Below are 141,611 nucleotides of genomic sequence, written 5' to 3'. Positions count from 1 at the left end.
AAGTGAAGGTCTACAAAGCCATTGCACTGACTTCATTGTCATATGCCTGTTGTGAGGGCATTGTTAATTAATGAGTTAATTGAGTGGCTCGCTGTAATATTGGGGTCCCAGAAATAATGACGGACCCCTAGGTCCAAAGCTCCCTCCCCTCTAAACTGCCTTTTAAAATATTTCTCCCAGGCCAATAAGAAAGGAGCCTAACAGCCTCTTTTCCATAAACAAATCAGGTTTTATTAATGGGAATAAAATAAACAGCAAAGGTGAAATTAATAAAATCAAAGACAAGGGAATAGGGAAAAAAGAAATATAGATAATCCTCCTAACTCTAACCTAAGTCTATACAATCCCCAAACTCACTTCCAGTTCAGCTAATTCAAAAGAGCAGGGCTTGTATGTTAACTCACCACTTGGGGTCTGTAGCTTCAATGAAAAAACAGCTTTGCAGCCAGGGCCCGCAGAACAAAACTGCTAAGAAAGACCCTCTTTCTTGTCCACTGCTACAGCTCATGCCACCGGAAAGAAAGTCACTCCGGAAAAGCCTGAGCTCCCCTCAGCAAGCGTTTATTCTTCCTCCCTCAAAAGGGGAGGTCCTTCAAAACTGCCAGGGGAGAGTGGTTTCTCCTACTGACATCAGCATCACACGTCACTCAGGGCAGGCCAGATTTGGCTCATCCCAATTGGTCTTCCAAATTCCAATAATCTTACCACACTGTGAAACCTGGACAGTATATCAGAGCCACATTAGGAAACTGAATCACTTCCATTTGAATTGTCATAGTGTCGGGGAAGTCCAACGGAAGAACAAAAACAACAAAGTTTCCAGGCTGAAGCAAATAGGTTTATTGAGAGAGGGTTAGTCCCCCAACAAAGCCAATAGGTTTATTGAGAGGGTTTTAGCCTCCCAATAAAGTCAGTCATCCAGGCGTTGGACCTGAAAGACCCAGAATTACAAAATCCATGGGTTTATATACCCTTCCGAAAGTTACACTTATACAACATTTTTTTTTTTGCGGGGCAATGGGGGTTAAGTGACTTGCCCAGGGTCACACAGCTAGTAAGTATCAAGTGTCTGAGGCCAGATTTGAACTCAGGTACTCCTGAATCCAAGGCCGGTGCTTTATCCACTGTGCCACCTAGCCGTCCCCTACAAGATATTATTAATCTTGATTAGTTGCACTTCTAAAATTAAAAACATATTCTTAGGAAATATGAGGAACTACCTAAATGACCATAAATGTCAGCATTATGATGACAATAGGGTGGGTCATTGTCAGGCCACTGGTCAGCAGTGTAAACTCTTTAAGAAAAGTATGTTGGGGCAGCTAGGTGGCTCAGTGGATAGAGCACCAGCCCTGGATTCAGGAGGACCTGAGTTCAAATCTGGCCTCAGACACTTAACCCCAATTGCCTCAAAAATTAAAAAAAAAAAAAAGAGAGAGAGAAGTCATCTAGTCAAAAGTATGATGGCATTCGTGGTTACTAAAATATAGCATTGCTGACTACTATATCTTATGATATTACTTAATGCTTGACATTGGAAGGTTAGACAGAAGAGAGACTTAACCTTTTGACCTTATATAATTGTAACAAAATAATATCTAAATATAATAAATCACAATTTTTCAGTCAATATATTGATTATTATCTTAATCAAATCACTTATAACTATGGTGAATCTCTTATAACTAAAGGATGGGGAAAATCTCACTCACAATAGGAAGTTTCTGAATATCACCTGGTATGATAAACTACCAGACACTGAGGAGGTCCTTTCTCAAGCAGAATTGCCAACATTCAAACTCTTCTACAGAGAGCACAACTCTGATGGGCTGCCCATGTTCAAATGCCAAACATATATTTCCCTAAAAGACTATTTTGTGGAGAACTCATACAAGGCAGATGGAGGTCAGAAGAAGAAATACAAGGACATTCTCAAGGTCTCTCTGAAGAACTTTGGAATAGAGTGCATGACATGGGAGACACTGGCACAGGAACATCCAGCATGACCTGCCTGCATCAGAGAAGCCTTGATGCTCTATGAGCAAAGCAGGATTGAAGTAGCTCAAAAGAAGCAAAAGCCCAAATTTAGAGTCATCTCCACTCCAAATGTTCCCATGGACTATTTGCATCTGACCCATGGTAGAGCCTCCTGAGCTCGTCTGATCAGACACAGTCAGACACACTGTACTTTCACCCCAACATAGTAATGTCATTTTGGTCCTATGCAAGAATGAAGGACAACAACCAAAATCCCTGAGTTCAGGGACTTTCCCTTTTTAATATCTCTTTTCTCATTGCTTAACCATGCCTGCTACACAGAGATCTCTCAGTAAATGGGTTTTTTATTCATTTCATTCATTCACTCAATTGTCTTATTAGCTTCACCATCTCTTACCCAAAGGAGCTGTCCACACAACCAAATCAGAGTTCCAAAAAGCTTCCCAAAGACTCATGGCACATCCCATTCTGGAGACTTTTCCTCCCCCTGAAGTCCAACAAATTTTGGATCGCATTGAAAAAGCCAGTTTCAGACCATCAGAGGAGATCTCAAATCAAGCATCATAAAAAATAAAATAGCATGAAAAAATTTTCCTTGCAGAATCAGGAAGCCCCCTGATTCTGGCTCCCATCCCTGCCAACCAGCACCTAACTATAAGACTTAAAGGAAATCCCAAGTACTCACATCCACTGGGGTAGGGGACTGGAGGGCAACCAGCAGGCTGAACAAAGAAATAACACTAGTTTGGTGGAGTTCTCTGATATCACGGGGCAAACTATGCCCCTCTTAGGGCCTCAGTTTCTGCACACACAAGAATAGGGAAAAAGAGTTGGGTTTTTTTGTTTTGTGTTTTTTTTTTTTTTTTTTTGCAGGGCAATGAGTGTTAAGTGACTAACCCAGGGTCACACAGCTAATAAGCAAGTGTCAAGTGTCTGAGGCTGGATTTGAACTCAGGTCCTCCTGAATCCAGGGCCAGTGCTTTATTCACTGCCTCACCTAGCTGCCCCAAGAGTTGTTTTTTTACCTCAAGGGTAGGGCTTTCCATTTATCCTGGGTCTAATGAATAGAGCTACATTTGGAATCAGGATTCCAGGGTTCAAATTCTGCCTGAAATGCTCACTAGATGTCTGACCCCAGGCAAGTTCCTCCCCTTCTCCAGACCTCACTTTCCTCCTCTGTAAAATAGGAGGGTGAAGCTTAATGGCCTCTGAGGTCCCTCCTAACTGTAAATCAGAGAACAGAGCTGTTCACAATGTAACCTTTTGTTATCTTTCCAGTTGTTCTACACTTTCCACCCCCTTTGCAATCTTTTTTAAAATTTTTGTGGGCAATGGGGGTTAAGTGACTTGCCCAGGGTCACACAGCTAGTAAGTGTCAAGTGTCTGAGGCCGGATTTGAGCTCAGGCACTCCTGAATCCAGGTCTGGTGCTTTATCCACTGCACCACCTAGCTGCCCCCCCCTTTGGAATCTTTTTTAAAATAATAATAAACATTTTTGATTAAAGTTTTGAGTTCCAAATTCTTTCCTTCCCTCCTTACTTTGCTCCCTTCCTCCCTCCCTGAGGCAGTATGCAATCAGATATACATTATACACATGCAAGTATGTAAAGCATTACCATATTAGTCATTTTGTATAAGAAAATCTGAATGGAGCAGCTAGATGGCACAGTGGATAGAGCACCAGCCCTGGATTCAGGAGTACCTGAGTTCAAATCCGGCCTCAGACACTTAACACTTACTAGCTGTGTGACCCTGGGCAAGTCACTTAACCCCAATTGCCTTACTAAAAAAAAAAAAAGAAAATCTGAATCAAAAAAAATGAAAGAAAGAGAAAAATAGAATGCTTCAGTCTGTGTTCCATCAATATCAGTTCTTTCTTTGGAGGGAGATAGTATGTTTCATCTTTAGTCCTTTGGGATTGTCTTGGATCATTGTATTGCTGAGAATAGTTGTCATTCACAGTTCTTCATCAAACGGTATTGTTGTCACTGTGCACAACATTCTCCTGGTTCTGCTTACTTTATTATACATCAGTTCATAGAAGTCTTTCCAGGCCTTTCTGAAATCATCCTGCTTATCATTTCTCATAGCATAATAATATTCCATCACCATCATATACCACTGCTTATTTAGCCATTCACCAATTGATGGGTATTCCTTTGATTTCCAATTCTTAACCACCACACAAAGAGCTGCTAGAAATATTTTTGTACAGTTTTTTTTTCTCTTTTTTGGAATGTCTTTGGGATATAAACCCAGCAGTGGTATTGCTGGATCAAAGGTTATGCACAGTTTTTTGTTTTGTTTTGTTTTGTTTTTAGTGAGGCAATTGGGGTTAAGTGACTTTCCCAGGGTCACACAGCTAGTAAGTGTTAAGTGTCAGGTCAGATTTGAACTCAGGGACTCCTGTCTCCAGGGTTGGTGCTCTATCCACTGCGACACCTAGCTGCCCCTGCACAGTTTTATAGCCCTTTGGGTATATTTCCAAATTGCTCTCCAGAATGATTAGATCTGTTCAAAAGTCCACCAACATTGGATTAGTGTCCCAGTTTTCCCACATCCCCTCTGACATCCAATATTTTCCTTTTCTGTCATATTTGCCACTTTGATAGGTGTGAGGTATTACCTCAAAGGCGTTTTAATTTGCATTTCTCTGATCAATGGTGATCTAGAGCATTTTTAACATAGTTCCACATTAGTCATATTGTAAGAGAAGAATCAGAACAAAAGGAAAAAATGCAAGAATAAACAACAACAAAAGCAACAACAAAAGTGAAAATAGTCTGCTTCAATCTGCATTCAGACTCCATAGTTCTTTTTCTGCATGTGGAGAACATTTTCTACCGCGAGTCTTTTGGCATTGGTTTAGAGTATTTTTCATATGACTATAGAGAGCTTTGATTTCTTTGTCTCTGGACTGTGATCCAGTAATCCTACCATCCCATTGTTCAAACAGAACACTCCCCTCCCCCAATTCTGTGCCTAGTCACTAGCTGCTTCACATGTCTGGAATCATTTAGTATAGTGCCTGACACAGAGTAAGTATGTTTGTTGACTGAATGAATGACTGACTGACTACACAGTGGATAGAGTGCTAGGCCTGGAGGCAGAAAGACTCATCTTCTTGAGTTCAAATCTGGCCTCAGACACTTGACACTTACTAGCTGTGTGACCTGGGCAAGTCCCTTAATCCTCACTGCCCCGACAAAAAAAAAAATAATTCCTACACCATGGACCCCCATTTCTCAGGCAGGGTCGGGGGAAGGAAGGGGGAAAAAAGGTGACCCTTTAAGAAAAAAAAAACAAACAAAAGAACTTCTATCTAAGGGATTTGAAATTGTCCGGTGCTGAACAAATCCTATATTCACCACCAGGTGGCGATCTACTCAAGCTATTTCTCTTGCTCTGTGTGCACAAATCAGTAACTTTCCCGCAGTCCTGGTAAGACCTTATGAAGGCTTTCCCCAACCTCTACATCGTGTCTCAAGGCGTTTTCCTCTGGCTCCAAGTTTCTTCTCTGGGCTCAGAAATAATAATATTAAAATTCAAATTCTAAAGATTCAAACTACAGATTAAAATAGTAGAATTAAAAATAGGCCATTTCCAGTTTGACTTATGCCCCGCCCCCCTTAGGACCCATAAATTCGGGCATTGGGTATATTTCAATAGCAGAGTTTTTCTTCTTTTTTAAAAATGTTAATATGTTAAAAAATTTCTATATGTATTGATGTCTTTGCTTTTATATCACCTTCATTTTCCAACATATTCATCTCTCTTCCTCTTTCTCCTCCTAATCCCAGAGAGCATTTATGAGAAAGAATAAAAAAGAGGTGTAGGTACAGTGGATAGAGCACCGGCCCTGGATTCAGGAGGACCTGAGTTCAAAGCCAGCCTCAGACACTTGACACTTACTAGCTGTGTGACCCTGGGCAAGTCACTTAACCTCCATTGCCCTGCAAAAAAGGAAAAAGAAATAAAGGTGTGGGGGGTGAAGGGAGCAGTTTAGCATAAACTATAACAATGCACTCAGTGTTCCTTCTACAACTTTGTAATGAAGAGAGGGAGGTTCATTTTCATATCTCTCCTTTGGGGAAATCTGGGATCATTATAATCTCAAAGGATTCAGGTTTTGGTTTTGTGACCATTCCTTCCTTTGGCATTGTTGCAGTCATACTGTATATCATTTTCTTGACTCTGCATCCTTCCCTTTGCATCAGTTCATGTAAGTCTTTCTATGTGTCTCTGTATGTAGTCTTTGTATTCATCATTTCTTACAGGACAGTAAAATTCTATTGTATTCATTTACCACAATTTGTCTAGCCCTTCCCCAGTCAATAAGCATCTATTTTGTTTCTTTTCTTTACTGCTATAAATATTTTAGAGTCTTGTCTATAGGAAGTTTGCTATCCACTGTACCACCTAGCTGCCCCATATGAACCCATTACATGTTAATATAACAAATACATTTTAATGGAAGTAACAATTTTTCCCCAAAATAACTGCTTTCCAAAACAAACAAACAAAAATACTAAAAAGAGTGGCAGTGTTTTATATACTTTTACGAATATCTTTAATATCTGGCTTAATAAAAGACAGCTGGTTTCTTGGTCACCTTGAGATATATGCTTACCAGCAGGATCTCTGGCTCAAAGGTTAGGTCCACTTTAGTCACTTTTTAAAAACATAATTCTAATTGCTTTCCAGAATGGTTACACCAATTCACAGTCCAGCCATAGTACCTTAGGGTTTGTTTTTTTTAATAATAAAGGGTTTTTTACTCTGCACCTGTGATTCCACTGATATAGGAAGCCCCTGGAGATGTTCTCTGCAACTTCTAGTCTTAAAGACTTTCCTGGAAAGGTCAGGTGTCTAAGTCAGGGTCACACAATCGGTATATGTCTGAGGCAGAATGTGAACCCAGGTCTTCTTGGCTTCAAGACTCATTTTCTACCCACTAATGTGTGGTCCATGAATCCCTGCAAGTCTCCAAGACCCTTTCAAGGGGTCCATAAGATCAAAACTATTTTCATAATAATTTGTTATTGTTAAGTCTCAGTCATGTCCAACTCTTCATGACCCCATTTGGGATTTTCTTGGCAAAGAAAATTTCCCATTTCCTTATCCAATTCATTTTACAGATGAGAAAACTGAAGCAAACAGGTTAAAGTGAATTGCCCAGGGTCACAAAGTAAGTGTCTGAGGCTGGATTTGAACTCAGGAAGATGAGTCTCCCTGACCCTAGGGCTGGCACTCTATCCACACTATACCACAAGTTGCCCTTCATAGTAATGGTACAACATCATTTGCCTATTAAATATTTACTTCTTTTCCAACTACATATCTGTGTGAGGCCAGATTTTCTTTATGTATTCCAACCAAAACAACATATTGTAACAGTTTGAATGCAGAAGAAATTGAGAATCCAGCTGTCTTTTATTAAGCCAGATATTAAAGAGACTTGAAAAAGTATGTAAAACACTGCCACTCTTCTTACTATTTCTTTTTTTGTTTTGGAAAGCAGTTATTTTGGGGAAATAGTTACTTCCATTAAAATGTATTAAATTAACATGTAATGGGTTCATATGGGGCAGCTAGGTGGATAGAGCTCCGTGGGCCTGGAGTCACAAAGACCTGTGTTCAAATCCAGCCTCAGACACTTACTAGCTGTGTGACCCTGGGCAAGTCATTTAACCCTGTCTGCCTCAGTTTCCTTATCTGTAAAATGATCTGGAGAAGAAAACGGCAAAGATACCGGAGTGGTTTACAAATGGGAAATGCTCTCCACATCCACAAAAAAGAACTGTGGACTCTGAACGAGATTGAACTAAAGTGTTTCTACTTTTGTTTTTGTTTTTTTTTCTTTTTTGAGGTTTTTCCCTTTTGTTTTGACTCTTTTTTCATAATGTGACTAATGCAGAAATATGTTTAATGCGATTGTACATATATAACCTATATCAGATCATTTTCTGTCTTGGGGAGGGAGAAAGGAAGGGAGGAAGGGAGAAAAATTTGGAATTAGATATCTTATGAAAAGAAATGTTGAAAACTACCTTTACATGTAACCAGAAAATAATAAAATACTTTTGTGATTTTAAAAAAAGAAAATTAATTGCTATAGCTATTGCCATGGATATCAGTTTGGGGGTAAGCATATATTAATTTATCAATATTATACCAGAAAAAGATTGACCACCTGTCTCCTTAACTTCAGGCCCCATGGTAGAGAAAGCAGGGAGAGAACCTCAGTGTGCCAGTTAGCACAAGCAGTAGAAAAGCCCCAAAGGACCCATGCAGCATGTGGTCTCAAGGAGACCCAAGGAAGCTGGTGAGAGAGACAGAGACCATGTGGTCCCAGGAACCCAGAGAGCCAAGAAGACATCCCAAAAGCCCTAGAAGCCCTAGAAGTACCAGAAGACCCAGAAGACCTTTTCTAGCATCTTCCAAAGGTTTTTTTATCCCCTTTTGATAGAGGTGGGTCATTATACATCGATCAAAGCTAATTGGGGGGGGCGGCTAGGTGGCACAGTGGATAAAGCACCAGCCCTGGATTCAGGAGGACCTGAGTTCAAATCCAGCCTCAGACACTTGACACTTACTAGCTGTGTGACCCTGGGCAAGTCACTTAACCCTCATTGTCCCACAAACAAACAAACAAACAAAAAGCTTAATTGGTTAGCATCATTCAATTCCATTGGTTGACATGACTTAAAGGTGGTCTACATTCAAATGAAATCTACCAATGACATCAGGGAAAAGAAGGCAAAAGACCCTCACTGAAGGTGCTCAAAACAAAGTCCATTATCCCATCAGTCCTTCACAGATCTAGACAAAAGAATCTATCTCTGTTCCTTTTGTTCCCTTGGGTTTATCCCAGAAGAGATTTGATTAAGTTTCTCAAGGAGAACTGGATTTTCTGGAGGGGGTGAGGGAGGACTGAGAAAGTGATCTGTGAGTCCCCCAAGAAATCCATTATTAATAATTTTGTTTCTCACAGTAACTAGGACTAGGACTATGGTCTATGAGGGATTAAGAATTGGCAACTCAAGCCCAGAGGCCCCAACAAAGGTTGGTGGCTTCTGGGGGTTTTCTTTGCCCTCCTAGCTAGCAAACAGTTCTTATTAAAGGGAATGTTTTTCTCTCTCTGTGACCACAAGTTACTCAATTTGGGTAAGCTACAGATGTCCCTTAATCTTATTCCTTCACCTTAAAGTTCAGTTACCCCAAAGGAGACAAAAGACTAGTGCAGGATCAATATACATGGTAAGTCTGGACTGGGGACCTCCATACCTGGGGCCTTGAGGGGGCAGGAGAATCAAGAAACATGCATCCCTAAGAGGGTAAGGGTTGGGAGATAAGGACATCTGAGACTCTGAGGGCCTAGAAGAATCAAGGTGGTTGAGGCCCTGAGGGAGAATGGAAAAGATTTTTAGAACATGCAATACAGAGGATATCACAGCTGAAGGGTCCTTAGTACATAGAACCCAGAATGTCAGAGTTGGGAGGGCCCTTAGAACACAGAATGTCAGAGCTGGGGGGGCCCTTAGAACACAGAATGTCAGAGCTGGGGGGGCTCTTAGAACACAGAATGTCAGAGCTGGGAGGTCCCTTAGAACACAGAATGACAGAGATGGGAGAGCCCTTATCCCATGTCAGTACTCAGAACAACCTTAAAACAATGTCAGTAATAAGATGGATCTTAGAACAAGGACTGTCAGAGCTTGGGAAAATCTTAGAACCTGATAGAATATCAGGCCTGCAAAGGTCTGTAGAACTTAGAACATGGAAAGTCAGGACTGAGAGGGCATTCAATACATAAAAGGTCAGGGCTTGGAATAAACTTTGAGCAGAGAAAGTTTGAGCAGGGATGGAATCCAGAATTTAGAGTGTGGGTGATTTAAGGGACCCCAGAAAATGCAACTGGGCTTGGAGGATCCATGCAACATGGAACATCTGAGATGAGAGGCCCAGTAGAACACAGAACAGCCAATGTCAGAGCTGGGAGGGCCCTTGGGAAATGGAATGCAAGAGAAAGAAGCAAAGCCGTAACTTAGAATTTGGAGCCCAGACCAAGTAGCCCCAACCACACCCAGGGCAGGAGAGATAACATTCTCACTCAGGGGATATAGGGCACTGACTCAATACCACTGTGAGAGGGGGTCAGGAAATATACAAACCACCAGGGCCAAGAAGGAGCCATTCCCCCAGACCACCACCTTGGAGCCTCCAATCTTAACTGGCCATTTTTGTCTGTTTCTCCCTTGAAGCACCCACTCAATTTAAGGCTCTTGCCAATGTTGGGTCACCCAGCCTGACTATGGCTCTGGAGAGAAGTGGCTTCAGAAGATCAAATGGAGAATGTCAGGGTTAAGAAAGACCTTAGAGGGGCAGCTAGGTGGCGCAGTGGATAGAGCACCGGCCCTGGAGTCAGGAGTACCTGAGTTCAAATCCGGCCTTAGACACTTAACACTTACTAGCTGTGTGACCCTGGGCAAGTCACTTGACCCCAATTGCCTCACTAAAAAAAAAAAAAAAAGACCTTAGAGAAAATGTAGACCAACCCCAACATTTTTTGAGAAAACTGAAGCCCAGATAGAAGAGAACTGACTTGTTCAAGGTCTCACCACAAGGCAGGGCCAGAGGACTCAGGACACCATGATTAGGAGTCCTTGAACACAGATCTTGGCCATGGGAAGAGGGGGAAAGGCAGGAGGAGAAGGAGCCTGGCAGGAGGGGGGACCAGACCCTGACTAGAGCAGAGAGAGTGGGCAAAGAAGAAAGACAAGGCAAGAGAGGGACGTGAGCCTGGGACACAGAATGAGCACCAGGCTGAGAAATGGGGACAATGGGGCCTCCTGATGCTGTTTCCTCCCCCTCACTTCAAGCAGCTGCCTCAAGCAGTACCGGAAATTGGGGGCACATGCCTGACAATTAGAAGACCTGGCTGGGCCCAAAGCCTTGACTCTATGAAGCTACTTGATACCTATGTGGTCAGGGAAAGGATTTAAGTTATTTGGGCCTCGGTTTTCTCATCTGTAGTATGGGGGGTTTGGACTAAGTGCTTCCCAGCTCGGGTATCCTGAGACATCTTGGGATATCTCAGTCTATATCACAGAATGAGAAACCTTATAGACCATTCATCTCAGCAAACTCATTTCTCAACTGGGAAAACTGAGCCTTAGACCCAGAGCTCTGTGAGGTATATAGGAGGCTTCAGAAAGCAGAGGCAGGAGGCAGTGATCCTAGGGTCCAGCACCTAAGGGAGGAGGGGTCTGGGCTCAGGCAGCCATGGTTAATAGAGGAGATTCTCAGGGGGAAAGTGACCAGAGTCAAATGGCCAGACCAAGGAGAGAATGGGACTGAGTGGCTGGAAACCCAGAAGGAAATTCTTGCTCCATTCCAATCAAGTCAACAGGCATTGATGAAAGACCCACTGAGTGTCAGGCACTGTGCTTAGCCCTGGGGGGAAAGAAAGGCAAAGCCGGTCCCTGCCCTCAAGGGGCTGACAATCTAATGGTTATTGGTGTGTTCTAGGTGTGAGCATGATGGAGAACTCCTCAGTGCTCTCTCCAAATGCTTCAGATGCCCTCTTCCCCACAGACTCACCACCACCATCTGCCATCCACCAGACCTTCTGGGTCATCTCTCTCATCATCTACTGCTTAGCCTTTGTCCTGGGCATAACTGGCAATGGGCTGGTGATCTGGGTGGCAGGCTTCCACATGACTTGCACAGTCACCACTGTCTTCTTCCTCAACCTTCCTCATCACACTCAGGCTCTGGAGTGGAATGAAGACCATCAAGTCAAGTCAGCCCTTCAGGATCCTCACGGCTGTGGTGGCTGCCTTCTTCCTCTGCTGGCTCCCTTTCCATGTGGTAGGGATAATAGATGCTTCTGCCTACAGCCATCCACACTTTGAAGAGGTCCTGCCTTACCTGAGCCCTCTCGCCTCCTCCCTGGCATTTGTCAACAGTTGCCTCAACCCTTTGCTCTATGTCTTCATGGGCCAGGACTTCAGGGAGAAATTGCTCAGATCCCTGCCAGCTGCCCTGGAGAGGGCTCTGAGTGAGGAGTCTGCCCCCATAGGCATCACAGGCAACAGTTCCACCTTGGCCCCTCCTGCCACTGATGACAAAATCCAGGGTCTTTGAGAAAGTGCCTTATCTTGTCTGGTATTTCTGTTGCACCTGCCTTAGTATTTGATATCCTCTCTTCTGACAGTCTGTGGTCTGTGTTCCAATTTGTAAAACCCTTTCTGGCTCTTTTGTTCCATGTTTTAAGCCCCTTTGCCCCCATCATTGACAGTCAATGTTCTAGGCACTCTTCTGATGATAATAGTCTATGCTCTATGCCAACTGGCTCCCTCTGTTTAGGTTCTGTGCTTCTATATTCTGTGTTCTAAGGACTCACCAGTCCCTACGCACTTGACAAACTATGCAATCAACTCTGTATAAAAGACTTCTTCTCAATTTGATTACATTAAATAAAAAAGGTTTTGCACAAACAAAACCAATGCAACCAAGATTAGAAAGAAAGCAGAAAGCTGGGAAACAATTTTTACACTGTTTCTGATAAAGGCCTTATTTGGAAATAATAGAGAGAATTGAATAAAATTTATAAGAACATAAGTCATTGCCCAATTGAGAAATGGTCAAAGGATATGAAAAAGGACTTTTCAAATGAAGAAATTAAACCTATCAACAGCCATATGAAAAAAATGTTCCCAATCTGTACTGATTAGAGAAATGCAAATTAAAACTACTCTGAGGTGCCACCTCATACCTATCCAATTGGCTAATATGACAAAAAAAGGGAAATGATAAATGTTGGATAAGCTGTGGGAAAATCAGAACACTAATGCATCGTTGATGGATCCACAGGCAACAATTCTTCATCCAGCTAGGTTAAGATTTGCTCTTGACTCATTCCCCAGTTGAGAAATGGTCAAAGGATATGAAAGGCAGTTTTTTATATGAAGTTAAAGCTATCTATAGTCATATTTTTTAAATGCTCTAAATTACTATAGATTAGAAAAATGCAAATTAAAACAACTCAGGTGCCACCTCACACCTATCAGATTGGCTAATATGACAGAGAAGAAAAATTATAAATGTTGGAGAGGATGTGAGAAAATTGGGACAATAATGCACTGTTGGTGGAGTTGTGAACTGATCCAACCATTCTGGAGAGCAATTTGGAATTATGCCCCAAAAGCTATAAAACTATGCGCACCCCTCTACCCAGCAATAACACTACTAGGTCTGTATCCCAAAGAGATCATGAAAAAAGGATATCAACCCACATGTACAAAAATATTTATAGCTACTCTCTTTGTGGTGACAAAGAATCATAAATTGTGTGGGTGCCCATCAATTAGGGAATGGCTGAACAAACTGTGGTAAATGAATGTAATAGAATACTATTGTGCTATAAGAAATGATGAGCAGGGGCAGCTAGGTGGCGCAGTGGATAGAGCACCAGCCCTGGAGTCAGGAGTACCTGAGTTCAAATCCGGCCTCAAACACTTTACACACTTACTAGCTGGGTGACCCTGGGCAAGTCACTTAACCCCCATTGCCTCACTAAAAAACAAACAAACAAACAAACAAACAAACAAACAAAAAAAAGAAATGATGAGCAGGCAGATTTCAGAAAAGCCTGGAAAGACTTACATGAATTGATACTAAGTAAAATGAGCAGAACCAAGAGAACATTTTACACACTAACAACAAGAGGGTGTGATGATCAATTGGGATAAACTTAGCTCTTCTCAGGAATACAGTGATCCAAGACAATGGCAAAAGACTCGTGATGGAAAATGCTCTCCATGTCCAGAAAAAGAACTATGGAGTCTGAATGCAGATGGAAGCATATTTTCACTTTTGTTGTAGTGGGTTTTTGTTTGTTTCTTCTTTCTTGTGTCTTTTTTCCCATTTGTTCTGAGTCTTCTCTCACAACATGACTATTGTGGAAATAAGTTTAACATGATTATAAGGTAAAACCTATATCAGATTGCTTGTTGGCTTTGGGATGGAAGAGGGAAGGGAGGGAGGGAGAAAAATTTGAAACTCATGAATGTTGAAAACTAATTTTATATGTAATTGGAAAAAATAAAATACTATTTTTAAAGCCAGTTAGCACCAAAGGAAAATTAATTTTAAAAATAAAAGACTTTTGGGGCAGCTAGGTAGAGCAGTAGATAAAGCACCGGCCCTGGATTCAGGAGGACCTGAGTTCAAAGCCAGCCTCAGACACTTGGCACTTACTAGCTGTGTGACCCTGGACAAGTCAGTTGGTCCTCATTGTCCCACAAAAAAAAATAATAAAATACTTCCACGATGAGGCACAGGTCTAGAAACCCACTGGATCCAGCTATGTTCAAGTCATAGCTAAAAGGGCCCCTCACCTCAGGTTCTATAAGGGGTGGAGGTGCCATCTTCCAACCCTGGGTTAATTCCATCACTTCCATTCACCCCCTTCTTCAAACCCTCTCTGGTTTTGAAACTTCATAATGTCCAACCTCCTCTTTCACAAAGTTCCTTCCGTTGGTTCCTTTGGGTCAGCAGAAGTTGCTCCATCCCCTCAATCAGTCCAACAAACACTGTTGATGACTTTGAGCAATTCCTGCCCCTCCCTCTCAGGCCCCAGCTTCTGCAACCTTCCCATCAGCCTTGGGGTGGGAGTGGGAAGCCCTCTGCAATGGACAAGGAAATGAGAAAGGGAGGGAAAGAGCCTTCGACCAAGTACAAGATCTGGGATTGAGTTCCACCCCTTGGAAATCTTAGGCAAGGGATTTCTTCTCTCTGCACCTCAGTTTTCTCCTGTATACTAAACTTGAGGAGGGACTGGCACGCAGAGATTCTCTAGTCACTGTTTCTATGCTTCTTTTGTTCCCAGTGACTCTCTGGTTATGGAATGCTTGAGTGACTTTGGAAGGGGCTCCCTCCTTCAGAAATCTGGTCTAGAGGATGCAGAGTGGGGTCACAGCCAAGAGCTCACATCCACATCCAGCCACTTACCCCCTAAATGGGTACATCTGCATAGAGATGACAATTGTATCACAGGAGCCAATGAGTTCAAAAAGAGAATGCAAAGTGAAAAGAGAAGTCGGCCCAGGACAGAGTCTTGAGGGACACCCATGGTGACCTGGATGAAGAACCAGCCAAAGAGAGGTGAGAGAGGTAGGAGGAAAACCAGGAGACAAATGTCACAAAAGAATGAAAAAGGAAAGACCCTGTTTCTCCTTCATATAAATGGAAAAATCCAGCAGCTGCTAAATTCTTGTCTAGGGTGATTAAACCCATGCTACCCAGAGAGTACCCACTACATCCCAGGATAAATTCCAGCAAGATCACAGGCTGAGGGGCAGCTAGGTGGCACAGTGGATAGAGCACCGGCCCTGGAGTCAGGAGTACCTAAGTTCAAATCTGGCCTCAGACACTTAACACTTACTAGCTGTGTGACTCTGAGCAAGTCACTTAACCCCAATTGTCTCACTAAAAAAAAAAAAGATCACAGGCTGAAACGTAAAAACAACCATAAGAGGAAATAGAATAATATTTCACCTAAGCATGGAGAGCAAATGAAATCATATCAGCTGCAAACTTGACAGATTTTGCAGACTTTTCCACCTCTTCCCCAACTGCCTTCTCCCACTGGAGAGCCCTCCCTGCCCTGAAGCTGGACAGCTCCTCCCAGTTGGTGAGTTCCTGCCTGGAACCCTCATTGGAAGAATTGTCTGGGCCAGCCATAGACTCACTTCCCTCCTGGATTTCCACTCTTGTCTCTATCTTGCTCCCACCTGCTCCCCCTACAACCTCCCCTTTTCTTCTTCCTTTTATGTGCTGCCTTCACCTATTGGAATGTAAATTTCCTGACTCAAGGCAAGAAGCATTTATTTAGAGCTTACTATGTGTCAGGGTTTCCTTCCCCTAGGCGGGTTGCCAGCCAAGGCTAACGAGCCCCACCTGCCCGAAGCGACTGGTTTTAAGGTGCCAGTGACTCGCCTTCGCCCCTTCTCCTGTTAGAGGAAACAGTTCCGCCACGAGAAGGCCAGGAGTTGGGCTTCGGTTGTCAGAGGCTATTTGAGACACAAGCTATTGGGGCATTTTATAGAGAATGGGAGCTTATCCCCACTCCCACCCCGGCATGACAAACCTTTGGAACCCTGATTTGCTTTATCCACTGCGCCACCTAGCCGCCCCTGCACCACCTAGCCGCCCCACCATTATTTTTTAAAACGCTCTAAATCATCAGAGAAATGCAAATTAAAACAACTCTGAGGTACCACCTCACACCTACCAGATTGGCTAATATGACAAAAAAGGAAAATAATAAATGTTGGAGAAGCTATGGAAAAATTGGAACACTAATGCATCGTTGGTGGAGCTGTGAATTGATCCAACCATTTTGGAGAGCAATTTGGAACTATGCCCAAAGGGTTATGGGACTGTTCATACCCTTTGACCCAATGGTACCACTGCTAAGTCTGTATCCCAGAGAGATCATAGAAGAGGGAAAAGGACCCATATGTGCAAAAATATTTATAGCAGCTCTCTTTGTAGTGGCAAAGAATTGGAAATCGAGGGAATGCTCATCAATTGGGGAATGGCTAAACAATTTGTGGTATATGAATGTAATGGAATACTATTGTGCTATAAGAAACAATGAGCAGGAGGAGTTCAGAGAAACCTGGAAGGACTTACATGAACTGATGCTGACTGAGAGGAACAGAACCAGGAGAACATTGTCCACAGTAACAGCAACATTGTGTGATGAACAATGGGGATAGACTTGGCTCTTCTCAGCAGTGCAATGATCCAAAACAATTTCAAAGAACTCAGGATAGAAAATGTTCTCAACATCCAGAAAGAAAGAACTGTGGATTCTGAATGCAGATTAAACAATACTGTTTCTACTTTTGAGCTGTTTTTTCCCTTCTTTTTTGAGGTTTTCCCTTATGCAACTTTCAGAGATATAGTGTGCAGCATTCTATTTATTCATCTGGGCCAGAACACTCACCACCATCAACAATGGTCTGACCAAAATGATGGGGAAATTCAGAAGCTGCTAAATGAAAAAGGAGAACTCCACGAGGTTTACTAGCAGGATAGATAATCTGTCTCTAAGAAAGCAGCATTTAATGCCATCAAAAGTAAGGTCCAAGGGCGGCTAGGTGGCGCAGTGGATAGAGCACTGGCCCTGGAGTCAGGAGTACCTGAGTTCAAATCCGGCCTCAGACACTTAACACTTACTAGCTGTGTGACCCTGGGCAAGTCACTTAACCCCAATTGCCTCACTAAAAAAAAAAAAAAGTAAGGTCCAGGTAAAACTGAGAGATACAGGATTCTTGGCTCAGTAAGAAGGCAGATGGAATTGGGTGTTATGCTGGCAGTAACAATCCAAAGCATTTTTATGATGCCCTGGAGGTCAGAGATTCTTGCCAGAGTCCTCCTTAATAGGCTGATACTTCACATGGAAGATGATCAGCTACCTGTGAGCCAAGGTGACTTCAGAAGGGCCTAAACAACAGGTCGGTAGGGTGTTTGCTGCCTGACAACTCCAGGAGAAATGCCAGGAGCAGAACAAGGTCTGTACACAACATTCATCAATCTGAGCAAGGCTTTTGATACTTTCCACTGTGAGGCTTTGTGGAAAATTATGGCAAAATTTAGGTGCCTGGAGAAATTCATCAGCATTGTGTACTAGTCCCATGAGGGTATGCTTGCAGAGCTTCTGGATAATAGATGATGCTCTCCTTCTTTCCCAGTCACAAATGGAGTGACGTGAGAATGTGTGCTTGCTTCTGTATTTTTTTATTATCAGGCTGTTTTCAGCAATGTTGTCAGATACATTCAATGAGGATGAAAACAGCACCAAGGTCAGCTACTGCACTGATGGTAAATTATTTAACTTGAAAAGGCTACAAGCCAAGACTAAAGTAGAGAGAGAGTTGGTGCATGACTTTTTGCTGGCAGATGATTGCACACTCAATGCAGCCTCTAAGACTTAGATGCAGCAAAGTATGGATGGATTCTCTGTTGTTAGTGCTAATTTTGGCTTAACAACACCAAGAAAACAGGGGTTCACTTCCCAGCACAGTGTGGACACATACATGGAACCATTGGTTCCACAGGCAAATGGAGATATTCTGATGCTCTGGATAAGTTCACTCACCTTGGCAGTATATTTTCCAGGAATGTACATGTAGATGATGAGGTTGATACACACATTGCCAGAACTAGCTCAGTTTGGGGAGGCCCCAAAGGAAAGTGTGAGAGAGAAGAGACATCAAGCTATCTATGAAAGTGAAGGTCTACAAAGCCATTGCACTGACTTCATTGTCATATGCTTGTGAAACTAGACAGTCTACCAGTGCCATGTCAGGAAACTGAATCGCTCCCATTTGAATTGTCATAGGAAGATTCTGAAGATCACCTGGCAGGATAAAGTACTGAACACTGAGGTCATTTTTCAAGCTGAACTGCCAAGCATTCAAATTCTACAACTCTGATGAACTGTCCATGTTCAAATGCCAAACATCTATTTCCCTTAAATATTATTTTGTGGAGAGCTCATACAAGGCAGGTAATCAATCATGAGGAGGTCAGAAGAAGAAATATGAGGACATTCTCAAGGTCTCTCTGAAGAACTTTGGGATAGAGTGCATGACATGGGAGACAACTGGTACAGGAACATCCAGCATGACCTGCCTGCATCAAAGAAGTCTTGATGCTCTGAGCAAAGCAGGGTTGAAGTAGCTCAAAAGAAGTAAAAGATGCACAAATTTAGAGCCATCTCCACTCCAAATGTTCACATGGACTATTTGTGCTTGATCCATGGTAGAGCCTTCCAAGCTCATATTGTGCTGATCAGACACAGTCAGACACACTGTACCTTGACCCCAAGATAATGATGCCACTTTGGTCCTATGCAAAAATAAAGGACAACAACCAACCAAAGTCCTTGAATTCAGGAACTTTCTCTTTTTAATATCTCTTTCCTTGTTGCTTAACATCATGCCTAGTGCATAGATATTTCTTTTTTTTTCTTTTTTTTTTTTTTTTTTAGTGAGGCAATTGGGGTTAAGTGACCTGCCCAGGGTCACACAGCTAGTAAGTGTCAAGTGTCTGAGGCCGGATTTGAACTCAGGTACTCCTGACTCCAGGGCCAGTGCTCTATCCACTGCGCCACCCAGCTGCCCTGATATTTCTTAATAAGTGTTTTTTATTCATTTCATTCATTCACTCAACTAGCCCATCAGTTTTCCCATCCCTTCCTCAAAATAGTTTCCCAGGACCCAACAAAGAGTTCTAAAAAGCCTCCCAAAGACTTATGGTAGACCCCACCTTGGACTTTTCCCTTCCCCTGAAATCCAACAAATTTTGGAGCTCATTAAACAAGCCAGTCACAGACAATTAAAGTAAATCTTGAATCAAACATCACCGGAAATAAAATAGCAAGAAAAGACTTCCCTTGCAGAATCAGGAAGCCCCCTGATTCTGGCTCCCATCCCTGCCCAACCAGCACCTAATGATAAGACTTAAAGGAAATCCTAAGTCCTCACATCCATTGGAGTGCAGGAGTAAGAGTCAACCAGCAGGTTGAATATAGAAATAACACTAGGTCAAGGGAATTCTCTGATATCATGGGGGAAACTATGATCCTCTCAGGGCCTTAATTTCTGCATGCACAAAAATGGAAAGAAGAGATTTTTTAACCCCAAGGATAGGACTTTCTATTTATCCCAGGTCTAGTGAATAGAGCTGCATCTGGGATCAGGGATCCCACGGTCCCAATCCTGACTGAAACGCTTACTAGATGTGTGACCCTAGGCAAGTTCCTTCCCTTCTCCAGATCTGTTTCCTCCTCTGTAAAATAGGAGGCTTGATGGACTCTGAGGTCCCTCCTCACTGTAAATCAAAGATCAGAGCCCTTCACAACATGACCTCTTGGTATCTTCCCAATTATCCTACACCTTCCTCCCTCTCTGGACTCTGATCTAGCAATCCTGCCATCCCAATGTTCAAACAGGACACTCCCCTTCCCAATTCCGTGTCTATTCACTGGCTGCCCAACATGCCTGGAATCTGTTATTATACTGACTGACACAGAGTAAGCTCTTACGAATGTTTGTTGTGCCTGACTGACAGTGGATAAAGTGCTATGCCTGGAGGCAGGAAGATTCATCTTCTTGAATCCAAATCTGGCCTCAGACATTTACTAGTTGCATATCCATAGGCAAAATCTCTTCACCTCTGTCTGCCTTAGTTTCCTCATTTGTAAAAATGAGTGTGATAAGGGTCCCTACGTCTCAGGGTTGTTATGAAGATCAACTGAGATAAGATATGGATATAGTTATTATTGTACAAACCTTAAATTGAGATATAAGTGCTTGTTGTTATTATTTTAAATGATGATTTTGTCACATAGTTGTCACTTCCCAATAACCTCCATCCTGCACACACACACACACACACACTTCTAGCTAAGGGATTTGAAATTGTCCAGTGCTGAACAAATCCTGAATTCACCACCAGGTGGCAATCTACTCAAACTGTTTCTCTCATTCTGTCTGCCATACATGTGGACAGATCAATAACTTCCTAGTTGACTGGTCACTTTCTAGCTGTCCTAATGAGACTAACTGGCTTTCCCCAATCTCTAAATCATATTTCAAGGCATTTTCTTCTGGCTCCTACTTTTTACTCTGGGCTCAGAAATACTAATAGTAAAATTCTAATTCTAAAGATTCAAACTAGAGATTAAAATCTTAGAATTTAGGAGGGAATAACGTGCATACTCAATTGGGTGGAGTAATCTATCTAACCCTGCCGGAAAATAGGAGGGGAAGGGGATAAGGAGGGAGGGATAAAAGAAGGGAGGGCACCGTGGGGGAGAGGCAGTCAGAAGCAAAACACTTTTAAGGAGGGATAGGGTAAAAGAAAATAAAGTAAATATCATGGGGAGGGAATAGGATGGAGTGAGACAGTTAACAATAGTAACCGTGAAAAAAATTTTGAAGCAGAGGCAAGAGTAATGCAAGATGATGATTACTGATGGATTGATGATGATTGGAGGAAGATGAGGATTGATTGACTGCTGAGGACTGATTGGTTATGAGGATTAAATGAAGATGAGGATTGGTGATGATGAAGATTTATGACGATGACAATGACAAAATGTATGGTACTTTGCTGGGCTATTGTAAAGAAATTCTTTGTCAGATATAAGGCGCTATATAAATGTTATCTATTACTGCTGTTGGAATAATCAACCTCATGGGTTTATTGTAAGGAAATCTCTCTTTAAAGGACTATATAAATGCGGTGTACTATTAAAAAAAATGATGAGCAGGATGCTATCAGAAAGACCTAGAAGGACCTGCATGAGCTGATGCAAAGTGAAATGTACTGTATACAAAATAACAGCAATATTGTGTGATGATCTGCTATGAATGACTTGGTTATTTTCAGTAATGCAATGATCCAAGACAACTCTGAAGGTCTTATGAAAAATGCAATCCTTGTGGTTAAAGCGCTGGCCCTGGATTCAGGAGTACCTGAGTTCAAATCCGGCCTCAGACACTTGACACTTACTAGCTGTGTGACCCTAGTCAAGTCACTTAACCCCCATTGCCCCGCCAAAAACAAAACAAAACAAAAAAATGCAATCCAGCTACAGAGAGAGAACTGGTGGTATTTGAATACAGATTAAAGCAAAAGAAATTTTAGTTCCTTTATCTGAAGTTTTGTTTTTCTCTATTTTCTTTCACAACCTGGCTAATGTGGAAATGTTTTGCATGACTGCTCATGTGTAGCTTATATTGAATTGCTTGAGTTCAGGGGGGGGGGGAGGAAGAGAATTTGGAACACAAAGTTATTTTTTAAATTGATGTCAAAATTTGTATTTTATTTGTAATTTGGGAAAATAAAATTCTAAATATAAATTTTTTTAAAAAATAAAATGACATTTGGGGCAGCTAGGTGGCGCAATGGATAGAGCACCGGCCCTGGAGTCAGGAGTACCTGAGTTCAGATCCGGCCTCAGACACTTAACACTAGCTGTGTGACCCTGGGCAAGTCACTTAACCCCAATTGCCTCACTAATAAAATAAAATAAAATAAAATGACATTTAAAAAATCTTAGAATTTAAAATAAGCCATTTTGCAGTTTGACTTATGCCCCCCTCCCTTATAGATGTTATGAAGATCTTTTCCTTTTCTTTTTGCTATTTACTTGGGAAGGGAAGAGAAAATAGATGTTGGGGGGGGGAGCTAGGTGATGCAGTGGATAAAGCACCAGCCCTGGATTCAGGAGGACCTGAGTTCAAATCTGACCTCAGACACTTGACACTTACTAGCTGTGTGACCCTGGGCAAGTCACTTAACCCTCATTGTCCTGCCAAAAAAAAAAAAAGCCTATCCACTACACCAGTGGTTCTCCAAGTGTGGCCCATGGATCCCTGAAGATCTCCAAAATCCTTTCAGGGGGGTCACAAGGTCAAAACTATTTTCATAATAATTTGCTGTTGTTTGTTCCCGGTTATGACCCCATTTGGGGTTTTCTTGGCCAAGATACTGAAGTGGTTTGCCATTTCTTTCTCTAGCTCATTTAAAAGATAAGGAAACTGAGACAAACAGGATTAAATGATTTGCCCAGAGTCACACAGCTGGTAAGTGTTTCAGGCTGAATTTGAACTCAGAAACATGAGTCTTCCTGACTCTGGGCTTGGCACTCTATCCACTGTGCCACTACTTGCCCTTCATAATGAGGCTTTATCACTATTAGCCTATTAAATATTGCCCCCTTCCCCAACTACATATCTGTGTGAGTCCAGATTTTCTTTATGTATTCTAACCAAAACAACATATTGTAACAGTTTGAATGCAGAAGAAAATGAGAATCCAGCTGTCTTTTATTAAACCAGATATTAAAGAGATTTGCCACTCTTCTTAATATTTTTTTTGTTTTGGAAAGCAATTATTTTGGGGAAATAGTTACTTGCATTAAAATATATTAGTTATATTAACATGTAATGGGTTCATTGGGGCAGCTAGGTGACATAATAAATAGAGCACAGGGTCTGTGTTCAAATCCAGCCTCAGACTGGGCTGTGTGACACTGGGCAAGTTATTTAACTGTCTGCTTCCATTTCCTCATCTGTAAAAATGAGCTGAAGAAAGAAATTATAAACCACTCTAGTATCTTTGTAAAAAAAAAAATACAACCAATAAAGGGGTCATGAAAAGTTGGACACTACTAAAACAAAGGAACAAATGGGTCTATTATTTTTAATGTATTAAATATTTTAAATCATATCAGTTTAAATTCTTAATTCTGTAAATATTTATAGATACAATCCTTATAAACAAAAGCTCTTGGGGTTGGTCCCCAGTAAATTTTAAGAGTGCACTGAGCGGGGCAGCTAGGTGGCGCAGTGGATAGAGCACCGGCCCTGGAGTCAGGAGTACCTGAGTTCAAATCCAGCCTCAGACACTTAACACTTACTAGCTGTGTGACCCTGGGCAAGTCACTTAACCCCAATTGCCTCACTAAGAAAAAAAACAAAACAAAACAAAACAAACAAAAAAAAAGAGTGCACTGAGCTTCTGGGGTAGAGCCAAGATGGTGGAGGAAAGACAGTGAGCTCTCAAACTCATGACACAATCGCTCCAAAAAGCATCCAAATCAAGCCATAGGAAAAGTCCTTGGAGCAGCAAAACTCACAGAAGAATGTCCTGAAATCATCTTCTAACCAAGAACAGCTTGGAAGGTCAGAAGGAGGGAGCTGCTGTGCTGATACAGGAGTCAGGCCCAACCCCACAGTCACCCTGACACAGATCCAGTCCCAGGAAGGCCTCACCAGAAAAGCAGACCCCCAGAGCCTCTGAATCAGCTGAAGCACCAGTGTCGTCTGGAACTAAGCTCACAGTCTGGTGAGTGGGCTGAGCCCTTGAGCAGGGGGGAGACTACAGGGGTCTATGCTGGTGCTGAGGCAGAACTTGGGCTTTTCACCCCTGCTGGGAACCAGGAGGTAGGCTTGAGTAGCAGTGGCCCAGGTGGAGGAGGGGCACAGGCTCATTGGAGCTAACAACCACAACACACAAAGCTGGTTGATTAGCAAGTTGGTCTGGGGTCATCTATGGACCAGGGAACAGGCCGGGCAAGTGAAGAACCTGATTCTCCTTAAATCATACCACCTGGGACTTCTTAAGCTTGGGATACTGCAGCCTGGAAACAGTGCCCCACTTTAAGGAGCTAAAAGTCTAGTAAAAGAAAGGCAAGATGAGCAGACAGAGAAAGGTGAGGACCATAGAAAGTTTCTTATGTAACAAGGAAGACCAAGGGGCACCCTCAGAGGAAGATGTCAACATCAGGGCCCCTATATCTAAAGCTTCCAAGAAAAATATGAATTGGTCTCAGGCCATAGAGGTGCTCAAAAAGGACTTTGAAGACAAAGTTAGAGAGGTAGAGGGGAAAAAATGGAAAGAGAAATGAGGGTGATATAGGAAAGACTTGAGAAAAAAGTCAACAGCTTGAAAAGCCAAATGGAAAAGCTCTCTGATGAAAACTATTGCCTAAGAATTAGGATTGAACAAATGGAAGCCAGTGACTTTATGAGAAACCAAGACACAATAAAGTGTTAAGGGCTAAAATTCTAGCTAAACTGTCTAAAATATCTAATGAGTGGTCGCCAATAAATTATAAGCTTTAGCAAGAGTTAGACTTTTAAGCATTTATTAAGGAGAATAAGAATTTGGTAAAGAGAGAGAAAAAGGCCTAAATTCCTAGCTATTAAAGGGAGAGCACATTTCTAGCTCCGCTCTCCACCAGAGTCCAAAGGAAAGAGAGCGCGAGACTGAGCGCCAGTCTCTTCCTTCCTCCTCCCACTAGTCCGCGTCACTTCCTGACTCCTGAAGAAAAGACTCCTGGTCTTGCCCTCAAAGACCTTCGCTTCATGGGCAGAACTCTTCTACAGTTAGTATCCAGCAGGTGGCGTTATTCCAATCGTTACAGTCCCCCCTGTTGTTCCTCAAGAAACAAAATGTTTCCTTGACGGAACAGTAAAAAGAATATAATAACTATTGCTAGCTAATAATATGTGAACAACAATATAGAAAAGGAAGAGAGGAAAGTTTTGTCCAGAGGGGCGATTTTTTTTTTGTCCTCATGAACCGACGCTTTGACATTAGTCTTGCAAAGGGAGGGCCTCTGCAGAGAGTACATGTTACAGATGGTGTATATTATAACAGAAAGAGAAAAAAAACAACAAAAACAACAAATCAAAACTGTTCATTTAAAGTCTCTGAAAGTCTTTTCTTAGATGTCCTCTAGGTGTAGTCGTGGAATGGAAGTCTTTTCAGGGGTTGATGTGTGGATGCTGGTAATCAGCCAGGAAAATTTCCTACAAAATTGAGCTTAACACAACTTTAAAATAGCTTTGTCAATAATCAAATCCAACAATGAAAGTTCTCAAAAACATGTCTAAGGGAATTCAGAATCTTAGTTGTTACACATGAAACATATAATAAAACAAAAATTGAACCATTCTTTAAAATTATAATATTACTATAGTCCCCCCTTATGGAGGGTAATTGAGAAGACAATTGCTGCAATATTAATTAATAAAAATAATTTTTATCTTTGTTTTATCACTTTTTGCATCATCTGCCTAATTATCCTCATGCCATTATGAGAAATTAAAAAATCTAATATAATTGGTAACAGGTGTCAAGGCCAAATTCAACACTGTATTTATCATGACACCTGAGATAATTATGGGGGTTACCATAAAAGAACAGAGAAATGATGGGATATGAGCATTCCCACACTTGAGCAATATGTACTGCCCATACAGTATGCCAGGCTTAAAATAGGTGGATGGAATATATGTCCATGCCACCGAACATATTGGAAGAAACTGAGTCAGACTTAATCAGATGCATGGGACTGAGATGTCCATGGCATCAGGCATATAGGAGGGAGCATGGAAGCCAGGTGTAGAAGTGAGATGGGTGGGATGAATACTTCCAGCCATCTGTACAATATTGTGGGGAAAAATAAAATAAAATATTAAACCAAGAGAATCCAACCTCAACATTAGTCAAAAGCCGTTCCCTCGGCCATACCTTGACTTCATGCATGTCTCCCCTCATGTGACAATTCAGTGTCTGCTCTTGCATGTATTCCTCTTGTGATTGGATGGCATCTTGGCCAACTGGCATCTGATAACTCAGAATAAAGGCAATTAATGTCTTAAATGATAAGTTCCCATAATCCAAGTCTCATATGGATTTAAAAATTGAGGATAATAAATGATTGCAAAAAATGTGAATACATCTTGACTCAGAACACAATATATAATTATGCAACAATTTCAAATAATACCCCTTTTTTTTACTTAGTATACAATTACTTTTTTGAAAAATCTGAACATATTTAAATAAAAGTTAAAGCACAACACAATCTCAAAGACAACTTTTACAAATGTTCCCCTCTCTTTTTTTTTTTTTTTGGAATATGCTTATCAAAAATAATACTTCTAGAATCAATTTACACTTGCCATGGCAAACAATTTGCCAGGGAAATGCTTTAAAGAGTTTGATCAAATAATCAGTTGAGAAAAAATAACAAAAACAAACAACTCAGAATATGGGAGCACAATACTCCTAGAATTAACATTGTATAATAAAATCAAAACCATCTTGCAATGTTTCAAAATTAGAGATGAATAAATAGAAAAAAAATACACATGGAACAATAAAAGACAATGAAATTCAAACTAGGGAAATCTAAATGAATATGAACTTAATATTAATAAGAGTATTATAAAATATAAACTTGATCACATGACTATAAAAAGCTTTTACAAATATTCTCCTTGTTTTAAAAACTAAGTATAAAACACAATCTCAAAAGCATGAAAATCTCTATGAAAATAAACCCATACCATTAATTTCAAAATGTAGGTGTAATAGCATAGAAATCCTATGTAACCTCTGAACTGATACTATTAATAATCTGAGTGAATTTAGAACACTTTTGATTCCGATATCTAAAATCCCCAATACTCATATCAATACCTTGCTTCTTACTTCTACATTTCTGTAAAATATATATACTTCCATGGCAAAAGAAGCAGAGTCTTGAACTATGTTGATTGTTATTATTCTTATTCAGCTTAACTTTTTCTTCTTTAACCCCTCTATATTGTCTGTCAGTCTTTTCACCATACAAATGCTTTATAAGATTACTAATTAAAGACAAAAGCAGGTTAGCAAAATTATGAACAAAACGAGCATATCTGGAATTTAAAGGGTTTTCTAAGGTTGTCTCAGAAGCACAGCCAGGCTGGGGAAGGACTGAGCCTGAAGCTGCAAATGTAGTTACAGAAAGTTGAGCATGCGCATCAGATCTCTGGACTTCCCAGGCAGGGGAAGCAATGGGCTTGGCCATAGGAGGAGTAGAGGGTGGGGTCTGGAGAGGAGGGGAGGGACCAGAGCAATTTGAATCAGACTTGATTTTGAACTCAGGCCTGGATTCCTCTTCCCCCACTTTGCCTCCAGGTGCTAGGGGATTAAAAGCTTCTAGAGGGTGGGTCATTGCCTCCAGGCATGCAAAATTAAAGCAACAATTAGTGTTAGAACTGGGAAAAGCTGCGGGAATCTCTTCAGGTTTCTCTGAAAAAGCATGGTTGGGAGAGGGAGAGATATTTCCTTGTGTGAGTAAGTTGCTGGCTCTTTTAACAAAAATAAAAAGAAAAATAGAAAATCCACAAAAACAAAGCATTAACATGATCTTATCCCCCATTTGTCTGGTTAAACAGACTAAAATCAAAAATAGGGTAATTAGGGAGTTTAAAAGGTCCATTCGAAAAAATTTAAAGGAAAACACAGCCAGTACGCCAGTACTTAGCAGTTAAAGGGAGAGGGAGGGGAAATTTCTTACCCAACCAGAAGATCAGAAGACTGAAGTTTAGCTTTCCTCTTCGTGGTCAGCCATCTGTTAAGGGCTAAAATTCTAGCTAAACTGTCTAAAATATCTAATGAGTGGTCGCCAATAAATTATAAGCTTTAGCAAGAGTTAGACTTTTAAGCATTTATTAAGGAGAATAAGAATTTGGTAAAGAGAGAGAAAAAGGCCTAAATTCCTAGCTATTAAAGGGAGAGCACATTTCTAGCTCCGCTCTCCACCAGAGTCCAAAGGAAAGAGAGCGCGAGACTGAGCGCCAGTCTCTTCCTTCCTCCTCCCACTAGTCCGCGTCACTTCCTGACTCCTGAAGAAAAGACTCCTGGTCTTGCCCTCAAAGACCTTCACTTCATGGGCAGAACTCTTCTACAGTTAGTATCCAGCAGGTGGCGTTATTCCAATCGTTACAAAAGCAAATCCAAATGAATAAAAAAAAATAGAGGGCAATGTGAAATATCTTCTGGGAAAAACTGCTGACCTGGAAAATAGGTCCAGGAGAGATAATTTGAAAATTATTGGTCTACCTGAAAACCATGATCAAGGAAAGAGCTTAGACACCATCTTCCAAGATATTCTCAGGGAAAATTGTCCTGAAATTCTAGAAGCAGAAGCTAAAATAGAAATTGAAAGAATTCACCAATCACCTCCAGAAAGAGATTCCAAAAGGAAAACTCCTAAGAATATTGTAGCCAAATTCCAGAGCTCTCAGGTCAAGGAGAAAATATTGCAAGCTGCCAAAAGGAAAGAATTCAAGTACTGTGGAGCCCCAATCAGGATAGCACAAGATCTAGCAGTTTCTACATTAAAGGACTGGAGGGCATGGAATATGATATTCCAGAGGGCAAAGAAATTGGGATTACAACCAAGAATCACCTATGCAACAAAACTCTGCATAATCTTTCAGAGGAAAAATGGGACTTTAATGAAAAAGAGGAATTTCAGGTATTCGTGATGAAAAGACCTGAACTGAATGGCAAATTTGACTTTCAAATACAAGACCCTAGAGAATCATAAAAAATTAGAACTAGAGAACATACCTGGGGTCATACAGTGGGTGACAGTCTTATGTCTGAGGCCGGGTTTTGACTGGGGTCCCCCTGGGTCCAGGGGTGTTGCTTTGTCCACTGTGTCACCTAGCTGCCCCATGATGATATCCTTAGGGTTAAATTGAGGGATGAGGGGAATGCACTGGGGGAGGGGGAAGGGCAGAGGTGAAATCCTACTTGAAAGAAACAGGAAAAAGCTTATGGGGTGGGGGAAGAGATGGGAGAGGAGCAGGGCAGTAAATGAATTTTACACTCATCATAAAAGGCTCAAAGACCTTAAACTCATCAGAGTTGCCTCAAGGAGGGACTAACAGACACACCCAACTGGGTGGAGTAATCTGTTTAATCAGGGCAGTAAATGAGCCTAACACTCATCAGAATTGGCTCAAAGACCTCAATCTCATTAGAATTGGCTCAAGGAGGGAATAATGTACACACTCAATAGGGTGGAGTAATCTCTCTAACCCTGCAGGAAAATAGGAAGGGAAGGGGATAAAGAGAGAGGGGCAAAAGAAGGAAGGGCAGAGTGGGGGAGGGGACAGACAGAAGCAAATCCCTTTTGAAGAATGATAGGATGAGGGGCAGCTAGGTGGCGCAGTGGATAAAGCACCAGCCTTGGACACTTGACACTTACTAGCTGTGTGACCCTGGGCAAGTCACTTAACCCCCATTGCCCTGCAAAAAAAAAAAAAAGAATGATAGGATGAAAGAAGATGGATAATAGAATAAATATCATGGGGAAGGGAATAGGATGGAAGGGAAACAGTTAACAATAGTAATCATGAAAAAGAGAAAAGGGGGGGAAATTGTACAAAAAATATTTATGATAACTCTTTGTGGAGGCTAAGAATTGAGAATCAAGGGAATGTCCATCAATTGAGGAATGATGGAAGAAGCTGTGCTATATGATTGTAGTGGAATGGTCTTGTGCTATAGGAAATGACCAACAGGATGATCCCAGAAAAACCCAGAAAGACTAATGAACATCGATGTATAGTGAAGTGAGCAGAACTGGGAGGACATTGTGCATAGTGACAGCAGTATTGTTCAATGTGCAATTGTAAATGACTTAACTACTCTCAGCAATGCAATGATCCAAGACAATCCCAAGGAACTAATGAGGAAGTTTACTATGCACCCCCATAGAAAGAACTGATAAAAAGAACACTTGTGGATTGTACATATATAACCTGATTGTGATCTTGTGGAGGGGGGAGGAAAGGGAGGGAGGGAGAAAAATTTGGAACTTAGAGTTCCATCTTATGAAAATGAATGTTGAAAACTACCCTTACATGTAAGTGGAAAAAATAAAATAAATGTTTGTTGCCAAAAAAAAAAAAGAGTGTACTGAGACCAAAAGATTTAAAACCTATGTATTACAGCCTGCTGCCCCAGGGGTAGCATGACTGAATGGCCTAAATTACTAGATCAGATCTATGCTCAAGTTTTTTAAAATAGGAGATTAAAATGCAATTGTTGGGGCAGCTAGGTGGTGCAGTAGATAGAGCACCGGCCTTGGAGTCAGGAATACCTGAGTTCAAATCCGGTCTTAAACACTTAACACTTACTAGCTGTGTGACCCTGGGCAAGTCACTTAACCTCAATTGCCTCACTAAATTAAAAAATAAAATGCAATTGTCCATAGAAGCTCTTTTGACTGCACCTACTTCTTCCCCAGTTCTTCAAACACTTTCCCACCCAACTCATAAAAAGAAAGAGGGAGGAGGCTTTCACACTATTGAAAACATGAACTTTGAGACCAGAACTCATTTTTATTGTTGTTAAGCCATTTTCAGTTGTGTCTTACTCTTTGTGACCCCTTAGGATTTTCTTGGCAGACATACTGGAGAGGTTGGCCATTTCCTTCTCCAACTCATTTCACAGATGAGGGGACTGAGGCAAACAGGGTGAAGGGACTTGTCCAGGGTCACACAGCTAGGAAGTGACTGAGGCCAGATTTGAACTTAAGAAGATGAGTCTTCCTGAAAGTTCAGGCCCCACACTCTATCCACTGTGCCACTTAGTTGCCCCTTTCTGTCTACTTTACTCTGCACCAAATTCATACAAATCTTCCCAGATTTATCTGAAACCAATCTCTTCACCATTTCTTCTAGCACAATAATATTCCATCGAATTGATATATCATAACTTGCTCAGCCATTCTGCAGTTTATGGTCACACCCTCAAATTCTAATTCTTTGTCATCTCAAAAAAAAACCTACAAGGGGGCAGCTAGGTGGTGCAGTGGATAGAGCACCAGTCCTGGATTCAGGAGGACCTGAGTTCAAATCTGACCTCAGATACTTAACACTTACTAGCTGTGTGACCCTAGGCAAGTCACTTAACCCCAATTACCTCACCAAAAACAAACACACACAAATATTTCTGTACATTCTTAGAGTTTGTTTTGCTTAGGACTAATCCCTCTTTTAATTTACCCTCCTTCTAACACCCCCTTCTTTCTTCTTCCCTTTCCCTATTTCCCTGTTGAGTGAAATGTGTTTCTATTCCCAATTATTTTTCTCCCTCTTTAGATGGGAGTGAAGTTCAAGTCAGCTGCTCTCCTATCCCCTCCTTCTTGTTTGTGTATGTCATGAAAATTTCTAAGGTGCAGTGTTAGAGGAAGAAAAAAACAAAGTCTTGGGGGCAGCTAAGTGGCAGAGTGGATAAAGCACAGGCCCTGGAGTCAGGAGGACCTGAGTTCAGATCTGGCCTCAGACACTTGACAGTTAACTAACTGTGTGACCCTGGGCAAGTCACTTAACCCTCATTGCCCTGGAAAGAAAGGAAGGAAGGAAGGAAGGACCAAAGTCTACAAGCCAAAAGAAAAAATAGGTTTATTGAGAGAGGGATCCTAAATAAAGCTGGTCTCAGGTCTGGGACCCAAAGACTCCTACTCTCAGAAAGAGGCCATTTTTGTCAGGTAGGTTCCCAAAAGATTACTTTGGAAAGGGTTACAAAGAAAATATACGATAACAGTATGATCACTTGTCTTCTCATATACTGATCTTAAAGGACTATTGTTGTTAAGTAACAAAAGTAAAGACACATATGATTGCGATATGAATACCCCAAATCTTAAAACAAATAGCATGCAGGGGTTTACTTCTCCATTGGTGACATCCTACTTTTTAGGTACTTCTGTATCACTGTTAACAACTCTGATTGATTTGCTCCATCTATTTTTGGTAACTGACCTTTATTCCAATTGGTCTATTCTAACCACAAGATGGTACTTCCATATGGTGATACATGTAGGGTGGATAATTGTATCCATAAGCTTCAAACAATATAAGCTTAGAGCAATATTAGCTATTTTTGCATCTTATCACTAATTACTTAGTTATTGAAGCTACTAAAGAATACTCTTAAATCATATATATCAGTAAGGAATGATTCATCTGACCACAGACTGTAGGCTCCCTGCATGGAAAGATGTATTAGAGAACAAGTTGACCCATAATCTACTTTTACATATTTCATTGACTCACTTCATATCACTCAAAGCATTATCAGCTACTGAATTAATGCACAATCAGTTACTAAAGCAAAGTCTAAAATTACTTGGAAAAGTAAGGACTGGAAAAAATTTCCATTACATATAGATGTGTCTTTGTGCATCCTAATTATGAGATAGTTTCTCTAACTTTCCTTTCCCTTCTTTCAAGACATAATAGAACCACCCTAGGCCTTCTGTCATAAAGTCCCCCTGTGTGGGGGCAGTTAGGTGGCACAGTGGATGAGGCACCGGCCCCGATTTCAGGAGGACCTGAGTTCAGATCCCACCTCAGACACTTGACACTTACTGGCTGTGTGACCCTGGGCACCCTCATTGCCTCACCACAAAAAAACCTCAGTAAATTCCCCCTGTGACCTTTGATAATGATCCAGTTCAGAAGGGACACATATCATCTCCCCATATTTGAATGTAATTTATCTTTGTTTATCCTTTATAATGGTTTATTCAGCTTTACCTTTTTTATGTTTTTCAGCTTCTGTGTTTGACCTTTCAACTTTCTATGAAGCTGCAGTCTTTTCATGAGGAATGCTTGGGACTCCTCTTTTTCATTAAAGGTCAATTTTCTCCCTAGTTGTATGATACTCACTTTTGTGGGGGTAAATCACTCATGGCTATAAGCGTATATTCTTGACCTTAGAATATCATACACCAGGGGCAGCTAGGTGGTGCAGTGGATAAAGCGCTGGCCCTGGATCCAGGAGGACCTGAGTTCAAATCTGGCTTCAGACACATGACACTTACTAGTTGTGTGACCCTGGGCAAGTCACTTAACTCTCATTGCCCCACAAAAATAAAATGAATAAAAAATAGAATATCATATACCAAGTTCCTTTCTATCATTGTCTGCTAAGTTGCATATTGTGAGAATTAGAGCCCTACCAACCTGTTGAGAAAGATACCGCAGGGAAGCCCTGCCATGAAGAGAAAGCATGTGACTTGGCATCCACATGTGAGTAAGAATCCGGAAGTGACCTTTTCTGGTGTTTCGAAGGTCAGATCGGCGTCAGGAAGTGATGTTTGCCACCCGTGGGTCCTGTCAATCAGTGCAACCAACCAATTAGCTTGGAACTGTGTATGTGGATGGCCCTGTTTCCTGTTTCACAGGAGGCTTCTGGGAGGAGCAAGGCCTTTTGTTTTGGGACCTCAGCTTGGCGGGAGGACAGATGCTGGGGTCTCTTAGAAAGTTAGATGAAGTTTGCTTTTTACCTCTCTCTTCACTAACTTCTGATGCACTTTAATAAATACTTAAAAGTATAAACTCTTGCTAAAGCTTCTAATTTAAGGTGACCACTCATTAGATTTTAAACATCATAACTAGAATTTTAGGCCCTTACAGTATGATCCTGATGGTGGTTCCTCGGCATTTTCTGGCTACTTGCCAAATTTTTTCTTTGACCTGGAAGCTCTATGCTCTGGCTAAAATGTTCTTGAAAGTTTTCATTTTAAGGTTTCTTTCAGGAGATGATCAGTGGATTCTTTCTATTTCCACTTTTCCATCTGGTTCTAAGAAATCTGGGGAGTTTTCTTTTACGATTTTTAGGTTCTCTCAGTTATGCTGTTTAAGTAGTCCAACAATTCTTTTTTTCTCCTCAACCTGTTTTCCAGGTCTATTGTTTTTGCTCTAATATACCCTATATTTTCTTCTATGTTTTTCAGTCTTTTGATTTTGTTTTAATGTTTCTTATTGCCTCATAGAATTGTTGGTTTCTATCTGGTCCATTCACATTATCAGGGAGTTTGCTTGGACAGTTTTTGTACCGCTTATGCCTAACTGCTGTCAATTCCCTTTTCAATTCTTTGTTCCATAGTTCTCATTTCTTCTCTATAAGTTTTCCTCTCATATTCTCATTTCATTTCTTTTAAAAAAAGTATATTAAACTCCTTTTAAAAACTCTTGCTTCGGGGCAGCTAGGTAGCACAGTGGATAGAGCACTGGCCCTGGATTCAGGAGGACCTGAGTTCAAATCCAGCCTCAGACACTTAACACTTACTAGCTATGTGACCCTGGGCAATTGCCTCACCAAAAAAAAAAAAAATAGTAGCTGCTGTTGCACTCGGCCTTTCCAGCTGGGAAACTCTGCTGATTCAGAATGACCAAAGGAGGATTCCTGCCCTGGCTATCCCTTTGCAGGCTTCAGACTATGCCAGAAGCTAGAACTGAAACCCCACTCGGCTCCCAGGGTCTGAACCACACAGCAGCTCCTTGCTTCTGATTTTGCTCCTCTCTCAGCTTTCAGCACAGGGCCTGTGATTTGCTCCTTACCCAGAATGTCACTGCTGGATAGAGGTCACTTCCTTGGTATACTCTCAGTCTGTTACCTGGAATGAGGTGGTGGGTGACAAAACTGTCAGATGACACGCATTCCTGTCACAGAGTTCCAGTAAGAATGTGGAACCCCTTCTTCCATGGTGCACAACCTCTCCCTGCTCTGGAATGTTCTGATCAAACCCCTGATCTCAGTTTCTAGAGACCCCTCTGGTTCCCTGTGCCAACTTGGGCTGAGAAAATGACTCCTTGTGACTTTTTCTTTTTCTTCCCCATCAAGGTTTGATCTGGTATACTGTCTAGACTTGTTTGGAGGAGTTTTGTTGAGGGAATTCTCTGTATTACTTTCTGCCACTCCACCATCTTGGCTTTGACCCAACTGTCAAGGGTGTCACCATCACCCTAGTCATGCAGGCTCCAAACCACGGAGTCAACTTCAACTCCTCACTTTCTCACACACACACCCCTCCAGATCCACTTAGTTCACCAGTCCTGTTGGTTCCACCTTCACATCGTCTCACATACATGCCCCTTTCTCTCTTCTGATGTTGCCAGTATCCTGGTTCATTGGCCTCGTCACCTCATACCTGGACTTTTGCAATAACCTGCAGGCTGGTCTCCTTGCATCCAATTCCTCCCCAGTCCAGTCCAACCCTTCTCATCTGTCAAACTGATCTTCCAAAAAATCATAGGTCTGACTTTTTGCTGTTCAGTTGAATTGTTGAGCCCCTTTTCAGTTTTGTCTAACTCTTAATGACCCCATTTAGAGGTGGGGTTATTTTTTTGGCAGAGATAGTAGAGTGGTTTCACATTTCCTTCTCCAGCTTAGTGTACAGATGAGGAACTAAGGCAAACAGGGTTAAGTGACTGGCCCAGTGTCACACAGCTAGTAAGTGTCTGGGACCGGATTTGAATTCACAAAGAGGAGTCTTCCTGACTCCAAAACCTGCGCTCTATCTACTATTCCATCTAGCTGACTAGTTCTGCCTTTATCACCCCTCTATTCAATAAACTCCAAGGGCTCCCCATTGCTTCCAGGATCTGATATAAAATCTCCTGACTTTAATGTCCTTCATAACTTGCATTCTTCCTACCTTTCCAGTCTCCTTACACTTTACTTCCCTTAATATATTCTGTGATGCAGTGACACTCACCTTGACTTTGTGGGTGTTCCTCATCAAGACTCTCCATCTCCTGACTCCAGGCATTTTTCACCGGCTGTCCCCCATAACTAGATTTCTTTCTAAGTCAATTATTGTTGATCTGTCTCCTGGACTGGGGCCTTTTTCCACCTCCTCATCCTGGCTTACCTGCTACCCTCAAGTTTCACCTCAAGTCCCACCCACAAGAAGCCTTTCTGATTCCCTTTAATATATATATATATTTTTACAAATAGCATCAATGGGATAAGAACTGTCCTCTAACCTGTGAATGGCCAGAGCAGAATAGATCAGGCCAGAGATAGGAGAGTCAGGAATTAAATCAAGTTTTGTTTTGTTTTTCAGAGTGAGGAAAAAGGCTTCCAAGCAAGGAAAAGCTATTGACATGTGTGCCAGGGCCCCACCCCTAGGGGGGTCCCAAAGAAGTGTGGGGAGATCTTAATACTTATTCTGGTGAATTGGGGAATGGCTGAACAAGTTGTGGTATGCAAATATAATGGAATACTATTGTGCTATAGGAAATGATAAACAGGGGGCAGCTAGGTGGCGCAGTGGATAAAGCACCAGCCCTGGATTCAGGAGGACCTGAGTTCAAATCTAGCCTCAGACACTTGACACTTACTAGCTGTGTGACCCTGGGCAAGTCACTTAACCCTCATTGCCCCACCAAAAAACAAACAAACAAAAAGAAATGATAAGCAGATGGATTTCAGAAAAACCTGGAAAGACTTACATGAAATGATGCTGAGTAAAATGAGCAGAACCAAGAGAACATTGTACACAGTATCAACAACATGTTGTGATGATTAACAGTGATGGACTTGGCTCTTCTCAGCAATGTAATGATTCAAGACAATGCCAAAAGACTTATGGTGGAAAATGTTCTCCACATTCAGAAAAAGAACTATGGAGTCTGAATGCAGACTGAAGCATGCTATTTTCACTTTTGTTGTTGCTTTTCTGTTATTGTTCTTGTTTATTCTTTCTTGCATTTTTCTTTCCTTTTGTTCTGATTAATGTGGAAATATGTTTAACATGATTGTAATGTATAACCTATGTCAAATTGCTTACTGGCTTTGGGAGTGAAGAGGGAATGGAGGGTAGGAGAAAAATTTGGAACTCAAAAAATATCTTTACATGTAATTGAGAAAAATTAAAATAAATAAAATTTTAAAAAATAGATAAGAAAAAAATTAACAACAACCAAAAAATACTTATATTAGTGGCTGCCCAGTGAGCTGTAGCCCTAACAATGAGAGAACAACAAGAATGTGACAAGTTTGATTCATTTTTGGACTTCTTGAGTTTGTCCAGTGCTTGTCTTTGATCAAAGAACAACACCTGGTGAATTATCACCCAGAGGGTGAGATCATCCAGGGGGTGATAGCAAAGGATTGTTGTCCTACCAAGCTCAGGGCACAGTTTGCTTGCTGGTCCTTAGCTCTGGAAAACAGGGGGTCTAAATTTTATTTTGTCATTAATATTTTATTTTTTCCAATTACATGTAAAGATAGTTTTCAACATTCTTTTTTTTTGGTGGATTTCTTTTGAGGGTTAAGTAACTTGCCTAGGGTCACACAGCTAGTAAGTGTCAAATGTCTGAAGCTGGATTTGAACTCAGGTCCTCCTGAATCCAGGGCCAGTGCTTCATCCACTGTACCACCTAGCTGCCCCTCAACATTCATTTTTAATAAGATTTTTAGCTTCAATTTTTATCTCCCTCTCTCCCAGTCCCCTTTCCAAGACAGAAAACAATTTGATATAGGTTATACATGTGCAATCATGTAAATATATTTCCACATTAGTTGTGTTGTGAAAGGAGAAACAGAACAAAAGAGAAAAGCCACAAAAAAAGTGAAAATACTATGCTTCAATTCGCATTCAGACTCCATATTTCTTTTTTTAAATAGTATTTTTGTTTTGTTTTGTTTCTTTGTTTTTTTAGTGAGGCAATTGGGGTTAAGTGACTTGCCCAGGGTCACACATCTGACTCCAGGGCCGGTGCTCTATCCACCATGCCACCTAGCTGCCCCCTGTATTTTATTTTTTCCCGATTACATATGAAGATAGTTTTCAACATTCATTTAAAAAAAGATTTTTAGTTCCAAATTTTTCTCCTTCCCTCCCTTCCCTTTCCCCTCCTGAAGCCAGCAAGCAATCTGGCATAGGTTATACATTACAATCATGTTAAATATATTTCCATATTAGTCATGTTGTGAGAGAAGAATCAGAACAAAAGGGGGAAAGCACAAGGAAGAAAAAACAACAACAACAAAAGTGAAATTAGTATGGTTCAATCTGCATTCAGAATCCACAGTTCTTTTTTCTGGATGTGGAGAACATTTTCCATCAAGAATTTTTTGGCATTGTCTTGGATCATTGCATTCCTGAGAAGAGCTAAGTCTATCACAGTTGATCATCACATAATACTGTTGTCACTGTGTACAATGTTCTCTTGGTTCTGCTCACTTCACTCAGCAGCAGTTCATGTAAGGTTTTCCAGGTTTTTCTGAAATCCATCTGCTTACCATTTCTTACAGCACAATAGTATTCTATTACATTCATATACCACAATTTCTTCAGCCATTCCTCAATTGATGGGCATCCACACAATTTCTAATTCTTTGTGACCACAAAAAGAGCAGTAACAAATATTTTTGTACATGTGGGTTCTTTTCCCTTTTTATGATCTTTGTGAGATATAAACCTATTAATGGTACTTCTGGGTAAAGGGGTATGCACAGTTTTATAGCTTTTTGGTCATAGTTCCAAATTGCTCTCCAGAATGATTGGATCAGTTCACAACTCCACCAACGATGCATGTGTTTCAATTTTCCCACATCCTCTAAAACATTTATCATTTTCCTTCTCTGTCATATTAGCCAATCTGATAAGTGTAAGGTGGCACCTCAGAGTTGTTTTAATGTGTATTTCTCTAATCTATAGCGATCTAGAACTCTTTTTATATGACTAGAGATAGCTCTAATTTCTTCATCTGAAAACTGCCTGTTCCTATCCTTTGACCACTTATCAATTAGGAAATTACTTGTATTCTTATAAATTTGATTCAGTTCTCTACATACTTGACAAATGATGCCTTTATCACAAACATTGTAAAAAAAAGTTTCCCAGCTTTCTGCTTTTCTTCTAATCATGGTTGCATTGGCTTTGTTTGTGCAAAAAACTTTTTAATTTGATGTAATAAAAATTATACTTTGCACTTCATAATGTTTCTTACCTCTTGTTTGGTCATAAAGTCTTCCCTTCTCCACAGATCTGACAGGGAAACTATTCCTTGTTCTCCTGATTTGCTTATGATATCACCCTTTACATCTAAATCATGTACACATTTTAACCGTATCTTTGTATATGGTGTGAGATGTTGCTCTATGTTGTGATGTTTAAAATCTATATTGTGTGATCGCCTTAAATTAAAAAGCTTCAGTACCAGTCTTTGGGCATTAAACATTTATTAAAGCACACAGATATTTATAAGGAGTTCAGAAAGTTAAGAAAAAGAAGTCCTACCTAGCCTAGAGTTCCAGCCTGGTTGGGTTCTTCCTCAAGTCTTCCTCCACGAGCCTGCTTTAATCAGGAACTCTCTCCAGCAAACTGATTGTGGAAGCTTTTTATAGGTCTGGAACAGAGGCGGTCCTTACACACTGCTTCAAGCTGATTGGTTGGCATCATCCAAATCCATTGGTTCTGAAGGTGTTCTCAAGGTGTGATTACAATCCAGTTAACTTGAAGTAGGTTAATCAGCAGTTAATCACTCTCACTTGATTCAATCAGTCTAGATTAATCTCCAGGTGGGTCTTTGAGTATCTACTAAATCTCATTATTTCATCACAATGTCTAGTTTCCATCATACTATTTTCCAGTTTTCCCAGCAGTTTTTGTCAAATGGTGAGGTCTTATCCCGGAAACTGGAGTGTTTGGATTTATCAAACAGTAGATTACTATAATCATTTACTACTGTGTCTTGTGTACCTAATCTATTCCACTGAATCCACCACTCTATTTCTTAGCCAGAACCAAATAGTTTTGTTGATTGCTGCTTTATAATCCAGTTTTAGATCTGATATGGCATTTTTCCATTAATTCCCTTGATATTCTTGGCCTTTTGTTTTTCTGGATGAATTTTGTTATTATTTTGTCTAGCTCTATAAAATAATTTTTTGGGAGTTTGATTGGTATGGCACTGAATAAGTAAATTAATTTAGTAATTGACATATTGAATAAGCAAATTAATTAGAATTATCATGTTTATTATATTAGCTCATCCTACCCATTAGCAATTGATATTTTTCCAGTTGTTTAGATCTGACTTTATTGATGAGAAAAGTGTTTTGTAATTGTATTCATATAGTTCCTGGGTTTGTCTTAGCAAGTAGACTCCCAAATATTTTATATTGTCTCATTATTTTAAATGGAATTTCTCTTTCTACCTCTTCTTGCTGCACTTTGTTGGTAATAAATAGAATTGCTGATGATTTGTGTAGGTTTATTTTATATCCTGCAACTTTGCTAAAGTTAATTATTTCACGTAGTTTTTAGTTGATTCTCTAAGTATACCATCATATCATCTGCAAAGAGTCATAATTTTGTTTCCTCATAAGACTAGAGTCTTATTCTTTTTCTTTCCTTATTAGTATAGCTAACATTTCTAGAACAATATTGAATAATAGTGATGGTAATTGATATCCTTGCTTCCACCCTGATCTTAATGGGAAGGCTTGTAGTTTATCCAAATTACCAATAATGCTTGCTGATGGTTTTAGATAGATACTACTTATCATTTTAAGGAAAGCTCTATTTATGCCTTTGCTCTCTAGTGTTTGGGGTTTTTTTTGTTTGGTTTGGTTTTGGGTTTTTTGCAGAGCAATGGGGGTTAAGTGACTTGCCCAGGGTCACACAGCTAGTGTCAAGTGTCTGAGCCCAGATTTGAACTCAGGTACTCCTGAATCCAGGGCCAGTGCTGTATCCACTGTGCCACCTAGCTGCCCCCCTCTAGTGTTTTTTTGTGTTTTTTTGTTTTGTTTTTTGGTGAGGCAATTGGGGTTAAGTGACTTGCCCAGGGTCACACAGCTAGTAAGTGTCAAGTGTCTGAGGCTGTATTTGAACCCAGGTTCTCCTGACTCCAGGGCCAGTGCTCTATCCACTGTGCCACCTAGCTGCCCCCTTCTAGTGTTTTTAATAGGAATGGGTGCTGTCTTTTGTCAAAAACGTTTTCTGTATCTATTAAGATAGTCATATGATTTCTGTTGGTTTTGTTATAGATACGGTCAATTATGCAAATAGTTTTCCTAATATTGGACCAGTCCTGTATTTCTGGTATAAATTCAACCTGGTCGTAGTGCATTATCCTGGTAACAAATTGCTAATATTTAAAATTTTGCATCAATATCCATTAGGGAAATTTGTGTATAATTTGTTTTGGCTCTTCCTAGTTTAGGTATCAACATCATATTTGTGTCATAAAGGAATTTAGTCAAACTCCTTCTTAGCCTATTTTTCCAAATAATTCATATTGGAATTAAGTGTTCTTTCAATGTTCGGTAGAATTCACTTGTAAATCCATTAGGCCCTGTAGATTTTTTTCTTAGGGAGTTCATTGATGGCTTGTTCAATTTCTTTTTTCTAAAATGAGCTTATTTAGGTATTTTATTTCCTCTTCTGTTAATCTGGGCAATTTAAATCTTTGTAAATATTCATCTACTTCACTTAGATTGCCAGATTTATTGGCATGCAGTTGGGCATAATAGCTCATAATTATTATTTTAATATTCTTCTCATTGGTGGTGAATTCACCCTTTTCATTGTTGATACTAATAATTCAGTTTTCTTCTTTTTGTAAAATCAAACAAAAGTTTATCTATTTGATTGTTTTTTCACAAATCTAACTCTTAGTTTTATTTATTAGTTCAACAGTTTTCTTACTTTCAATTTTTTTTGGGGGGGTGGGAGTGGGGCAATGAGGGTTAAGTGACTTGCCCAGGGTCATACAGCTAGTAACTGTCAACTGTCTAAGGTCAGATTTGAACTCAGGTCCTCCTAAATCCAGGGCTGATGCTTTATCCACTGTGCCACCTAGCTGCTCCTCTTACTTTCAATTTTATTAATCTCTCCTTTGATTTTCAAAATCTCTAATGTGGGATTTAGTTAGGGATTTTTAATTTGTTCTTTTTCTATCTTTTTAATTGCATGCCCAATTCATTTATCTCCCTTTTCCCTATTTTACTAATGTAAGCATTTAGAGATATAAAATTTTCCCTAAGTATTGCTTTAGCTACATCCCATAAATTTGGGTATGCTGTCTCATTATTGCCATTCTCTTTTATGCCATTCTTTAGAATTAGATTGTTTAGTTTCCAGTTAATTTTTAATCTATCTTTCCATGACCCTTTATTACATGTAATTTTTATTGTACCATGATCTTAAAGGATGCATTTAAAATTTCTGCCTTTCTACATGTAATTGCGAGGATTTTGTGCACTAATACATGGTCAATTTTTCTGTAGGTGCCATGTACACTGAGAAAAAGGACTGTTATGCCCTGGCTTTTCAGCAGTTTGCATGCTGCCCTGGGGCTGGAGGCCTCACACTGGCCTGCTAACCCAGGACCACAGGGCCTTGGTTGCTGACCTGCACTATGGCTAAGAGCCTCCTTCTGGCTTGCCCAGACACCACCTGTGCTAGGCTGTGCTCCCCTTTTATCCAAGTGAGACAGAGAGAACTTTCCTTAAGTCCTTCTAAGTTATCTTGGGCCGGAAAATTGTTTCACTCTTGTCTTTTTGTGGATTCTGTCTCCAGATTGTTTTTTAGAGGCTTGATGTAACATTGTTTCTGAGGGAAATGGGAGAGCTCAGGCAACTTCCTGGCTCCTCTCCACCATGCTCCCCCTTTAATCTTTTTTTTTTTTTTTTGGTGAGGCAACTGGAGTTAAGTGACTTGCCCAGGGTCACACAGCTAGTAAGTGTCAAGTGTCTGAGGCCGGATTTGAACCCAGGTCCTCCTGAATCCAGGGCCAGTACTCTATCCACTGTACCACCTAGCTGCCCCTTCCCCCTTTAATCTTAATGTCTTCCCTCCAAGATTTCCCTCCATTGTAAGCTATCTGTAGCTTATTTGCTATCCCACATTAGATAGCGAATGCCTCAAGAGCAAGAACAATTTTTTTTTTTGCTTGCTTTGTATCCCTAGTGCTTAGCAGAATGTCTGGTACACAATAAGCACTTAATACTTGGTGACGACATTTATAGAGTTCTTGATAGTTCAAAATTTATGCTGTTGCTGTTGTTCAATCATTTCAGCTGTGTCCAACTCTTTTTTTTTTTTTTTGCTGGGCAATGAGGGTTAAGTGACTTGCCCAGGGTCACACAGCTAGTGTTAAGTGTCTGAGGCCAGATTTGAACCCAGGTCCTCCTGAATCCAGGGCCAGTGCTTTACCCACTCTGCCACCTAACTGCCCCCTGTGTCCAACTCTTCATGCCCCATCTGGGACTTTCCTGGCAAAGTTCTTAGAGTGGTTTGCCATTTTCTTCTCTGGGTTATTTTACAGATGAGGAAACTGAGTCAAACAGGGTTAAATGATTTGTCCAGAGTCACAGTTAGTCTTTCTGATTCCAGGCCCAGTGTTCTCTCCACTGTGCCACCTAGTTGCCCTTTTATTATGTATGTTATCATATTTAATACTCATGATAGCCCTTTGAGATGGATAGGGTAGGGAATTTTTTTTTTCCATTTTACTGATAAACTGGTCTAGAATAAGGAAGCAACTTGTCCCAGGGGTGGAGGTAGAGTGAGAGTGTCCTCTTCAGTTCAAGGCTTCCTCCACTAGACCAAGCTGTCATGTGAATTCTGTTCTTTGCACCAAAGGAGGAGAAAATCATTATCTGCACAGGAAATAGCATGACCCTGTAGCGAGGAGAGGACCCCGGGCTGTGACTTCCTTTTTCTGCTCTTTTATCAGATTGGAGCCTGCCCTGCCTGTGCTCACAAACCTTTGAGCAGCAGCAGGAAAGTCCTCCAGAGTCCTCAGTAATCTGGGTAGTCATCGTCACCAGGTGAGAGTGTGGGCCCTGGGGACCCTGGGGAGAGGGAGACAGGATGCTCTGGGCATCAACCACGGGGCACAGATACAAAGGGAGAGGCTGTGGGATGCAGACATGTGGGAAGAAGGAAGAACATGGCATCTGGGGTCTAAAGAAAGAGCAGGAACCAAGAGGAGAGATCTGATTATGACCTGCAGTCTTTGGTCAGAGAACCGGAGGGTTCATCTCTAGCATCCAAGTCCAACACTCTCCTTTTACAGATGGAGAAACCGAGGCTCAAAGATGAGCACTGTCTTGCCCAAGGTCACAAAGACAATCAGCAGGAGTTAGGGCCCCAATCTGTGTCCCCTAACTCCCAATCCCAGGCTTTCTCCAGGGCTCCATTCCTTTTCGATGGGGCTACTCTAAGGTTAGTGGCTTACACATGAACAGAACCCCTAACCCCACCCTCACCCCACCCAAAAAAGTTAAGGAAGTCCAGAAACAAGCATATGGTAAGATCGTGTGGATTTGATTTAGACCCAGGAGAAAAAATCAAGAGCCCTCATTTTAGTTTCTATTTAAGTTTTTTCCGTAAAAATCCAAAATATTGGGGCGGCTAGGTGGCGCAGTGGATAAAGCACTGGCCCTGGATTCAGGAGGACCTGAGTTCAAATCTGGCCTCAGACACCTGACACTTACTAGCTGTGTGACCTTGGGCAAGTCACTTAACCCCCATTCCCTAGCAAAAAAAAAAAAAATCCAAAATATTTCTATTATACCACATATAGGTGCTCAACTGATTGGCAAGTGAACAAGTCCCATGGAGACGGCGTCCCCTGCTCCAGCCAATTCATCCGAGATTCCCTCAGACCCTTTAGCAGGGGCTAAATTTGCCCTCCACATGCTGTTCTTGATCATCCTTTCGGCGACCTCCATCCTAGGCATGATCGGCAATGGATTGGTGATCTGGGTGACCAGCTTTCGCATGCCCCAAAACATCACCAAAATCTGGTTCCTCAACCTGGCTGTGGCCGACTTTACCTTCACTGCCTTCTTACCCATTAAGGTGGCTACTTTAGCCTTGGGCCACTGGCCCTTAGGCCAACTGGCCTGTAAACTTTACCACACCCTCAGTATGCTCAATATGTTTGCTAGCGTCTTCCTGCTGACCCTGGTCTCCGTAGATCGTTGTCTGTGCATCCTCCAGCCGTTATTGGCTCGGAACCACCGCACACAATGTCGAGTAACCCTGGTGGCCATCGGGGCTTGGGTCCTGGCACTGGGGTTCTCTGGTCCCTACCTGGTATATCGAGAGACACACACAGACCCCGTGACTGGGCTCACCTACTGTTACAACAACTACAATGCGTGGCCTGAGGTCACAGAAAACTGGATGGAACAGATAGAGCGGGTAATGAGGAGGTACCGGATTCAGGTGACTGTCAATTTTGTGGCTGGCTTTGCAGGGCCCCTGCTCATCATTTGTGGCTGCTCTGGCCTCAGTGTTGCCAAGCTCAAGGCTGGAAGGCAGTCAATGAGGTCCAACCGGCCCTTCCAGGTGCTGATAGCAGTGGTCATGGCTTTCTTCTGCTGCTGGTTCCCTCTGCACCTGGTGACCATCTGGGAGCTGATCGCCAACCTGAAGAACACCCAGGGCCACGGCCTGCTTGCTTACCTGTCAATGCCAGCCTTCATCCTGGCCAGTGCCAACAGCTGCCTCAACCCAATTCTCTACTCCTTCATTGGCAAGAACTTCCGTCAGCATCTCCTGTGCTCCATGACATCTGTCCTGCAGCAGGCCCTGGAGGAAGACTCAAAAACTGGCAGGACTGCTAGGAACACAACCTCTGAACTTCAGGAAATCAGGCCCTTGGGGCCCTGAAGGTCCCCAGCAATGAGCCTTGCTCCTCTGCATCCATGAAGGTTGGAGGAGCCAGCCTGCTCCTGGCATCTGCTAAGTACCATCATTCTGTCTGTAGATCTTTGCTTCTGCTATCTTTAAGTACCTCGGGAGGACCCAGGAAAGTCAGAGATTCTAATTTAGCTGAGGGAAGAGGGGGAGGACTACCAGGGCTACCTGTAAGACAAGTTACTGGATTGGTGTTACAGCTTTTCTGTTACAAAAGGGCTCCATTTTGGCTTTGGGGCATCAGTCTTTTCAGAAATGGCAATAAGGTAAGAATGTTTCAATCAAATTTAAAATGTGTTCATAGATGGATCTGCTACATTTGGCTGATTATTGCAGGTGTTTTGCTGATGGTCTTTATATGTGTGAGGCTGAGATGGAGAGACAAGGGGAAACAGGCAGGAGATGAAGGTTGTGTACCAGCCAATTTGGCTAGAAGGTACTGCCAAAAAGCATTTATTAAGCATCTACTACATGCCGGACACTGTGCTGAGCACTGAGGATAGGAATAAAGGTGAAAGACGGTCCCTGCTCTCAAGGAGATCATGCAAACTAGGTTCCAACAGGAAAAAAAAAAAAATGGGAGATGTTCCCAGAGGGAAGGCACTGAGGTGAGGGGCTGGGGAAGGTCTGAGGGAAGCCAGAAGACGGGTGAGGAGGCCCCCAGGAGGTGTGAGGAGACTGGAAGGGCAGGGAGGGCTTTACAAGCCAACCAGAGCATTTTTCTAGTTTATCCCTTGGGGTGACAGGGAGCCACTGCGGCTTCTCAAGGAGGGGGACACGCTCAGAGCCACGCCTTGCTTTTTGACGGCCAAGCGAAGGCTGGACTGGAGAGAGGGAGACTCGAGGCCAGGAGAACCACTGGCCGGCATGACATTGAGAAGGGGGCACACGAGAGGTAAAGGGAGAAACAGGATTCGACGATGGATTGGGTCTGGGGGGTGAGGGAGGAGTTGAGGATGGCACCTGGGCTGGGAACCGAGATAGCTGTGAGGGTGGGGGTGCCTTCAACAGTAATAATGAAGTTATGGACAGGGAAGGGTTTGGGGGAGTTCGGTTTTGAGTCAGATATACTGTTGCGGGGCGCTAGAGGGCACCACAGGGCACTGAGCACTGGCCCAGAGTCAGGAAGACCTGAGTTGTTCTCAGACATTCACTAGCTGCCTAACCCTGGGCAAAGAACTTCACCCTGTTTGACTCGGTTTCCTTATCTGTAAAATAAACTGGAGCAAGAAATGGCAAAACACTTTAGTATCTCTGCCAAGAAAACCCCAGATGGGGTCACCAAGCGTCAGCCATGACTGAAATGAATGAATACACTAGAAAGGGTCTAATATAACCCTCTCAATTTACATATGGGGAAACTGAGGCTGAGCAAGGGTAAGAGACGTGTGCCAGGTCTCAGGTACAAATTGCTGGAATTGGACCCCAAGGCCTCTGGCTCCAAAGCCAGCTCTCTACCCTGGGGCACCGGAGACTTTGTGCCCAACTGCCCACTTCACAGATGAGGAACTTGAGGCCCAGAGGGGGAGGGCCAGGTCTCTGCTCCCCAGTCCCCATAGGGAAGGGGAGAAGTGAATACGGCAGCGGCTCCTGCTGCGCCCCGGCCCCAGCTCTGCCCTCCCCGCATTTCCCCAATAGCAGAAGATGACTGGGCCTGGCAACACACACAAACACTCACAGACACACTCACGGACACACACACTCATTCACTCACTCTCAGAAGCCTGAGGCCATTCACTCCCTGGTGAAATGAGGGAATGCTGGGGTTATCCTGAAGGTCCCTGCCTCTAAGGGCTAGGTTGATTTCATACAACTTACCATATGAAAAATACTTTCTAATAAACTAGACAACACTCAATACCTAATGAGTGGAGCAGAGCTGGGTGGTACAGACCTAAGTGGAACACCGAGTGTGGAGTCAGAAAGACCCGAGTTCAAATCTAGCCTCAGACACTTACTAGCTGTGTGACCCTGGGCAAGTCACTCAACACTGTTTGCCTGTTTCCCACCCCCCTTCCCCCCTGTAAAATGAGTGAAGGAAATGGCAAATCCCTGCGGTATCTCTGCCAAGAAAACCCCAGATGGGGTCACGGAGTCAGACACGACTGAATGACCACCCCCTAATGAGTGTCTACAGGGCTCCCTGTCTTCTGTGCTCAGGGCCGGTCTGTGCCACGGCTCCTGCTGGGCCTAGGGTGCCATATTTAGATAGACTCACTTCAGCCTGGGCCCTCCTAACCCAAAGAAAGGGCCCTTCCAGGAGGGCCTGTGCTAAGATGGAGCCCAAGGTGGCTGGTGTTGGAAGGCCAGGGGAGGGCTCATCCCCATGAAGGTCACCTCACCAAACACAGCCCCACGTCCCAGTGTGGGCAGCCTGCTTTCTGAGCCCCGCCTTCCAGCTCGTGCCCTCTGCCTTGACCGGTAACCACAGGGCACAGAACAGCCCCCTGCACAGGGAACCACAGGGGAAGGCTTACGGCGCTAGCTCTGGCTCTGTGTCTGTGAGGCCCTGGCCAAGTCACTGCACTTCCCTTGGTGTGCTCTCAGATGAGGGCACCGGACTGTGACCCCCAGAGGACGTTCCGAACTCGGCCAGGATTCATTCATCCAGCACCCGCTGCTCTGGGTGGGACGACTGTTCCACATGTTCTCAATTCCCTTCATTGTACTAGACTGCCTTAGCCATCCTCCCCACCGGGGCCTGGAGGCACGAAGAAGTAGGAGGTACCCCCCAACAGAGATGAGCCACCCCACCGTCCTCCTCCACAGAGCAAGGGGCCAGGGCTCAGTGGCATCTAAGAGCCTGGGAAATGAAAGGGAAAGGTCCTTTCTCACCCTCCCCACCCCCGGGTGAGACACACAAACCCAGGTATTTCCATCCATTTATTTCTCCGTGAAAAGAAAAAAGGAACAAAATTAAAACCACACAGTTGACACGATAAACACCCACATTGGGGGATATGGGGAGAGCAGAGGAGGGAAGGGGCCGGGGACCTGGGTGGCCCCCATCCTGCCCTGTTGCTCCTGCCCTGCGGGCAGGCAGGCAGACAAGTCACTCTGTCCATCCCCCCAGGGCCCCCAGCCCGGTGCAGCCCTCCGTCCCTGGGAGAGAAGGGAGGAAGGAGGGGAGCCGTGCTGGAGAGGGGGGGGAGCCAGGGGTCAGACCATGCACTGGGAGTCAGAGCCAACGGTGCCCCCCGCCACCCAGGGAGGGGGCAGAAACACCGGCTCTTTTCCTCTTCCGTCATCAGGCCAAAGACAGAACTGGGTGAGACAAGAGAGGAGAGAGAGAGAGGGACCCTTTAGCGAGCTCAAATGCAGGCCCCGTTGCCCCAGGGCCCGCCTCCAACCATCCCTGCAGCCCCGCCCCGAGGGCCGGCCCTACCACTGAGCGCCTCCTGAGCAAAGTACTTGACATCTACATCTTGATCCTGGGTCAGCTTCTCCAGGATGGGCTTCACCTCGCTCTGCAGCGTGCTGACAGGAGAGAAGGGGGCATAAAGGTCATAGAGGTCAGGCTCTGAGGGCTGCGGGGGACCAGCCAAGCAGCCAGAGATCCTGGGACTCGGGGAACAAGGACAGGTCGGCAGTCTGGAAACCGCAGAGGAGGGCGATGGGGGCTGGACATCACTCTCCACGGCTGGTATTGGGGAAGGGTTCGATTCCGGACAAGGGCCGAGTGGGACGAGGGCTTTCTCCCGTCCCCAAGGACCCCACCTCCTCACCTGTTTTCCAGGATGGGCCCGATCTTCTGCAGGGACTTGGCCACATTGAAGCGGACGTTGGCCACAGGGTCACCCGCCATGCGCAAGACTGTGGGTAGCATGTGTTTGGTGGTGATGTCCTGCCCACAGACCTCAGATAACACCTGGGGAAAGGGGAGGCCCTGGTCTCTTCTGTGCCCAACCACCCGGCAGGCCTTTCCCACTGCCCCTCTACAACCCCACAGCCCTCCAAGGAGGCTTTCCCGTGGCTCCCAGTGGGCCAGGCCCCAGGCCCCCCAGCCCTCTCCCAGTGCTCTTCCCCAAGGAGCCCGTCTTTCTCCTTTCCAATGTGAGGTTAAGGGTTCTCACGTTGATACAGAAGAGCGTGGTCATCCGATGCAGATAGTTGGGGTCCCCAGACATGGCCAGGACCTTGGGGATGATGGTGACGTGGGCCCAGTCCTTCCCAAACTTCTCCACCAGCTTCTTAAGGTTGCTGGTAGCTGCCTCACGGATGGCATATACTGGAAGGGGGAGGGGGAAGAAGGTAACATGGGTTTGTACTCCAAGTAGAGGGAGCTCAGAGCCCAAAAAAGGACCCACAAAAACAAAGAGGAACCTCAAAACGTCATGAAGCCAACCACAAGAATCCCTGAGGGCACAGAGAGACTTAGAAAACCATATACAGGCAGTATCTACATCTTATTATGTTTCTATTTTGTTAAATATTTCCCAAGTGCATTTTAATCTGGTTAGGCCGGACTGGGGAGTGTTGCAGGCCACAATGCAGTGCATGTTTGGCACCCCTATTTTAGAGAGGAAGCCAAACCCCAGAAAAGGGGAATGCAGTTTGTCCAAGGACACACTGGAGGCCTCACCCGCCCACCCGCGGACCCCCTGCCTCCCCAAGCATCCCTCCAGCTCCTTCCTCCCCAAACTCTGTAATTCTGTCTCCATCAAACCAACCCTGCCTCTGAGGCAGCCAAGGGCATGTCAGCCCACACCCCTACTCCCTGACATGCCCATACCTTTCCACACCAAGATATCCTTCACCGCCGCCGCCACCATGTACATGCTGCCCCTCCCTTTAGACAAGCTTCCCTGTAGTCCTGGCACTTATAGGAACACTTAATAAATGCTTTTTCCTTCCTTTCCTTCCCTCCTCTTCTTCCATTCTTCCTCTTTCTTTCCTCCCTCCCACAAAGCTAAGATTTGAACCCCTCTCTTCTCACTCCAAATTCAATGACCTTTCAGGGACACTGCCCTGGGTGGGGGTGGAGACAGTCAATGGCGAGGACTGTAGGGGGTAAACAGGCTCACAGGGCTGTCCTCCCAGGGGTCATTCTGTCCACCTGCCCCAACTACTAGCAAGTCAGTCCCTAAGCCAACCAGATGGAGGCCTGGGGAGTCAGAGAACACTGGCTAGAGAGATGTCCCTTCCTTCAGGCTGGTCGCTCTGGGCCCAGCACCTTGGAGAGCTCTCACTACCGTCCTCTGCTCCTCTGGCCCAGCCCAGCTGCTGAAGAGAAGGGTCAGCAACACAAAGATGGTGGTAGAGCCTGCAGGAAAGAGGACCTGCTGCCTAGCCTGGCCCTGCCCATGTCACCGAGGCCAAAGGGCCCCTGCTACTCACCATGATCCACCAGCCAGGCCATGCACAAGGAGTTCAGTTTCTCATCAAAGAACTCCACCCCCTGAGGAAGAGAGGGAGAGGGAAAGGAATGAGAGGCCCAGCCCTAGGGATGGATGAGCTGTCGGAAACCAAGACGAGGCCCAGGTCCAATCACCACCATCCCAGCTTTGCAGGCAGAGGACAGAGCCAGCAGCGACCTCAGGCCCCAGCGCCCTGGGCATGAGGGCCTGGCTTCGAATCTAGCTCTCTTCTTTGCAGAGAACTATGGGTATGGAACGCCAAGTACAACATCAGACTGGGATTCTGCCGGACTATTTTTTTCCTCTTTGTTCAAGGGAATAGTTTTCTGGGAACCAGATGGAAAGGGATGGAAAAGTCTCCTGGGAAAATGAAGATCGCGGGGGGCGGAAGGTTGGGCTCGGTGGCCTCTGGGCTCCTTCCCTGTGATAAATTCTAGGACCCTCGATTTTATCCAAACCTCTGCCCTCATCATCTCCATTTCAAAGAAGAGGAAACTGAGGCTCTGGAAGGTTACAGGACTTGCCCAGAGTCACCCGACTTTACGTGACAGAGCCCAGCAGGCCGCATCTGCTGACTCCCAGGCCGGCTATCCTAGCCCCAGTCAGAAACCCCGATGCCTGTCGCCCGGGGCCAAGGTGAGGGCCCCTTCTTGGTACCCTGCCTCTCCTCATACTCACCAGCTGCCCGGCCAGCAGGGGCATGTATTCGATGATGGCCAGCCTCACCCGCCATTTGGCGTCCTCTGCCAGCTCCACTATAGCAGGGAGGAGGGACTGGGACAGCTGCCGGATGCCAATCACCTCATTCACACAGTCCAGGTTGGAGATAATGTTCAGCCGTACCTCGGGGCACTGAGGGGAGACCAACGAATGAGGGGGCGGGAGCAGAGGTGACGGGCAACCCCATCCATGCCCACTTCCAAGTACCTTAGGCTGCACCCCCTCCCTCCCCTCTCTTCACCTCCTACAACCTGACCCAGAGTGAGAGGGCACATGTGCTTCCTGGAATCAGTCACTAGGCAGAAAAACTCAGCCCATGCAAGCGGCTCATCCCTAAAATACACACACACACACACACACACACACACACACACACACACACACACACAAGAACTAGTGTACGAGTGTGACATCATTTCCAGAACCAGCCCCATCCCATCACTCTCCTGTGAATGCACTAACTCCTCCATGCCCATCCTCATCCTGGCACATTCAGAAGGGGACAGGACCATGTGACCAGGGTGGCAGAAAGCAGGTCTATCTCCTCCCTCGCTCTGGACCCTTAATCTTGAGATCCATGAGCCTGTGACCTCCCACTCCCCTGAGTCAAACACGTGGTCCCTGGCACACTCACCTCATCCTTCAGCTGGGCCAGGAAGAGAGGAAGGAGGTGCTCAATTGTGTTGTCTTTGCCCAGAATGGGCGAGAGACCCATGATGACCGAGGCCAGGGCTGACTTCACGTGCTGGTTGGCATCTGACACCAGCTCCTGGAGGTGGGGAAAAAAGGTTGAGACACACCCCCAGTGGTCCCCTCTGGCCTCTGGGGCAATACCCCTGCCAGCCCTGCCCAGCCCTCTGAAGTGCCGGGAAGCCCAGCAGCAGGCGGGAGTCCCAGGGCCTGTTCTCCTACTCAGAGTTAATCAACCAAGGCATGTCGTCTCTGGGTGGAGCTCCGAGATTTCAAATGGGTGAGGCCGTGCTGTCGCTAGTGCTAGTTCCCAGGAGGTGAGAGCTGTGGAGGCTCAGTATCTGGTCACCAGGTCAGAGGATACTTGAATCAGGGCAACTGGTCAAACCCTTAGAGATGAGGAAATGAGCTGAGACCTGTTAGAAGGCCTGCCCAAGATTCCCCAGCCAGTCAGCGCCAGGGCCAAGGTTCAAGTCCACTGGGCCTCAGAAAAGGTCAGGTTCAGGCCCAAAGACTCCCAGAAACCTGGCCTGAAGCACCTCCTCTCTCCCCACGAGCAGGCTTGGGCACAGGCATCAGCGAGCATTCTGTTCCCGTCCCCCAACCCCAAGGCTGCAGCCATCTCTATTTTAACAGCTCGCCGGGAAAAGACCGCAGAAGTCACTTTCTAGCCACAAAGGTTCTTTCCAACACCACCAAGTGTCCATCTGCCTCTGCGCTGAGCAGAGCCAGACACTCAGGAGGCTCCCTGTCTGAGAGCAGCAATGACAGGCAACCCAGAGCCTCCCACGGGAGCCTCCACCCACTAGGCTTTCCAGTGCAAGTTGGAGGATGCATCCCCTCCCCACCGTAATTTCTCTTCTTCAGACCCTGTACTCACACATCCTTCATCTGATCCTCATATGCCCCGGGCACTCCCCCTGGGCACTCTCACAAACGCCCTTCCTGCACAGAACACCAGTCCCCACTGCCAACTTCCCAGGCCCCCAGATGGGGACCCATGTACCCAGCCTCAAAGAACCACCTCCACTCACTCTAGGCACCACCCCCTGACCGCCCCACTGTCCTGCTCAGGACAGACAGACCCATAGACTAGAGGGTGGGGGCTAACATTCTAGTGTCCCGGGTCCCCTTGGGCAGGCAGCATGCTGAGGCCTCGGGACCCCTGCTCAGTAGTAAGCCTTTTAAAGGCATCAATGACCTTAGATTACAAAGGAAATGAATTATGTTAAAAATGCTGCTATCAGAACATTTTGGGGAGAGGGGAGTGGAGGGGAGTTCCCAGGCCACAGGTTAAGAAGAACACTGGGTCTGAAGCCCAAGATCTCTCATCAGGCCGCCTCTATGACCTTGTCAACACCCCGCCAGAAGCTGCTCTGAGCCTGCTCAGCTTCCTCCGCCCTGGGAAAGGACCAGCAAGTTCCTCAGCTCCTCTGAACCTCAGTTTCGCCATCTGTAAGATGGGAAGAGTAGTGCCCTGTCTTCCCAAGGCCAGAGAGCGCTGCTGATGGAGGAGAATCCAGAGTTTCCCACGAGCCTCCCCTTCTGCCACACCAGCACATGCAAACGCTCCTTCATTCTGGTGTTTCTAAGTGCAGAATGAGGCACAAAGGCAGCTTGGCCCCCATGTCAGAGGACCCAGGCCAGGCCCATCACACTGACCCTACCTCCGAGGCTGTGTCTGCACCCATAACGTGGAGATCTCAGAAATGGCTCAGGAGGACCTAAGAAACCGAGCCTGACTCCCTCATACAGATGATGAGTGTGAGGCCCAGGGGGATGAGACGATGTGAAAGAAATGCCAGAGGAAAACAGGAGCCGGGCCTCGGCCTGGCGCCCCCATGCTCACCCCATTCACCCACCTTGATGCAGGGCAAGATCTGGGTCATGATCACGTTCTCCCGGCAGTCTGAAGAGAGGTTCTCACAGAACTCTGCGGGCAGAGAAAGGAAAGAAGCCTGAGCGACATCTGCCACTGTGACCCGTGCCCCTCCCTACACATTTGGCCCGAGACCCTCCTCCCCCAAACGCCCCCCCCCAGCCCGGGGGCCCCAGCACCGACCTTTGACCTTGTGGGAGGCCGCCGCCCTCACCTCGGCCTCACAGTCTTTCATGAGGTTCTGAAAGGCAGGGACCAGGTCTGTCTTGGTGATCTCCGGGCCAACCGCCTTCTGGAGCTGCCAGGGCACAAAGGAAAGCACGGATAGGTGAGGAAAGGCCCGGCCAGGCCGGGAGGCTCGGCCTCTGCCCCGCCCCGGAGGAGCTGAAACTCGCCGGCCAGGTCAGGCGCTGGCCCCCCTCTCAGAAACCAGTTACTGCAGAGCGAGGATCCGGGGACTCTGGGCTGAATGTGAAAGGAGGGAAAGTCACACTGGATGGATGGGCCCCAAACCTCCTCACAGGCTTGCTGGGAAGAGAACACTCCATCCACCAAGAAGCGGCGGAAAGGAGGGCGAGCAAACAAGCGAGGGAGGAAGGAGGGCGACAGTCACAGAGGAAGCAGCGCCCCCCCCCCCCCCCCAGCAGGGTCCATGGGGCCTCTCTTCCCTATCAGGATGTAAGCCCCTGGAGGCCGCACTTACTGGCGCCTTTTCCTTCATTCTAACAGGAACAATCACGCTGCTCTCACATCGCAAAGCTCTTCAAACATCAAGGCCCCGTGGGGGAGCACTCTCTTCCCGCTAGTCCTGCTCTCTCTCTGTTGCTGCCGTCTCTGAAAAGCGGGCTCTTCACATGGCCCAGAGGCCGGAGAAGAGAGAGAGAAAAGCCCCACACGCACATAACTATTTCTTAGCAGGGCTTCTGGTAGCAAAACCACAGCAAACTAGTCAGGATCCAACAGCTGGGCAACTGGCTACCCCAGCATGTGACAGCAACATAAGGGATAAAACACGACGGTGCCCCAAGAATCAAGGAGTATCAAGAAGCCAAGGACGATGGGGCAGCCTTGTGGAGACTGAGGCAGGGTGAGCAGCCCCAAGAGGATGCTCCTACCACGATAAAAGGAGACTGAGGAAGCCAGCAGAGCTCCCAGCACGCAGGGGGCCGTCCTGACTTTAGACGGCCGGGTGAGCTTTCTCCCAGGGAGACAGGTGGGGCTCTGAATGCCAGAGGAGGTCCCATGCCCGACGTGGCAAGCTCAGCGGGACAAGGACCCCCACTGTAACAGCCCCTACAAAGGGGGAGGCTTGTGGGGCAGCTAGGGGCGCATTGGATAAAGCACTGGCCCTGGCGACAGGAGGACCTGAGTTCAACTCCAGCTCAGACACTTGACACTAGCTGTGTGACCCCTGGGCAAGTCACTTAACCCTCATTGCCCTGCCAAAAAACAAAAGCAAAAAAAAAAAAAAAACAAAGGGGCGGGCTCGCCTCCAAGACACTTTTGGGGGACTTCCTTGGGCCTCTTTGGCACAGAGACCGTGCTCTCTGGGACCAAGCAGACGGAGACAGAGGCTTCTTCTCACACATAAACGTGCTGCTCTCCAGACTAAATAGCCCTCATTCTCTGAGCCAATCCAGTCTGGCAGTGACCCTTGTGCCCTTTCATTACCCTGGGCCCCTCCCTCCTCAGCTCGCCCTTCAGCTGATCAACATCCTTCCTTCTGAGATGTGGTGCCTGAAAACAAACACAAGCCCCGAACTCAGGTGACCTGACCGCAGGCCGGCTCAAACACCCGGCTTCCTCGATGCAGCCCATTCCATCCCATCAGTGTCTTTAGCTCCCCCAAGCACTTTCTGAGACGAACTGCTGCTAGCAAGCTCAACACTTCTCCCAGGCTGTTCCCCACAGGTCTAACCAACCTCCTGCTCCAAGAACCTTCTGGAGCTCCCCAGTGCCTCTGAGATAACATACAAACATCTCAGCGTGACATCTAGAGCCTTCAGCTACTTGTCTCCAGCCTCTTAAGACCTGTTCCTATTACTCACTTTTACATACTCTCACGCCCATGTAAAACAATTTGGGGGAGGGTTAGGGTTAGGGTGCGATCCCTAACCCTAACCCTAATGGCCTCATTCTTCCCTTACTGTCTCCCCAACAGTTATTCTAAGGCTGGATGAAGAAAAGATCACATTTGACCATGGGCCATCTGAGGACCAGCACAGCGAGGCCCAGAAAGTTAGCTGTGTGGCGGTGCATTCAGGGGGTCAGTCACTGGACGCTATTTCCAAGGCCCAAACAAGGAACGGAGAAAGCCCAAGGCTTGAGAAAGCCTCTCTGTCAGTAACTAGCTGTGTGACGTCGGGTCTATCACTTGACCTCAGTTTCCTAGAGCTCACGAACTATCTTCTGTGCTGTGAACTGACTGAAATACTCAATGGCAAGAGTGGCCACACTGACACAACTCCAGCTTCTCCGGCTCCTGAAGTGACTTAGGACCCCGTGGTCTCCAGTGCCCAGAGAAGGGACTTCCCAGGTCTGTGCACACGGCCCTCAGAGAGGTAGCCAGGGTAAGACCCAGGAGCCAGCTCAGCACTGGGGCTTGCAGTCCTGCGACAGAGCCCAAGCTGGCACCCGCTATCAGGAGGCACAGACACTGTAAGGAGGCCCCAGTGAGAGCAAGCCTGGATTATTCAGAGCTGCCCCAAAGTTGGAACGGCCTGCCTCCAGAGGGTTTCCCTGCCCAGCACTGAAACCTCTTCTCCATCTCCCTGAGGCCTGGCTTGAGCCACATCATTCCCCTCAATAGAATGTGCCACTGGCTTCCCTCTCAGGCCCCATTCCGTCTCCTGCCTCCGTGCTTCCGCAAAGACCATCTCCCCACACCTGGCACACATTCGCCCTCACAGGGGAGGAAAGCTTCTTACAAAGCAGCGCCACCTCCAAGGAGAGGCAGCTCCTCATCTCCCCCAGTGGCTACCTTCCCCCCCTTCCTCCCAGGTAAAATGATCTTGGTCTATTTGCACCTCAGTCTATGGGGGTGTCTTGCCAAGTGAAGCTCCCTGAGGGCAGGAAGTGGAATTTCACCTTCACCTTCCCGTCCACCTGCAGGGCCGGGCAAATCACCGTCGTGTAATAAGTGCGTGTTGGCTAACGGAATCCACTCCACAGAGTTCCCATGGAGGGGAGATACTTGGCTCATCTTCAGACATCGCTACTTGTCAGGGGACTCGAGCAGGGCGTTCCAGGCACTAGATGAGAGTCCAGGTCCCGTCCATGGCTCCCGCACTCTGATTCTGCCATGGGGTCCTCTCCCTCCTCCCATGATGAGCAGCAGCCATCCGAGTCTGGGATGAGAAGGTATTTCCAGATCTCTCCAGCTGCGTTTCTGGAATGGTGCTTCTGCTAAGATCCACCCTAACAGCCTAGATATGTCTGGAGAGTCACAAGGAACAAGGAGAGGCAGGGGCTGTGCCAGCCCCACTAGAAGCATGGCAAGGAAGAGGAGGAAGGGAGAAAGCAAGTCAACAGGGCAAAACTCCCTTGGCCTGGAGGAGATCACACAAACCCTTCTTAAGAGGTCAACTGTACCTAGGGAATTCTTGTTGGGAAGGATAATATAATAATGCAAGTCACAACTTTACCTCAGCTCCCTGCTGGGTAACACCCTACGTGCTAATCTGAGAAGGGACTGCTGGGAATCTATTTCTTAGCCTGGGATTTGGCAACCTCTCAGAAACTGGCTCCAATCATCATTCCGGTGGACAGAGAAATACACCAGACCTGATTCTCACCAGTGGGAGGGAGGCTGTTACCACAATGACAACATACTTAATGACAGAAAGCGGTAAGGGATCTGGAAACCCATCCATGTGTCAGACATGTCAAGTAGGCACTGGAGTAGATTATATAACTTAGTAAAATGTCATATCACCAGCTTATATTTCTATAGTACTGGGCAGCTAGGTGGCACAGTAGATAAAGCCACGCCCTGGATTCAGGAGGACCTGAGTTCAAATCTGCCCTCAGACACTGGACACTTACTAGCTATGTGACCCTGGGCAAGTCACTTAACCCTCAGTGACTCATGAAAAACAAAACAAAAATTTCTATGGTTACTTTAAGATTTTGCTCATAACAGCCCTATGAGGGAGCTGAAACAACCATTCCAATTTTACAAAACAGGAAACTCCTTCTCCATTGATAAATGGTCAAAGGATATGAACAGGCAGTTTTCAGATGAAGAGATTAAAGCTATCTATAGTCATATGAAAAAAATGCTCTAGGGGCAGCTAGGTGGCACAATGGATAAAGCACCAGCCCTAGAGTCAGGAGGACCTGAGTTCAAATCTGGCCTCAGACACTTGACACTTACTAGCTATGTGACCCTGGGCAAGTCACTTAACCCTCACTGCCCCGTTTAAAAAAAGTGCTCTAAATCACGACTGATTAGAGAAATGCAATTAAACACCCTATCGTATTGGCTAATATGACAGAAAAAGAGAATGATAAATATTGAAGGGATATGAGAAAATTAGAATGCTAATGTACTGTTGGTGGAGTTATGAACTAATCCAACCATTCTGGAGAGCAATTGGAACTATGCCCAAAATGGCTAATAAAAATGTACTACGTACCCTTTAATCCAGCCAATTCTACTAGGTCTATATCCCAAAGAGATCAAAGAAAAGAGGAAAAGGACCTATTTGTACAAAAATAAAGCAGCTCTTTCAGTGGTGGCAAAAGAATTGGAAAGTATGGGGACGTCCATCACTGGGAATGGCTGAACAAGCTTCTGGTATATCACTGTGACGGAATACTATTGTGCTGGAAAAAATGATGAGCAAGCAGGCAGGTTCAGAAAAGCCTGGAGAGATTTATAAGAACTGATGCAAAGTTAGCAGAACTAGGACAACACTGTACACAATAACAGCAATAACGTAACATGATCAACTGCGAACGAGTTAGCTCTTCTCAGCAACACAATGATCTAAGACAATTCCAAAGGACTCATGATGAAAAACACTATTCATCTCCAGAGAAAGAACTGATGGAGTCTGAATGCAGAATATTTTTCACTTTCTTTTATGTTTTTCATAGGTTGGGGTTTTGTTGTTGTTTTTTTTTTGATCTGTGTTTTCTTTCACAACATAACTAACATGGAAACGTTTTGGACATAATTGCACATGTATAACTATATTAGATTGCATACCATTTCAGGGAAAGGGGAGGCTCTGAGGGAGGGAGAGAATTTGGAACTCAGTATTTTAAAAAACAAATGTTGGGGCAGCTAGGTGGCACAGTGGATAGAGCACCAGCCCTGGAGTCAGGAGGACCTGAGTTCAAATCCAGCCTCAGACACTTAACACTTACTAGCTGTGTAACCCTGGGCAAGTCACTTAACTCCAATTGCCTTACAAAAACAAAACAAAACAAAAAACCAAATGTTACAAATTGTTTTTACATGTAATTGGGGAAAATATGTGATATATTTTTTTAAAAATCAAGAACATGAGGCTCAGGGAGGCTCAAGGAGTTCAAGTGATTCACCCAGACTCACACCTATGGAGAGGCAATGTGGCAAAACTGGCCTTGTAGAGCAGAAGATCTGCATTCAAGTCCCACCTCTGATAAAGTGTTGGTATTACCCTGGGCAAGTTACTTAACCTCTCAGGGCTTTAGGCTGGAAACGTCAAATAAAAGCTGAACCAGATTAAAATTGAATTGTTGCTACTCAATCACACTCTTCAGTCTGACTCTTCATGACCCCACTGGGGATTTTCTGGGCAAAGATACTGGAGTAGTTTGCCATTCCCTTCTGCAGCTCATTTTACAGACGAGGAAACTGAGGCAAACAAGGTGAAGTGACTTGCCCAGGGTCACACAGCTAGGAAGTCTCTGAGGCCACATTTGAACTTAGAAGATGAGTCTTCTGGATTCCAAGCCCAGTGCTCTATGCACTATAGTGCCACCTAGGGTCCACGTATGGATTAGTGGCCCCCATTTCTATTTGACACTGACACCACTGCTCTAGGTCAAAGCTTCTTAAACTGTGGGTTGTGACCCCATATGAGGTCACATAACTGGATGTGGGGGTTGTGAAAAGCACGTCAATAAAATTTTTATTTGCAACCCTATCTTATATACCTATATACCAGGGGTCATGCAAAAATTTCTCAGGCAAAAAGGGATCACTAGTGGAACAAGTGTAAGAGGCCCTGGCCCAGGCGACTCTCGAGTGTCCAAAAAAAAAAAAAAAGCTGCTTCCTTGCCCAGGTGGGAGGAATTTCCTCATTTGAGAAGGGCCGATGCCAATGACATCAGAAATCCAGTCGCTCCCCCCCAGCCTTCTCCTGCACAGCTCCCAGAGAGGTGCAGGACGGCCAGAGAGGTGGAAGGTGGAAAGGAAAGGCACAGCACCAGACATGTCTAGGGCTGAAGAACTGTAGCTGGGCAAATCTTTGCAGTATTTCATCATCCCGGGACATGTTGTAGCCTGCAAATACTCTCTTGCTGGGGAGGGACATGGATGACCTAGCAGTCACTCTAGAGGAGGGTGTGGATCCATATAAAAATGCTGCAGTCACTGGATCGTGGCCCCAACAGTCACTCATCATGCTGCTCTCTTTGTGGTGGTAGAGAACAGGAAACTAAAGGCGTGCTCACCCACTGGGGAATGGCTGAATGTGAACGTGAACGTGATGGAGTCTCACTGTGCTCTGGGAAATGGTTAAGGGGATGGCTTCAGAGAAACCTGAGCACTTGTATGAATGGATACAGAGGGAAGGAGCAGGGCCAGCACATGGATGTAACACCATCACTGCAAATAAGCAACTCGGAAAGCCTCCGGGACTCTGGACTGACCCCAAGTTGAGAGAATTGCAGATGGAGCGTGCTGCCCCTCCCAGCTATACACCATCCACCCCTCCTGGCCCCACCGGGAGGGGACACAAATCTCCCTCTAATTCCCACTATTCTCCTAGTTCTGCACGCCAGAGCCAAACACAACAAATCTAATCTCTTTTCTCAATGAAGGGCCAGAAGGTATTTGAAGACAAATCAAGTCAGCTTCCCCTAAAAAAGCTCTGATCTAAAAACTTCTAGTACTCACAATAGTCAGATTCAGTAACAAGCATTATTAAGCACCTACTATATGCAGGACCTGGAAAATCAAACAAAGAAAACCAGTCCCTGCCCTCAAGGAGGTTTCCACTCTGTTGGGGTAAAGAACTTGTGTAAACAACTAAGCCATTTGCCACAGGGAAGAAATGAAAACGTAACCAGAGAGGCTGGGCACAAGCAGCTAGGCTCGGCCTTCTAGAGCAGATGAGATTTAGATAGTCCAGAAAGAAAAGGGAGGCGAGATGGCTACAATCAGAAGACAGAACATCCCAGGCCTGAGAGAGGAGACAGACCATGAAGCTTCACAATCAGGATGCCCTGAGGTAGGAGTGGGCTGGAAAGGCAGGCATGCCAGGCTTCTCTGCCACAGAGAGGCCCGAGAGAGCAGCAAGCGGCCAGCTGCTGAGCACGGTGACTTGGCCACAAAGAAAATCTATCTTGGCAGCTGAGTAGAAGATGGGGTGGGGAGGCCCAAGGCGATCAGGGCCATACTGTGGCCATGGCTCTGTGAGGAAAGATGCCCCAGGGGCAGGGGCCCCTGTGTGGGCTCACTCTCCCCGGGGTGGCAGCAAGGCTCCGAGCCTAGCTGACCAGGGAGGCCGTCCCCTTGACACTAACAGGGAAGTTGGGGGGGGGGGGTAAGGGCTTTTAGGGTGAAACAGAAACCGAGTTTTGTTTGGACATGCTGAGTTTGAAACGCCTACGGGACAGCAGGGGGTCCAAAGGCAATGAGGGATGTGGGACTGCAGTTCGGGAAAGAGACTAGGGGCTGAATATATAGACCTGAGAATCATCTACATAGATAATCATGGGACACATGGGACCTGATGAGATCACCAAGCGAGCTAGACAGCAGAGAGCCAAGAGAAGAAGGCCCAGGATAGAGCACCAGGGGGCGCCTGCAGTTAGTGGGTGCAACAAGACTCAAAGAACCAGCAAAGGAGACTGGGAAGCAGTCGGGCGGGGAGGGGAACCAGGAGAGAGCTGTGTCATTAAAACCGAGGAGGGAGGGAGAGAGGATCAAGAGAGAAAAGGTTTCCAACAGCGTCCAAGGCTGCAGGACTGGCGAGGAGGCGATCACTGGGAATTCTGGGGAGGAGCAGTTTGGGCTGGTTTGGGTCCCCTCTCCATCCTAGCCAGTCTCTGCTGACCACACCCAACTTAACAGTCACTCCCAACTGTGGCCTCTGAAGGGGTACGTGACACTCCAGACAGGCACGATGTTGGGCGCTTAGGAACTAAGTCCAAAAGTTCCCCCGATCCCCAGTCCTTTTTCAAATGAAAAGGTCCCTGCAATGGGAAGTGGAAGGGGATTGTGATGAAACACTTCTGTACTGAAAGGATTAAGACAGTGTGCGGCTACAGGGCAGTCTCTGGAGCCCATGGACCCAAGTTCAAATGCCACCTTCGTGATACTCACTACTTGTGGGGACCGTAAGCAAGTCATTTAGCTGCCCTGAGCTGTGGCCCCGGCGAAAGTCAAGAAAGGGGGACTTATGAAAGGGGCTGTAAAGGCAGACCCAAGATCTGGTGGCGGCCTGGCTCCAAGGTCTCGGACAGCCGCTGAGATCTAGGATCTGCTGGCCTGGGTAACAATAAAAACAACAGGCAGCATCTACAAAGTGCTTCAGAACATGGGAAGACCTTGCCTTGCCCCGCCCAGTGAGGCAGATGGTTGGCAGGTGCTCTGTGCTTTTAAGGCACTGGTTCCACGCCCAAGGCTCTGCCACATTCCAGCTAATTGGCCCTGGGCAACTTTCCTCATCTGTAAAATGGGAACAACAATGCCTATGCTATTGACATTACAGTCTTAACGAGGCGAAAGCACTCTATAAATCTTAAAATGCTCTAGAAATGTAAGCTACTGTTACATTACCGAGGAGAGGGAGAAGGCTGACTCCTTCCCTGGCTGACTCAAAGCACACCAAGGAGAGGAAGGGCTGCCACTCCCCCTTCTCTAGAGAAGGGCAGATCCCAAAGGCCAGGAGACTTGGCAGGGCAGCACGTGGCCTAGGTGTCAGCTAAGGGTACTGCCTCAGTCAAGAAGATGGGAGCAGCGAGGGACCACGGCGCTCTCCCAAGGGCTGGCCAGGCTCTCCAGGACAGACTGAGCTCAATCCTTCAGCTCTGGAGAGGGGAAGTTCAGAGCTGTCTGTGTGACCTTGTGTAAATCAAAGTCAGGCTTCACCAAGTGCCGCAGGCCCACTCTCAGTCCCCAAGCAGGAAGAGAGAGTTCCTAGTAGTGCTCTGCACGTGGCCCCAACCTACCTCTGTGAACTTGTCAGCCACCATATATCGGACTCGCCAGGACTTGTCCTCGGCCGCCTGGCGTAGCGTGGGCATGACCAGGGCCTCCAGGTCCTCCTGGGGCAGCAGCTGGGCAATATTGACACAGGCCTCCACCGCCAACAGCCGCACCGAGTCCTGAGAAGGGAGAGGAGGGGGCCTCAGTGAGGCCGTCTGCCATCCCCCACCCCAGGAACCCCCTCCACGATATCCCTGACAAGTGGCCATCCCCTCTCAGTTGTTTCTTTATCCCAGCTCCTTCATTCTTCCCTGTGTTTTAAAGGTTCTTCCAGCCCTAGTACAACGGTGATAACCAGACCACCAGGAAGCGCCTAATCACTGCACAAGCCCCTGTGGCACCCTTAACAGCAGCTTCTGTGGAGGAGTCACCATCGGCCTCCCTGAAACTTGCCCTCGCAGCTCCTGAAGGTGGCCTCTAAAGGCTAGCACTCCCCGAGACAGGCACCAAGCACAATCCTCACGTCCTTCAGGGTCTGCCATTGCTCACGTGACACAGGTAAATGACGGGGGCAGAAGGGATGGAGCCAGGGAAGGGGAGGGGGAGGGGGAAGACCATGAGGCTCTGCCCCTGCCTGACTGCGTGTCATTTCCCACCCCATGTCTTTAGTCTCCTGAAGGGAATGGAGGGGGCGGTCGTGCCAAATTCAAATAAAACAGATCCTTTCAGGCTACATACTGACTTAGAAAACCACAAATTAACATCATCTATCATTTTCCAATGACATTTTTAGCTGGTTCCTCTAAGGGGCTAAAATTCTAGCTATACTATCTAAAATCTAATGAGTGGTTGCCAATAAATTATAAGCTTTAGCAACTTAACACTTAAGTGTTTAAGTATTTATTACAGAGCATTAGGATCAGAGAGAAAGGTAAAAATCTAACTATTTCTAAGAGACCCACCATGGCGAGGTCAGGAACCAAAAGAGGAAGAACCCCTCCCCCAGGGTCTGCTTCCTACTTCCTGTCCTCGTCCCAGAAATGGGAGGCTCCTCAAGTTGATTGGCTGGTAGCCCTGACAGACAGTACCCACGAGCAAACGTCACTTCCTGACGCCAAGGACCTTGACTGCATGGCTTGCCCTCAGAGGCCTTCTCCTCCTGGCGGAGCTTTTCTGCAGTAAGTCTCCAGCAGGTGGCGTCATTCCAATCGTTACAGTCTCATACTGGGAGCTGAGGTTTGCCTCCTTCCCTCTGAGAGTTTCCTGCCTTTGGTCTAGATCCCTTCTAAAACCTGCCCCGCTGGGATGCCTCCTGGGTCACCCCTGCCCTGAGCAGAGGAGAGCTCGGCCAGGGAGGCCGGATGCCCACCTTCCTGGCAAGCCTGACCAGCCCGGCACCTCCTGTCCTTTGGAGCCTCCCTGGTGAGAAAGGCCACCCATTCCCCACCCCCTAGGGTGTGGCTAAGAGAAAGTTGCCCGCCTGCCCTGCCCCAGGCCTGCCCCACCCCGCCCTGAGGCCTGGCCCACAGACACAGTTCCACCAACAATGGAAGGGGCTGGGGACCAAGGCTCCTCCCTCACCTGCTCGTCAGAGGCCAGGTTGGAGAACATGGGGATGATTTCGGTTTTGACATTGTCCAGCTCCAGCACCTTGGCAAACTCCCCCAGCTTAGAGGCAGCAGCTCGCCGGACCATAGGGGTGTCATCGGAGCACAAGTTCCGGAAGTACCTGTAGGGCAGGGACAAAAGGGGCTGAGGACGGCAGCATCCCCCCAAAGCATTCCCAGTGCACCTCCCCAAGACCAGACAAGCTGGGCAGTTCAGGAGCGCCAGAATCTGCAGATCAGAATGACCGGAAGGCAAATCTCCCCGACCCACAAAGGTCTCTTGGGGCCCCTAAGCCCACCCAAGGGCGCTGAACGTGCACGTTCCCCTCCAAGGCCCCCCGTGCCTGCCTGGCACAGGTCTGTGCGTGTCCGTGCCATCCCTGGGGGCAGGGGCCGTGACCGTCTGAGCAGGAAGGGTTGTTTGCCTTCTTGTCCTACGCCCACACCCAGCAGAGTCTGCCCCATGCTAAGTGCTCACTCAATGCTCGGCTGATGGGCTGATCATTTACACAAGGGACATTTTTTTACAGCTCTTCTGACATTCCTGAGTTTCTTCACCAAGCTTCTTTTCCACATTTAAGCATTTATTTACAAGTCATCTCTGTGCCTCCCCCTGACTTAAGTCCTTGTTTACAACCTGCCGGCTCCCAAGAACCCGCTAACAACCATCGCAGTGCTGTCTTTACATCCAGTTTAAGTCTCAAGAAGAATACAGACAAGCACCTGGCTTGCTTTTCCCAGAACTTCCGGAGGCTGAGAGCCCTGGGAAGGAGGGAGGCAGGCTTGTCTCCTCTCCCACACTGAGCATGCAGGAGGCAGCTAGTCAGTGCTGGGGAACAGAAGTAGCTATTTCCAGTTGAGGGAGCTCTCCTTGGTGCTATCTCAAGGGCTACAGATCTGAGACTGGGAAGGGACAGAGGGATCAAAGCTAATGTCAGGAGTCTCTCACCTATTGCCTGCCCCATGTGAAATGGGTCCAAAGCACCTTGTCAACACTCTTACACACCGACGGTAAAAAAGGTACACCTTTGTCCCCTTGAGGCATGCCTGGCCAGCCCGGAAGGGACCAGACCAAGAGTCAGGAGACCTGGTGGCAAGGCCCGACTGTGCTACAGCTTAGCCACATGACACAGCTAAGTTGAATGACTCTCTCTCTCCTGTTCCCCATTCCCTAGTGGATAAAATGAAGGGGTTGGATCAGGTGATTTCTAAAGGCCATTCCTGCTCTCGAAGCTGATTCACAGCTATCAGAGGACCAAAGTGCAAACTAGGCACAATGTAGTCTAAGACAATCGGCAGAAACAATGTATTTGTTCAGCAGGACCCCCTATTGTGTCAGGCACTGTGCTAAGTGAGGAGCGAGCCGGCCAGAAGGGGACACCTGGAGGAAGCAGCTCGCTGTAGCACAAAGAACAGTGGATGTAAGCAAAGCCTTGGGAGGAGGCCTGTTTCCTCACCATCAACAAAAAGCCTGACCTCCTCAAAGGGTTGCCGTGAGCAGAGCCCCAGGGAAAGGTGAATGGCCTGAGGCCTGGGAGATCAGGGCTTGCCTTAGGATTAGGGGAGAGGCGGGCCACAGGGATCAGAAAGAGTGGCAGGGCTGGGGGAAAGGAGAGCTGGGGACTGGTGAGGGAGCCGAGCACAGAGCCTCCGAAGGAGAATCGCACTCACTGCCGCAACTCTGCCTTGACAGCGCTGGAGACCCGGGGATAGCAGACAGAGAAGAGGCCACAGGCTGAGGTGCGGGAAGTGACCAGTCGCCGCCCGCCAGCCGCTTCACGAGGGGCACGAGTGGGCCTCCAGGTCCGAGGGGCGAGTGCTCGTGGGAGATGATCCGCAGGGAATCCACTGCCTTGTCCCGAACAAACCGTCTCCTCTACCGTGGCCAAGGACTCCAGGGGGGGCTGCGGCAGGAGACGGCAGGGCCACATTAGCTCCTCCACCCTTGGCACTATGGAAACCTACCTCCCCTGTCCCTCAAATGGGAATCCCCTCCAGCCCAACCTCCTCCTGTCCTCCAGGCCCAAGGGAGCTCTCCTGCCCCAAGAGCCAGGGGCTCCAGGTTCTGACCCTGCCCACATTCTGCCTCCTGTCAGGGGCCGTCAGCACGGTGTGGGGAAAAGGGCAGCCTCTGGCTCTGCTCTTTGTATCCTAGCCGGTCACCCGTCTGGGTGACCGGAGCTCTGGCCTCAGCTACCCCACCTGCCACGATGAAGGCTGGGCCAATGATTCCCAAGGTCTTCTGCCATCTCACGCCTAAGTAGGAGAGAAGACGCTGGGCCGAGAGGCCAAAGGTCTGGTTCTAGGCCGTCCCGCCGAGCTGCTCCCTTGCCAGGGCCAAACCCGGCCCAGCTCAAGCCTCAGCTTCCTCCTCCAGATTTCTATATCTGGGATTTTTAACCTTGTTTGTGTCTCAGACTCCTCTAAGAGTCCAGAGAAGCCTTCAAAGAATCCTGTTTTCCACTAATTAAAGGAAAAGCTAAATTCCAGGGAGAAGTTAGTGAAAATTAAGATGTGATCTTCTATGCAAGTGCATGAAGTCCTTGAAATCCAGTCACAGACCCCGAGGGACACAGTAAGGCAGCTCAGCATCCCGGAGCCAAACGACCACTGCCCCAGCCTGAGAGTGGGGCCTTCCCGGAGCGGCCAGTCCCTTCCCCTCTGCTAGGCCTCCACTTCCCATCTGTGAGATGAGGGTCTCAAACGAAAGGACCCCTGGGTTCTCTTCTCAAATCTGACTGAACAACAAGCTGGGCAGACACTCATCAAGCACCTCCTGTATGCCAGGCACCATCCCTGCCCCCAAGGAGCTTCCACTCTAATTGTACTCCAGGGGTCTGTCTTCTGGCCAGCTCACTTCACCCTCGGGCCTGTTTCCTCATCTGTAAAATGGTGATAACGGCTCGCATTACCTACTCAACCCGGTCTGCAGGCGGCACGGGCTGTGTGGGAGAGCAGGGCTTCGGAGGGCCGAGGCCACAGGGGCTCCTCCCAGGCGGGCACAGGGTCGTCTGGGGCCGCCCCAGTGAAGGGCTCTCCCTGCCCGGCTCCCTGGTGCTCCCGACAAACTCCATGGTCAGCGGCACAGGAGAGAACTCTGGTGTGGAGGGCTCCCTCCGCAGGTGCCGCACCCACCCCTGGAGCTTCCCCTCACCCTCGCTTGTGTCTGGGTGGCACAGTCTCCTGCTCTCCTCCCCCACGGCGCCCACACAACACACCAGGTGCCTGGTGAGCATCTGCTGAACTGACTGTCCCTGGGCCTGGGAGTAGGGGGAACCACTGCAGGAACTCACCAGCAGACAGTGCACGTACTCAGGCCCCCCAACCAAGGTGGTGAAAGTCCCCAGCTGCTCAGCCAGCGCCAGGAGCACTTCATCTTCGTCGTAGATAGTGTCTGTGGGACGGACAGAGTCAAGATCATCACCCTCCCTCCTCGCCAAGGGCGGGGAACCGGGCAGGCGCTCAGGAAGCCGCCGCTCTCCCAGGCCCACAGCCCAGGGCTTCTCTCTGCCCCACCTGTCCCCTCAAGCCAGCTGACATCTGATCTCCAAGCCCCCAGCTCGGACACCTCGAGTTCTACAGTCTAGGAACCTAAGATACACACACCTGAGTGACCTCCTTCCTCACCAAAGGCCTTTTCTCAATCCTTGTCCTCCTCAACTGGAAGCATTTGCCAAGAGCCCCTCGCTCCCTCCTCACCTACACTAGCCAGGGCTTCCCCCATCCTCTGAACAGGCCTTCCATCTACGCCTGAACTCAACCTCCCACCAGGCTTTGGTCCTCTGCTTTGTCCCTGTTCTCTCCTCTCCCGAGATCATCCCGGAGCAGTTTCAATGACGACCTCTCTGGACCCCTCGTCCACCTCTGAAGCCCGACCTTTCACCTGAGCTCCAGGCGCCCCCGTGGGCCCCTCTAGAGGGGAGATGCTCTCTAAAAGGCCATTTATATAATAAGAGAATCAGGAGGCTTGGAAGTGAGCTTGAAGACCAGCCAGTGTAGGGCTTCCACTTTTCCATGCGTGACCCCTTCTCACCTGAGAAATGTTTACTTGACCCCGGGCACACAGGCATACAAAGTAGGTATACAAATCAAATGTGTACTGCCAAGTTCTTCACCCCCCACCCCCGTATTCGGTTACACGACCCACAGTTTAAGAGGATCTGAGCCAGTGCGCACATCCCCACCTCAAACAACAGCCTCTTCCACAACACAGACAAGAAGTGGCGGCCCATCCCCAGGGATGAGGACATCCACCACTGGAAAGCCGTAGGCAGGAAGACATTTTCCCTCTGCTCAGCTGAAATCTGCTGCCCTGCAGGCCTGGAGACTGGGCCTGCTGCTGCCTCCCCTTCCCAGTTTTCCGGGTTCCGGCAGAGGCACCACAACCCCCCAGACTTCCTGACTTGAGTTCATCAACCCTATGAGGCCCCTTTGGCCCCGGCACCACAAGGGCACGTCACAGAAGAGGCAACACAAGCTGACCCCAAGGCCAGAACTAAGACCAAGGGAGGCAGAGGGCATTTGGCACAGTAACAATGAACGCCTGGAAGAGACTGCCTTGCAAAGAAGCTCCCTGTGACAAGGTATTTAAGCAAAGGAATCGCACTGAATCACAGGATTTCAAGGTTAGAAGGGACCTCATTGAGACAAATATTCAAGAATCCCCTGCATTCTCAACTCCCATCACCTCCCTCACCTGGTGAAGAACATTCAATGTTCCCAAGCACAGACAGGACAGAACAAGGAGGGGGAAACAAAGCCAGCTACAGTCAAAAAACTGGGGTTGGCTGCCGAAGGGGGTGCCTTGTGAACCTGAAAACCCTAAAGAACCCTGAGCTGTCACAATGGGATCAAGTGCAGACTTGGGGGGGGGGGCAGCAGAGGCCCGAGCAGGAGCAGGAGCAGGAGCAAGCTTCCCAACTCCTAGACTTGCCTGCATCCAGTCCCACACCTCTGCTCAAGCAAGGACCTCCAGCCAGGAAACCCTCCCCACCCCAGGGTCCGGCTGCCAAGGCCTCAGGAAGCCTGCTGGGCCATCCTGGTAGGCAGGGCCCCATCCCCGCAGGCCATCCTGCCCACTGGGGCCCATTCCCCTTCCCCAGGGAGCCCATCAGATATCTGCTGGTAGCGAGTCACAGGACTGATGCTCCCCCTCGGCACCCCCTCACATTTCTTTCTTCTCGAGGTTAAAAGTCCTTCAAGTCCTCTCCGTTTGGCCTGGTCTCCAGGCCTCGGCCTTCTATAGACCTGCTCTGGTTGGTCAAGGTCCTCCCCAAAACGTGGGTCCTGATCTGAACATAAGCATCTAAACGGGACCTGCCCAGGAAAGAGGAAAGGACCCCCCCCCCCCCAACCGGGGTTTTGTGGTTATTGCTCGGTCACGCCTGACTCCTCCAGATCCCATTTGGGCTTTTCCTGGCAGAGATCCTGGAGTGTTTGTCAATCCCTTCTCCAGCTCATCTGACAGACAGGAAAGTGGGGCAAACAGGGTGAAGTGACTTGCCCAGGGTCACACAGCTAGTAAGTGTCTGAGGCTGGATCTGCACTCAGGTCTTCCTGATTTCCGGCCTGGTGATACAAAGGCCTGCTCCACCTCGCTGCCCTATGGATGCTGTATTTCTATTTGTACACATGAAGATCACATTCCTTTTACTAAAGTCATCATCGGACACCGCAGTGAGGGCCCAGAGGTCAACACTGCCCCTGAAAGGGACTACACACACGCCTGCCTCCAGGCACCTCTCTCCACAAATGTGCCAGCCTCGCCAAGCAGTGAGGAGCACACCAGCAGAACACGGCCCCTCCCAGCAGCGTCCTAAGGTGTGATGGAGCTGCGTCCTACATCACTACCAAGAGCACCCACGTGGACTAATTCAAGAGGACTCCCAGAGAGTGCTGACACTGAAGTGAGCTTGCAGGCCACTAGGACGTCCAGATCTGCCTCACCAGAATTGTCCACCGCTCCTCTCCCAGTGCATTCTTGGGAAGCAGAACCCAAGCAGTAGGGCTTCCATTCATTCCCCTTCGGCGGCCTCTGGTGAGATCCAGAAATCTGAGGAGACTCCGGCTGCCCACCACGTCAGTTACTCCTCACCAGCTGCAATGCCACCCTAACCCTTCATCCAAGCCATCCATAATGCTAGTGCCCAGAACAGAGCCCAGGCCCACCCCAAGCCTCCTTCCACGCTGACGTCAATCCATTAGGGGTCCGACATTTCAGCTCAGTCAACCCAGCCCTCCTAACCCCCTGACCTGTACCACATCATCCCCATCTCTTCTGTTACCAAAAGGAAATCTGCAGACAGTCAAAGAGCTTCCAGAAAGTCAGACACATTTCACTGGTCAGATCTATGTCTAGTCTAGTGGACGTCCACCCAGTTTCCCCTAAAAGAGGCTGTCCCTTTTAACTCTTCTGTTTCTGTCCATGACATTTGTTAACCTGAAGTGAGAAGGCCTGGCACCCAGAAGAGCAGTCCCAGCTCAGACCCACCATCCAAGTCCCACCATCCCCTTCCTCACTGGGTTCCCTTCCCCTCTTCAGCCTCTTTCTCAGCACTGGCTCCCATGAGACCACAGCTTTCTGGGCAGGATCCCCTCCCTACCTGTAAGGAATGGAAGGAGTTCACTCCGGGTCCTTTCCACACCAAGGGCCAGGGCAATGGTGGACAGCTTCTTGATACTGTTGAGCCGGAGCTACAGAAGAAAGCAAAAACTCATGACCAAGGACTTCCAGGAGAGCAGGCCGCTCAGCAACCTGGGCAGCGGCCCCCAAGCATTGCTTTCTCTGCAAATGAGACTTGGGGGATGAAATTCAGGCAGCAAACAATGATCATGAGGAAGACAGGAAGAGCCACCATCTGGCCCCAGCTGCAACCTATACAAACAGTACAAGGCTGGAATCAGGGGACTTGGGTTCTAAGCATTCTATGTTCTACGGTTAAAAGGCCCTCCCAGCTCTGAGGTTCTGTGTTCTCAAGGCCCTCCCAGCTCTGGGGTTCCACGTTCTCAAGGCCCTCCCAGCTCTGAGGTTCCACGTTCTCAAGGCCCTCCCAGCTCTGGGGTTCCACGTTCTCAAGGCCCTCCCAGCTCTGGGATTCCACGTTCTCAAGGCCCTCCCAGCTCTGGGGTTCCACGTTCTCAGGGCCCTCCCAGCTCTGGGGTTCCACGTTCCCAGGGCCCTCCCAGCTCTGGGGTTCCGCGTTCTCAAGGCCCTCCCAGGTCTGGGGTTCCACGTTCTCAAGGCCCTCCCAGGTCTGGGGTTCCACGTTCTCAAGGCCCTCCCAGGTCTGGGATTCCACGTTCTCAAGGCCCTCCCAGCTCTGGGGTTCCACGTTCCCAGGGCCCTCCCAGCTCTGGGGTTCCGCGTTCCCAGGGCCCTCCCAGCTCTGGGGTTCCGCGTTCCCAGGGCCCTCCCAGCTCTGGGGTTCTGTGTTCCCAGGGCCCTCCCAGCTCTGAGGTTCCGTGTTCTCAAGGCCCTCCTGGCTGAGTCCTCCTGGGGTTTTAACCTCTAGCCTTTGCTCCACCACTGCTCTGCCCTAAGAAATACCCAGAAGCCACTCCTGCTGCTTTTGGGTCCCAGCATCCTCTGCCTCCCCAAGCACAGAAATCGAAGCCAGTGCTCAAGGCCCTGCTCAAGCACCACCCAGAAGAGGGCCTTGAATCTTCCAACATGCTGGGCTCTCTCCCTCCTTCCTCACGGATCCTACAGGCCTTAATTCTTGGGGCCAAGCATGGTCTGCACATGGTCGGTACTTAACAAATGCTTGTTTGTTCTGAACAACTCAAATGACACGCGTGGCTCGGTATCAGCTACCCCATGAAAGTGCTCTCGCTTCAGGTGTGGCTCCAAAACTTCCTGGCTCGGTGACCCAGGGAGCATGAATTCCTCTCTAAGCCTGGGTTTCCTCTTCTGTAAAGTGGCCCCAATAATATACATCTACCCAGGTCATGGGGCTATTACTATAGAAGTACTTTCTCCACGTGAAAACCCCCACAAAGCTGCCAAGAAAGCCAAGCGAGATCACAGATCCCAGACAGCGCTAGCCAAGTGTTTGCTTTCATTCCTCGTGTCCCTCTCCCCTCTTAGAGGAGGCTCTCCCTGAGGGCAGGGGCTGCACTGGGCAGCTCAGCTCAGCGGCCTGAGCCACGGTCTGCTGAATGAGGCGACCCCTGAACATGGGGAGGGGGGAGAGTGAAGGAAGGGAGGTAAGGGCGAGGCAGGGGGGCACCCGGCCAAGGTGCTTATTTCCACCTGCCACATGGCAGAGAGGGGGAGGGGGCAGAAAAGTGGGCCAGATGATTTCTAAGGCCGCTTTACGGCCTCTCCTCTAGAATTATTTCTGTGTCACATGAGGTGATTTAGTTGCCTCAGTTTCCTTAACTATAAAACAGAACAAACCAATCTAAGCATTAGGAAAATGAATCTGGTAGCCTGGGAAGGATGGATTCGAGAGGGGAGGAGGCCAGAAGCAGGAAGACCCGTGAGGACGCCCTGCTGAGAGCCAAGGTGCAGTCCCAACAGTGACAGTCTGCACTCAATGGGCCACATTTCAGCCTTTCCCATGGGAAGAGGTTAAGAAAGCTATGCCCTGCCGGCCCCCACTTCCAGGAAGTCTCCCATGTGTGACTCACCTCTGCAGATGAGCGTCTCCAAAGACAAGACTGTTATTCATGTGTGTCAGAACACAGGACTAAGCCCCCCAAGTCTGGAGGAAGGGCTCTCAGAACAAAGTTGATCAGAGCAGGGAGGGCCTTCACAACCCACCCATACTCCCCTGGCCGTGCAGATGGGGAAACCACTGAATCAATGAATAACTGGCTTCTAGCCTATTTCCCTTCCAAGATCCCAGCGCCCAGTCCCCCCACCCCAGCCGGCCCAGCACTGTGGTAACAAGGCTCCCTCACACTGCGGGAGAGCTTGAAGGTTGACAAAAAGCTTTTACAATTCATTCCAACTCAACGAGGCAAAAGTTCTGATACTGAAATCAAGTAAGGGCCCATGGGCGAGCCTAAGAGCACAGGATCATTCCAGGCAGCGGCTGCAAAGGCAAGAAGGTGGGAGAACAGAGGCTGTGGTGAGGGGACTCTGGCCAGGGCCTAAGGGGGCAGAAAGAGGAATAACGTGAGATAAGCTCGAAGGGTAGGACGGAGCCAGGCCAGGGAGGGCTTTAAAGAACAAGCAGAAGAGGTGGAACCTTGGCTTTGGGGCTGTAGGAATGCCATGAAAAAAAAATCTCTGCATTAATTAGGAAGAGTAATGCTTAGGGGCAGCTAGGTGGTACAGTGGATAAAGCACTGGCTCTGGATTCAGGAGGACCTGAGTTCAAATCCAGCCTCAGACACTTGACACTTATTAGCTGTGTGACCCTGGGCAACTCATTTAACCCTCACTGCCCAGCCAAAAAAAATAAAAAATAGATCTAGAACAGTCAAGGAAAGGGGGGGAGGAGAAAATGGGTAGTAAGACCACTGCAGGCAGAGGAAATGGTTTGTCAGACATGGCTGGTATGTACAGAGAAAGCAGATAAAAGAACTGGCAAGAGATCCATAGGAATCAGCTCCTTAAGTGCAGGGACTGTCTTTTGCCTCCTTTTGCATCCGCAGCTCTTAGCACAGTGACTGGCACATAGTAGGCATTTAGTCATCATTCAGTGATTGAAGAGATCACAGGCTTTCAAACCTGAAGGGGGAGGGGGCGGTGTCTTAGGGGTCACCTAGTCCAAATCCCTCATTTTACACAAGAAGAAACAAAGACCCAGGGATGCCAAGTGACTTGTTCAAAGTCACAGGAGTGACGTCTTGTTCCAAAACTCGTGCTTTCACTATACCAACAACGTGCCTCTAATATGGGGCTCAAAACCCTAAAGCAGATCCTCCTGGCCCATGAGAGAGCTGGGAAAGGTTACTAACCAGGAGAAGGATGGAGTCATGATGGGGCTTTAGTCAAAAACCCTGGAAATTAGAGTCTGAAGGAAGACTTGTATTCAAGCAGGCAGCTCGGCCACTTCCAAACTGATGGCATGACCTTGGACAAGACCCTTGACATAACTCTTTGGGCTGGGCTGGCTGTTTTCTAAAGTTGCTTCTAGTTCTAATATTTGTGAGGTGAACCGGCGGCCTGGGCCGGCAAGGCCGAGGAGCGGAGGGCCCAGCCGTCTGCAGTGGCCTTACCACCCATCCCTCCTCCCCCCTTTCCTTGACTGTTCTAAATCTATTCAAAGCCTCCCCATGCTTTGCATTTTTCCAGGCTCAACTCTGGTGTCATCCTTTTCCGGAAGTCATCCCTGATCACATTAGCGGGAAGTGAGCTTTGTGTCCTGCGGCCACTCTTCCTCAGTCCAAGCCTTCCTCCCTGACTGACACAGACATTCTGGTGCCCCAAAGTCTTCGGTGACTTCAGTCAGCCCAAAGACCAAGACTCAAACGCTTCTGCCCTTCTAGCTTATCTCATATGACCCCCCCATGTACCCTCCTGCCTCACCCAAGTGGGCCCCTCCATGCCCTGCAAATACTCTCTACCCTCCCACCTCCAGGCCTTTGCAACCTATGCCTGGAATAACCCCTTGCCCTTCTTCACCCGATGAACTCCTACCCATCGTATCAACACCACCTCCTCCCTCGGGCCTTTCTTTTCTCGGAGGTCAGACACAGCATAATACTGTGTACTGGTTCTGCGCCCCATGTCACCCCCACACTAGGGTGAGCACCCGTGGAGGGGATGGGACGGCCCTACAGTCTCAGCACGAGAAGGACCCTAAGGGATTGGGGATTACAGATCCAAACCATGGTACAGATAGGGAAACTGAGCCCCAGAGGGCCGTGTCTTTCCCAAGGTCACGCAGGGGTGAATCAGAGCCAGAACCCCGATCGCTGCACTCCCAGTCCCAAGATAACCATATCGGGGTCCCACCTGGCCCAGGCCCCAAGGAGGGGGTGGAGGGGCCGGGTGCCCGAACTGGGCCTCAGAGCCTCGACCTGGCTCTGTCCCCTGCGCCAATGGAAAGCTGCCAAGGGGGCGGGCTCTCGTCGGCGATTGGCTTGGGTCCCCGTTAAGTACCACCCCCAGAGGGTATTTTCTCTCCCCAGAGGATCATTGCCCTGAATAGAGCTTTGGGTGGGGGGAATCAAGGTGGAGAAATGGGGGGCCCGGAAAAGCACCAGGGCCTAGGCCCCCTCGAGAGGCCCCCACTGGGGATTTAATCCCCAAGCTACCAATCAGGAATTAGCTCCGCGGAGCTAAGCCCCGCCCCTTGCAGGGGCCGCTCCCCTGCATTAACCCACGGGGGTCCCCGCTCTCAGTCCGGGCCCAGAGCGAATCAGGAGGCGCCTTGCTCGCCGTGGGCCAATCAGGCGGCCCCCTGCGCGCCGTGAGAACCCAGAGTGCCGGCCAATCAGGAGGAGCCGGAGGCAGCCCCCGGGCCCGCGCCCCCGCCCCCTGCCAGACCCGCTTGGCCCGGGGTCCCCGGGCCCGGCGCCCCCTCCCCAGCGGCGCCGCTGTCCAATCAGAGGTGCTGTCTCAGCGGGCCACGGCGGCGCGAGACAAGCGACGCGTGCGCTGATTGGCCCGCTTTCTCTCCCCCCTCCCCCCCCCAGCCCTCAGATCCCAAGAACGCCGAGCCGGCCACCCGCGCCGCCCGCAGCCCCGGGCCCCCCGGGTCCCGGCCCCGGCCCGGACCTGAACGTCTTCGTTACGGAGCTCGTCGATGAGCACTGCGATGGGGTAGAGCGAGTCATCGCCATCGGCCGCCGCCATCTTGGCTCCGTCCCGCTCCCGTCAGGCTTCGGCAGCCGAGCCGAGCTGAGGGAAGGGAAGGGAAGGGAAGGGAGTGGGACGGGGCGGGGCGGGGGAGGGGCAGAGCCACCAGAAGAGAAAGGGGGGGTCTCCCAGGCGACTTTGCAGGGGTTTCTGGGCGTCCATTGGCCAATCCGCACGAGGCACCGCGCGCCCATTGGCCTCGGTAAACGGGGCCCCGCCCCCTCTCCTCTATTGGCCAAAGGAAAAAGGGGCCTTCTCTCTAGCTGGCCCGCTTCCCGTAGAGGGGCGGAGAGAGAAGGGGAGGGCTGCTGGAAATTGGCATCCTAGCAACCGAAATGAACCCACCCCCTCCAAATCGATCTCCGAAATCTCATTGGTCGTTGCCCCTAGCGACAGACCGACTGCAGTACTTTCTGCCAATAGAGGTGATGAATGATGACGACACTCGGCCTAGAGGAGGCCGAGCTCTAGGAAGGGTGCGATGACGTCATCGGTAGGGACTGAGAATGCGCGCTCCCTCCCCGCTTCTCACCGCCTGTAAGGTGCAGAACCTCGGGATGGGCGAGTCCGACTTCTCCCCGGAAGTTGACGTCAGAGCGGGAAGGGCACTTAAAGATCACTTCATCTAACCCCTCCTGAACCCCAGAGCTTTGTTATGTTATAGACCATTTGTTGTCTAAGGCGGCAAGTTGTAGTGCAAGGAGCCCTGTGCTGGGTGTCAAGAGACCTGGGTTCGAATCCTGATCTTGCCACTAATTCCCCGGACACCCTTGGTCAAAGCTCTCCCTGAGACTGTTTTCCCCCTGTAAAATAAGGACTAGAGAATCCTAAAGGGTTCATCTCAGCCCTGGCCCGAAGTTAGGCGAAGAGTGCCTGCTAAATGCAAAGGAAGTGGGTCATGGACCCTGGCCTCAAGACACTTCCAGTCTAATAAAGGGGATCGCATATGAACACAAAGTGTGATTCGGGGGCAGAAGAGAGCCAGGCAAAAGGAGGGGGTTGGACCGCATGGCTTCCAAGGTCAAGTCCATGGTCATGTCGATGATGATGCTTATGGTGATGGTAAGTTCACAGGAGTCCCCAGACCCTCAGTGACTTGCCTATCCAGGCCTGAAGCACTATCTACTGCACCACCTAGCCGACCTCATAGAAGCCTAGATTTAGAGTTTGAATGAGATCTTAAACTTTTTCCTCTCACAATTCCTTTTTACCGGAGAAATGTTTACACAACCCCGAGTAGATAGATATATAAAACAGGTCTACCGAACCTTTGGTTGCCAAATTTGTTTCAACCCCCACACATTCAGTTACTCGACCCCTCATGGGGCCACAACCTACAGCTCAAGAAGCTTTGTTCTACCTTAGTCCCGTCCTCTTAAAGATAAGGAAAAAAGGCCAGAGAGAGGAAATGATTCTTCCAAGATGATGCAGTGAGTCGATGGAAGCACCAGGATCTGACTCCAAACCCAGTGGGGTTTTCCATTGTTTCTTCAAGAAGGTGGTCCCTAGGGGCAGCTAGATGGTGCAGTGGATAGAGCATTGGCCCTGGATTCAGGAGGACCTGAGTTTAAATCCAGCCTCAGACACTTGACACTTACTAGCTGTGTGACCCTGGGCAAGTCACTTAACCCTCATTGCCCCACAAATAATAAATAAATAAATGAATTAAATAAATTTTAAAAAAAAGAAGGTGGTCCCTGAGCTGGGCTTTTTTTTTTAATTAATAAAGTGTTTTTTTTTTCCGTTACATGTAAAGATAGTTCTCATCTTTTGTTTATACAAGCTTTACAATTTCAGATTTTTCTCCCTCCCTCCCCTCCCTTCCCCCTCCCCTAGACAGCAGGTAATCTGATATAGGTTTTATATATATATATATATATATATACACACATATATACATATATACACATAATAACATTAATCCTATTTTTGCATTAGTCATGTTATAAGAGAAAAAATCAGAGCACTGATGAAAAACCTCAAAATAGAAAAAAACAACAGCACCAAAAACAAAAGAAATAGTATGGTTCATTCAGCATCTATACTCTGCAGTTTTTTTTTTTTCTTGGATTTGGAGATCCTCTTCCATCATGAGTTCCCTGGAACTCTTCTGTACCATTGCATTGGTGAGAAGAATATAGTCCATCACAGTAGATCAACACTCAGTGTTGATGATACTGTGTACAATGTTCTTCTGGTTCTGCTCATCTCACTCATCATCAGCTCACCCAAGACCCTCCAGGTTTCTCTGAACTCCTCCTGCTCATCATTTCTTACAGCACAATAATATTCCATTGTATTCATATACCACAACTTGTCCAGCCATTCCCCAGTTGATGGGCATCCCCTCAACTTCCAATTCCTTGCCACCACTTAAAGAGCAGCTATAAATATTTTTGTACATGTGGGTCCCTTTCCCCTTTCCATGATTTCTTTGGGAAAAAGACCCAAAAATGGTACTGCTGGGTCAAAGGGTACGCACAGCTTTATTGCTCTTTGGGCATAATTCCAAATTCTGAGCTGGGCTTTGAAAGAAGAAAAGGAGGTCTGTGGGTGTGGGGGAAGAGGAACGGCTAGTCCAGGCAGAATGGAGAGCATGAGCAAAGGCTCCTGGGTAGGTGAGAGTGGAGGTGGAAAGTAGCTCAGGTGGAAGGTGGACTGTGTAAAGGGAACGGTAGAGAGAAGACTGTACAGGGAGCTTGGATGCTGGGAAGACTGAGCATTAGAGATCCCGTCCTGTTGAGCACCCTCTAAAGCCCCTCCCACCTTGGACATTCTAAGTGCCAAGAGGTGCCGCCTCATTCTAAGGGCTCTCCCAGCCTGACGTTCTGGCTTCTAAGGTTCCATGACATCTCCTTTATTTACGCCGACCTCTCCAACTAGACAGTTGTCCTCCCATGAGAGCAGATTCCCCCAGGCCCTTGTTCTCTGCAATCTCTCCCTCTCCCATGGCTTCTGTCTCTCAGCCTGTGAACAAGCATACATCTTCCCCAACCTAAAAGCTCTCCACTGCCAGCCAGCTACTGCCTCCTCCCTGTCATCACCAGACTTCTAAAGTCATCTGCAGCCCACTCCCTCCCCTTCCTTACTGTCCACCAGCAACAAGCATTTGGTAAGCCCCTGGCACACCAGGCACCATGCTGGCCACTAGGGGCTCAAGGACAGAAATCGAGAGTTCCCTGCTCTCCCATGCCAGGGAGAGCCTAATGCCATCGCCCTTTTACTTCGTGTCCAATGTCAGGATGAAATGAGGCACTTCCAAATCACTGAATAGGAGGTGTCCTTTGCCATAACCCCAGGAAGGATAAGCAACGAGGCCAGGACTTCAGAAACTTTTTCCACTCATGACCCCTTTTTGCCCAAGAAATTTTTACGTGACCCCAGGTATATAGGTATGTAAAATTGGTATGCATAACCTTTTACTGTTGCCAAAATTTTCACAACCCCCACATTGAGTTAGGCAACCCTGCATACGGTCACAACCCACGATTAAAGATGCTTTGCCCTAGGACCTTGCACAGAGGAATGAGTGACTGTTCTCCCCGTGGCTGCTCCTCTACTGCCGTGCCCAGGGTTCTTCTGCCCCTCTCAGCACTCCACCTCTGTCTCCTTGGCTGGCTTATCATTTGCCTCAAACCCCCTCAGGGTGGGGATTCTGTCCTTGCAGCTAGTCTCTCCACATTCTCTGCCTTCCCATCACTCCTGTGATTTCCGGCATCCCTTTTGGCAGGTGGTAGGTGCTTGGTCAATATCTGTTGACCATGACTGCCAAATCTGTGTCTCCAGCCCTCCATGCCCTGCCTCTGGCTCTTGTGATGGTGGTCAGGCATGGATGTACCCAGACTCCTTCTGCTTACCCAGCTGATGCACTGTGGAGAACCTGAGAAACAAGGATTCTTCTGGGAGAATAGTGATAACATGGATGAGAGGGACCCTGGGAAGACTGGAGAGCAGATCATGATTGGGCATTCTGTCACTGGTTCCCACCCACTAATGTCAGGGTCAGGCAGAGAAAGCAGGCCCCAGTAAGCTCAACCATCTCCATTTGCTTTATTCACATCCAAGGGAACACGGTGATCATAGAGCCCTAAGACACTGGCCTCGGTCTCAGTTTTCCACTCAGTTGGGAACAAGTCATAGGAATAGGAAAGTCACAATCTAGGCTAGATGTGACCACCAGCCCCATGGATGTCCCAAGGAGAGATTGGGGGAGTGAATTTGGGAAAGCATCCAGCAGCCTGGATTTAACTTGGTGGGCTCAGAGCTACAGATAGCAATAACTGAGGTATTGGCAGGCCGAGGTATAGAGCTCCCAGCACTCTCAGTTTGTTAGTAGAGTATGAACCTACTAACAAAGTGGGTCAATAGAGACTTCAAGAAGCCAAAGACCCAGAGTGAGTCTGAGGCAAAATTTCAAGCTGCCAGATGTATCTTACTCTGAATTTCCTGAAAATAAAGACCCTCTGATCTAGGTGTGATGTTGCCAAGGCTTGGACCTCCCCTTAGATCACCAAGCAAAGATAAGACAACTTCGAATTAAGAGATGGGAGTAGTCTGCAGTTATGGGAGTGGTCCACTAAGCCTGATCTCTTCCCACAGTATGGGTGGTGTGTGAAATTGCCAGGGTAGAGATAAAAGCTACAAGATAAGAATTGTGACCCAAGTGACTTGAAGTTACCTGAGTGAAAATAAAATAGTGAATCTAACTTAACTAAATCTTAATAATAGAATTAAAATCCATTTTGTATTTTACAGTTCCTTCTTACTATATCTTTGAAGTAAAAAAATTCCTTTCGCAAAAGCCACTTTATGTTAAATTGTTCAATGGAATTGTGGTGCTAGTCACTGGCCCCTAACAATATGGGGGGGGACAGTTTCTGGGTGCTCAAGCCAATGGTGGTAGAGAAAACCATTCCCTGAGCCTTAGGGCTGCCCTAACAGCCTCCAGCCAGATCTACCCCTAAGTCTGCTCCTCTTTTTGATTGCAGTGTTTCTCTGGAGCATGACCAGACATTCAGGCTCCCCTCATCCCAAGCTCGGGGTGTTGCAAACCTGAAAGTGCTGTATAAGTAGTATTACGATCACCCTAACTTGTCCCTCACCACCTCCTGTACTTGCTGTCATTCAGGTGTTCAGTGGTGTCTGACTTCATGACCCCATGGACCATAGCACACCAGGTCCCTGTATCCTCCACTCTCTCTCAAAGGCTGTCCAGGTTCACATTCGTTGTTTCCATAACACGATGCATCCAACTCATCCTCTGCCTTCCCCTTCTCCTTTTGCCTTCAGACTTGCCCATATCAGGGTCTTTTCCAATGAGTCCTGTTGTCTTCTCATTACGTGGCCGAACTATTTATGTTTCAGCATCAGTATTTGGCCTTCCAGTGATTAGTCCAAATTAATTTCTCTAAGTATAGACTGATTTGATCTCCTTGATCATCGAGGGACACGCAAAAGTCCTCTTCAGCACCACAGTTCAAAAATGTACATTCAGTGGTGCTCAACTTCCTTATAGTCCAGCTCTCACTGCCAAACATTACTACTAGAAAAGCCATTACATGCACCTTTGTCGATAAAGTGAGATCTCTGCTTTGTAGTGAGCTGTGCAGATTTGCCAAAGCTTTCCTTCCAAGGGGCAGGTGTCTTTTCATTTCATGGGTACAGGCGCCGTCTACAGTGATCTTTGAGCCCAAGAATATAAAATCTGACACTGCTCCATTTCTTCTCCCTCTATTGGCCAGGAAGTTGTTTTTTTTGTTTGTTTGTTTGGGGGGGGGGTTGTTTTGGGGGAGTTTTTTTGGTGAGGCAATTGGGGTTAAGTGACTTGCCCAGGGTCATACAGCTAGTAAGTGTCAAGGGTCTGAGTCCACATTTGAACTCAGGTCCTCCTGAATCCAGGGCCAGTGCTCTATCCATTGCACCACCTAGCTGCCCCAGTTGTATTTTTTAATAATTATTTTCTCACAAAATGATGGAACCAGTTGCCAAGATCTTAGGGTTTTTTATGTTAAATTTCAAGCCAGCTTTTATCTGCTCCTCTTTCACCCTCATCAAGAGGCTTCTTAATTGCACATTACTTTCTGCCATCAGAGCGGTATCACCCGCATATCTGAGATTGCTGATATTTCTCCTGGCAGCCTTCATTCTAGCTTTTGATTCATCCACCCTGGCATTTCTCGTGATGTATTCTGCATATGTTAAATAAGTTGACAATATGCAGCCTTGTACTCCTTATCCAATCTTAAACCAATCAGTTGTTCCATGTTCACTTCTAATTGTTGCTTCTTGACTTGTATACAGATTCCTCAGGAGACAAGAAGATAATCTGGTCCTCCCATCTCTGAGGACTTGCCACATTTTGTTGTGATGCCCACAAAGACTGTGGTGTAGTCAATGAGGCAGAAGTAGATTTTTTTCTGCAACTCCCTGGCTTTCCCCGTAATCCAGCGCATGTTGGCAATTTGGTCTCTAGTTCCTCTACCACTTCAAAAACCAGCCTGCTTGTCTGGTAATTCTCAGTTCACATATTGCTGAAGCCTAGAATCTTAAGCATAACCTTGCTGGCATGTGAAATGAGCACAATTGTTCAGTAATTTAAACATTTTTTTGCATTGACCTTCTTTAGGATTGGGTCATAAACTGACCTTTTCCAATCCAACAGCCACTGTTGAGTTTTCCAAATTTGCTAGCATATTGAGTGCAGCACTTTAACAGTATCATCTGTTTTTTTTTCTTTTTATAATAAACATTTTATTTAAAGTTTTGAGCTCCAAATTCTAACCCTCCATCCTTCCCTCCCTCCCTGAGGCAGTAAGCAATCAAATATAGGTTATGCATGTGCAATTAAGTAAAACATTACCATATTAGTCATCTTGTATAAGAAAACTCGAATAAAAGAAAAATGAAAGAAAGTGAAAAATAGCATGCTTCAGTCTATGTTCCATCAATATCAGTTCTTTCTTTGGAGGTGGATAGTATGATTCATCATTAGTCCTTTGGGATTGTCTTGGATGATTGTATTGCTGAGAATAGTTAAGTCATTCACAGTTCTTCATCCATCAGTATTGCTGTCACCATGCACAATGTTCTCCTGGTTCTGCTCACTTCACTATACATCAGTTCATATAAGTCTTTCCAGGCCTTTCTGAAATCATCCTCTTTGTCATTTCTTATGGCACAATAATATTCCATCACCATCATATACCACAGCTTGTTTAGCCATTCCCCAATGGATGGGCATTCCTTTAATTTCCAATTCCTAGCCACCACAAAACGAGCTGCTAAAAATATTTTTGTACAAGTAGGTCTTTTTCTTTTTGCAGGGAACAGCATCATCTTTGAGGATTTTCAATAGCTCAGCTGGAATCCCATCAGCTCCTCTAGCCTTAGTGTTAGGAATGCCTCCTAAGCCCACTTTACCTCATTCTCCAGAATGCCTGGCTCTAGATGAGTAACCACACCATCACCGTTATCAACAATGTTTAGATCTTTCTTGTGGAGTTCTTCTGTGTATTCTAGCCACCTCTTCTTAATTTCTTCTGCTTCTGTTAAATCCCTACCATTTTTGTCTCCTATCTTGCCCATTTTCGCATGAAACATTTCCTTAATATCTCCGATTTTCTCAAAGAGATCTCTTGTCTTTCCTATTCTGTTGTTTTCTTCTATTTCTCTGCATTGCTCATTCAAGACAACATTATCTCTCCTTGTGGTTCTCTGGAATGCAGCATTCAGTTAGGCATGTCTTTCCCTTTCACTTTCCTTCTTTCCTCAGCTAGTCATAAAGCTTCATCAGACCGCCATTTTGCTTTCTTGCTCTTCTCTTTCTTTGGTATGTTTTTTGTTGCTGCCTCCTGTACAGTCTTGCAAACCTCTGTCCATAGTTCTTCAGGCACTTGACCAAATCTAATCCCTTAAATCTATTCATCACCTCTAATTCATATTCATAAGAGATATTTGGAAACATTGCTTGTATCCCTCCTCTCCTCTATTCCCTTAGCTCTACTCTCAGTCCTTAGCATCACCCACCCAACAGCTCTGACTGCCTCCATATCCCTCCAGATGACCCTTCACATTAATGCACTTCAGCCAGTCATTTAAGGACCTCCTAAGTGACTGTGCCAAAGGTTGGTTTAATGACCCCATCTCTGTTGGAGTTTGACCCCTCTGCTTCTGGTCAGCTCTCTATGAGTCTCTAAATTGCACTTGGCTCTAAAAAGCATCAACCTGTGCCTGCCTTCTGACTCATGAAAGCCCTCTGAGACCTGTACTCCCAAAGAGACCAACAGGAAAAGGAAAGGACCCATATGTGCATACGAGTCATAGCAGCTCTTGTGGAAGTGGCAAAGACCTGGAAAGTAAGGGGGTATCACCCATACATTAGGGAATTGATGGGCAAATATGGCATATGCATGTAATGGAATATTATTGCACAATCAGATTGATGAAATGGACAATTTCAGAGAAGAGTAATAAAGAACCCGGAAACAATTTGTACATTATGAAAAAAGCACATCTGAAGGACAAGCACTGTGGCAGTGACCAGCCATGATTCCAGAGCACCAAAGATAGAGCATGCTACTCACATGCTGCCAGAGAGGGGGTAGATGTAAAATGAAGAATGGGACCAACATTGTTGGACGCACCCAATGTGGGGATTTGTTTTGCTTTGTTATGAAAAATATTATGTTGTTATGAAGGTCTTCTCCTTTTCTTTTTGCTATTTACTCGGGGCGGAGGGGGGAGAAAATAGATGTTTGTGGGGGGCAGCTAGGTGGCACAGTGGATAAAGCACCAGCCCTGGATTCAGGAGGACCTGAGTTCAAATCCAGCCTCAGACACTTGACACTTACTAGCTGTGTGACCCTGAGCAAGTCACTTGACCCTCATTGCCTGGTCCCCCCCCCCCAAAAAAAAAATATATATATATGTTTGTCACTGAATTAGAAAGTACATGTGTTGGAGAATAAGGTGTGAGGAGACTGGAAAGGTAGGAAGGGGCAGGTTATGAAGGACTTTGAGTGCCCGATAGAACAGTTTATATTTTCTCCTGGAGACAATAGGGAGCCCATAGAATTTATTGGGGGGGGGGAGACATGACATGATCGGACCTGCACTTTATTTATTTATTTGGTTGGTTGGTTTTGGTGGGGGCAATGAGGGTTAAGTGACTTGCCCAGGGTCACACAGCTAGTAAGTGTGAAGTGTCTGAGGCTGAATTTGAACTCAAGTACTCCTGAATCCAGGGCTGGTGCTTTATCCACTGTGCCACCTAGCTGCCCCAGGACCTGCACTTTAGGAAGATCACTTATGGATGAATGAAGGAAGGAATGGAGTGTGGAGAGACTTGAGGCAGGTAGACCGCCCCCCCCCCCCAAAGTCTACTGCAGTGATCCAGGATTCTCTCCAGAGAAGCCCAATCCAACACATTAGGTGACTTACAAAAGGAAAGTTATCTCATCAACTTGAATCACAGAAGCATATAATCCTATGCTTGGTGACCGAGGCCCTCTTATTCACTCATTTATCTGGCAGTCATTTATGAAGCACCTTCTGTATGCAGAATACTGTGGTAAGTGCTGGGGAGACACAAAATGTAAATAAAATCTCTCCCTAGCCCTCATGAAGGGATAAGACACAAATGGATAATGATCACAAACAATAGGTATTTGGCATCCAGTTGGCATGTAATCAAAGGTTATTTATTGAATTAATAAATACTTATAATTTGGGGCATACAACCTCACAACAATGAACTCTGTTATCTTTGAATCCTGGAAGCATAAAACTACAGAAGTCTCGAACCTGGGACCCTTAGACCCACAGAATTTTTAAACCTTTTAAGACCTCTTGGGAATATCTGGCCCCAGAAAGATGGGTGTGGAAAGAGAAGAGACCAATTTGTCCTTGAGGACCCTCAACACAAACATACTACCCTATGGGGAGGAAGTCCCTCACCACCCAGCATCTAATAATACCTGATGTATCCGACCACCACCACCACCCTCCCTCCTTCTGTCCAGCTCCATTGCCCAGAGATGGAATGAGGAATCTTTTCAGTTGGGACCGGAGAGGGCATGACTTGCCCAATGTCCCCAGTGTTCTGGACAAGGCCTGGCTGAGACCAGGTTCATAACTCAAGACTGCAATGAAATGAGACACTCCTAGGCTCTATAACCTTTAACAATGGAAGTTAACTCCAACCATAGTGTAGAAAGGATATTCAGCTAAGATACAGTATAGGTGCAGCTAGACACCACTCCTTGCTCCTCCCGTCAAGGACAGCAATCAGTGGTCCTCTTTTCTCATCATACAATCATCTACCTAGGGCCATATACTCATGAGTCTGTCATCCTCTCACCATATGCTCTGTCTCTGTCTCTGTCTCTGTCTCTGACTCTGTCTCTGTCTCTGTCTCTTGTCTTTCTCTGTCTGTCTCTCTCTCACACACACATGCCTGTGATACCTATAAGAAATTATTTTTTTCTCTCTCATATCAATAACTAGTTATTGAATCAGAACCAAGGTTTTTCCCCTTTCTACTTCCTCATCCAGAAATCAATCAGTGTGGGAAATCTTTCTCAACGATTTACCCAGGTCAAGAGCTAAGCAGACAGTAAAAGGAATTCTAAGTTTGGGCTAATGGGAGGATTTCTGCTCATTGTGTTTACTCAGACAGGCCTGGGAAAATGTGACTCCTCCCTTTTGTCAGACAGGTGATAGGGGAAATGGGACCTAAACTTGAGTGATCCAAGTCACGTACCCCAAGACCTCATTATAATATAGCCCACCTTCCATCATAATATTCATCTTTTCATTAATTGTTAAGCAACCAGAGTTGATTGGCACCCTCAAGAATACCCGATCTTCCAAGGGCATATAAACTATGAGTCCCCCATCATGAGGGGTCTTTGGCCTTTGAAAGTGTCACCGACCTCCTTTTATTAATATACAAACTGGCATTATTAATAAAACTACCCAGAAGCTATGTCTCTCAAACTTTTTAATGACATTTGTGTGTGTGTGTGTGTGTGTGTGTGTGTGTGTGTGTGTGTGTGTGTGCACAGGGCAATGAGGGTTAAGTGACTTGCCCAGGGTCACACAGCTAGTAAGTGTCAAGTGTCTGAGGCCAGATTTGAACTCAGGTCCTCCTGACTCCAGGGCCAGTGCTCTATCCACTGCACCACCTAGCTGCCCCCTCTCTTGGACTTTTAAGATGCCACACTCCCATTTACTTCCACAATCAAGTCATCTCTTTAACCCCTAGAGCACTGACATCACCTGAGCCCTTCCTGCCTTGAGGCAGAGACCACAGTTCGGCTTTCCTTTGAATGCCCAGAGCTTATCCAGGCACGCAGAGAACACCTACTAAATGCTCACTGATTGGCTACGACTCTGGGGCTGCCTGGCCAGACAGGCCTTCTGGAGGGTGGGGCTGGGTCTTCTGCCACCCCCTCCAACCAGAGGGGCACAAATAAGGTTGATTGATGAGCCAAGGACAAAGTCTTTCTAATTTGTCTGTCAAATATCCTCTCCTGGGGCAGCTAGGTGGCGCAGTGGATGGAGCACTGGCCCTGGAGTCAGGAGTACCTGAGTTCAAATCTGGCCTCAGACACTTAACACTTACTAGCTGTGTGACCCTGGGCAAGTCACTTAACCCCAATTGCCTCACCAAAAAAACAAACAAAACAAAAGAAAACAAATATCCTTTCCTCACACCCTGCATACAGAACCCTGGTTATTTTAATGATTCTGGAATTAAGAGGTGTAGACTCCTTGGCTGAGATTGGGGAACCAGGGGTCCGAGTCAAACTGTGACATGCTGGGTGACCTTGATCTGGGGTCTTTCCTCTCTGGGACTCACCTTCACCATCTTTAAAGTGACAGGATTGGCGATCATCAGATAGTACCTGATAAGGTCCTTGCTGTGTGGCCTTCACTAAGCCTCAGGGAGACATTAGAAAAAATGTGGGTTTGAAGCCAGAGAGCCTGGGTTCTAATCCCAACTCTCTTACCGACTGGCTGTGTGATACTGGATAAGCGTCTTGGACTAGATGATCCTGAAGTCCCTTTTGTCTCTAAATCCTCTAATTCCTTTGACCCATCCCAGGCAGCTCTGTATGGGTACTTTGAGATCTTGTGGCCTGGAGAACACCAATTCACAGACGGGATGTTAGAACTTGGCCCTCAGCTAAGTCAAGAAGCCAGCCCTGAGGATTCTTCAGGGAGGGCAAGAAAGAAGGGGGGAAGTAATAAACATCTGTCAAATGACCCAATGAGTAACCGTGCGAGCCTCTCACAAAGGGGCAGGAGATTCTTTGGAGCTGCTTCCCAGACCCTGACTGTGACCCAGACTTGGAAGCCCTCAGGCTGGACACTAATGATACAAGTTCCCAGAAACGAGAGGAGGGGAAGACACTGCCTGGCTTCTGCTAAGGGTGAGAGGGTCTGGCCCCGCCAGGGGCAGGAAGAATGGAGGTCTGAACGCAAGCCCTGTCCCTTCTTAGGGCCCTTGGAGGAGCGACCTTTAGGCAGCAACTGGTCCTCCTTGGAAGCCTCTGCTCCCCTGGCTGCGACTGTCCTGAGTGCAGGCTGGTCCTTCTTTCAAGCTGTGTGATCTTGGGCAGGTCTCGAATTTCCCTGAGACATGGTTTCCCCTTGCATCAAATGAGGGGGCTGGACTTGATGACTCTAAGGTTCCTTCAGCTGTGTTCGTGGCCCTACCTGTTATCCTTGGGTCAGAGGAGAAGAAGCAAGTCTAGTCCAATCGACAGATATTTATTAAGCACCTACTATGTGCCAGGCACTGTGAGCACTGGGAATACAAAAAAGACAAAAGCCAGTCCCTGCCCTCCAGGAGCTCAAAGTCTAATGGGGGAAGCCACATGCCAACCCCTATGGACACACACAAGATAAAGTGGAGACCAGGCACAGAGGGAAGGCAATACCCCAGCATTCAGAGGAACAGGAAAGGCTTCGTGGGGAACAGAGGGGAGTCATGATGAAAATCAGCTTTAGAAAAGTAGGAAATTTCAAATCTGGACTCAGACACTTGACACTTACTAGCTGTGTGACCCTGGGCAAGTCACTTAACCCTCATTGCCTTGCAAAAGGAAGAAAGGAAGGAAGGAAGGAAGGAAGGAAGGAAGGAAGGAAGGAAGGAAGGAAGGAAGGAAGGAAGGAAGGAAGGAAGGAAGGAAGGAAGGAAGGAAGGAAGGAAGGAAGGAAAGAAAAGAAAAGAAAAGTAGGAAATTCACTATTTCTCTCCCTGCTGCCCGGTAGCTGGTCAGCCGTGTGGTCCATGGGATCCAAGCTGCTTAGGTCTTGGATTGCGCATTGCTTGTTAGGTGTGTGCATTATCACTGGATCTTTGGATTGTCATAAGCATTGGTTAATATTTAAATGGTTTTGGTTAATTTCTAAATGCTGTCAGACAGTCAGACACCCAAGCTCTAAAGCCAAAAGTCTGCTCCACCAGTTCTCCAGCCCTGCCCAATTCCCAACCCTAGAAGCGTCCCTGCCTACTCTTCAGCCAGAAGTAAACAAAAGTGCTTACTTTGTGCCAGGCACTGTGCTAAATACTGAGAATATGAATACAATCAAACAGAAGACACTCCCTGCCTTTAATGAGCTTATGTCCTACTGGGAGGAATAGACACAGCAAGAGATGAATAGCGTTATGGGCAAAAAGGGAGAGATCCAGACAAAAATAATAGATGGCATTTGTATAGCACTTTACATATGTTATCCCATTTGACCCTTACAACAACCCTATTAGCATCCCCCTTTTAAAGATGGGGAAGCTGAGGCAGACAGAAGAGAAGTGATGGCAAGGGTGACACTTAAGGTCATCTCTTGCTGACTCCATCTGCTATGCCACGTAGCTGCCACTAGGGGCTTGGAGAATGGGAGGATGGAGAGATCTCTTCATCTTCAACTGGGTGGAGGAAGGAAAGTCTCTGGCACAAAGTATCATTTTGAACAGAGCCTTGAAGGAAAAGAATTCTCTCAGTGTCTAGCAATGAGGAGAGCAGGTGTTCCAGGCAGGAGCGGCAGCCTTCCTGAATGCATGGAGGTGGGAGAAGGCAAGACTAGATGGAAGAATGACAATCATCCCGTGTGGATAGGAGTAAGTGGAGCCATGAGATAGATGGCTGGAAAGTGGCAGATGGCAGTCAGAATGTGGAGAGCGTTATAGTTCAGGCTGAAGGGCTGCTGTTTATCATAGAGACCATTAGGAGCCATTGATGATTAGTGAGGAAAGTCATGAGGAGGTCAAACCTGTGCCTTCAGAGGCTCTGGGAAAAGAGCATGGATTCGAATTAGGGGACTATTATAAGTGTCTGGTCAAGGAGTGATGAAGGCCTGGGCTAGGGCTGTGGACCCAGGAGTAGAGGGAAGGGAATGAATGGGAAAGGGCAGAGGAAAAAGTGATAGGGCATAGTTATTCATTTGCTACAGTCAAAGAGAGAGAAGGAACAACAAAAGATGGCTCTGAGATTCAGAGCCCAGATGCCTGGGAGGAAGGTGATGCTATCAAGAGAGATAAGAATTCTGGGGAGAGGGCCAGATTTAGGGAGCAAAATGATGAGCTCAGTTTGGAACATGATGAATTTTAGGTGCCGACAGGATGTCAAGGTGGAGACAACCAGAGGCTGGTAGAGACACAGGACAGGTCTTGGAGAGAGGTCAGGAATGGGCATGTGGATATGAGAAATGCAGATTTGCATCATCTCTGTCTGGCCCTGCTGCTGCCTCTCTAGATCTACCTGAGATCCCCCTGCATGGTCCTGGTGGAGCCCCTGGGAGCAACAGTCCCACTGCATGGTGACTCTAGCTCAGCTCTAACCCTTCCAGGAGCAGGAAGGTCCCATATAAGTTACGGGAGCCCTTCTGAATAGGAAGTGCTCCCTTACCCATCACAGCCCCTCCCAAGGATCCTAGGCAGGAGCCTATCAGGCAGAGAATGAAGTGAGTGACATAACCCCCACCCCCCCACCCCACCCCCCACCCCAGACCATTGTGCCTGCATTCCCCAGGAGCCTGTGGCCTGAATCAAGGACCCAGGTATGTGGACCCTCAAACCCTCACCTCCACTTACTTCAGGGCAACCAGCCCCAAACCACATTCCTCCTGGGGATATGGCACACAGCTAGCGATGATGGAAGATTTCTTCTGGGAGGCAGGACCTCAGGTGGGTAACTGAGGGTGTATAAGGTGGCTGGGAGGCTGGGATGATGGCACAAGGAGATGGGTGCCCAAGAATGTCATCCATGTGACCTCAGATTCATCCATGAGGTTGGTGTAGGAATGTGACAAGATAGGGCTTTGCTCTCTCCAGATATGATAGAGGAGCAGACAGAGAGGGAAAGGGGAGAAAAAGAAGAGGGAAACAGAAATAAAGAAGGGACACAGAGACAGGGATGGAGGGAGAGAGAGTCAGAAACTAAGACTGGGAGGAGGCTCTGGGGGAGGTGGCCACAGGTTTTGGAATGCAGAGGAGAAGCTGGTTAGGCAATAAGGGCCCCCTTGTCCCCACTTGGGAGCACTTATAATCAATCATCTTAGACCTGGGGTAGGTGGGGACCATCCATCAAGGCAGAGCTGCCCCCCAGTCCTTGGCCCCTGGGGAACCCCTTCATGGTTATTCAGCTTGCTCAGAGCCCCAGGTACCAAACCTCACCCTTGGAGCACCCCTGAAGATGCCCAGCCCTGAGAGGGGAGGGAGGGGGAGGAAGGGCGGAGGATAAAGGAGGCAGGAAGAACCTGCTTCCAGAGCTGAAGCAGCACTTGACATCCCACTGGCAGCTTCTCCTTCAGCAGGATGCTTCCCTGGCTTGTGCTCATCCTCTTTGTGATGCTGACAGGTATTGGAGAGCTTGGGACCGAGGCAGAGGGAGGGCTGAGCAGAGATGGGCATTCTAGGGTCCTAGAGAGGTCAGGGGCTAGGGAATTGGGGCCAGGAGACAGCAAAGGCAGCTCTGTTCTTCTCTTCTCCATCCCCTCTTCCACCTCATCCTTCCCCTCCAGCCACAATGGGACAAGACTTTCTGAGGGGTCCAAGGCAGGGAGGGAGGACTCCTGACTTTCCTCTCTGGCAGAAATAGTGATCGAGAAAGACCCACCCCAGAAGTCAGTGGAGCAGGAGGAGAGGGCCCTATCCCTGTGCCCCTTCAGGGTCCTTAGTCGCCCCCTCTCACCCCCCCCACAAGCCTGTTTGTGGCTGGCTGGGAGGGAAAGATGGAATGAAGGGGAAGGGAGGGACCCAGCTCCATGTGCCTGGGGATGAGTCCATCTCTTGGGCTCCTTATCTCCTCATCTCTGAGGCTGTCTCTGCTATCTCTTGGTCTTTCTACCTCCCCAATGTCTCTGAGACTCTGTGGCTCAGTGATGTCTCCAAATCTTTGTTCCTGTCTCTCTGATGTTTGTCTCTGTGCTCCCTCTGTGGCTCCATGTTGGGGATGTCTGAATCTCAGTCTCATTCATTGTCTGTGCCTCCGTCTTCATCCTCTTTCATCGTCTTCCTCCGAGTTATCTTGGATTCTGTGCGTCTGTCTTTCTATGGTGGGGGGTGGGGGGTGGGGGAAGAGTATGGGTACATACCATTGTGTCCCAGCTCTGGGCCTCACCCCAGTCTTCTAAAGCTCCTTGAACCAGTTCACAGGCTCAGACATTTAGAGTTGGAAGGGCACTAAAAGGTCCAACTCCCTTATTATACAGATGGGGAAATTTAGGCACAGGGCCTTTACCAAGGTCAAACACAACATGTCAGAGGCAGGATTTGAACTCAAGGCCTCTGACTCCACTGTGCTGTGCTGTACTATTTCTGTATGTATACATACACATATATGCATACATACACACCTATATATGTATACATATATATATATATATATATATGCACACCTGTGTGTATACTGAGACTCTATCTATACATGCACTACGCTAGACTTCTCTCCATTTATCCCTTCTCTCTGTTGTGCGTCTAAGGAAGCACACATGCGATGTAACCAAAGAATAGGGATGAATGTGACCAAGATGTTTATGTGGCAGGAGAATAGGAAAGGTGACTCATCTCCTCTCTTGTTTGAAATCCCAGAGGGCTTCCTGGAGGAAGAAAGGAATTTAACATCAGCCTAAATGAAGAGAGGGAGGGAAAGGCTTGAGAAAAGAGAAGGAGAGAAAAGACCGGATGAGCTGGTGTGGCCAGTTCATTCTCAGAATCAAGCAAGGCGATAAGATCAGGGATGGGACAGTCACATAGCAGGTCATCCCTCATTCAGGATGGAAGTACACGTCTCTTGCCTCAGCTGTGGGGCTCAGCAGGGTCAGGGCCTGTCTCCTTCCCCTTCCCCACTCCCTTGCCCATCCTTTGTCTCCGACAGGCACCTCGGCTCTCCAGTGTTACAGTTTTCAACGTTCCTTCACTGGTCCTTTTGATCTCTCTGGCCTCCGGATGGCCATTGTGACCTGTGGCCCACAACAAGAGGCCTGCCTGGAAGCGGTAACTTCCATGAGTACAGGTACGGATGGAGATGCAGGGAACAATGGATGGGGAATTGAGAATGGGGAAAAAGAGGCGAGGGGAATGATAACAGAATCATACCATATAACTTAGAATCACAGGTTTTGTAATTTGGCAATTCGGAGTTGAAAGAAACCTCAGAAAGCATCCAGTGTGACTTGTTCCTGAGCAGGAATCTCTTCCTCCATATCCCTGACAAGTGGTTCTCTATCCTTGGCTCAAATTCCTCAGGGATAACCTTCTGAAGCTTGTTATTCAGTCATTTCAATCGTCTGACTCTCCATGACCCCATTTGGGATTTTCTTGGCAGAGATACTGCAGTGATTTGCCACTTCCTTATCCAGCTCATTTTACAGATGAGAAAACTGAGGCAAACAGAGTGAAGTGACTTGCCCAGGGTCACATAGTTAGTCAGTGTCTGAAGCCACAGTTGAACTCAGGTCTTCCCGACTCCAGGCCTGCTGCTCCATCTGCTGCGCCACCTAGCTGCCACCTTATGAACAGCCCATCCCAATCATTTGTTAAGGCATTCTTCAGATGAGCAGAGATCTCCCTACCAGAACTCTGCTACCCATTTTTCCAACAGCTAGCTCTTCATTCTGTCCTATGGGGCCCACAAAAAAACAAGGCTAGCCACATGACAAGCGTTCAGATAACTGAAGATAGATATCATGTCTCCCCTGAGTCTCCTCTCCTCCAAGCTAAAGATCCTTAATCCCTTCAAGTACCCCTTATCTCTCAGTCTCCATCCTGGTCACCTGCCCCTGGGAATGCTCCTCCTTAAGAATGCCCTTGCTAGGCGGTGGCTAGGTGGCGAAGTGGATAAAGCACCAGCCCTGGATTCAGGAGTACCTTAGTTCAAATCCAGCCTCAGACACTTGACACTTACTGGCTGTGTAACCCTGGGCAAGTCACTTAACCCCCATTGCCCCGCAAAAAAAAAAAAAAAAAAAGAATGCCCTTGCTAGATCATGGCACACAGAACCAGAGATAGTCCTCCAGATGTGGTCAGACCATGGCAGAACACAGGGTTCCATCACCAACACCCTGGTCCTGGACACTATGCCCCTACTGAAGGGCACATGAGCTTTTGGCACTCATAGGACTTGTGGATTTCCAAGACCCCCAGATTGTTTTCAGATGAGCTACTCTCTAGTTTCACACTGAGCTTGTGGGATTTTTTAAAATTCAGGTAAAAGACTTTATACTGATACCTTTATATTGAATTCTGAAAGGGAAGAACACTTAAGAATTTAGAACAGAGAAGGTGAGAACTGGAAGGCATCTTGAGGTTTGTCTAGGCCAGTCCTCTGGGAAGGGCAAGGTGAGGAAGCTAAGGCACAGAATGTAGATGCTAGAGAGAGGGAATGATTTACTAAAGGTCACATAAGTTGGGGGAAAGAGTGCTGGGAGGGAGGGGTGACCTGGAGTGGAATAAAAATTGAGTCATTTTCTGAGAAAACAATGGGCCAGAATGGTGGGGCACTGAAGACGAAGGGGCCTGAAAGATTGCTGGTGGCTCTTGGGGTGAGGTAGAGGGGCCAGGGCCAAGTTGCAGCCTTCCCTCTTCCCACCTGCAGGTTACAGGAACTCCTTAACCCTGGTGAAAAAGGGGTGCTCTTACGGCTCGGGCTCCGGAGAGATGACCTCAGGGGGAGACTCACTGCCCCCTGACTACACCCTGGTACGACGATGCCAGGAAGATCTATGTAACCAACGGATCGAGAACCATGACAGCATTCCCAACCTCAGCCCAGGTTAGTGGAAGCAAGGAGGACCGGGCAGAATGCGGAGGCCTCCAGAGACCCCATAGCGGGGGGCTTGGAACAGTGATACTGACAGACTGAGCTGGAGGGCCCCTTAGAAGGGAGACCAAAGTGGGTCAGGGAAGGAAGGGATCCTAGAACAGGGAATGTCAGAGCTTGGAGGGCCCTTAGAACAGGGGATGTAAGGGCTGGGAGGGGCCTTAGAACAGGGAATGTAAAGGCTGGGAAGGGCCTTGGAACAGGGAATGTTAGGGCTGGGAGGGCACTTAGAACAGGAATGTCATGGTTGGGAGGGATCCTAGAACAGGGGATGTCAGGGCTGGAAGGGCCTTTAGAACAGGGAATGTCAGGGCTGGGAGAAAGCCTAGAACAGGGAATGTCAGGGCTGGGAGGGACCTTAGAACAGGGAATGTCAGAACTGGGAGGTTCCTTAGAGATGACCTAATTCATTTTAAGGACAGGAAAACAGGCCCAGATGTGTAGTTCTAGGTGCCTGCAGCAGGTACTCATTCCCAGGAAATTTGATAGGCAGAGTTGGAGATACATGCAGGCAAAGCCACCAGTTTGGGGACCCAGGGACCAATGATGGGGGGAGGGGAGGGATTTCCACCCTTACCTGGCAACATTCCCTCTCCTTCCCCAGCCCCAGATACCCCTGAGCTCAGTGGAACCGAATGCTGGGCCTGCGTCAGTACCACTGCTGAGGGCTGTGAACTCGAGTACTCCCACAAGATCAAGTGTCATGGGGGCCAGACCGTTTGCTTCCAGGGTCAAGGCTTCCTGGGCATTGGTGAGTAGGGAATGGGAGACCCAACGGGGGAGCCCTGGTCCTGGGGGGAGCCTTGTTCTCCCTACTAACCTCTGCCCTCCTCCTTCCCCAGAGAATTTCAGTACCCCCATCTACATGAGGACATGCCAGGAGCCCTCTTGTACGGCTATTGGGGCTGCCACTCACTGGTCAGACAACTACCTCAAAGGGACCTGCTGTTCGGGGAATCTCTGTAACAATGATTCCAACAAGGACTCCAGCAAGGGCCCCTCCACCCATACTGTCCCCTCTCATGCTCCTGCACTCCTGGCCCTGCCCCTGCTTCTCACCATCCCCTTATCAATAGCTATCTGAAAGAAGTCCCCACTTCCCTTCAGTCTGAGGGGAGGCCTTCCCATTTTTGTTTAAGGAACCTTGCATGCTCAGGCAAGGGATCTGGTACCTCTGTGTGTGGCTGGCCAGAGTGGGAAGGCAGTGTGAGGGTGGCCATGGTTAGGAGTGGAGAAATTTGGAGGCTCTCCAGTTCAGAAGAGGTTTCAGAGACTGTCCAGCTCAACTTTGACTTTTACTAAAACCCCGGAAAAGCACTCCTGCCACCTCCAAGTGAACCCTCTGAAGGAGAACTCCTTCTCTCTCTAAGGCAATCCATTCCACTGTGGACAGTGCTTCTTATTAAAATGAGTTTTTTCAAATCAACCTGAAGCCATCGTCTCTGCAGCTTCTCCACCCACCCTGTCCTCCTCCCCACCCCCCACACCCTCACCCTCCCACGTCCCCACTACTCCTTGTTCTGACCTCTGGGGACCAATAGGACCCTCTAGCCCTCTTCTGCCCAACAGCCCTTCCAATATTTGAAATCGCCTGCCCCTCACCAGCCCATCAGCCCAAAGTCTTACCTTCTGTAGGCTAAGCATCCCCAATTCCTTCAGCAGATTCTTGCTGGCCATGTTCCCCAGGCCCCCGAAGCCATGATCCAGCTTGTCAGTAGTCTTGCCAGCAGCCACCTCTCAATTCTCTCAGCAACTCTCCAAGACTATAAACTGAAGAGAAGGTGCCAATCTGCATTGGTGGAGGACATTTCCTCAACTGCAAGTTCCCTAGACCAGTAAAATCCCAGTCCCAATTCCTATCCCTAGACATGACTCTATATTTCAGGACCTACTGCACAATGCATCAAAAATGCATTTGGAAGCAATGTCCAGCTTAAAGAACTGCAGTTTGCATTGTTGCAGACACAAGATATATGTCCTAAAGCAAGACTTCTTAAACTTTTTCCACTCCTAACCCCTTTCACCTGAGAGATTTTTATGCAATTCCAGGTATATCGGTATATAAAATAGGTATACATAACTTTTAACTGTTGCCAAATTTTTCATGACCCTGACATTTAATTATGTGACCCCATCTCACAGTTTAGGAAGCTAGGTGCTAAAGGATATATTTCAGGAACCATCAACCTAGGGGGCAGCTACATGGTGCAGTGGATAAAGCACCAGCTCTGGATTCAGGAGGACCTGAGTTCAAATCCGGCTTCAGACACTTGACACTTACTAGCTGTACGAACCTGGGCAAGTCACTTAACCCTCATTGCCCCTGCCAAAAAAAAAAAAAAAAAAAAGGAACCATCAACCTAGACAGCTAGGGGGCACTACACATAAAGCCCCAGACCTGGAATCAGGGAGACCTGAATTCAAATCCAGCATCAGACAGTTATAAGTACTGTGAGCCTAGGCAAATCATTTAACCTCAGTTTCCTTACCTGTAAAATGGAAATATTGACAGTACTTAGTTGTGGTGAAGATAAAATAATATTTGAAGTACACATGCCAGCTATTATTCTTTTTTGTTTTTGTTTTTGTTTTTTTTTGAGGGGCAGTTGGGGTTAAGTGACTTGCCCAGGGTCACACAGCTAGTAAGTGTTAAGTGTCTGAGGCCTGATTTGAACTCAGGTATTCCTGAATCCAGGGCCGGTGCTCTATCCACTGCGCCATCTAGCTGCCCCACCAGCTATTATTCTTAACAATCCAATGACAAGGTGAGGAGAAAGAACGATTCAAGTCATATAATACACAGTATGGAGAATTCTTTTAAGTCTCAAAAATTAGCCCACAAAACAACAGAAAAGTTGAAATTAATATACAAACCACTGCCTTGAGCATTGTTGTGGTTGTTGCTTGTCCTTCATTCTCTTTTTTTTGGCGGGGGGCAATGAGGGTTAAGTGACTTGCCCAGGGTCACACAGCTAGTAAGTGTCAAGTGTCTGAGGCCATATTTAAACTCAGGTCCTCCTGAATCCAAGACTGATGCTTTATCTACTGCGCCACCTAGCTGCCCCACTTGTCCTTCATTCTCAAAGAGGATCATGACATCGGGGGTGATATCATGACTTGCAGGGAATTGAATTTAAGTGAGGCAGGGCTTTGGAAAGAAACCAGTCTTATTCTTCCCCCCAGAGCCATCTGGCTTCAGTGGCTTGCCCAGGGTCACACAGCTAGTAAGTGTCTGAGGTCAAATTTGAACTCAAGTCCTCCCAACTTCAGGGCCAGTGCTCTATCCACTGCGCCACCTAGCTGCCCATTTGGATAGAGCACCAGCCCCAGAGTCAGGAGGACCTGAATTCAAAACTGAACGCAGACACTTAACACTTAGTAGCTGTATGACCCTAGACAAGGCACTTAATTCCAACTGCCTTGAGCATTAAAAATCCACCAGATATAGGCAGATCAAGAACAAATCTAGGGGCAGCTAGGTGGCACAGTGGATAGAGCACCAGCCCTGGAGTGAGGAGTACCTGAGTTCAAATCCAGCCTCAGACACTTAACACTTACTAGCTGTGTGACTCTGGGCAAGTCACTTAACCCCAATTGCCTCATTTTAAAAAAAAGAACAAATCTAGAGCTTATCCAGCAAGGCCATGACAAATTAAGATTCAATTGACAGAATCTTCACTTAGACCAAAAATTGGCTGCTTAAGATTTAAGACTGGAAAGAACTTTAGAGGTCATTGTCATGTCACATTATATTTGAGGAAACTGAGACACCGGGAAGGAATAGAATTTGACCAAGATTATCCAGATAAAGAACAACAGCACATTTTTTTTTGGTGAGGCAATTGGGGTTAAGTGACTTGCCCAAGGTCACACAACTAGTAAGTGTTAAGTGTCTGAGGCCGGATTTGAACTCAGGTCCTCCTGACTCCAGGGCTGGTGCTCTATCCACTGCACCACCTAGCTGCCCCAACAGCACATATTTTAATCAAAGAATGTGTTGTAGAAATTGTTCTGTAAAGTAATGAGAAATCAGGATTTAAAATACAAAATTGGAGGGGGGGACATGCCTGGGCCCTGGGTATACCCTCTCTTGAGATATTTGTTCCTTCCCTGTCTTTATGCCTCCTGTCTCTCTGCTCCTGGCCAGAACTAGGGCTGACATGCCTTGCTTTCTCCATCGGTAAAATGAGGTTCTGTAAAATCTCTGATTTTCTGTGATTGAGTGAACTGATGTACTTCTTTCTGATCTTATGTGAAAGGGGAAAATGTCAGGTAAGCTCCCCTCAGACCTGGGGGTACTAATCATTGTGATTGGATGCAGCACTTCCCATGGGGCATGTGACACGAGGGAATTAGGCTGGCCAGGGAGAGTCAGCAGAGGGAAGCCTAGGGTTGAGGAAGTAGGAAGCGTGTGTCAAAGTCTAGGATAAGTGCAAGACAAAACAAGCCCAGAGCCTACAACTGCAGTCAAAGAACAGAGAGTGTCAGAGCTAGGAGAGACCTGAAGAACATGGAATATCAGAACCAAGAGACCTACAGAGAAAAGAGCTGGGTGAGAACATAGAACAAAGAATTTCAGAGGTGGTAGGAACCTTAGAGATAATCTGGTCTATCCTCTCATTTTGCAAATGGAAATTTTTAAGCCAAGAGAGAGAAGAGATTTGTTTTGGGTCACATATGGAATGAGGAGAGAGCCTTAACTTAGAAGCCAAGACTCATGGCTCTCCAGCCAATGTTGCTAGGCATCCAGCTAATACCTGACCGCCTCGGGGGCTCTGATTTCTTCGGGAACCCAGGGATGAGGTCAGAAAGTGGTCTATGGCTCCCACTCCACCCTCCCATCGATATCACTCAGTCGGGTTCTACATAAGAACCTGGGACAGCTCTTCTTCCGCCTCCTGTAATCTCAGCACCAGGGACAGCGTCGGGGTGCTGCAGGGCATGGCTAGGGAGGTCTTCCCTCATGTACACACACACACACACACACACCCCTCTCCCTTCACAACTCACCCCCCGACCGTTGGAGGGGGATGAAGGAAGGCAGAAGTAGAGATTAGAGTAGTCGGAGCATATAACTCCTCCTCCCACCATCACCACCACCCCAAAACCAAAAGACCTAGAGAGAAGTAGCGACGTGGAGACCCAGAGAAAGATACAAATTGACAGAACTCGACAGAGATTCTGACACCAACAGAGAGAGAGCCACAAAGATACCAGAAACTTTCAGAGATACGTAGAAACAGAGACACAAAAGAAAGAAGTCCCACAGAAGTAGAAAAACCGAAATGGAGACACAGAAGCGAAGAGATGGAAGACAGATGTTTCTCCGTCTCTGCCGGGCTCAGTCTGCAGTCCCTTACATTGTCACCAGGTGGCAGCTCCCCCCAATCCTGGAGGCTCCAGGACCGAGATTCCCCGAGCTCCAACACGAGAAGAGGTTGCACCGAGGGTGGAGTTGGCGGGGGAGGACACGTCCCCCCCCCCCGCCCCTCCACTTTCCGGATGTCCCCGGGCCCCGGCCCGCCCTCTCCCGGAGCCCCGGGCGCCGCGTGATCTTTCTGCACCCCCCGCCTGTCAAACGCTCCTTTGTCCCCAGCCCTGGGTCGCGGCCAGTCCCGGAGATACAACCGCTTCTGGGGTGGGGAGGCTGGGCCCTGGCCAACGGGAAATCCCGGTCCGAGGCTCCGAGGCTCCGAAACGTCCGGGTCCTCCAGTCCCTGTGTTTCTTCGAATACCCAGGCGTCCTTGTTGCCGCCCCCCGCCCCCAACCATCATCGGAGACTCGATTGTTCTGGCCCTTAACTCTCCCAGTAACGATGATGTCCCCATCCTGTCCTCCCCCCGCCTCGCCTCTCCCCAAAGGGACCCAAGTGTTCTCATTCTCTGCATCCGTATTCCCGCCAGATTCCGAGCGGCCGAAGTACTGAGCAGTGGTGTGTGACTCAGCCCACTCCCCCACCCCCCAATGCAACGAGAGTCCCCTCCTTCTCCGACACCACCACCACCACCCCCACCCGACAAGGGGCGAGGCCCTGGCTGAGTCACGGGAAGAGGCTGGCTGAGTCACTGCGCGCGCGCGCACACACACACACACACACACACACACACACACACACACACACACACACACATGTCCTGCCCCTGGAGGAAAGGGGGGTCACTCCAGAGCCCCCAGAGGGCGCTATCACTGCCTCTGTCTATCTTCTCTGTCTTTGTCACTGCTTCTATATATTTATCTCTATATCTCTTTAGTCTAGGTCTCCTCCTTAACTGTATCCCTTATCTCTCTGGCCTCACTATCTATGTGTGTCTATGTCCTAGAGTATGTGCCTGTTCCCATTTCCTAATATCTCTATCTTTCAGTGTCTGTTTGGGTCACATGTTTATAGTATCATAGATTTAGAACTGGATGGGACCTCAAAGGTCAATAAGTTGAATTCCCTTCATTTTGAAAAATGAGTAAACTGAGACCCAGAAAGGTTAAGTGAAGTTATTTGCCCAGGGTCACTCGGTTAATATCTGAGGTAGGGTTCAAATTCATCTACTAAAAGGGCCTGGAGGTGAACTTTGGAACATAGAAGGTCCAAGCTGGAAAGCATTATGGAACACAGAATGTCAGGAAGGAACCTCAGGATATAGGATGTCAGAACTAGAAGGAACCTTAGAACAAGATAGTACTTCTGCTTCTGCTCCTCCTTTTTCTCTTGGACTCTTCCTGTTCTTTCTCTGTTTGCATATGTTTCTATTTTTTCCTACATCTCTAACTGTTCCTCTATCTGGGTTGCTCATTGTCTCTATATCTGATCTCTGGATTTCCCCGCAGTTTCTTCTGTCTCTTTGTGGTTGTTCTCTCCCCCAATTTCTATGTATGCCCAGGTTCTGCCTTTCTCCATGGAGAGCTTATAAGGTGTCAGGGGAAGAGAAACAGAGACAGGAACTGAGAGAGTTTGATGGATCTAAGCATCTTTGTAGCGCTTCTGGGTAGGTGAGACTTTGAGCAGGAGTTTCTGTGCCTGTACTTGTGAGTATGTGTATGTGTGTGGGGGGGGGGACACTGGGCATGTCTGTATGGTTCCTGAGATCCTGCCCGGTGTGTGGGCATCTCTCCCAGCAGAAGGGAGATGGGCAGGGGGAGGGACATTTGTGTGTGTGTGTGTGTGTGTGTGTGTGTGTGTGTGTGTGTGTGTAGTGTCATTCTGGGTGTTGTGTTTGTGTGTTGCTGGGTGTGTCCTTCGGTGTGTATCATGTTCCCTGTGCCTGACTGTACGGGACTGGTGTGTGTCATTCTGTGTAGGCTGCTATGTGTCATGTTTGTGTGTTGCTGGGTGTGTAGCATGATGGAAAGGATGCTAAACAGCTAATTGGAAGTCCTGGGTTCTAGTCTCAGTTCTGTCTAACTTGCTTTGGGAGCTCAAGTAAGTGAGTGAGTTGATCAACAAACATTGATTAAGTACCTACTATGTTCCAGGCACTGTGCTAGATGGAGAATACAAAGATAAAGAATGAAAGCATCCATGCACCAAATGCATAGGTAAACATATTCAGAATAAATACAAATAACAACAAGGTAATTCTCCCCTGGGCCTCAGTTTCCTTCTTTGTAAAATGAGGGTAATAACAATACCTACACGAGTATATCATTGTTATGGAATGAATCATAGAAATTAATCGCAGGGAAACCTGACTTCAAAACCACCCTTAGACACTTACTAGTTAACTGACCCTGGGCAAGTCACTAAACCTTTTGCCTCAGTTTACTGATATGGAAAAGGGGGCTAATAGAGCCTCACTCAAAGGGTAGTTGTGAGGATCAAATGAGGTGACATATGTAAAGTGCTTTGAAACCCTTAAAGTGCTACATAAAAGCTAGCTATTATTAATTTTGTTTTTAAACTTAGAGGTTAAGGGATCCTTAGAAATGACTTCCTCTAATCCCACTCACCTTAAAGATGAGGAAATTGAAGCTTAGATAGTTTAAATAGGAACAGGGATTTTAGAGCTGGAAGGGTTCTTAGTGACCATCCAGTCCAACCCCTTCATTTTAAAGACAAGGACACTAAGGCACAAAGAAGTAACATTGCCCAATGTCACATAGCCAACCAGTGTCCAAAGTGAGATTTGAATTCAAGTCTTCCCAATTTCAAGGACAACACATCCTCAAAAGGATGAGTCTTTCTGACACAGTCCATCTGGGTACAGTCTCTTTATTTGTTTGTTTGTTTTGGAGAGGTTTTTTGTTGGCTTTTTGTTTTGATTTGGTTTTTTTGGTGAGGCAGTTGGGGTTAAGTGACTTTCCCAGGGTCACACAGCTAGTAAGTATCAAGTGTCTGAGGTCAGTTTTGAACTCAGGTCCTCCTGAATCCAGGGCTGGTGCTTTATCCACTGTGCCACCTAGCTGCCCCAGGGTACAGTCTCTTTAGTGGAGGGACTGGGCAGACTTTCGGCCAAGCTTCCTTCCCCCAGGGTGACAGCATTTCCTCTCCAATCAGTCCTTCACTGATCAAGACCACCTAGTGGAACTGCTTTTCAGAAGACATGACACCTCCTTCCCCTATTATTGCACCCTGAGTCAAAGCCCTGGTTACCCTGTGCTGGTTACAGCTCTCATTCTAAGATTCCTTCCAGTTCTAAGATTCAGCATTCGAAAGTTCCTCTTGCTCCTAGAAACAATGTTCTATATTCTAATCAATCAATCAACAAGCATTTATTAAAGACCTGCTATATGTCAGGCTTTATGTTAGATCATGAGGATAAAAAGATGAAAATAAAATACTTCCTGTAAACTCTCAGGGAACTTGCATTCAAACAAGGCAGAAAGCATGTGTGCATAAGTTTATACAGAAAAATATATACAGACTCTTTAAAGGAAGGAGAGAAACAGAGAGGGAGAAGGAGGGCACAGCAGCTGGGGGATAAGGAGAGGCTTCCTATAAAAGGTGATGATCAAACTAAGCCTAGGAGGAAGTAAGGGTTCTATGAGGTGGAATGTAAGAGGAGGAGTGGTCCAGATATGAAGGACCACAATGCAAAGGCACAGAGAGGAAATGGAAAGTCATGTGGGAGAAACAGTAAGTAGGTCATTGTGTCTGGACTATAGAGTGTGTATGCACGGATGGGGGAGAATGTGTAAGATGCCTGAAAAGGTAAAAAGGGTCAGTTTGTGAACACCTTTAGATGCCCCAAACCAGGAGCTGACATACTATGATATAAATTTTAGGCCCCTCAGTGTTCTTTGGTATCCCTCTGAAGTTCTGTGTCTTTCAGCTGAAAAAGATCTCGTAGCCTAGGGTGATAGTCTGTGTTCTCAGTTTCTTCCCAGCTCCGACATTCTATGTTCTAAGATCCTCTCCAGATCTGTCATTCTATGTTCTAAAATATTCTCCAGATCTGTCGTTCTACGTTCTAAGATTCTTTCCAAGCCTGGCATGACCCTTTCCAGCTCACATATTCTATGTCCTTTGTTCTTGGGCTCCCAGTGGTCTTTTCAAATAGACTTTTTTTCCTTCTTTTTTTCCTATACAGCACAGTCCTTGACACACAATAGGTACTTGATAAGCATTTGTTGATTTGCTGATTGACCTGACAGTCTATGGTCCAAGGCTTGTAATTTGGGGTTTTAGGGTTTTTTTCTCCAGTTCTAACGTTCTATGGTTCTGCTCTCCAGTTGAATCAGAGTGTGTGTGGGGCTGTGTGTAGTGGCATGTGAGTGAAAGGAGTCTAAGACATCTTCCTCCTCTCTGCCTCCACCAGCCCTTGGCATTTCCCTGGCCAGGGGAGAGAGGGAGGGAGGGAGGGTGTCTGGAGGCGGGGAGGTCACCCTCAGCCCCTCCTTGTCCCCTCCTTCTCTGGCAGCCACCAACTAGAGTTAGGTTAGGCCCCTCCCTCCATGCCTCCCTGCCTCCCTGCCCTCTTGGTCTCAGCCTCTGGCTGGTACAGAGTACAGATACCGCACTTGCCCCAGTCACCGGAGGGTGCTCATTTGCAGTTGCTTTCCGACGAGCCCCCTCTGTCTGGCGCCCTCCTTGATTCTGTGCTTTCTCTAGGCTTTCTCTCTGAACTATCTCTTGCCTCTTTCTGGCATGTCTCTGAGCCATCCCTGGGCTGTCTCTGAGTGGTCTCTGGGCTCTCTCTGAATTGCTTCTGAGCACTCTCGGGGTTCTCTCTAAACTTTTTCCGGCTCTTTCTGGAGCCCTCGTGCTCCTGATTCCCCCACCCCCGCCACCACCTCGCTCCCTCCCGGGTTCCTTGGCTGTGCCTCCAGCTCTCTGGCTCCCTCCCGGGCGCTGTGGCTCCCCGCTGGCTCCTTCCCTAGCTCCCAGCTAGCTGCCGAGCCAGCCCTGGCAACGCTCTGCGCGCTGGGTGGGGGCAGCGCAGGGCACTGGGCGCGGGGTCCCCCCGGCCCCAAGGCCCCCAGGCCCATGGAGCTGGTGCCAGGGCTAGGCGCCCTGAGGCGGCGGAAGCGGCTGCTGGAGGAAGAGAAGAGCCTAGCGGGCTGGGCTCTGGCGATGGCTGGAGTCGGAATCGGGATGATGGTGCTGCACGCGGAGATGCTGTGGTTTGGTCAATGTCAGGTGAATGGGGGCCCGGACCCTGGGACAGGGTCTTGGGCTCACAATGCTTGGGGCTGGGAGCAGGCAGAGCGATCGGGCAGCCTGTGATCCGGGAGGAAGCCCTGGTAGCGGAACGTCTGGGTTCCTGAGGGAGTTCGGGCGGGAGACTAAGACTCCTGGGTACCTGGGCGAGGAGAGCAACTCTCGAGGGAATCCTAACCCCTGGCTTGGCAGGAGCTCGGGGGCAGTGGTCCCCCTTGCATTGGTTTCTTGAGATGCTAAAGAGGAGCAACTTGTTTCGGAATGTCTGAGCTCCTTATCTAACGGTCTAACAGTGGGGCGGGACCGCTGGGCTGGGATGACAGGCGAGAGAACAGGGAACCTCCCTCCAGAGAGCCCAGACTGGGCTTCCCAGCTCCCCGATCTCCTCTCACCAGCTGCCTCAGTGACTTCCCCTTCTTGGAACAAGGGGATGGTATTATTTTAGAAGGTCCGGTGGCTGGGACCCCAAAGGGAATCTGGACGCCTGCCTTCCTGAAAGTTAGAGGTTGGGGAATCCCGAACCCCTGCTACCCTAAGGGAGCAAGGACAGGAGATAAAAATATCTGCATCTCTGAAGAAACTGTGGTTGGGTCAGGGGTAGGGTGGAGCTAAAGATCAAAATATATGGGCCCCTGAGGGTTGAGAATTGAGGGTTGGGGAGGAAGCCTGGGCCTCCGGAGGGGTGGAATCAGGGCGATGTAGTCCAGAGCAGGTGAAGCTGAGACAGGTCCCTGCAAGCCTTAGGCACATTCCAGGGTGTCTAGGGCAGGGGAAAAGAGAGCGAGGGACGGGTCAGAGGACTAGCAGATAAATATTGCCGAAGCAAATAAGAGGTGGGATGATGAGAAAGTAGGGGAGGAGTAGGAGAGCACAGCACTATAGAAAAGAATTAGGGAGAGTCCTGGGAAGAGTTGGAGTTAGGAGAGTCAGAGGAAAGAGCTGAATAGAGAATAGAGGGCACTGGGTATGGAATTTGGGGACGGAATTAGAGACTGAGTTTGAGGAGTGTGTTGGAAGCAGAACTGGGGACAGTTCAGGGAGGGAACTAGTCAGGGAGAGACCAACTAGAGACAGAGGTGGAGATCTGGGTTTCAGCAAAGCATTTCACAAAGTCCCTCCTGTTATCTTTGTGACTTAGCTAGGGAGTCAGGGAAACAACAATTTACTTATGTAGACTTCAAATTGATTCAATAACCAGTTCCAAATTAAGGGATCAATATCAACCTGGAGCCTCAGAGCTCCGTCCTTGCCCCTGTACTGTTTCATCACTGACTTGGATGGAGTCCCAGATGACATGCTTATCAAATGTGCTGAAATGGATAGCCAACGTACTGGATAATTAAAGGTGGGATCTGAAAAGGTCTCAATAGGCTAGAGTCCAAAAGTAATCCAATGGAAGTTAATAGGGGGTCAAGAACTTAGGCTTCAAAGTCACCTTCACAAGCATAGAATGGAGTAGTTAAGGTGTGTGGTTGGACTGCAATTCAGGGTGAAAAGGATCTAGGGGAGTCTTGGTGGATTGCAAGGGTAACCTGAATCAACAATGTGACGTGGTACCCCCAAAACTACCATGATCCCAACACAGAAGCTGTGTCCAGAATGAGTGGGGATGCTCCTGCTGTTCCCTGGCCAGATCAAAGCCCATCTGGAAGGTTGGGTTTCATTCTGGGAGGCACTGAGAAATCAGAAAGAAAAGTGACCAGGATGACAAAATGAACTGAGGCCGATGCCAGGAGAGGATCCATCAAAGATACTCTGGCTGCTTAGCCGGGAGAAGAAAAGAATGAGGGGAACTCTGATCATTGCCTTCAGGTCCTCAAAAGTCTGCTAGTGTTCTACTTGATTCCAAGGGGGCAGAACTAAAGCAATGGGATGGGGGAAGGAAGTGGGGAGAAAAGGAGTTATGGACACCTCAGGAGGTGCTAAAAAGTAGAAAGGGCTGCCTGAGTAGGTAATGAGTTCCTCATCTTTGGAGATCTTCCAACTGGCTGACCATTTGTTGGGTATGCTGGCGATGAGTGTCAGATAAGATAATGTAGGTAGGGTACTTTGTAAGGTTTCATTCTTACCACAGAGGTTAGTTAGTTAGTTATTATTGGTCAGGTGTGGGCTGGACTAAGTGACTGGCCTCTGAGGTTCTAGAATCTTGTGACTGTGGTGTGGGGGTGGGGAAGAGTCAGAGACAGAGTTAGGGAGAAAGCTTAAGGAAGCAGTTGAGGGCAGACTTGGGGATACTTAGAGATATTAGGGGATTTAGTAGGGGACAGCTAGGGAAGGATGTGGATGGGGGAGGGGAGAGTTGGGAGATGTGTCCCCCCACCCCTCTCCAGAAAACGGAGTGGCTGGGCTGAAGAGATCCAAGGGACTGAGTTGCTCGGTGTTCTCTCCAGCCATGGAGCCTGATGGGAACATCAGACAGGAGGGTGGGTGGACTGGGGGCCGGGCAGGCACTAGGGGGTGGGGCTGGCCAGCCACTAGTGCCAACAGGAAGCAAGGCCTGGAGTCGACCTACCGCTCCCACGCTCTAGCTCCCACACCCACTGCTTGGGGGGGTGCATCCCCTCACTCCCTCCTCCAGACTGCCTCCTCTGAGAGGTGAACCCCCCACGGGCCCTGAGACTCAGCCCCTCAATCCCTGGAAGACCCCATACCTGGGGCACCATCCTTCTCCCCCTCTGACTCTGTCTCCTGATCTTCCATGTGACCTTGGGGGAGGCATTTCCCACTCTGAGCCTCTGTTTCTTCATCTATAAAATGGGAACATTAAGTCTATTCAGGCTCCCTCTCCTTGAGGAAGTTGGAGGACACAGCTTCTTCTAGGTATCCTGTCAACCCTCTCCCCTTTAAGAGACCTTAGCCCCATTCTTCAGGGAAGGTCACAAATCCTAGTCCATATGGAAAGGGAAAGAATCTGAAACTGACTTGGGAAAGTAGAGATGGAGGGGGAGAGAGACAGACAGACAGAAACTGGGTCAGTCAGAAAGATAGACCAAGGTAGATGCACAGACATGAGATGGATAGACACAGACTATGGCAGAGCCAGGCAGAGATGGTCAGAGACAGAGAGACAGAAAGATTGAGAACAGATAGAGATGGATAAACAGACTTGGATAGATACAGAAGTAAACAAATGGAGATAGATGAATACAGGGTAAAATCCAAAGATAGACAGATTGAGACAACCAGAAAGACTGAAAACCTGGAAGGCAGACACAGAGACTAAAATATAGTAGTCTAAGACACATAGAGATTGGGGAATTGGAACAACCAGACAGATGGACAAGTACAAACAGGGAAAGACAAGAATGATACATCAAGTAACTGAAAGACAAGGAGGTGAAGAGAGGAGAGAGAGAGAGTCAGAGCCCAAGGCTGAAACAGAGAGGGAGGGAAGGGTTGTGGAGATGGACAGACAGATAGAGACCCAAACTGAGACAGGGACAGAATGGGATAATCAGAGAGAGTGGATGGTGGTGGGGTTAGGCTAGGGGGTTGGAATCATACACGTAGATAGACACAGACAGAAACAAAGAGATAGGCCTGGAGAGTCAGAGACCCAGAGAAAGAGACTGAAAGTCTTCTAGACAATGAAAAATAAGAGAATAGGGGGGCAGCTCAGTGGATAAAGCACTGGCCCTGGATTCCGGAGGACCTGAGACACTTAACACTTAACACTTACCCTGAGCAAGTCACTTAACCCTCATTGCCTTGCAAAAAACAAAGAAAAAAAGGAAAAGTAATTTAAAAAAAGAAAAATAAGAGAACATAGAAATCCATACTGAAACAGACACAGTCAGAGAACAGAGATTGGTAGTTGGAGATGAGAGAGATACACATGGAGATGGAAACAGCCAAAGAGATACAGAGACAAAGACCTAGAGACTTAGTAAGAGGCAATGACTCGGATGATAGATGCAGATACCAAGGGGTGAAAGTCAGTGTGACACAGAGTTGGATGAGAGATGGAAGAGACAGAGGGGGACAGAAGGCAGTCTTGATGACAGGGAAGGAGGGAGCAGAGCCTGTTCTTGGGGAGGGGAGTGTTGGGGGGACAACAGCCCCATTGTTCCCTTGAGGAAGGCTGGGACAGGAAGCTGGCAAAGGTCACCAATCAAGGCAGGGACCAGGGTTAGGCAATTTGGGAAGAAACAGGTGCTGCTGACTGAGAATAGCAGGAATCTAATCCCCCCCCATCACTTTCCCTTAAGTGACTCAGGTATCCTGATTCCCTTAGCCCTTTGCCCCCTACCCCAGGAGGACCTAGGAGTCCCGATCTCCCCATCCCCCACAGGGACCTGAACGTCCTGATCTCTCCAGCCCTCTCCCTTGGAGAATTTCTCCCGACGGGTTGCCAAAGAGAGAAAATATACACTCAGTTGTGGTTACTGAAGGACGCAGGCTTCCGGCCCCTGAGCCCAATCCGGGCCTTAAGCCAGGCTGGTGGGATGGGCCCCAGAGTGGGGGGAGGGAGAAGTTCAGGACTGGGAAGGGGGAACTGGGAACTGGGGAAAGAGGAGGGGGACAGGGTCTGGACCTAAGGGGCGCCCCTAACCCACAGGGGGCAGGGTGCGTCTCTGGTAAAGATGGTTTCTGAAACAAAGCAGAGCAAAGTGTTTAAGGCTTGGAGCCAGATTGGTGTGCACATGTGACCTTAGGAAAATCACTTCCTCACTTCTGGCCTCAGTTTTCCTCATCTCTAGCCTGAATTTCCTCATTCTAAAATAAGGGACTCAGACCAAGCATCTCTAAGTCTTCTTCTAGAACTAAGATTCTGATTTGAGAAAAGAGGGAGATTTACTTTTTTAAGCACAAATTAAATGCTTAATTAAATGCCTCTAGAGAAGAGGGTGGGGGTTTCTGGCTTCTGAATGATCATTTTTGTGGGTCCCTAGAGTAGTTTTAAGGGTCCCTGGAGCAGGGTGGGGGTTACCAGACCATGAATGGTGCTTTTTAGGGGGGATAGAAAGGGGGCACGGGGTCACTGTTGTCTGAGCATTGAACAGTATATTCCTGTGGGTTTTGGAACTGAGAACTCTTGGGGGGGTAGGGGCAGAATGATTGTGGATAGAAAGAGAAAGAGATTAAGGAGAGGGAGGGATCAAGGATGCAGCCTTAAGCCTCAGAGCCCCTGGGCAGGGGTTTCACTGGATTCTGAATGGTGGCTTCTTGGGACCCCTGAATTTGAGACACTTCCCCAGGATGCAGGAGGAAGTAAGGTTGGGAAAGGCAGAGGAAGGCAGAGAAAGAGAATCATGGACATGCGACTGGTAGTGAGGAGAGAAGGGAAGAACTTGAAGTAGAGAATACCTCCCTCTCCCCCCCCCAACAAAGAGTCGGATGCAGTCAGGGGGCAGGAGGAAAGATTGGCCAGGGGGGAAGGGAGGGGCAGCCCCCTAAAGGAGAGAAAGGTACCTTAGGGATTATGGCAGGCCCTGAGATCTGTCTCTGACCTCCTCCATATCTCCATAGTGGGTTCCCTATCTCTTCCTGGTGAAATGTGGGATCAGCATCTCCACCCTTCTCCTCCTCGGGCTCATCTTGGCCTTCCACGCTAAGGAGGTTCAGGTAGGTAAGCCTGATGTATGTGTGGCTCCTCTCCTTGCTCCCCTCAGCCCCTCCCAGCCTTGCCTGGGCCACCTCAATCTTTCCATCCTCCTTCTCTTCTTCCTTCTCTTGTCAGAGGTTTCCCCGCCTGCCCAGACCAGTGACTAATGGGAATAGTGGCAAGGAAGGGTCCACGCCCTGACAGAGATTCCTTTGCCCCCAGGGCCCCAAGCATCCTGTTCTCCAGTCTCTCTATCATCTCCCCCACCCCAACACACACACCCTCCATCCTGTACCACAGCCCTGAAGTTCTTTCCAAGAACAGGAGAGGAGGGGAGGGGAGGGAGAAGGAGAAAAAGAGGAGAGGAAAAGGCTAGAGGTAGAGGGAAAAGGTAGGGAGGGAGAGAAGGGAAAGGAAGAAGGGAAAGAGGAAAGGTTTGAAGAGAAGGAAGGTTGAAGAGTGATGGAAAGGGAGAAGGGAAAAAAAGAAGAGAAAAGCAGGCTGGAGGGGAGGGGCCAAAGCTAGATGGAGAACAAAAAAGGGAGAGTGAAAAGAGAGGGCTGAAGAACAAGAGGAGAGATAAGTGTACTGAAGGGAGAGGGAGAGAAAAGGAAGATGGGAAAAGAGACGAGAGGACTTGATGGGAGAGAGGGGAGGGCTGAAGGGGGTTGAATAAAGAAAGAACATTAGAGAAGAACCAGAGGGCCCTGGGTCTCCTCAGTGCCCAGATCTAGAGTTGAAGGGGCAGGGCTTGGGGAGGTGGGCTCAGAGACTAGCCCACTCCCTTATCTTACAGATGAGGAAAGTAAGGCCCAGAGAGGGGAAGTGTTCTTGTTCAAGGGTCTCCCCTTCCCCCAGCCCCCAGTGACTTCGAACCAGAAGGGGCTTGGATCTTCTCCTGGAGCCCTCCCCTCCCTCCCTCCTTCCTCCTCCCCTGCTCCTGGGCCTCTGTGATAAGCCAGACCCAGCCTCTTTATCTGAGGTTTGGGAGCCTGCCCTTCTCCCTCTCGCTCTCCCCCCAGCTCTTCATGACAGACAACGGGCTTCACGACTGGCGGGTGGCGCTGACCGGGCGTCAGGTGGCCCAGATCGCTCTGGAGCTGCTGGTGTGTGGGGCGCACCCGCCTCCACTGGTGGCGTGGGACGCCCCTCCGTGCCTGGTCCAGTCGCGGTCCTGGCCGGTCTTCCTGAGCCAGGGCGAGGCCCTGCTATCGCTGGCCATGCTGCTGCGCCTCTACCTGGTGCCTCGGGCCGTGCTCCTCCGCAGTGGGGTGCTACTCAACGCTTCCTACCGCAGCATCGGCGCCCTTAACCGCGTGCGCTTCCGACACTGGTTCGTGGCCAAGCTGTACATGAACACGCACCCAGGGAGGCTCCTGCTGGCCCTCACCCTGGGCCTCTGGCTCACCACAGCCTGGGTGCTTTCCGTGGCTGAGAGGTGAGCTCCCCACCCCCACCCCCACCCCCCGCAGGGGATCCTGGAACAGAGGGTTGGGAAGTGGGGGAGGCAAGAGAGGAAGAGAACACAGCCCCCCATCTGCCACACCAGCAGAGTGAAGTGCCTTCTCAGAATCCCACGGGGCACTTGGGAGGGACCTCCAGAGTTGAGAGGCAGCAGCGTCTACGGGCCCCAAAGAAGAGTTGGGAAGAAGGAAAAGGGATTGGGGAGTTCCTCAAACCCACAGACCCTCTGCTGGGAGGGATGCTTCACCCCTTAGACACAAAGAGTTTCCAGAGAGCTCTGCCCCTATCCCACCACACACACACTCCTTAAGTTTGGGGAGGGGGCAGAACAGGAAGAGAGGTTACAAAGACATAGCCCCATTCAAGGGGAAGCACATTATGAATTCCTCAGGGTTCTAGGACTAGAGCAGAAGAGGAATGGAATGTCTACTAAATCTAGGGGGCAGGCCCACAGGCAGAAATGTCAGAGACTCGGGTAGCCAGCTGGGTGATCCCATGGAGTTGCTAGGTAACTCTAAGTAAGGCATTTACTCTTATTCCTCTCTAATCTGTAAAGTGGGTGCAAGGAGGAACATTTATGTCATAGTACCTCTGAGTCCCAAGGAAGAATGAAAGCAAGACCCCATCCCTAGTTGATGACTAGTTCCTAGTCTAGTGGGGAACAGACAGAGGAGAAGGTGTGACTCAGCCTCAGAATGACAAAGCCCCTCCAGACACAGGTTCTGACAGTCAGGAAGCAGGAAGAACAAGTTCAGGGAGGCCTTGAAGGATGCTGATCTTAGAGGAGAGGAGGCTAGAGAGACATGACACTTTGCACAAGCCCAGCGTCACAATGAGAGGGAGTTATAGCTGTAGGGGAACTACCTGAACAGGACTTTAGGGTGCTTCAGGAAGGGGGACATATAAGGGAAGCCCATCCCCCAAGGCATCATGGGAGCCAGAGCAAGGGCTCCAAACTCATCTTCCCCTCCCTGCTTCCCCCCCCAACTCCCTCCCCAGGCAGGCGATCAATGCCACTGGGCACCTGACAGACACTCTGTGGCTCATCCCCATCACCTTCCTGACCATCGGCTATGGGGATGTGGTTCCAGGCACCGTGTGGGGGAAGATTGTCTGTCTTTGCACAGGGGTGATGGTGAGTCCCCTTGAAGACCGTCGGGCCTCCTCCCGTCCCTTAGCCCCTGCTCATCTGAAGGACCCAGGTCTTTGTTCATTTGCCTGGATGTCGGTGCTGGAAGGGACCAGAACAGAGAATATCAACTGGGAGGGAGTTGAAGACTTTGAGTCGACTATTTTACAGATAGAGAAACTGAGGCCCCAAAGGGGAAATGACATGGAGAAATTGAGACTAGAATCCCACAGATCCAAACACTTGTCCAAGGCTCCATTACCTAAAAAAAAAATCAGACTACCCACACACACACACCCCAACATACCCCCCCACACCCCAACACACCCCAACATACCCAAACATACCCCCCACACACCCCCCAACATACGCCTGAACTTTCCCCTTGCTCACAGGGGGTGTGCTGTACAGCTCTTCTAGTGGCTGTCGTTGCCCGAAAGCTGGAATTTAACAAAGCAGAGAAACACGTGCACAACTTCATGATGGACATTCAGTACGCCAAAGAGGTGAGGACATGAGTGCCCCTCCCAAACCCCTGCCCCTCCACACCCAGAGGTCCAGCTTTCCCAAACCTCAGACAGGATCCAGCTGTCCTGATCCTCCGGGCCTGACCTGCCCCTCTTAGGGACCCAAGTGTCCTGCCATCCCCAGATCCCAGTGCCCTTGGGTAGCCAGGAATCCGGGCTCCCTGCGCCCACTGAAGCTGTGCTTTTCCAAAAGATGAGGGATTCTGCAGCCCGGGTGTTACAGGAGGCCTGGATGTTCTACAAACACAGTAGAAGGAAGGAGTCTGGAGCTGCCCGGAGGCACCAACGGAAATTGCTGGCTGCCATTCACATGTGAGACCTGGCTGGGGAAGTGGGGACAGGGGGGAGAGGGGCAGGTGTGTGTGTGTGTGTGTGTGTGTGTGTGTGTGTGTGTGTGCAAGCGTGCTTGCTCACCCCCTGGGAGGAGGAGGAGGATCCTGGGGAATGGAATGAGGGCTGAGATGGTCTGCAGGGGGCAGAAGCCAGGCTACAGAAGGGCATGGAGGCTTCACGAGGGCCAATCACTTCACTTCTCTTCGTGCAGATTCCGGCAGGTCCGCTTAAAACACCGTAAGCTCCGAGAACAAGTGAACTCCATGGTGGACATCTCTAAGGTAAGGCAGGGATGTTGGAAGGAGTGATACAGGGACAGTGAGATGGGGGATGAAGAGACCAGGAGACAGAGGAATGGGGAGATGGAGGGACATGGGTACAAAGGAATAGGGATTAGTGACCAAGAGATTGGGCTGGGATCATTGCAATATCATATTACACGTAATTACATGATGAAAGCTTTATTCATGGGGAACAAAGGATGGAGAGCTAAGAGGATGTGTCCCTTACAAAGGAGTAAGGGACAGAAGGATGGAATACAGAGGAATGAAGATGCAGGGATGGAGGAAGAGAAGGATGAGGGGGAAGGGAGGGAGTATGGAGGGGCTGGAATCAGAGGGATGGTGCTGGGACCAGAGGCTAGTGGAAGGCGAGAGGAAACATGGGAAAGCCTGCTCAGCGCCCTGTACCTCTTGTCCTCCCTCAGATGCACATGATCCTGTGTGACTTGCAGTCTGGCCTCAGCACTTCTCACAGAGACCTGGAGAAGCGAATGGATATCCTAGGCGGGAAGCTTGACACCCTGACCCAACTCCTCAGTGCAGCCTTAGAACCGGCACAGCCCCCGGAACCCAGGGAGGCCACGTAGTTGGTAAGGAGACTTGGCCCTAGAGGCTCCCCACTGTGAGCGGGAGGCACATCCGGGCTAGGTGCAGTCAGAGGATGCTCAACTCAGACAGGAAGGCAGCCTTCAATTCAGTCCCCAAAGGACAGAGAGGCCAGTGGGGCAGAGAGATCTGACGGGAGCTCAGGGCCAAGAGGGGGGTGTGGCGTCTGCCCCAGAATCACCCAGGCATGACCCGTTCCCCCATCACTCATACCGTGCCTTCTTCCTAGCCAGCTCTGGGTGGGAATGGGGGGTGAAGGTGAGGACTCCTCTGTGTGGGATTGGGAGAGGGAACACGATTTCTCCCAGCCTCCGGCCAAAAGAATCCTTCCTCTGTGTGTAGTTCTACCTGACCCGGAATCCGCCTGTCTCTCACTGTATTGTCTTTTTCTTTACTTTTCTTTTTGTACGATGAGATTTTTCTTGTCTTTGTCCAAATGGGTGATTTTCTGTTTCTGTGTACCTCATTAAGAGTGTGTGCCGGGGGGGGGGGGGGCAGCTAGGTGGCACAGCAGATAAAGCATCGGCCCTGGATTCAGGAGGACCTGAGTTCAAATCTGACTTCAGACACTTGACACTTACAAGCTATGTGACCCCTGGGCAAGTCACTTAACCCTCATTGCCCCTCAAAAATAAGTAAATGAATGAATGAAGAGTGTGTGCCTAACTCTCTCTCTCTTTCTCTCCCTCCCCCTCCCTCTCCTCCCTCTCTTCCTTTCTCTCTCTCTCTCCCTCTCTCTTTCTCTCTCCCCAGGGACTGTGGAAAGGGAACCTAGCTCCTTTGGCCCCAGGGGACAAGGCTGGAGTCATCCCCTTTCACTTCATCAGAAGCACCAAAGAGGGCAATCCCTCTCTCCAACAGCTGCTAGAGGAGTCCCTGGCTGGCCCAGGAGTACCCCTGCTCACCCAAGCAATGGAAGGGGTGGATTTTAAAGCTGCTACAGGGCTGAGGAGTCAAGAAACCCAGGAGCTACAGACCACAGGCCTTCTTCGAAGTCACACCAGCAACTAAGGAATAGAAGGAAGGGGAGACTCTGGGAAAGGGGAGAAGCTGGGGGCCAGGTGCCTGGATCCCTGGAAGGGTGGGGGATGAAAGGGCCATATCCCTCATTATTCCCTGAAGGATCTGACTCCTGGGTCTGTGGAGTGGGAGGAGGCTGGATGCCTACCTAGGTCCCTACTAGGGACATGAGGCCCAGAGAGCTGGTTCCCCAAGCTGAGCAAGAATGAAGAGGGCTGGACACATGAGTCCCTGCCCTCAGCAGCTGCTGGACAGTGAAAGAACTAAAGGGATCAAATGTCAGAGGTGGAGAGAGGCTCCTAGGACCACCAAGCTGCCAGGTCCATGGAGGCCCAGGGCACCCCCTAGTGGGGACAGCAAGGGAGAAGTGGGAGGCCTGAGCCCGTGAAGGGGAATCTGGCCAGAGCTTCCCAGCTTTCCCCCCTTCCCCCGTGCCACTTTGTAATAAAAGTTAATATTATGGAACAGGGAGATGTCGTTACTTCCTTTCAAACACTTCCGGCCTCCCAATGCCAACAAAGACCTTTTCTTCCAAGGACGGAATCAGACACAGAGTGAGGATTTCAGGCCACCACCCCCACTGACTCACTGGGTGAAGGAGCAAAGCCCTTTGGGCCTCAGATCCCTTCTCTATAAAGTGAGGGGGTTGGACTCCATAACCCCCAATGACCCTTTCACTCTGTGATCCTATGACACCAGCAATATTAAAATAGCAAATCAGCTGTCAAAAGAGATAGTCAAGCTCATGTTGGACAATTTTAATGCACAATGTTAGCACGGGAAGGTACTGTGCGTCCCACCTTTTTATAGGCACAGAAAATAAGGCCTAGGGAGAGGGACTCACTTTTTGCCCAAGGTCACACATCAAGTGTTGCCCAGGTAAGGGATTGGACTAGATGTTGTTCCCCAGTGTCCCTTCAGCTCTATGAAATTATAGAGGGGGAGGAGATCTGGAAAATCATAAAAGATCAAAAATGAGTACTCTCAGGGGCAACTAGGTGGTACAGGGGATAGAGCACTGGCCCTGGAGTCAGGAGGACCTGAGTTCAAATCCAGCCTTAGACACTTAACACTTACTGGCTGTGTGACCCTAAGCAAGTCACTTAACCCCAATTGCCTCACACACACACAAAAAAATCCAAACCATATTACAGACCACTAAGAATAGGCAAGTGCCACCCACATTGGTCAAATTCTCTCTTTAAGAAAAAAATAAAACCTATGTCTGGTTTTGCTTCCAAATGGAGACTACAATTAAATCAACCAAGGGTATTTAGAAGGGAGTTAATGCAATAGACCAATGAGGGAGTCCCAGAGGTGGGGCCATGATTTGCCTTGGTTACCTGAAGAAAGTCTCTGACCTCATCTGTAAAGTGGACTAGGTGCCTCCATCCCTGAAACTCTGGAGTGTAAAGAAAACAAGGAAGAACAAGGAAGATAAGGACAAAAGTGAAGAGGAGGACCGAGAACGTCAGAGCAAGGAGAATATGGAGTCAAAAGTGGGAAGGACCTTAGAGTATCAAATATCAGAGACCCCGAATCCAGCATCCTCCTTTTACAGGTGCAGTATATGACGGCTCCAGAGAGAAAGGAAGGTGCTGAAGGTCAACTAATAACAGGGTTAGAGCTTAGGGAAGGGTGGCCCTACCTTATGCTACCCCCTAAGGGAAGAACAAGGAGCAGTGGGTGGAAGTTACAGAGGCTGGTTTTAGTTTGATATCAAGAAAACCATTCTCATGATCACAGCTGCCCCAGAGTGCAAAGGGCTGATTTGGGAGCCAGTGGAGTGGGTTTCCCCAAGCAAAAGTGGAAAACCTTGTTGGCTGAGATGTAGAGAGTTCCATTGGACCAGGACAGCAGTTGTTAACCTGAGGTCTGGGGATAGATTTCAGGGGGTCCATGAACAAGAAAAAAATGACATCTTTCCTTCCACTAACTTGTAGCTGAAATAGAGTATTTCCTTCAATTTTTAATGTAGGTAGCAAACCTTATTCTTTTTTTTTTTTTTAGTGAGGCAATTGGGGTTAAGTGACTTGCCCAGGGTCACACAGCTAGTAAGTGTTAAGTGTCTGAGGCCAGATTTGAACTCAGGTACTCCTGACTCCAGGGCCGGTGCTCTATTCACTGCGCCACCTAGCTGCCCCAACAAACCTTATTCTAAGGGGTCCATGGGTTTCACCAGGAAGAGCTCTATGACACACACAAAAGATTAAGAACTGTTAGAAGGGGGGCAGCTAGGTGGCACAGTGGATAGAGCACCAGCCCTGGAATCAGGAGGACCTCAGTTCAAATCTGACCTCAGACACTTAACACTTACTGGCTGCGTGACCTTGGGCAAGTCACTTAACCCCAACTGCCTCACTTAAAAAAAAAAAAAAAGACCGGTTAGAAGGATTCTGAGGTCTCTTCTAGTCGTAAGATTCTGTGAATGAGTCAACTGACACAATCTGAACGGTTTCCCTCTAAGCTTTGCACATTGCTTCCTACTCTGCTCTCCAGGGCCAATCAGGAGCAAACTTCAGCTCTTCTCAGTATGTCTCCCATTCAAATACTTAAAGACAGGGACCATGTTATGCCCCTCACCCCACCCTGCTCTGCTCCCCAGACTTCTCGAAGATAAAGCATCCCCAGCTCCTATAAAAGATTATACAAAGCAGGAAGGGCCCTGTGAACCAAGAATACAGGGTATAAGAGCAGGGAGAGGAAGAAAATGAAGAGAACATCCAGCCCAACCCCGTCATTTACAGGTAAAAAATCTCTGCTGCTCAGAGGACAATTCACTTTCCTGCGGTCATGCAGTAGATGAAGGCCAGAACTGAGATCAGAACTCAAGGAAAGTTCACCCCACCCCTTTGTTTTTCTTGGCCCCAAGTAAGCAGTTTAAGGTACTAGAAGCAAATACAGGCTTGCTGTTAGGGAAAGGTTCTATCAAGGAGAGCTACCTCAAAGTGGATGGGCTGCCTCAGGAGGGGGGGGGGTTCTTCCTTACTGGAGGTTTTCACCTCAAGGCTGGAGGACCACCTGCTAACCATGTGCTTTGTAGGACAGAGGTGTCTGCTATCGGCCTCCAGGCAAAATAAAAATCAAAGTGGTTTGCTAAGTCCATGCACAGCCACAGGGATCCTTGTGTGGGGCTGAGAGGCCCAATTTCTTTTTGAGTTTGACACTTCCGCAGTGGAGGGTTCAGGTTGGTCTAGAATGACAAGATTCTGCTCCTCACACGTGAGCTCCTAGGACACAAAGCTTCCCTGTAACTCTTCCCCCTTGGTTTCTTGTCAGCCCCAGAGGCCAGAGCAGAACAAATCTCATCTCATCTCTAGGTGACACAGATGACAACCTTTCAAGTAGCCAAAGACGGGGCTCCCACCCCTCACTAACTCTTCTCTTCTCCAAACAAAACAGCCCCAGTTCCTACATAAAATCAATCAGTCCACAAGTATTTATTAAGTGCCTGTTATGAACCAGACAACGGTGATAAGGGCCAGAGATACAAGTAAAATAAATAAGAGATCTAAGAAATAGATTGTACTTCAGGAAAGGCCTTTTGGACAGAGAATATAGGATGTCAGAGCAGGGAGGAAGCTCGAGACCAACTAGCCCAACCTCTTCATTTTACAAGTAAGAGATCCGAGAAACTGACATTCCCAAGGTCAGCCAGCAAATGAATAACAAAACAGGAATAAGAACTCAGGGAAAGATCCAATCCATGACACCCCCTATCCGCGGCCAAGACGCTCCCTCTTTTCTCTAGGAATGTTTGCTCTTCGGACTATTGCCTCCGAGGCTTCAGCCCTACCTTATCTGCCCAGTATCTCTAGGACACACCTGAAAGGCAACCTGGTCTCTCTGTGTGGTGGCCAAGGGAAAGGATTTCAGGGATCAATGACTGCCACGTTGGCCCCCTAGGAAACACCAGCGTCCACAGTACCTCCCACAGAAAGCCTCTCTACTCTGCTCCCCATTCTAAAGTCTCTCCCAGCTCTGACACTCTATTCTGAAGCCCCTTTCAGAGTTAATCTCTTAATTGCCAATTGCTTGGGTCTTTCCGGATCCTCCTCTGCAGCCTGACACCGTTGGTCACTGTCCTCCTGGCTATGCTCTACTCTCTGGGCTTTTCTGACACTGATCTCTCCTGGTTCACCAGTCTTTCTGCCCATGTCATATCAGACACCTTTCCCAATTTTCATTCTGAGACTTCTGGGGCGGAGGAAAGGCAGTGAGCTCTGGACCTCATGACACGATTGCTCCAAAAAACATTCAAATGATGCCATAGGACAATTCCTGGAGCAGCAAAACCCACAGAAGAATGTGCCAGTTTTCATTCCACATGATGATCACTAACCGGGAAGACCCCCTACTAGGGCATGCTAGAGCAAGCTTGAACTGGAAAGAGCTGGTTGTTAAATATTTATGGAGGGGGCAGCTAGGTGGCATAGTGGATAAAACACCGGCCCTGAATTCAGGAGGACCTGAGTTCAAATCCGGCCTCAGACACTTGACATTTACTAGTTGTGTGACCCTGGGCAAGTCACTTAACCCTCATTACCCCACCCCACCCCCAAATGGAAAGCATCAGCAAACACTCCAAAACCAGGATTTGATTTGTTTTGTTCCTTTCTATACTTAAGGAAGTGATGGGAAAATGTTAATATGCAAGTTAAACTTAAAAGTATGGCATTCATATGTTTTCCCCTTCCCACCAAATGGTGGTTCAATCTTTCCTTTTTTGTTTTTGTTTTTGCAGGGCAATGAGGGTTAAGTGACTTGCCCAAGGTCACACACCTAGTAAGTGTCAAGTGTCTGAGGCTGGATTTGAACTCAGGTCCTCCTGAATCCAGGGCCAGTGCTTTATCCACTGAGCCACCTAGTTGCCCCCAATTCAATCTTTCCTAACGCATCCCTAGCCAAGACTTTGTCCCAGACCTTCTTCTCTGTTCCTTCTATTCTTTCTTCCTTGGTAATCTCCCCACCTCCCAAGGGTTCAATCATTATCTCTGCGGACACTTCCCAGTTCTAGATATCCAGCCCCTAGTCTCTTACCTGAACTGCGGTCTGCAGAACCCCACCACCTGCATCTTGGACATCTCAAATCAGGTTGATGCCCATCGGCATCTCAAACTCAGTATGTCCAGAACAGAACCCATTAGTCTCCTGTTATTCTCAGACCATCACTTTCCCTCACCTCACATATCCAATCTATAAGTCTTATGGTTGAGATCTTCATAACATCTCTTCCATAATATTTCTTCCATACACTTCCTTGTCTCAACTCACATAGCCACAACCCTAGTTCAGGCTCTTGAAATAGCTTTCTATTTGAAAAAGGTTTTATTGGTCTTTTTTTTTTTTAATATTATCACCCCCCCCAATATCATTCTTCCTTGCCCTCAAAGACGTCTATCTTATACAACAAATAGTATTTTATTATTTTTTATGGGGCAATGAGGGTTAAGTGACTTGCCCAGGGTCACACAGCTAGTAAGTGTCAAGTGTCTGAGGCCAGATTTGAACTCAGGTCCTTCTGAATCCAGGGCCAGTGCTTTATCCACTGCACCACCTAGCTGCCCCAACAAATAGTATTTTTAAGGGGGAAAAAAGTAAAAAAAACAGTACAACTGAACAATAATACCCTGAAAAAATCTGAAAATATGTGTAATGTTTGTGGGCCTCCTAATTCTGCAAAGGGATGAGGGTATTTTCTCATATCTTTTCTGTGGAGCTGTGCTTGTCTAAATTTGGACAACATTCACTTTTTATTTTTTCATGTGGTAGTCCTTTCCATTTACTAAGATTTACAAAGTACTTTACAAATGTTATCTCGATTGATCTTTACAACAACCCTGGCAGACAGGTGCTAATATTATCCTCCTTTTACAAATGAGGAAACTGAGTCGGATGGCAGTGAAATGATTGGGGGGGGCAGCTAGGTGGCACAGTGGACAAAGCACTGGCCCTGGAGTCAGGAAGACCTGAGTTCAAATCTGAGCTCAGAAACTTGACACTTACTAGCTGTGTGACCCTAGGCAAGTCACTTAACCCTCATTGGTTCCCCCCCCAAAAAAAAACAATGATTTGGCCAGAGCCAGACAGCTCTCACCTGGGGCAGTATTTGCATAAGGTCTTCCTGAGTCTAGGCCCAGTACTCTCTACCCTACATGTGCAGCCTAGCTGACTCGCCCCACGCCTGACTCTTGAACTAGCTTTCTAAGTGGTTTTCCTGCCACAAGTCTCTCCCTTTTCCAGCACATCCTCTACTCAGCTACCAAAGAGAATTTCCTAAAGCACGGGTCTGACCATGTGACCTCCTATGTGGTGAACTCCAGGGCTCTCTTTATAAAATCATCAGTTTGGCATTTATAGTTCTCTGTGGCCTGGCCCTTTCCTGTCTTTCCAGCCTTTTTACACTTCAGTACCTTCCACACATTCCATGATTCATCTATACTACTCAACCTGATGCTCCTTACACAAGACACTCATCTCTACTCTCCTGGCCTCTGCACTTGCCTGCCCCCATGCCAGGAATGCTCTTGTTCCTCACCTCTGACTCTTGGCTTCCTTTAAGGTTCAGTTGAAATACAGCCTTTTGCAAAAAGCCGTGTGTGTGTGTGTGTGTGTGTGTGTGTGTGTGTGTGTGTGTGTGTGTGTGTGTGTGTGTGGCTAGTGCCTTCCCTCTGAGATTACCCTTGATTTACACTGAATTTATCTTGTGCACATTCAGTTATTTACTTGTCTCCCCTAACAGAATGTTATGGGAGAAGGACTTTTTGCATTTGAATCCCCAGCATTTAGCACAGGGCCTAGCACCTAGAAAAAGCTTCATATATACTTGCTCATTGACATCCCATGTTCTCAGACCCCTCCCAGCCCTGACATTCCCTGTTCTCCAACCCTCCCAAATCTGACACATCAAGCTCTAAGCTGCGGTTTCAGCTTTCCTTTACCTTTCCCTAATTCTGGAATCAGATATTTGTGTATATTACACAGTAACTTTGTATCTCCAGTGCTAAGCATAGGACCTCAAATAGAAGACCTACACATTTAATATTTCTTGAATGAATGTAGAAGATATACTGTCAGAGGGGGGAGACCTTAGAACAGGGGATGTCAGGGCTGGGAGGGGCCTTAGGACAAACCCTCTCATTGGACAGAGGAGCGAACTGAGTGCAAGGGCACAGGTGGTTCCCCAACCACGGGTTGTAAGGCCTCTGCGCTTGGAGGGTCTCCCGTGAAGGTTGTCCCCGGGTCCCGCGCCCCGCACCAGGGTTAATCGGGAAGGCTTCCAGGAGGAGGAGATGCTTTCACACAGCAGCGGCCCCCACGAATACCTCGAAGGAGGAATTCGAACACGCGACCCCGTCAGGGGTTACAACCTCCCAACCCCAGCCCCGCCTCTTCTGAGGCGCAGGCGTAGTGAAGCGAGATGAGAACAGCGACGAGAAAGGGCGGGGAGCGACACCCAACCAAAGACGAAGTTAACGCATGCGCCGTTCCTAGCGCTCGCGCACCCGGCACCTTCAACGCATGCGCAATGACGTCACTCTAGCGACGGTACTCTCTTCACCGTCGCTCCCCTTCTCCCCCCCTCCCTTTCCTCCCGCCCCCCGATTCCGGGACTCCAGCAGCATCGCTCTCCAGCGTTTTCCGTTGACTTGCCGGTGACGGGCCCCTTCATAGCCCAACGCGGAAGAAACGCGCGCCCTGGTCGCGGCGCCATTCAGCGGCCAGCTCAGGTAAGGGCCAGGCGGCGCGCGGGCGAAATTCGGGCCCCTCCCACCGCGGGCGCGCGCCAGGCCCCTCCTCCCTCCTTGGAAGTCTCCCCCCCCCATCCCGTCGCGGCCAATCAGAGGCCAGCTTGGAGAAGGGGCACTGCCCCCTTCTCCCTGCGCTCTGAGGCCAAGAGACCAATCAGAGGCTAGCTCAGGGAGGAACGCGCCCCTATCCGGCGCGCGCCGAGGTCCAAACGCCAGCGAGCCAATCAGCATCCAGTTCAGAGCGGAGGCGCGCGGACGGGCGGACTCCACCCACCCGGCACGTGCCTGATTCTGTCCTCCCGCCCCCGTTACCTTCACCCCCCCACACACACACACACATTGCTGGCTGCCCAACCCGGAAATGATTGAGAAGGGGGCCACCACCCCCTTATTTTCTCCTATAAACAGGCATCTGAGTGTCCAAGAGGGGAGGGTCCGAATCTGGCCTCTGACACCGCCTGGGTGACCTTGGGCGGGTTACTTACTGGCCCTGAATCTCAGTTACCTCATCTGTAAAGAGCGGAAGGGACGGCGGCTCATGATGCATTTATTAAGCGCTCACTGTGTGCGGGGATCTGGTAATGCGAATAACAGCGCCAGGAAAATCAGCCCCTGCCTTCAAGGAGCTTACACTCCAACGGGGGAAACCGCCCAGGAAAGGAAGCCTTAGAGGGTGGGACGGGATGGAGCCCCCTCCCCTCCCCCCAGCGCTGCCGGGGACACGTGGTCCCCTCTGGGAGAGCACCCCTTATTATCTGTGGCTCTTCAGTCGTGTCCGAGTCTCGCTGGCCCCACTGGGGGTTTTCTTGGCAGAGATCCTGGAACTGTTTTGCCATTTCCTTCTCCAGCTCGTTTACAGATGAGGAAAGTGAGGCAAACAGGGTGAAGTGACTTACCCAAGGTCTCACAGCTAGTAAATGTCTGAGGCTGTATTTGAACTGGGGTCCTAACTCCAGGCTCTGCTCTATCCACTACCAAGGTGCCCCACATATATGCCCTCAATATAAATATTTGTTAAATATTTCCTATGTTCCACTGTGTGTCACTGTGCCATGATGATAGATATTCAGATGCTTTCACACTGGGAGTACCCTAAGAGGATTCGAACTTCCTGAGGCAGCAGAACTAGGCCTAAATGCAGGTCTCCTCCCTCCTGCACTGGGTCACCCCCTCGGATTCAGTCCATCCATAAAGCACCTACTATGGGCCAGGCCTGCCCTCAAAGCTCCCAGTCCAGGACAGGAGACCAAACTCACCCAGAGCTTGATGAAGCAGAGCCTGGTAGAGAAACCGAGATAACCCCCAGGCACTCATCTTCCATGAAGGATGGGGAGGAGGCCTCTCCAGGGCCCACCCTCCCTATCTAGGGCAAGGGGTGCTGAGGACATGGGAGTTCAGCATGATGTGACCTCTGTGATAAAATACTGGGATTTAGTAGATACTCAAAGGCCCACCTGGGGATTAATCTAAACTGATTGAATTAAGTGAGAGTGATTGACTGCTTAGCCTACTTCAAGTTAACTAGATTGTAATCACACCTGGCTAGCCCTTAAGAAGGTATTGTTGGGGGGCAGCTAGGTGGTACAGTGGATAAGGCACTGGCCCTGGATTCAGGAGTACCTGAGTTCAAATCTGGCCTCAGACACTTGACACTAGCTGTGTGACCCTGGGCAAGTCACTTAACCCCCATTGCCCCACAAAACAAAACAAACAAACATTATTGTTGGGGCAGCTAGGTGGCACAGTGGATAGAGCCACCGGCCTTGGATTCAGGAGGACCTGAGTTCAAATCTGGCCTCAGACACTTAACATTTACTAGCTTTGTGACTCTGGGAAAGTCACTTAACCCCAATTACCTCACCAAAAAAAAAAAAAGAAGGTATTGTTCTCAGAAGCTAAAGACTTTGAACTTAACTCGAGACCACGTGCAAGGACCGCCTCTGCTCCAGACCTATAAAAAGCTTCCACACTCAGTTTGAGGAGAGTTCATGGTGGAGGACTTGAGGAAGAACCGGACCAGGCTGGAACTCTAGGCTAGATAGGCCTTTTCTTAACTTTCTGAACTCTGTTAATACCTGGTATGCTTTAATAAATGTTTAATGCCCAAACACTGGTGCTAAAGCTTCTAATTTAAGGCAACCACACATTTAGATTTTAAATGGGGGCAGCTAGGTGGCACAGTGGATAAAGCACTGGCCCTGGATTCAGGAGGACCTGAGTTCAAATCTGGCCTCAGACACTTGACACTTACTAGCTGTGTGGCCCTGGGCAAGTCACTTAACCCTCATTGCCCTGCACAGACACACAAAAAAAAGCATGGATTTTAAACGGCACACCTCAAAGGATGCTGGGGTCGCAGACCTGCTTTCTGGTCTGAGATTCCCAGAGCGCCCGTGTCAAAGAATCTCTGGGGACCCTGCACGTGGCTTCAGGGAGGACCTTCGGTTTCCCCTCTTTTCTTACTAGGCGGTGCCATGTCCGAGTCTGGGCACAGCCAGCCAGGACTCTATGGGATAGAGCGGCGGCGCAGATGGAAGGAACCAGGATCTGGGGGCCCACAGAACCTGTCTGGGCCTGGGGGTCGGGAGAGAGACTATGCCCCACCTTGGGAACGAGAGCGAGAGAGACGGGTGAGTATGTGTGTGTCTGTGTGTGGCCCCATGTGCCCCAGTCTCCAGAGCCCCTCAGACCTGTGCCCAAGACGGCAGTAGGTGGGAGACCCGGCTCCTGCCTTCAGGAGCTTGCGGTGGGGCTAAGAAGGACATTGGGTCCTGGCTCTGTTGGTCATTGATGGTACCCACGGTGTCTCGGGGAGAGAAGTCGTGATGCTTCCTGGTCCCTGCTGTGGGCCAGGCCCTGGGCCAGTTGCTGGAAGCCGGACGCAAAGCAAAGTAGAAGTTTGTGTCTGTAGATCTGTATGGGGTGGGAGACGTGAATGCCAGACATGCAGAGGAAATACCAGGAATTTCCAGGGAGGACCAGGGGGAAAGGCCTGGAGGAGAAGGCCCACCCCAGCCTTGAAGGGAGCCAAGATTCCCTGGGGTGCTCAGCCCCCCCCCTCCAGGGGCAAGAGGCGGACCCTTGGGGGTGGCCAATGGCAGGAAGGCCAGCAGCCCCAGGGGGAGAGAGGTGCCCAGCCTGGAAGAGTGGATTGGCCTCTTGTCCAATGTGCCAGTCTGTGGGGCACCACTTCAGAGGAAGGACTTTAGTAACTTGGAGAACATGGTGAGGGACAGCCAGGATGGGGATCTTTAAAGGAGCTGCAGGAAGTCTCTGTCCTGGACAAAAGAAGCTTCCATGGGCTGTCAGATGGGGCAGGAGCTGGGTACCCCTCCCAGGCACCCTCCTGGGCACTCCTTCCGGGCACTCCTCCCGTGCACCTCTCCTGGGCACTCCTTCCAGGCACTCCTTGGCTCCATGGGGGCTGTGGCAGGAGTGGTGGGTGGGCTGTTACCAAGAGGTAGAGTTAGGTTTAATATAAGGAAAAGCTTGGTGTTGAGGGGAGCTCTCAGAGGGGGAGGAGGCTGCCCGCCCCAACAGTGGGCTCTTCTTGAAAGGAAGCCGTGAAGGAAAGAACCTTCCCTGAGCTCCCTGCACTGACCAGGTGAAATCCTTGGGGACCGCCCCTGGCCTGAGGGAGCTTCCATTCTAGCCCAGCCAGCGGGTTTGGGGAAGTGACCAGGATGGAGGAGGGGTCTGAAGGAAGGGCCTGGAGTCACAAGCATCCTGTTCTCAGCTGGAGTTGGAAGGGGCAGGGATTGTGAGCATCTTCTCTCCCCAGCTTCAGGCCCCCCGGGAGCAGAAACTGATGAACCAATCAGTGTGGCCAGAGATGGCCGGGCAGTGGGAGGGTCAGCCAGGGCCCTCCAAGAGAAGGAGTGGGAGGTGTGAGGTAGGGCCACTTCTTGGAGGAGTTCTCTCTCACACACACACACACACACACACACACACACACCCTCACACTCACACTCACACTCAGCTATGCACATACATACTCCTTCACACCCATTCACACACATCCACAGACTCACTCATTCACTCACACCTACATCGCACATTCAGTTAGTTACATACATATGCAGACACATTCACACATGCTCAGACACGCGTTCACACACTCCTCAAAGGCACAGACTTGTGCTTTTGTCTGAGGACCTCCCTGGGCACTAAGTTCTGGAGACACAAAAGAAAAACGAGCCGGCCTGTGCCCACAAGGAGCTCCCCTTTTTTAATATCATAATTTGTTTATTGTGAGTTTAAACCCCAACAGAAGAGCATGTGCAGAAGCAGAGCAGAATCCAATGAGAGCCCGAGGAAATCCCGACTCTAGTTCTCGTTTGTGGCCCTTTCGGATCCTTTCAGGACTGTCCTCTCAGCCTGGGCTCCCCTCTGGCTTCCCTCTGCTCTCTCCTGCACATTTTTAGGGTGTTCCTATGGTCCTCTCTTTCCTGGCCTCGCTCTTGCTGACCTCTCCTCCCAGCCCTAGCCCACTGACCATCCCTGGTCACAGATGAGCCCAGTGAAGCCAAAGAGTCCCCACCATGGCCACGGCCAGAACGGCCACTGCATCGCCATCCTCCCTGGGCATCCTGGCATCCCTCCTGGGAGTTTGTCTGGACGGCGTCCATGTGCTTCTGGCTCCGCCTCAGCTCACACTCCCGGGGCTTCTGGGAATCACCCCTCTGGCCACTTCTGAAGAGGCAGCTGTGTTCCACTGCGTTCCTGTGCCCCATGATAAGTTGGCGCTTCACAAGCGCATCTTTCATCCATTCATTCGTTCATTCATTCATTCATTCATCCATTCATTCATTCACCATCTGTTCCTCCGTTCCCCAGGTACCTCATAGCTGTCTAAGGCCTCCCAAGCTCAGCCTCTTCCCCCTCGAAGTCCTCCAGGATCAGGACGTCTCGGGTGTCCCTCCCCAGCGTCGTCCTCCCTCTTCCCTCCCCACCCCCCTTGCTTCTTTGCTGGTTCTATTTCTACCCCAAAGTGGGATTGTCAGGCACCCGCTCCCCCAGCTCCTCTTCTGTGTGTGTCGTTCCTCTTGTCCCACTGCCCCTCAATGAGAAGTCACAAGCACCAGCCCCTCCTCCACCTTCTGTGCTGGTCTGTTCCCCCTTTCTCTCTTCTGTCCCCCTCAGAACAGGGCCCCGCGCCCGGCTCCCTCCCAGCTGCTGCGGCCCCTTTTGGTAGCTCCCAGTCCTGCTCAGTTCTGGTTTCTTCACCAGGGCGCATAGATGGCTTTGCTGGGTCCGTCATTCTCGGTCTTGAGCCCGAGCCCCTGTCATCTGCCTTGGGCATCATGACCTTGGCTTGGCAGGATCCCGCTCCATGTCCCCTGGCCCTTGGACTCCCTTCTGGATGCTTGTGCTCTTCTCGTCCCTGAGCCTTCCTGCTGGGCTTCCCCGTTGGCTGACCCGTGGCTTCCTGGTGCCTTGGCTGCCCTCCAGGGCTAAGGTCAAGCCAGCTTCCACTTAGGGTTGCTTGGAAGACAGTGGCCGGGCTTCTTTCTTAGCGTGACTCGCAGAGTCCAGCAATTCCTAAATTACATCTCCTCAGCCTGTTTTCTGGGTGAGTTTTTTCTGTCAGATCTTAGGTTTTCCGTTTCTGGTGTTTGATTTTGTCCTGCCATTTCTGGCTCCCTGGAGAAGCCGTTCATTTCCATTTACTCTTTTCTGGTTTGCTGGGATTCCTCCTCTGGGCCGAGGCGACTCCTTTCTCCCCTTCCATTTCTTTCCTTCAGAGCTTTAGTTCTTCATCGCTTGCCTAGTTTCTTTCAGGTATTCACACCGGGGCCTTTCCCTTGAAGTCTCTTCTTGCAGGCTTGTTAATGATTGTTTAAAATGCTTGGTGCTTTCTCTGCCTTCTTCTCCTTCCCAGCTTTAGTTCCTAAACTGGGGCCTTGCCCCAGGCCAGGCTCTGACCCCGGCCGCCCTTTGGGGAGGGTGGGGTGGTTGGCCCTGCTTGGTCTTACCCTCTATGCCTTGGGTTCTGGTGCTGACTGACCACCACTTCCTAGGCTTGGGCCCTCTTCAGGCTGTCCTGGGCATCTCAGGATGAACCTCTGGGCCTGGGCAATCCCGGTGTGATCTCTCAAGGGCTCCCACCTCTAGCTGCCCCAGGTGCCCAGGCCGCTCATGCCTGGTCTCAGACCTTGAGGCTTCGGTCACCATTGCCCGTGGGTTCCTTCTGGCTGACCTTCTGTAAACTTCTGGGGTTGAAGAGGCCACTCACTCTAGTTTCTCATTGCGTTTCTCCATTGTTAGGCAATCCAGTGTATAAACAGGTGAGGTTTTGGCTGAGGTGGATTTGTGGGGGCCGGGGGGGGTCTGCCCCCATCAAGCAGCTGCCTTGGCCAGAAGTCAGATGCTTCTCCTCCAATGGGAGACGCAGCACAGAGTGGGTCCTGACGCTGGCCATCACCACGATGTGCGGAGACCAGTGTGGCTGTCCATTAATACACCCAGCAGATTTGATTAGTCCTGGAAGAAAGGAGGGGTGGGTTCTTCCCAGCAGGGACCCCCTTCCCAACTACCCCAGCCCTCTCTGTGGGGAGGACATTGCAGGGGAAAAGGAGATTGACCCACTGTGCCAGAGGACAGTGAATGGACAGGAAGGAGAGTGAGTGGGATCTTGTGGGGCCAAAGGGCCTCGATGGAGTCCAGCAGTACTGGGGAGTTATAACAGGTCCTTGAGCAGGAGTTTTCCTTCCCTCCCACAGGATGGCAATGAGGAGGCAGGGGCATCAGTCATACAGAAAACACCAATCATTCTCTCCAAGCCTCCAGCAGAGCGGGTAAGGTCATGGGGGAGGTCCCAGGGGCCCCAGGGCACCGTCCGGGGCGGGAGATGTGTGGCCACAGTGACTCGAAGCTTCTTTTTTCCTCTGTAGTCTAAACTCCCGCCCCCACCAGCCCCGGCTCCCACTGCCCCCCAGGTCTCAGCTCCTCTGGACAAACCTATCGTCCTGATGAAACCTCGGGAAGAAGCCAAGGGCCCCGCCGGAGGGGTGGGTGCCCCAGTCCTTGAAGGCGCCACGCCGCCCCCCCCAGTGGTCCCCACCCCTCCCAAGGGAGAGAAGGAAGGCCAGCGGCCCACCCAGCCTGTCTACCAGATACAGAACCGGGGCATGGGCACCACGACCCCTGCCGCCATGGACCGTAAGTGGGGGCCTTCTGGGGTGGGCTGGTGAGGGGAAGCGTCAGGCCTGGCGAGGTTCTGGTGGGCTGATGGGGAATGGTATAATGATGGGCATGCGAGCGGCTGCAGGAGTCCTTAGAGCAAAGTATAAAACAGCCTAAAATGGGGAGGGGGGCACATTCTCTCTAACTGGAGATAAGCAAGAGCCAAAGTTCTCTGTAGCCTGGCGTGGAAACGCCAGCGCTTCAGGGCCTTGCCCATTGACAGATGGTTCAGTGCTAGGCTCGCCTGTCATGATGTGTCAACAGAGCCCTTTCCCCCACCTCCCTGTGAGCAGCCACTCAAACACTGGGGGACCCCCTCTAGCAGGGGTGGGAGAACACACTTGGTGAAGGGGAGGGCCCCCCCTTTTAGGATGTGTCTGTATCCAGACACGTGATGGCTAGGACCTTGTTTTGGGAGGGTAAGTCGGGCTAAGATTGCGTCAGCATGGGGTGCCCCCTCCTTCCCCACCCATGCAAGGGAGAAGCTGCCCAGGCCCCCAAGAGGTCCCATACCCGGTCCTGCAGACGGTGCACTGCAGAAGCAAGATACCCTTTGTCCAGGGCCGGGCCCATCTCCCCTGTGCATCCCATCTGTGTGGTCTGGTGGGGGGAGAGGGGGACACATTCTTCATGATGTATCAAGGGGGCCCTCTCTGCCGAGGCTGGGTCCCACTAAGAGCCCTGGATCCTCCCCAGGGGTGAGATACTGAGGCGGGTGAGGCTGACGTGTCCCATCAGGAAGGCGCCGTGCTGAGTGGGCCTTGGTGTTCTCCCATGCCACGGTAGCCTAGCCCAGTGGTCTCCAACCTTGTCTGATGCCCGACACAGGCCTTAGACTGCTGTCCTCCTAATAACCTTGCCCATTGTAAGGTTCACCCAAAAAGAGACATTGAAAAAGACTGAGAACATGTTGGTATCCTGGAGGAGAGGGGCAGTCCCTGCAGACGTTGGCGTGTATTGCTGAAAGCCCTTTGGCCAGCGGGGGGAGGATGGAGTGGGGCTGAGGGCTTGAGGCTGGAGGGAGAATGGTCAGGAGGGGGCTGGGGGGGTCTCCTGGTGACGGGGAGCCAGGGAGAGCTTGGCTGCAAAGGTGACATGAAGAAGTCTGGGGCGCGGGCCCGTTCATGCTGTCACTCATGGTGACTTGGCCCAAAGGGAAGGGGAGAGGCAGGGCTCTGACTCACTGGGCGCCGCCATCAGACGGGGTGTCTGCTGTAGCCATGGGGGCAGCGCTCCCCCAGAAATGCCTGCTGCTGCTTCTAGGGGTGCCCAGGGAGTCTCGAGGGGCTTGTGGTCAGCTCCTCGGAGAGCTCAAATGGTGCAGGAAGAGGGTGTTGGGGGCTGTGTTAGAGACAAGCTGCTGGTCAGCCTTCCTTGGGAGGGCCTCCCTGCTCAGGGAGGGCCGGGCTGACCGGCGTGCCTGTTTTCTGTACCTTCCTAGCTGTGGTTGGCCAGGCCAAGCTGCTCCCCCCCGAGCGCATGAAGCACAGCATTAAGCTGGTGGATGACCAGATGAACTGGTGTGATAGCGCCATCGAGGTAAGACCTTCACCCTGGCCTGGAGCCACCTGCCCGGGAAGGCGTAGGTCAGAGAATACAGGCCTCCACAGCTGGGGCCTGGGCGAATCCTGGTCAGGGCAGGTTGGAACAGACAGTGGGGGAGCCCCATGTGGCCGGACAGTCTGAGCTGTCTCTGGCTTCGGCATCTTGGCACTCATCTGACGACAATGGCGGTGGTGCCTGGGTGGCTCCCCGCAGGTGGACAGGCTCAGCACACGACCTTCCCTGGTGTCTGTGGGCAGGTGGTCTAGCCAGGGCTGGGGAGGCCGTGCCAGGGGGCCACAGGCTGAGACGGTTTGGGGCCCCTCCATCAAAACCCCCCCCACCATGAGTAGGGTGGATGGGCCTTCCTCATCTGTGCAGTGTGTGGGTCCTAAGAGAGGAGGGCCCCTGGGCCAGGAGAGGCAGGGGGCAGGGGCCTGTCCCGTGTGACTGGGGCTCCCCACCTGGAGCCTCATTACCTCCTGAACAAAGTGAGGAGGGTCATACCTGGGGTCCCCTCCAGCTCTGACACTCTCACTGCCTTTTATTCTGCCGGGAGCAGGAGGTCTGGGGCGGCCCAGGGACCCTCACTCAGAATAATGGTTGTGAATGCGCAGGATGAAATAGGAAGGATCACAGATGGGCCAATTACAGCAGAATAGTCCTCAAAAGTGTTTTTAAGTGAACAGAGCCCAGGTTCCTCCGCCTGGCCTCAGTTTAGCCCAAGCAGGAAACTGAGGCTGAGAGAGAATGAAGGATGTGCCCAAGGCTCAGGGGCATTGTGGTCCCACCTCTGAGCTACACCCTGCGCCCATCCCAGATTCCCCGGGGGAGCTGACATCCTGGGGTCGCTCTCTTCACAGTACCTGCTAGATCAGACCGACGTGCTGGTGGTGGGGGTCCTGGGTCTCCAAGGGACAGGCAAGTCTATGGTCATGTCCCTGCTGTCGGCCAACACTCCTGAGGAGGACCAGAGGTGAGGTGGGAGGGGTGACATCTGCTCAAGAGCTTGGGCACCTGGCCCTCTCCGCCTGCTGCTGTGGACGTCCAGAGAGCCGGGCTGCCCCCCAGGGCTCGCCTCTAGCTTCTCTCCGGCCTGGCCCCGGCTGCCCACAAAGTCACTGGGCCCAGAGATCCCTTTGCCACCTCCCCAAGCCTAGAGAGGGCGATTGAGGCTCACATCCTACCACTGACACTCCCTGGGACAAGTCCATGAGCCTCAGTGTCCTCATCTGTAAGATGGAAAAATTTGTCCCTCTAGTGCCTAAGGGCCAAGGAAGGCCATAAGTAAAACCCTCAGCAAACTTGATGGTGCAGTGCCCACGCCGGGCAGAGCCTTCTCACCCCTGCCTGCACCATTGCAGTGGCCTGACGGGTCTTCCCAGGCATCTCCCTCTTCTGCTCAGAGACATGCTCGCCAAACGAACCAGTCCACAAGCATTTATTAAGTGCCAACTGTGTGCCTGCCAGTTGCCCTGCTATGTACTGGAGTTCAAGGCCTTCCCTAATCCCACCCACGCCCGCCTCTCTTGCTCCCCACATCTGTCTGCCTCTCTCCCCTCCACTCTGTTCCTGCCCCTCCCCACCTCTGCCTACATCTTTCCTTCCCCTTTGTCTGTCAGCCCTGCCCGAGTTTCCATCTCTCAGACGCTCCCTCCTGCAGAGAGCCAGCCCGACTCGGGCCCTGCCCCCAGCCCGCTGGCTTTGAGCTCCCTGCCTGCCTCAGTGATGCACGGTGCCCTGGGGTGGGGGGCCGGCCTGCGCTGCTACGCCTGATGTCTTTCTTAGCCCAGTCCCAGGGTTTGGTGCACAGTAGGCATTTAGGGATATGTTCCTCGAATGAGTAAAAGGAGGCCTGGCATGCAGGAGGGGCCGTGAGGTGGCCGGCATGGATCTGAGCCTTGAAACGTCCTTGCACCCTGCCCCTTTGTAGTTAGTCTGCGGGAGTGGAGGCAGGGACTGTTGTCTCCCGAAGGCCCCTCAGAGATTGTCCCTCAGGAATGAAGAGAAGGACTCAGGTCCCAGACAGGGCTAGGAGGAGGAGAGCTCTGCTTCGGAGAAGGCCATCTCCTGGGCCCCTCCCCCCCAATGGCACCCCAGGCCAACCTCGAATCTCCCGCACGAGGCCCTTTTCTGACCCCCATGTTCTTGGAGGACCGAGGGAGGCAGGATCTGAGCACAGCCGCCTGCAGCAGGCTCATCACTAAAACCCCAAGCTCTTGACGAGCTGCTGCCTGTCTATACTGGTCTTCCTCAGCTTCCCCCGGGAGGGTTAGTTTTATGGCCCGGAAGACATTCGTGCTTCATGATTCACCCACACCCTGAGGTTGGCTCAGAGCTTTACCCACATCTCATGAGTCCTTGCAAGCACTCTTATGCCCATTTTACTGATGGGCAGGCAGGGTCAGAGGTCCAGGGGCCCATGAGGTGGGTGGAAGGCCAGCACACCATGGCCTTTGGGGCTCACTGCTGGATGTGCCTTTGGGCACTCTGTCATTGGCATGGGGCAAGGCCCAGATCCCTGGGAGAGGGGGGGATGGATGGCCCTTAGTGCATGTGGGCCGACAGAAGGGATGGAGGCAGGGCCCGGAGTGTCTAATGGGAGGGAACCAGTCCTCACCTCCCCACAGAGCCTACGTGTTCCGGGCCCAGAGCGCCGAGATGAAGGAGCGTGGGGGCAACCAGACCAGCGGCATCGACTTCTTCATCACTCAGGAGCGGATCGTCTTTCTGGACACTCAGGTGCGGCCCCTCCCGGCCCCCTCCCCTAGGACGGTCAGTCCACTTGTCCAGTCTCTGTCCACTGCCCCCTGTGGGTCACTGACCATTGGGCAGGATCAGCCTCTGGCCGTCAGGCAAAAAAGGAGACTCCCCGACGGCTGGTCCTCCAGCCTTCTCCAGGCAGCCCACACTGCCCCGGGCTGGCTTCCCCCACCGCTCCCTGCTCTGCCCTGGCCAGACAAGGCTAATTTGTTCTGGCGGCCCCAGCCCGAGCCTGGCTCTCCTGTCCTCTGCCTCTCCTCCTCCTGCCGGGGTGCGGGTGGGCTGAAGGGTACCCCCTCGGAGCAGGCCTCCCGGGAATGCCCATAGGGGACCCTCCCCTTCCTGCCCCTCCTGCCCTTCCTTCTCCCGACTCCCCTCCCCGTCTTCTGCCCCTTCCCAGGGCCCAGTCGGGCCCCAGCAGGCAGAGCACCAGAGACTAGCCCGGACACCTTGCCAAGGCAGTTATTAAGCGCCTACTGTGTGCGGAACACAGTGCTTGGCTCAGGGCACGAGGTCCCCATCCGCCAGCAGCGCTGCCTTGGGCGTGGCCCTTGTCCTCCAGCCCGTCCGGGCCTCTCCACCTCTTCCCTGCCGAAGTCTTGGCATCTTCCTTCCTCCCCTTAGCCCATCCTCAGTCCCTCCATCCTGGACCATCTTATCAACAATGACCGCAAATTGCCCCCGGAGTATAACCTCCCCCACACCTATGTGGAGATGCAGGTGAGAGGGGTGGGTCTTGAGGAGGGGCCATTCTTGGGGGGGGGGGGGGCGCAGGGCGGGGTCGTGGGGAGGCGGGGCTGGCCACCAGGACAGAGGGTGAAGCAGGTGTGGAGGGCGCTGGTCATGGGGCTGAGCGCCTGGGTCTGCCTCTCTTCAGTCCCTCCAGATCGCAGCCTTCCTCTTCACCGTGTGCCACGTGGTCATTGTGGTGCAGGACTGGTTCACTGATCTCAGTTTGTACCGGTGAGCGGGCTGGGGGTGAGCGGAGCGGCTGGGTCCTGGCATTAGCCTGGGGGTAGGCCTGAGCACCTCCTCTGCTGCAAGAGCCACTGAGGCACCAAAGTGCATTGACTGAAGTGCTGGTCTTGGGGTCAAGAAGATCTGGGTTCAAATCCTGCCTCAGACCTTCTCCTATGTGACCCTTGGCAAAGCGTCTCATCTGTAAAAGGGGCAAGGCCGGCCCCTCCCTCCAGGCGAGAGACACTGTTTGTCTTCTGGGGATGAATTGGGTTCCACTGTTTCCTGGCCAGAATTGCCCGTGAAGCAGTGTTGGGGGGGGCGGTCAGAGGAGTCCCAAGATCCTCTGGGGGTGGACCTCTCAGGGGCTGAGAGGAAGGAGTCGGCCCTAACACCAGGCACACTGTCGAGTGCCAACACTCTGGGTCGGGGGGTCCCACCCGCCAAAGCTGGTTCTCACGAGCTGTGTGGCCCCAGGCAAGGCAGCCAGGCTTTCTGATCTCCCCCACCCGCCCAGGTTTCTGCAGACAGCAGAGATGGTGAAGCCCTCCACCCCCTCCCCCAGCCATGAGGCCAGCAGCTCCTCCGGTTCGGATGAAGGAACAGAGTACTACCCCCACCTGGGTGAGGCCCTGTACAGGAGAGGGCTGGGGTGGGGGGCTGCCCCTGCCTGGTTCAGGGGTCTCACCCAGCCAAACCCCACCCCCCTCCCCCCAGTCTTCCTGCAGAACAAGGCCCGGCGTGAGGACTTCTGCCCCCAGAAGCTTCGGCAGATGCACCTGGTGATCGACCAGCTGATGGCCCATTCCCACCTGCGGTACAAGGGTAAGGGGCCGCCCTGGGCCTGCTCCTGGAGCCGCCATAGCCTGGCCTGCTCTCACCCAAGGCTCTCTTTCCCTTGCGCAGGCACGCTGTCCATGCTGCAGTGCAATGTCTTCCCGGGCCTGCCCCCTGACTTCTTGGACTCAGAGGTGAACCTCTTCCTTGTGCCCTTCATGGACACCGAAGGGGACAGCGAGAGCCTGCCCCGAGCAGGTACTGGCTGTGGGGAGCCCCGAGGGTGGAGATGGGCCCTGCCCCTGGGACGGGGGTGGGCAAATGTCACGCAGGGAAGGCTTCCCTGGGAAGTCGCCCCTGGGCCAAGGCTCTCACCCCTGCCCCATCCTCAGGCCCAGGCTCCAGCCCGCTCTTTTCCCTTCTCCCGGGCTACCGAGGCCACCCCAGCTTCCAGTCCCTGGTGACCAAACTCCGAAGCCAGGTGATGTCCATGGCCCGGCCACAGCTCTCGCACACCATCCTCACAGAGAAGAACTGGTACGGCCCCTGGGGGTGGGGGCCAGGGCGGGGGTCCTGCCAGCTGCTGGGTGTGCCCTGTGGATCCAAAACACAGAAAATGGGAAAGGGCTGGTTTGGGCGCATTTGCAAAGGGGGGCAGTGATGGCTCAGCCAGCCTGGCCTCCTCAGGCACAGGGCAGGGGCTGGCCCCCCACCAGCCTCCCCTTCTCTTATTACACATACGCTCCTCCGGCTCTAGAAGGGAGATCCAAGGACAATCCGTGAAGTCCCTCCCGCCTGACTGTTGTCGCCTGGTCTCTCTGCCCAGGTTCCACTATGCTGCCCGGATCTGGGATGGGGTCAAGAAGTCGTCCGCACTGGCCGAGTACAGCCGCCTGCTGGCGTGAGGGTGTGCGACGAGGCCGGCGTGCAGGGCTTCCTCAGTTCCCGGGAGGACAGTGGGTCCCTCCTTTCCCCCACCTCCAGCTGCCGTGTGTGAGTAGGAGCACACCAGGCACCCCCAGGGGCGCAGACAGCCGCAGCGGGAGAGCCAGTGGGGGGATTCGGCTGCTCAGAAGACGCGGGGGCAGTGGAAGGTTCTCAGAGGTCGGTGGAGCCTCCCCACAGATTGAGGGAGGAAGGTGGCTAATCTCCAAGACCAACCAGGAAGCGGGGCCCCTCTGCCAGCCCCCTGTTCTCGGGATGGCCAGCCAGACAAGTCGGGTGGCCCTGAGCTCCCGTCTTACAAGGCTTGTCCCTCCGATGGCCAGGGCCAGTGATGCACCTGTCCTCGAGGGCTCCTATTCTGGGTCAGATTTGTTGGTTAATAAAGATGGTAACACAGCATTGCGTAGCCTTCTCATTCTGAGACGCTGTCCTCGGCTAGACTTAACCTTGGCACACGGAGACCAAGCTTGGGGCTGGAGAGGGCTCGTCAGCTTCTGTCTGCCTTCCCATGATCCCCAGCCAGCAGGTCAGGGCCGTTGCCCACGGAGGGGGCCGGGCCAGACCCTCAGCTGCCTCCGTCTCCCTCGGCCCCACTCACTGCTGGAGAAAACGGATCCAACGGCCCCCCCCCCCCATTGGCCGTGGGGAGTGGGGCTGCGCTGGAGAGCAAGAGGAACGGTTCGGGGCCTTCTGTGTACAGATAGCAGCGCAGGCTCAGCCCACGGTAGGCCGCGAATGCGTTTGTGGAATCAAATTGTTAGTCATTGTGTAGGCAGGTCAGTGCAGGTGCTCCTTTTAGTCATCCTCTCAGCAAGTGTCTTATTGTAGAAATCCCCTCATATAAATCACAGTAGCTTTGGTGTTCGCTCAGGCGAAGGCTAGTAAGTCGTTACATGTTTTAGGAATTCGCACGCACTGTGTTGCTTATACAAACTTTAGAAGGCAAATACAATTATGTGGGTAGATTCTCCGCATGTGAGGAATTGACACATCGATTATGAAATAAATTGTTAAACACAAAGACGAGCTTTCATTGTGTCCTGGATTTATAATGCATGTGTGGGATGTGCTGTTGTCCGTGTCAGACATGGATTCTTTTTTTTTTTTTTTTGCGGGGCAATGGGGGTTAAGTGACTTGCCCAGGGTCACACAGCTAGTAAGTGTCAAGTGTCTGAGGTCAGATTTGAACTCAGGTCCTCCTGAATCCAGGGCGGGTGCTTTATCCACTGTGCCACCTAGCTGCCCCAGACATGGATTCTAATACACAGAATGCTCTAAATTGGGATTGAGGGGGCTCCTGAGAGATCTTCTCTGGACCAGCACCTCTCCTCTCCCAGGCACACTTTGGGTACTGCCTAGAGGGCAGCAGGAGAAGGGGCCAGGGGACTGGTGATTTCCACCGATCCGGAATTGCACCTGAAAAGTTGCTTGTGGATGATGGATGGATGGGAGATAGGTATATCGTAAGACAACTTTGAAAGTCTTTATTCTGGGGGCAGCTAGGTGGCACAGTGGATAAAGCACCAGCCCTGGATTCAAGAGGACCTGAGTTCAAATCCAGACTCAGACACTTGACACTTATTAGCTG

At 48.8% G+C, this 141,611-nt stretch overlaps 5 protein-coding genes across 6 annotated transcripts; 4 read left to right on the top strand and 1 right to left on the bottom strand.

The window, feature by feature from the left end:
* Positions 1-44,816: 44,816 nt before the first annotated feature.
* Positions 44,817-45,878, top strand: LOC122748261 (formyl peptide receptor-related sequence 4-like). The gene has a single exon (XM_043993927.1). The coding sequence runs from the start codon at positions 44,817-44,819 to the stop codon at positions 45,876-45,878; it is 1,062 nt and encodes a 353-aa protein (XP_043849862.1).
* A 2,897-nt stretch (positions 45,879-48,775) lies between these two features.
* On the bottom strand, positions 48,776-77,362 carry LOC122748616 (serine/threonine-protein phosphatase 2A 65 kDa regulatory subunit A alpha isoform-like). Its single transcript, XM_043994355.1, is given in 17 exon segments — positions 48,776-49,169; positions 49,291-49,382; positions 49,631-49,773; positions 49,979-50,133; positions 51,243-51,303; positions 51,941-52,114; positions 52,617-52,751; positions 54,535-54,605; positions 54,735-54,849; positions 63,942-64,097; positions 65,500-65,647; positions 67,197-67,278; positions 67,281-67,389; positions 67,391-67,429; positions 68,819-68,919; positions 72,128-72,218; positions 77,200-77,362. Coding segments are annotated over 17 exon segments (1,767 nt in total). The 5' UTR covers positions 77,278-77,362; the 3' UTR covers positions 48,776-49,152.
* A 932-nt stretch (positions 77,363-78,294) lies between these two features.
* Positions 78,295-97,690, top strand: LYPD5 (LY6/PLAUR domain containing 5). Its single transcript, XM_043993926.1, has 6 exons — positions 78,295-78,342; positions 79,117-79,123; positions 94,662-94,799; positions 96,382-96,558; positions 97,211-97,357; positions 97,449-97,690. Exons 1-6 carry the CDS (start codon positions 78,310-78,312, stop codon positions 97,688-97,690), a joined length of 744 nt encoding a protein of 247 aa, XP_043849861.1. The 5' UTR covers positions 78,295-78,309.
* An 8,859-nt stretch (positions 97,691-106,549) lies between these two features.
* KCNN4 (potassium calcium-activated channel subfamily N member 4) lies at positions 106,550-118,568 on the top strand. Its single transcript, XM_043998183.1, has 9 exons — positions 106,550-107,177; positions 112,668-112,763; positions 113,766-114,181; positions 115,207-115,342; positions 115,732-115,842; positions 116,057-116,175; positions 116,408-116,477; positions 116,903-117,067; positions 117,837-118,568. The coding sequence occupies exons 1-8, from the start codon at positions 107,025-107,027 to the stop codon at positions 117,062-117,064; spliced, it is 1,263 nt and encodes a 420-aa protein (XP_043854118.1). The 5' UTR covers positions 106,550-107,024; the 3' UTR covers positions 117,065-117,067; positions 117,837-118,568.
* A 7,068-nt stretch (positions 118,569-125,636) lies between these two features.
* On the top strand, positions 125,637-140,556 carry SMG9 (SMG9 nonsense mediated mRNA decay factor). 2 transcript variants are annotated; one of them, XM_043998192.1, is made up of 14 exons: positions 125,637-125,833; positions 128,321-128,484; positions 132,577-132,651; positions 132,793-133,015; positions 134,481-134,578; positions 135,445-135,557; positions 137,212-137,323; positions 137,969-138,064; positions 138,222-138,307; positions 138,819-138,925; positions 139,019-139,126; positions 139,208-139,336; positions 139,471-139,615; positions 139,905-140,556. In XM_043998192.1, exons 2-14 carry the CDS (start codon positions 128,329-128,331, stop codon positions 139,981-139,983), a joined length of 1,527 nt encoding a protein of 508 aa, XP_043854127.1. In that variant the 5' UTR covers positions 125,637-125,833; positions 128,321-128,328; the 3' UTR covers positions 139,984-140,556. The 2 variants fall into 2 exon arrangements, with proteins under 2 accessions (XP_043854127.1, XP_043854126.1); XM_043998191.1 differs by having other exon boundaries at positions 132,748-133,015; positions 139,905-140,547.
* The last annotated feature ends 1,055 nt before the right edge of the window (positions 140,557-141,611 follow it).

This window comes from Dromiciops gliroides, chromosome 3 (genome assembly GCF_019393635.1).
Source record: "Dromiciops gliroides isolate mDroGli1 chromosome 3, mDroGli1.pri, whole genome shotgun sequence".
NCBI lineage: Eukaryota > Metazoa > Chordata > Mammalia > Microbiotheria > Microbiotheriidae > Dromiciops > Dromiciops gliroides.
This window is presented reverse-complemented; position numbering and strand designations above follow the sequence as displayed.

What these genes read in the sequence shown, in the direction of transcription:
- LOC122748261 (XM_043993927.1), top strand. Translation starts at nt 44,817, where the DNA reads ATGGAGACGGCGTCCCCTGCTCCAGCCAATTCATCCGAGATTCCCTCA.
- LYPD5 (XM_043993926.1), top strand. Translation starts at nt 78,310, where the DNA reads ATGGTCATGTCGATGATGATGCTTATGGTGATG. An exon ending in GGTAACTTCCATGAGTACAG is followed by an intron (nt 94,800 to 96,381) that starts GTACGGATGGAG and finishes TCCCACCTGCAG; the next exon opens with GTTACAGGAACTCCTTAACC. An exon ending in CATTCCCAACCTCAGCCCAG is followed by an intron (nt 96,559 to 97,210) that starts GTTAGTGGAAGC and finishes CTCCTTCCCCAG; the next exon opens with CCCCAGATACCCCTGAGCTC.
- KCNN4 (XM_043998183.1), top strand. Translation starts at nt 107,025, where the DNA reads ATGGAGCTGGTGCCAGGGCTAGGCGCCCTGAGGCGGCGGAAGCGGCTG. An exon ending in GTGCTTTCCGTGGCTGAGAG is followed by an intron (nt 114,182 to 115,206) that starts GTGAGCTCCCCA and finishes CTCCCTCCCCAG; the next exon opens with GCAGGCGATCAATGCCACTG. An exon ending in TTGCTGGCTGCCATTCACAT is followed by an intron (nt 116,176 to 116,407) that starts GTGAGACCTGGC and finishes CTCTTCGTGCAG; the next exon opens with ATTCCGGCAGGTCCGCTTAA.
- SMG9 (XM_043998191.1), top strand. Translation starts at nt 128,329, where the DNA reads ATGTCCGAGTCTGGGCACAGCCAGCCAGGACTCTATGGGATAGAGCGG. An exon ending in AACGAGAGCGAGAGAGACGG is followed by an intron (nt 128,485 to 132,576) that starts GTGAGTATGTGT and finishes TCCCTCCCACAG; the next exon opens with GATGGCAATGAGGAGGCAGG. An exon ending in GGTGTGATAGCGCCATCGAG is followed by an intron (nt 134,579 to 135,444) that starts GTAAGACCTTCA and finishes CTCTCTTCACAG; the next exon opens with TACCTGCTAGATCAGACCGA.